Source organism: Zootoca vivipara, chromosome 4 (genome assembly GCF_963506605.1).
Source record: "Zootoca vivipara chromosome 4, rZooViv1.1, whole genome shotgun sequence".
Lineage (NCBI taxonomy): Eukaryota > Metazoa > Chordata > Lepidosauria > Squamata > Lacertidae > Zootoca > Zootoca vivipara.
The window spans coordinates 55,910,561-56,054,739 of record NC_083279.1 but is presented as its reverse complement, the minus strand read 5'-3'; the positions used below and the strand labels follow the sequence as shown (position 1 = coordinate 56,054,739).

The window sequence follows — 144,179 nt, the reverse complement described above, 5'->3', positions numbered from 1 at the left end:
TAGTTTAAAGTTGCTCTAAGATCCTGGCTTGTTCAGTATGGGATTCAGTTTGTGTTTCTAGATCATATTCATGAACGCAAACCTCCATTTACAAAAAATAATGTCACAATTCACTGTGATGATAGTAAAGCTGACTGATAATTCATAAGGGATATACTTTAGTGAGTTGGCGGTTAGGTTGGCCAAAGGAAGCAAACATTTAAAACATGTCCATTTTGTAAAGGTTAATCGATAAAATAAAACTTTTATTTAAGAAGTAGCCATGTTCACAAAAGTAATGCCAGAACAATCACACAGGCACCAATCAGGAAAACTCCAAGGGAATACTTGGGAAAACTAGACAACAAATAGTTTTAAGAAGGAAGTCTATAAAGATGCATTTATGATTGCATACTGCAAATACAAGGACACCAAGTGAACAGTGTCATAGTAGAAAGATTAGCAAAGCCCACTGGCAGAAGAAAATTCCATTCAAAAGATTTGGAGGTCTACTTGCATTTTCCTGAAACCAGCTTTAAAGTCTATTTTTGTAGCTGCTGGCTTTTAGCTACTTAGAACAGCTTTAGTTTCAGTCTCAGATATGAATACTTTACTTCAAACAGTCTTTGAAGTATACCTGGGTTCATCTTGAAGCTATTATGAGAACTCCTAGTTTCCCCCATGGTGGGCAAATCAGGTATCTTCCAGGTCCTAAAGCTGCTCGCTTTGTGACTGAAACACTTGTGTGAATGTAGGCTTCGAAGGAATTCCTAGAAAAGCATCATACAGCACACTTATTACTTATGGCCCACTGCCTTGTGTTTACAACACTTTCTGAAATTTGTCAGAACTTCTTGTTAATTTATTGGGAATTGCAGATTCTCGACTGGGCTTGCGCACAACAGGAAAGACGAGAAGAAAGGAAAACAAGCAATGTCTTCAGTATATTACCATATTGAGACCATAACTGTACTGCTCCTTTGGAATGAAAGAAAAACTGGGATGGATGGGAGTTGTAGTCTAGAAACATCTGGCGACTCACAAACCTGGACTGTAGCAGGGGTGGGGAAACTAGAACCCTTCAGAAGTTGAGAAGTTGCTGGACTCCAATTCCCATCGTCCCTATCCCCTATTATGGACAATAGTCAGAGATAATGACAGTTGCAGTCCAGCAACATTGGGAGAACCCCAGGCTCCCTGTCCGAGCACTAAATGTATGAGAATTGTTCTACTAAGATGCATGATACAGTTTGTAAACATTAGTCTTTATTTTGAGATGCCCCTGGTACGGCTATAGTCCCATTTGCAAAAAACATAAACAGAACATAAACAGATTAGTCCATAGTAGCTGTTTTTAAAGGCATTTTTTCATGTGCATAATAAACAATACGCAACACTAAAAGAAGAATATATGCTATTCAGTGCCTATATGATAAGGTCCAGGTGGGCATGAGAATCAAAACAATGCCAAAATGGGAGAGCACAAAGCTGGGTTAGAAATCATAGGATGCAAGCCCCTCGGTTCAATGTTTTTATGTTCATGTGTATTATCATATGTATTTCAAGTTTTTGTGCCTGGGGAATGTTAATGCTGATGGACCTCTGCTATACATAGTGAACTTCTGCAAAGAGAATTGAACCAGAGTTATATTTTAAGGAACACGTCTCCAGGATGGTTAAATGAAGTAATGGATTAGATGATAATGCACTGATTAAAGTTATGACTAAATTTGGTATTGGAACTAACTCTGATTTTCTATAGCTGTTTGGCTATTATATGCTATCTTTATTTGTTGCCTTCTCTTTGACATGTGGTTTTCCACACGCAGGGATGGTGTGTGTAGGAACATTTCATCATGCAAGTACTGTAGTTCAAACACAGGTTTACCACCTCACCTGCTAATATGAGAATTAGGCCTCAATGTCATTTAGTTGGCAGGTTTCATTAAAGTGAAAATGCAGATAGAATGAGGAAAGCACATAAGACAATCAATGTATGTTTCTGACTTTTGCAACCTCTCCATTATTATAAGCCTGTAGGAAATAATTGCCCATATGCAGACAGATATTTAAATAAAGAATTATTAGTTCAAATATGCCAGCTTTATAGCCAGATTGATATAGCTCCACTTTATTTACAGAATCTTATTGATTTTGCCAGTTCCTAAAAGGCCCTTGGAAGGCACAGTAATGGAAAGGATAGTTACTTTTTCTTGTAGATCAATCAGTGTGAATTTCATGGATGGTATAAAGTGGGTGAATTTACAGAGCTCAGCAGATTATTCTGGCTGCTTTCAGCAGCAGCCACTTAGTACTAGTTACCCACTTTCCGGAAAAGCTAGTCAGAAGAACTGAACAATCAAGCACAATTTTTGGCAGCAGATACACACGTTTCAGCTGCTTTAATTTCTGCTGATTATACAATATCATGCACATCTCCAATGAAATATTACAGTCCAGAACTGCACTGTAAAATGTTCCTTTCACTCTTAAATCAGATGCACAGCCATCCTGGTACCTAACACTCAAGACTTTGCTTGAATCCATTCATTTTCATATGGATTTTATGTATGCTATCCACCTCTGTTAGCATTTAGAGAAACAGCTGATTAATTTTTGTAAATTCATTGGTTTGGAGGCAAAGGTTCCTTCCATCCCACTGAAGGAATCGTCAGAGAAAAAGTCCGATTCTGCTCACAGAAAGGCTGCTTTCGTCAGAGGAAGTTCTTTCCCCTGGGCCTGGAGCAAGGGATTTTTTGGGATCCAACACATTACCTATTAGACTGAAATATTTTTATGTTGCCCGAGCGAAATAAAAGGCCCTCTTTTTCCAGTTAATGTTTCTAATGCAAGCAAAGTGTGTAAATACAGTCCAAACCTGGATCTAGGCATTCAGGAATTTTCCTTTTATGATAACATATATCCCCCCCCTTTAACCAAAATACAAACAACAATAGTAACAACTTTGCCACATGAGCACATTGGGAGAAGACAAGGATGCTTGGATGTAAAGCATTCCCCCCCGTAAGAAACTGACCTGCTTTAAGCATGCTAGGGCAGTTCTGTTTATGTATGTTAAACTTAGTATGCTATCAGAGTGGTTAACTTCATAATTCCCAGGCATGGATGAGCAGATGCCTTACCACCACCACCATTTCCAATTCTGTAATAAATAAAATTTTGTGACTTGGATTATTATTATTATTATTATTATTATTATTATTATTATTATTATTATTATTTTCCCATCTGTCCTCCTGTGGGAGCCCAGGTTGGCAAACATTCTAAATGCAATTTAAAACATTCTGAAAATAGTTCAAAACTGATTCCAGGATTGCCGGAAACAGTGTCGTTTAGCCACCAAATCCCTGGGGAATGTTTAGAAATCTCTCCTGAAAGTTAATAATGAGGAAGACAGATGCAGCTCACCAGACTCACTAGAGAGGGAATTCCACAAATGGAGAACCACCACTGAAAAGGCCCTATCATAGGTCAACGATAACTGGGCAGCCCCCAATGGTGGCATGTCCATGGTTCAGCAATCATTTACTTTACTATTTTGTCCCACTGACTTCAGAAGCGTCTAAGGTTGCACAATTTTGTCCCACATTAAGGATTTTATTTTTATTTTATGTATTTTTGTTGTTCATAGAATTGTCGAGTTGTATGGGGCCCAAGGGTCATCTAGTCCAACCCCCTGCAATGCATGAATCACAGCTAAAGAATCTCCGACAGACAGCTATCCAGCCTCTGCTTGAAAACTTCCAAGGAAGAAGAGTCCATTCCTATCAAGGTAGTACTGTCAAACAGCTCTTACTGTGAGAAAGTTGTTATTATTAATTTTATTTACTACCATTCCTCCTTAAGGAGCTTATGTATGTACAGTGAGGGGGGAAAGTATTGGATCCCCTGCTAAATTTTCCCGTTTGCCTTCTGATGAAGAAATGACCAGTGCATAATTTTAATGGTAGGTTTATTGTAGCTGTGAGAAACAGAGTAACAACAGGAAAACCCCCAGAAACCCAGAAGACAAAAGTCAGAGATTGAAGTGGATTATAATGAGTGAAATAAGTATTTGATTCCTTTGCAAAAGATGACTTAGTACTTCATGGCAAAATCCTTGTTGGCAATTACAGAGGTCAGACATTTCTTGTAGGTGGCCACCAGGTTTGCACACATCTCAGGAGGTATTTTGTCCCACTCCTCTTTGCAGATCCTCTCCAAGTCAGTAAGATTTCAAGGATGATGTGTAGCTACACGAACCTTCAGCTCCCTCCACAGATTTTCGATGGGATTAAGGTCTGGAGACTGGCTAGGCTACTCCAGGACCTTAATGTGCTTCTTCTTGAGCCACTCCTTTGTTGCCTTGGCCTGGAATACCCATCCTCGACCCATTTTCAATGCCCTGGCTGAGGGAAGGAGGTGCTCACCCAAGATTTGATGATACATGGTCCCGTCCATTGTCCCTTCGATGCAGTGAAAGTGTCCTGTCCCCTTAGCAGAAAAACACCCCCAAAGCATAGTATGTCCCCCTCCATGTTTGACTGTGGGGATGGTGTTCTTGGGGTTGTAGGCAGCATTCCTCCTCCTCCAAACACGATGTTTTGAGTTGATGCCAAAGAGCTCAATTTTGGTCTCATCTGACCACAACAATTTCACCCAGTTCTCCTCTGGGTCATTCAGATGTCCATTGGCAAACTGCAAACGGGCCTGTACATGTGCTGTCTTGAGCAAGGGGACCTTGTGGGCTCTGCAATATCTCTGTCCTTCACGGCGTAGTGTGTTACCAACTGTTTTCATGGTGACTATGGTCCCAGCTGCCCTGAGATCATTGACAAGTTCCCCCCCGTGTAGTTCTGGGCTGCTTCAACTCTGTTCTCATGATCATTGCAACTCCACGAGATGAGATCTTGCATGGAGCCGCAGACTGAGGGAGGTTGACAGTTTATTTTGTGTTTCTTCCATTTGTGAATTATTGCACCAACTGTTGTCACCTTCTCACCAAGCTCCTTGGCAATAGTCTTGTAGCCCAGTCCAGCCTTGTGCAAGTCTGCTATCTTGTCCCTGACATCCTTGGACACCTCTTTGGTCTTGGTCATGGTGGCTACTTTGGAATCTGCTGGATTGATTGCTTCTGTCGACAGGTGTTTTGTACAGGTACTGTAACAAGCTGGGACTACAGGTAAGACCTCTCCCTTACAGCAGGTGCTTCTAATCTCAGCTCATTACATGCAGTGAAGATACCAGGTAGCCTGACATCTGGCTGGTTGATAGGGGATCAAATACTTATTTCACTCTTTATAATGCACATCAATCTCTGACTTTTGTCTTCTGGGTTTCTGGGGGTTTTCCTGTTGTTATTCTGTCTCTCACAGCTACAATAAACCTACCATTAAAATTATGGACTAGTCATTTCTTCGCCAGAGGGCAAATGGGCAAATTTAGCAGGGGATCAAATACTCCCCCCCCTCACTGTATGTATGTATTTGCATGTATTTACATAACTTTATTTACGTATTTATTCATAGCGCTATCAATGTACATGGCCCTTTACAATGTACAGGAGAACAGATTCCTGCCGTGAGAAGCTTACAATATTAAATTTGATATGGCAGACACAGAGGAAAGGAAGAAAATGGAGCCAGGGCAGATAAGGAAGGGGGTATACATTGATTTCAAGGGAGCTATGCTCAATTGAATGAAATATTAATAGATTGTTTAAATTCTTTTTCACCTACTCACCAAACTCTCCCCCCCATCTTAAAACATGGAAATCTGCATTTCATAAATGTCTACCCTCATTGCAAAGCAATGATTTACTGAAATAGTCATGCAATTCAGATACAAGGCTCCCCACTCCTCTATCGACACATGCGAGAAAGAGTGAGAGTGCTGGATAAAAGAGTGAAAAAGCACATAAAAAAACTGAAAAATTAAAACATCATCTACTTCCATTAGGCTTGCAAGCATTTCTTCTGAAAAAGAATAAGCTTGTAAATTGTGGAATGACTAGCTGTGGCCAAGCCCAGGCTATTAGCATTACAAGAAGCAATTTGTGGGAAGACAACATCTTAAAGTTTATTGGAAGTGGAGACATCTCAAAGTATCTCAACGATAACAGAATTTAAGAATATGTTTATCTCCTTACACTCTGTCACAGGCCTCACACGTTCAAGAAATAGCAGAATGAATGCATAGCATTTATTCAAGGGTTGCAAGAGTGGCACTTCATGGAGTGAATTCTTAAATATGCGTGCATTTAAATAGGTTAATTAATATGCAAATTTTACTGTGCTTTTCTGCACCTGGGTTTTTAAATTTTATTTTCACTCATTTCATTTCTGAGGATGAAATGATTCCTTCTGCAAAGGTTTTTCAAGAAATGGAAAGCAGTAATTGTTTACTCAACAAAGGCATGCTATATAACCTATGGTAAACAGTATTCAATTACAATGGCAGCACCTGCTTCTCAAGAAGACCCTACTTTTCCTTAATTTTGTAGGTTATTAGTTTACGTAGTGCTGTAAACACCAATTGGCAAAGTCTAAGTTTTAAGGTCTTCCCTTTGCATGAGCTCTTGGGAACCACTGATCATGTAAACACATTTTCTAGTTGTTAACTAAACTATATTATGATTCTGCCCCTCTTTGGAGAGAAGTGGGAGTTAAGGGCTCATTTACACTCCAAGGCTGCCATACTTTTGAAGCACATTTCCACCCCAAAGAATCCTGGGAACTTTTAACTTCCCTGCCTTGCTTGGGAAGCCAGGCCACCTCTGTGTGGCTGGCTTTAGAAGCCCTAGGATATGGCTGCGAGATTTCATGGGAATGTAAAAAGCTCCACAAGATTTCATGAGGACCCAGACAGCAAGATCTCACATGAGGGCGGTTCCAAGGGTATGAGTAGAATGTGTTTTTGCAAATAGGCGGAACTCTTTCCACTGAACCCCCACATCAGATGTGGTATTCAGAGGCATCTTTCCTCTTGCAGTTGTGGGAGAACAGAGTCATTGTGGCTAGCAGCCATTGGTAAGCCTTATCCATGAATTTGTTCAACCCCCTTTTAAAGCATCCCAAGTCGGTAGCCATCACTACATCCTGTGGGAGCTAATTCCATAGTTTAACTAGCCACTGAATGAAGAAGTACTTTCTGTTCTGAATCTTCCAACATTCAGCTTATGAATTACATTGCTATTCATTATTTGGGGTTAAAGATGCTAACATATGTGGTGGCATTAAAACTATCCTTCAAGACGAGTTGCTTTATTCTGGTTTGTGGCTGGTTTGTGGCTGGTTTGTGGCTTTTTTTCTGGTTTGTGGCTTCCAGACAGCTGATTTTTGACTGTGATGATCAGGAGACATAGGCAAAGAACTGCAAAACTGGAACAGATTGCAAGACAATGATCTTTGTCTTTAGCATTGAACTTACCGTACTCTTGATCAAAAATATGTTGTAAACAGAAAAGGATAAAATAGATATGCCCTCCTACCATCTAAGCATTTCCAATGAATTATCTTTGTTTTAATTATCCATGACATGAGGGTAGGTGAGTGTATTAATGTTTTAGACTGCATAATTCTACCCACCCCCCTGGGTTTTGCATGGAAGAAAGCTAAAATGGTTGCCAAAGAAGTAGTTGTTTCAATATATACCTGTAAGAAAAGAAGAGGAATTAAAGTTTAATTACTAAATGCATTAAAACCTGGGTATTAATTAAGTGGTTGCTACTCATGGCAAATCAGGCATCAGCACTTTTCTCTGCTCTCACATTTTGCTGACTCCAGGCAGTAATATGCTTTCAAGCTCAGTACAGGCACAGCGAACACTCAAAGCAGCTAGCCAGGAAAAGCAGCCAACAAATTTTGTCGATGTTAAAGACTAGGGCTCTTTCCCAATTATGTTAAAAGTCAAGTCTGCAATTGCTTCTTGACTATCGAGAAAGCAAAGTAAAGTGGTTTCTGTGGTAGAGTTTTTAATTAAGGGTTTGGAACATCATACCTGAAGCCCCCAAAGGTCCACAATCAGCTAGATCTCTCTCTCTTTCTCTCTCTCTCCCAGAGATGGTAAACATGAACTACTGTAAGAGCCATGCAGGCAAGATGCCCAGTGCCCAATCAAAGATGGCATCTGGGCAAGAGCTTATTGGTTGATTGACTGGCTTTCCAAAATAGCTTTGAGATTAGGCTAGGAAGACTGGCAGAGATGAGTTTTTTTTAATCTGGCTGGTCCAGCTTTTGTTGTAGTTTTCCTAGGATGCTCCCTCTGTTTCAGTCTAGATTTGAGGGTCAAATTAAAATATGAAATCTTTGAATGACAAAATTAAAGAACAAATGTAAAAGAGCAGACTGTTTTAGAATCTCAAAGAAGCTCATGGATGTAAGATTGATGAGGAGCTTCCAGGATAAGCTTCTCTCTGGCTTTTCACTACATTCTCCAACATCCCTAGGCTTGTGCACTTCTATTTGGACTTTCACATATTCAGTGCAGAGGTATGAAGAGGAGCCCACAAATTTATGGACATTGAGACCCTACTCTTCATTCATTCATTTTATTTGTATGCCACTTTCCCACAAAAAATAATCACCACCATGCTCAGGGTGACTTACAAGAGAGATGCATTTCAAACAAACACTACGAAAATCTAAATAATAACATTGCAAAACAATAACATAGAAAGTAATATAAAAATGCATTTCAACACTATAAATATAACAAGATTACATAACACGCAGCATCCAATAGCAAAAATGACAAGGGTGCTTCACAATTTCACCTTAGTCCTAGAAACATCCCTCTCATGGTGTTGCTCACAGTCCCTCTTCTGCAGCAGCTTCTTATATGGCTTCCAAGAGCAAGGAGTGAAGTAACTGGAAACACCCCACCCATGATGTTGTTCCATGGAAAAATTTTTTTGGGGAATAGATACAGCCCTGAGTTTGTGAGTTCACTATTCCTGCACTATTTCTGCAAGTTGTCTGGCTACTATCTACAAAATCTGCCATCATTTAGCTCTAAAGTATGCTTCTTTTTCAATTTCCACTTTAACACCATTTACTGAATGTACTTCTTCCTTCTACCTGTATCCTCCTGAAAAGTACACTCTGTTGCTGTTGAGCTTTATTCTGAGACCAGAGATCTTTTTCAACAGCATTTTCACATACCCATCTGTCAAGACTTGCACATTCCGCTATAGTAGGTGGGATAGTGGTATATGTAAATATCTTCTTCCAGTTTAGTGGTTCTTTACATTCCCCCCCCCCTGGAATATATCCCCATATATTCCATGTTAGGGGAGGTAGAGTTCCTCTGGTGAGGGACATGTCATGCTCCTTCTGAGATTAGTTTGTCCACCTTTGGTCCCCACCCTGTGCTCAGATCTCACCTGTGGCTCCTAGAAGCAGACAGCATGCGACAGTGGCCACGCCCCAGGAAACTGCTACCAACTGGCTGTCTAAACCAGGTGAGAGGGGCAGGTGGGGCTTATCAACCTGGGAAAGTATTCCATCTAGGAGAAGGAAACTTCTGATTGTAAACCTCCTCTGCCTTGAAGCTATGCTCATTCAGGTTTCAGGAGTAAACCTCAAGGAAAAATACGTAATTGCTGCCTTGATAGAAAAGGCTGATGAATAACCCTACACAAATCTGGCATGCAGTCCCTAAGACAGTTGGATGGCACTTTGTACATGGCCTTCTGCCAACTCCCGCAACCCAGTTGGTTCCAAATATATTGTTCTGCTTTTCTTTGGACCACACCAGCAAGGCCGAGAGGGGAGTCTTGTCATCTGGGGACCTCCCTATACACTGCCCAGGCTTGCCTGCTAGAGTGGTCACAATGTGCTCCCTGGTGGTGCACTCCATTGTCTCTTGAGATAGATGGATGGCAACAACCAACTACAACAACATTTTTTCCAAGTCATGGACCCCTTTGAGAACCTGATGAAAGCTATGGACTGTCTCCCCAGAAAATATACACACAAAAGTTTGCATGAAATTTATTGGATTGCATTGGGGGGTGGGGCCTTTTTCCAGTTCACAGCCCCCCTGAAGCCCATTCATGTCCCACAAGCTAAGAACCCCTGTTAAAAGTAAAGAAACTCAATCATATAATGTGCAAATACAAAAGCTGACTTCCTTTTATTTTTTAAAAATGTTTTAGATCAGGAGTCTTGAAACAAAAGTGATAAAAGTGAGAACAGTCAAAAGGCGTTTGCTTACTCTTGAAATTTCTGCTGCTGGAGGCAGATAGCCAAAAGAGATGCTAAAAAAATTCTCCTCAGTTTCATCTAGCAAAGCCATTCTTTCTATCTCCTTTGACTTTTTCTGTAAGGCAATTAAATATAAGTGGTGACTGGCAGGTCAAACTGGCAGAAACAGATTGTTTGTTTTTGAAGATGCATTTGCAAAAATCAATATGAATCTATTCGAGAAAGGGGGGCAATTTTTTAGAAATATCCACTCTCCTCATTTTGGTTCTGTCTATTTACCAAGAATACCGTGTGAAACAATAATGAAAAATACCAGATACCACTAAACATCTGCAATGAATAGCTTGTCGGACAGAAACATGATTGTGCAGTTATTATCAAACCAACGTTTCTCTCAGGTTTGGTCATTTCCTCCCTTTATACAAAACTCATTTGAGGAAGCATTTAAACAAAACTGCCTTAAGTAAAATCCTGACATGATGTGGTGAAGTTGACTCTAACTTTGGCTAATTGCCTCCAACTTTAGTGTTCTGTTAGCAAGCGGCCTATTGGGACTTAACAGAAGAGCAGTTGAGATTGGTTGCAGCCTTTATGCACTGCAATAAAGTCTTTTAGATTCACACTTGAGACTCTTACAACTGCAAGATTAATACCAGCTCTTTATTAAAAAAAAAATCCTTTAGTAGAGATACATGTGGAGGCTGAGCCTTCCCCAAAGACCATGCAGAGTCTGGCTAACTCAACTCATTCCTGGGATCAGATTCATCAATGACTTAAAAGCAATAACAACAAAACTCCTGTGTGCATTTTCTCCCTGACCTTTCAGATCTTATGTTTCTTCACACTTTCCAAACCCTTCTATCCAAAAGAGATGCACTCCCTCCCACCCTCAATGAAATGAATTAGATATACGCCCACCAATATGACCCATCTGTAATTTCAAGGTTCATGGCTTTGCTGTTGTTGTTTAGTCATTTAGTCGTGTCTGATTCTTCGTGACCCCATGGACCATAGCACGCCAGGCACTCCTGTCTTCCACTGCCTCCCGCAGTTTGGTCAAACTCATGTTTGTAGCTTTGAGAACACTGTCCAACCATCTCATCCTCTGTCGTCCCCTTCTCCTAGTGCCCTCCATATTTCCCAACATCAGGGTCTTTTCCAGGGAGTCTTCTCTTCTCATGAGATGGCCAAAGTATTGGAGCCTCAGATTCACGATCTGTCCTTCCAGTGAGCACTCAGGGCTGATTTCCTTCAGAATGGATAGGTTTGATCTTCTTGCAGTCCATGGGACTCTCAAGAGTCTCCTCCAACACCATAATTCAAAAGCATCAATTCTTCGGCGAACAGCCTTCTTTATGGTCCAGCTCTCACTTCCATACATCACTACTGGGAAAACCATAGCTTTAACTATACAGACCTTTGTCGGCAAGGTGATGTCTCTGCTTTTTAAGATGCTGTCCAGGTTTGTCATTGCTTTTCTCCCAAGAAGCAGGCGTCTTTTAATTTCATGACTGCTGTCACCATCTGCAGTCATCAAGGAGCCCAAGAAAGTAAAATATCTCACTGCCTCCATTTCTTCCCCTTCTATTTGCCAGGAGGTGATGGGACAGTGGCCATGATCTTGGTTTTTTTGATGTTGAACTTCAGACCATACTTTGCGCTCTCCTCTTTCACCCTCATTAAAAGGTTCTTTAATTCCTCCTCACTTTCTGCCATCAAGTCTGTGTCATTTGCATATCTAAGGTTGTTGATATTTCTTCCGGCAATCTTAATTCTGGCTTGGGATTCATCTAGTCCAGCCTTTCGCATGATGAATTCTGCATATAAGTTAAATAAGCAGGGAGACAATATACAACCTTGTCGTACTCCTTTCCCAATTTTGAACCACTCAGTTGTTCCATATCCAGTTCTAACTGTAGCTTCTTGTCCCACATAGAGATTTCTCAGGAGACAGATGAGGTGATCAGGCACTCCCATTTCTTTAAGAACTTGCCATAGTTTGCTGTGGTCGACACAGTCAAAGGCTTTTGCATAGTCAATGAAGCAGAAGTAGACGTTTTTCTGGAACTCTCTAGTTTTCTCCGTAATCCAGCGCATGTTTGCTATTTGGTCTCTGGTTCCTCTGCCCCTTCAAAATCCAGCTTGCACTTCTGGGAGTTCTCGGTCCACATACTGTCTAAGCCTGCCTTGTAGAATTTTAAGCATAACCTTGAAATGAAGTGTGAAATGAGCGCAATTGTGCGGTAGTCGGAGCATTCTTTGGCACTGCCCTTCTTTGGAATTGGGATGTAGACTGATCTTCTCCAATCCTCTGGCCATTGCTGAGTTTTCCAAACTTGCTGGCATATTGGGTGTAGCACCTTAACAGCATCATCTTTTAAAATTTTAAATAGTTCAGCTGGAATATCATCACTTCCACTGGCCTTTCATAGCTTTATCCACAGTGTTACTGACCATGCAGTGTTTTCAGTCATGAATCCAGTCAATCATTTCACACCATTTGAGAAAGTGTCGTGTCAGGCCCAATTTGCATGTTTTAGGTACCATGTGGAGGCCACTTTAAAAGGTCAACATTTCCTGGAGTGTGCCAGTGGCACACAACACGCTGGCATTTTCATGGGGCAATAGCTTGTCTTAGGAAAAACTACCTAGCTAGCTGCTGTGCACAACCTGGTTATTACCACAAAAAGTCACCCACAATTTAAAGTGGCATGTCCACTTTCTTGGCATTTGGAATGTGGGAGAAACAGGCCTTGCTGCTTTGTTTTGTGCCATATTCTCTGAGAAAGACATCATTTAGAGAGTAATTTCATTTGTCCCCCCCCCCACTCATTGTTTTCAATATTACATTATAGTTTCAAAATAAATTGACAAATGGTCTCTACAAATAAATAGGTGAAACATTAGGTATAAAGTTACAGGAGCTGTAATTTTGTAGTTTCACTTCCAAAATTAAACTCATTTAAAACGTTTCAGAATAATTATGAATAACCGCAGTAAATCTCTTCCCTTCATTATTCAGGTTATACCCCACAGCAGTTCTTCTCTTATAGATGAATATTGATCTATATTTAAGGGGCTTATGGATCCTTCTCTAGGATCTGCATAACAAATAAATCAAGTCAAATTAAATTAAAAAACTGAAACATTTACCATGTCAATGTGAGGGAAATGGGACCATTTTCCTGTGACAAGAAAATACAACCATAAGTCTTGTAGTATCTGCAAAGTTCTATTTAGAAATATGGGTAGGGAAATTTTGTCCCCTTCCCCCTTTCACCGTGATACTGCTAATATTTGATGCCTAGTCCTTGGGTCAGTGATGTGCAATGTACTTCCTTAAGTTTCTTTGGTAAGACCAGTGTTCTTTCTCCCACCCCATGCACAATAGTTTGGTTAATGGGTGCTTTTCATGGGTGCTGAAAATGTTTCCAACAGATTGGCTACTTTTAACATGTGACTGATCATCTGTCTGGAGCATATGGAGAACTGGGTTTCCAACAGGATACAACCACAGTGTTTCAGGACTAGTCCTATCATATAACAAGCTGGGGGGCTGCTTCGGGTGGCAGAGTTTGGGGGCTCCTTTTTCAGGCCAGTGCTCTCACAGGACAGCAGCCGTTTTTAAAGTTCGGCTCCTTAAAAACCACTGTCCTCCAAATGTATAAAATATAGGAAAATGAGAACTGATGTCTGGCAAGTGTTAGCCCTTCCACGGTGGCTTCTGGCACTGACTATGTAGTACAGGTGTAGGCAACATCCACAGATGTTGTGGACCATGGATTCCAGCATCTCTGGGCATCATCTATCTTGGTTGGGGCTGTTGGGAGTTGTAGTCCACAACATCTGGAATGCATCATGTTGACTATTACTGATGCAGTCACAAGAAAACCAAAAGGAAACACACACACAACAACAACAACAACAACAACAACAACAACAACAACAACAACCATGAAGCATCCAGCGACGTAAACAAAAAAAATAAATGTATCTCAAAGATGCTGGAAAGGATGGATGTTTATTCTTATGAAGTTAGCCCATTTAGCTAATTTAATAACAGACACTAATTCTTTCCAGCAACATTTCTCTTTCTTTGTAGTGCAGAGTGTAGAGAAAAGATACATAGATAAACCCGAATTCCTCGATCAGCAGTAGGAAATGATCTTGGGTTATAGCTGCCATCAGCTATAGCCAATATGGCAACAGTCAGGGAAGATGGGAGCTGTGTACAAACATAATCTGGGGGGCACCACATTAGCTATCCCTGTAGATGGATGGGCTGTGGGGAGGTAGGCTGAAATATCAGCACATTTTAGGCACAATAGCCTGGATTTCTTGTGTTGCTAGTACTATCTATCTGGAGAAGCAAAAGCAGGGGAGGCAAGCATGGGGTGAGGTTGTCAATTGCAAGATGGTTCAGTTCCATCTGAATGCAGATGTCTGTCAGGGAAAAGGAGGAAGTTAAAATTATAGTATGCCTGGGCTCCAGTTACCCTCTCAGTGAACCTGTTCAAAGTAATTACTTATTTTAAAAATAGTCTGTTGGGATCTGCTTAGCAAACAGCGGCTGAAGCCTCTCCTCCCCTGATTGTAAAACTGTCTGTACAGAATGGTCTCTACTAATGAGGTGCTTATGTGAAAAAAGGTGAATGATGAGGTCTGTTCCCTTTGCTTGTTAAAAGAGATCCTTGGACATCAATCAACACTCCCATTGTTTGGCTTGTGGGCTATTTTTAGCTGTATCTCTGAAATGGTCAAGCATGATGTAAAACAGAAGGTGAATAAGTATGCAGAAGGATGCTACTTTTGATAGCAAGTTATAGCTATCAAATGGGACACGGGTGGTGCTGTGGTCTAAACCACAGAGCCTAGGGCTTGCCGATTAGAAGGTTGGCAGTTCGAATCCCCGCAACGGGGTGAGCTCCTGTTGCTTGGTCCCTGCTCCTGCCAACCTAGCAGTTTGAAAGCACATCAAAGTGCAAGTAGATAAATAGTTATTGCTCCGGCGGGAAGGTAAACAGTGTTTCAGTGTGCTGCTCTGGTTCGCCAGTAGTGGCTTTGTCATGATGGCCACATAACCCAGAAGCTGTCTGAGGACAAACGCCAGCTCCCTCAGCCAGTAAAGCGAGATGAGCACCGCAACCCCAGAGTCAACCGCGAGTGGCCCTAATGGCCAGGGGTCCCCTTTACCTTTACCTTATATCTTGATAGGGTATCCTATCCTATCATGAAGGAACTTTTATTTGCATGTAGGTGATTTGAATAGGAACATTAATATAATGCTTTTGAACAAAATTGCATAGTGAACTGTCCCAGGCTGGCTACCAAACACCCCTCTCTGTCCTCATCTAGTTCTCACCGTTTGTGAGAGGGTCCCTCTTTTATACAGACACAACTCTATCAAGTGTGCTCTAGCAGTCTGCTGCTGTAATGGAGGCTAACGTACCAGAGTTACATTGTATTATCAGGGTTCAAGGGCATGCTCCAGCCAGGCAAAAATATTTCCCACCAGTTTAATATTTATTCCATATCATGAAAGTGCACACATGGAAGGCATGGCTTCCAAGAGCTTGGGCCTAGAGTTATGATGGACCATGGAGTTATTGCCAGGTACACCAATACAGGGGGCGGACAGTGGAGAACAACAATAGGACAGAGACTCTAACTTGGATAAAAATGAATAAATAAAGCTTTGTATTTATTGAAAAACACAGAAGCAGTTAGTAGATAGTTACAGATATACATGCCAAGATTTCATCCTGATAACATTCTGCCGGGACAACCTGACTAGTTCTATGGAGAAGAGGAGAGAGAGAGAGAGAAGTGTGTGTGTGTGTGTGTGTGTGTGTGTGTGTGTGGGATTACTCTTGTCCTATAGGAAGAGGGGAGGGTGCTAGGAATCCAGCAGACTAATGAAGACTCAAAATGTAAATAACTTGGGTATAGGCCAAACAAGGTTTGAATGGTGAGATCAAGAAAATGAGAAAGAGAACTGGACAGACTGCAATGCCAATAAACTGGGCTTCAGGTTCCCTTTAGGTTCTTAGCTCAGACAGAAATGAAAAGAAAGAAAAGAAATGGAAAGCAGACAAGAGTACAGGGCCATGGGTTTGCCGAATGAAAAGGTAGAGGGGCATCATTCGTAGAACTGAGCACGGAGCCTAAATTCACATTGATCTTAACCATTAGCATCTGTCTAATGCAAAAGTACTTAGAGCAAAAGGGTTCTTAATTCATACCTGACAAGGAAAATCCTCAGGAAATGCAGATATGTTGACTGAATATAGTGGAGGTGGGGACAGTGCTTGTTGGAAGTGCTTTTGCTCTTTGGAGGGCTGATAAATGACCAACCAGGAGAAGATACTTGTGGTGGCTGTGTACAAAAGGAGTAGGGTGCAGAGTAAGTCACTCACATATCTCTGGATTTCTTGAACTTTGTAGAAAAGAAGGGTAGGTGTACTCCAGCCACCTTATCCAAGAGGAATAAACCATGTCATGTTGGGCTGTTATAATATGTAGAATGAAATGTCAGGAGACTATTTTAATTAGCAGATGATTATTATTAATGATTGTCTTTATATCCCACACATTTCCTCCAAGGAGCTCAAGGTAGCATCCATGGTCTTTCCCTGCCCCCCCCCCCCAATTTCATAGTCACAACAATCCCAAGAGGTATGTTATGTTGAGAGATAATGACTGACACAAGCTCACCTAATAAGCTTCATGGCTCAGTGCAGATTTGATATTGGGTCTCTTCAGTCCTGCCACTGTATCTCAGCTGTGATCCGGCTAGTAAGAAATGGCCTGGTCTTCTCCTTTTCCTTTAGATCAATTAGCAGCCGATTGATCTGTGGATATCAGCAGACAAAGCTTTTCATGGCACAAATAATACACATTATTACCACCTCCACACAATGCACACACGATGGAGGTCCACAAATAAGGCAGGGAACAAGGGAATGATGCTGGAAATCCTGCCTGAGATTTCATGCAGAATTCATACGCCTTTCCTTTTATTGTCAGGGAAAGATTTTTCTCTAATGCCGCATTGGAGCATAAATGAAAATGCATATGAAAAATTATAGCCTCCAGGTCCTTTATTAAGACCACCAATTTATTAGGTTCACCAATCACTATCCTGTATTGATTTTGGATGATCTTGCACCAGCGCAGTGCCTAGTGTACTCATAACTAAACATATTAAAAATAATTTATCAATTTTAAAAGAAATTTATATTGATTAATCTTCAATCGTGTCAGCAACTTTATTCATATTGGAGTCAGCCTTACACTTTGTTACTCCAAGCAAATCTTTGATGGGTCTAGGCCTCTCAAAACGCTGTCCCACAGTTTAGTAAGCCGCTTCCGCGCCTGCGACGGAAGCGGCGTTGTGGGCCGACCGACTGCACCACCGCGTAGGGGCTGCGAGTTCAGCCCCTACGCGATGGTGGCTTCCCGCCTGCGTCATCCCCGACCAGCCAATGAGAATGGTCGGGGCGGAGCCGGCAGTTTTAAAGCTCCCCGCAGGCGGGAAGCCGACCTCTTTTCTCCCTTGTTCGCCGGAGCGAACAGTTCAGCGTTGCGTTGTTGCGGCTTTGTTTTTCCCCTTTCGTTTTTCCTTTGTTTCAGCTAGCCTTGTTTTCGGCTAGCGTTGTGGAGGTTCGTGTTTTTGATCGCAGTTTTTGTTTTTCCTTGGTGCCTCGCTGTTTTTTCTTTCTTACTTAAGTACGAAGCCGCCCATCAGCTGTTCTCCGCTCTGCTCCACTTCCGGGTGCGGAGAAGCGGCCAGCGACCTAGCAGGCTCGGGAGCAGCGCAGGGGCATCGCGGAGCCGTGCCGAGGGCTCAAGCGTCTCTCCGCCGATCAGCGGATCGTGCTTTGTCCGCTCACCAGCTGTTGACGGAGGGCAGCGCCGGGGATACACGCCACGCAGCTGCAGCCTTTAAAAGCAGTTTGGAGCACCCCATTCACCTTACCGCCGCGGGAGCGCTGAGGCTACCGCCCATCCACCGCGGAGTCCTGCACACGGTCGCCTTTTTTGCCTGCTGGCAAGCTCGCCCTGTGGGTTTCGGCTGGGAGTGGAGGCGGCTGCCCCCCTCTCCCCGCCCTCGTGCTTGGGACCTATTTTCATCTCGGTGGAACTGGGTGAGTGAACTTGGCCCCCCCTTTTTTTGTGAAGCTTGGCGGTTCCTTGCCTCATCCCCTTTAAGTCGGGTGGAGGGTGTCTCAATCAGGGTTTGGTTATTTTGCTAAGGTTGTGGTTAGTTACCCTGTGCTTATTGTTGCGCTTGTTGTTTTGCCGGACACGTGTACCCTGTCCGGCAGCCATTTTGGGTGTGGGCTAGCACTGTCCCTCCTGCGGCAGCCATCTTGAGAGTGGCCGCGTGCGTACCCTGTCCGGCAGCCATTTTGGGTGTGGGCAAGCACTGTCCCTTCTGCGGCGGCCATCTTGAGTGTGGCCACGTGCGGTTCTCCTGCCGGCAGCCATTTTAGGTGTGGGTAATCCCTCTGTCCCTTCTGCGGCAGCCATCTTGAGAGTGGCCTTGTGCGGCCTGGCTGCATTTACTGCTATATAAGTTTTGTCCCTTCTGCGGCAGCCAGTTTGAGAGTGGCCACTTGTGCTGCCCGGCCACATTTACGGCTATATAATTCTGTGGCAATTGCTGAACTGGTGCATCCTATCGGCTGGCTGGGCTTTAGTGGTTAATACTCACTGTAAACAATTGAGTTACCATAGGAGAGTTAATCGCAAAGATAATAAGCCAGTTGATGATTTATAGGGAATAATTGAAGTTGATAGGTGATCGGTTGCATTTGGCGGCCAGCGCTGGTGGCCAGTGGTATATCCACAAACAACGATTAGAATCTTAGAATCATAGAATCATAGGGTTGGAGGAGACCACAGAGGCCATCCAGTCCAACCCCCCGCTAAGCATTAGCTGTGTGCGGGCCAGTGGCGTATCTAGGAGCAACTAATTAGGATCATAGAATCATAGAGTTGGAAGAGACCACAAGGGTCATCCGGTCCAACCCGCTGCCGTGGCATTATAGGTGATCTGTTCAGCGGGGGGCAAAAAGTTTTGCTGAGCTGAGTTACTTGGGACTTGTCTTTTGCTTATATAAATAGCTCATTCGTCCCCCTGTGGTGAGGCATAGCAATAATACATTATAATAGCAATAAATCGGTAACCTTACAATTATAAGCCCGTATATATATATATATCTAAAATAAACAAAGATATAAATAAAATAATTAAATAATTATAATTAATAATATATATAGATAAACAGGGTAATAATAATAAATAAATAAGCAAATTATAAATAATAATAATAATAATACTGAATAATTGAATAAATAACCAGGAGGACAGGTGATAAGCAAAATACATAACTCTGTTTAGCTGCAATCTGATAATGGCACCCAAGCGTGTGCGAGGTTCGGCCCCCTCCAAGAGTCCTGCAGCACAGGACAAGACTGAGGCCTTGGTACGTGTGGTCTCCACTCTTCAGAAGACCCAGCTTGATGTTTGCAAACAGCTGGCGGCCATTGCAAAATCTCTGGCCCCCGCGGCTGAGGCCGCACAGGATGATCCTCGTGAGTCGCAGGTCGAGCCTGCCGAGTCTCAGGATTGTATCCTAGATACTTATTTTTCAGAGGGCGGGTCGCCGGGCACCTCGGCTTCCTTATTTGCCAGCTCTAGCTCCGAGCCGGGAAGCTTTGCGAGCCAGGCCCCACGGACACGGGGGCAGAAGGCGCGATCTAATGCTCCCAACGCCCAAAGCCTGGGGGCCGGGGCTCAAGCAGCAGGCTCGCCCGGGCAGTCCTCACAGTCTATTGCAGGTCTCCAAGGGGCCCAGCCCGCGCAACCAGTGGTGCAAAGGGAAGCTGGGGGTTCCGATACATCAGGGGACGATGACAACTCCAGGCCGGCGAGAAGTGGCGAAGCGGCGTCGCGGGACGGAGAAGAGCGTCATCGGAGCGGAAAGGCGAAGAAGAAAACCGACAAGCGTAAGAGAGCTAGGGATGACGACTCCTATGACTCAGGTACGTCTGATTCAGATGGTGAGATCCCAATGGAGGATTATTGGGGGATTGCAGAGGATCAGATGGGTCTTCCTTTGTGGGTGCATAAGAGGAGAGCCAGCACCCACCGTAAGGGTTTCAAGGGGACGTTAGAATGGAGGGACGGTGCTTTGATACCGGACTCAAAGTATTCTACCAACTCAGACACGGATATCATTCTAGGATCCCATTTATCAAATAAAACAAGGGAAAAAATCTTGAATGGCGATTTTATAGACATTTTCACCCTCTTACCATTGTCCCATACGCTGGGAAAGGGCGAAAAGAGAAAGGAGTATGGCAGGCGCAGACATAGGACACCGCGGGCTGACCGCACATTCGAAAATTGGCTGGATGGAATGCATATTTGGATTGCAGTGATAACAGCTGCTTATCCAAAAAGGGCAATGCACCTTATGGCCTACATAGCTGATGTTAGGATGGCCTACAGGATGGCCGGGGAGGCGGCTGCACTGAATTACGATGAAGACTTCCGTAGGAATGCTTCGCAAAACCCAAAAACCAGGTGGGATCAGCGCCACCAGCATTTTTGGAGCAATCACGTAGTCCCATATGTAGAAAGGAAACATACGGATCCACCTAGGTCCACCAGGTTTGAACCCAAGAGGGACCCGCGACGCAGGGTTTGCTGGGAATATAACAAGGGCCTTTGTCAGCGACCCAACTGTAAGTACTCCCACGAATGCGAAAAGTGTTTGGGTCAGCACCCGGGAGTTTCGTGTTTTAAAGGGAGGCAGTCCTTTCGGGGCGCCAGGGGCAACTCGCACCAGGGCCCCAGAAATACCTCAGGTACCCCCCAGGGATCAATCTCGGGGACTAACAAATATTAATAGATCACTTGCTCTGGCCCACTCTCCTGTAAAGCTTCACCCTCTGAAAGTACTGCTTGACTGTTACCCCGATAGAGATGCAGCTAAATACCTTTGGGAAGGGTTTTCAACAGGTTTCCGAATTCCCGTGCGTACCCCACCTAGCACGGGTGAACCACCCAATCAAAAATCTATTAGGAAAAGACCAGACATAGCCATTAAGAAAATTAACAAGGAAATCTCGGCAGGACGCGTGGCTGGCCCGTTCGCGTCGCCACCAATACCTGATCTCCACATCTCCCCATTGGGAATAGTCCCTAAGAAGGCGCCCGGGGAATTCAGGCTCATACACAATCTCTCCCACCCGATAGGCAGGTCAGTCAATGATGGAATACCCCAGGAGCTATGCACGGTGAAATATGCCTCATTCGATCAGGCGGTGAAGTTGGTAAGGCAATTTGGCAAGGGGGCGTTAATGGCTAAATGTGACATTGAATCAGCATTTCGCCTACTCCCAGTTCACCCGCAGGACTATAAATGGTTGGGTTTCAGATTCAATGAGGCATATTTCATCGACAAGGCCATGCCGATGGGTTGCTCCGTGGCATGTGCCGCGTTTGAGACCTTTAGCACATTCCTGGACTGGGCCCTGCGCTTTAGGACAGGCCTTCCAGGGGTCTCGCATTATCTGGATGACTTTCTCTTCGTGGCTGGGGCTCGCAGTTCCTCTCGCAGAGGAGTTAGGGGTACCATTGGCTGCTGAGAAAACCGAAGGGCCCGTCTCACGCCTTACGTACTTAGGCATAGAACTGGACACGGTCGCACAAACCTCACGCCTGCCGTCTGAAAAACTACTTGCCCTCAAAGAGACCATTAGGCAACTCATTCCCCTTAAAAAACTTACCCTTAGACAAATGCAATCACTGCTAGGGCACCTCAACTTTGCCTGCAGGGTTATTTCACCTGGTCGCCCATTCTGCCGGCGCTTAGCTAGGCTCACGGTAGGCCTAACCAAACCTTTTCATAGGAAGCGTCTCCCCCGCGGGGTCAAGGCCGACCTTGAATCCTGGCTGGTGTTTCTGGAGAACTACAACGGGGTGTCATTATGGCAGGACACCATGTTGCTGCGGGCTGATTTCCAAGTGCAATCCGATGCGGCAGGTGCGTTAGGTTTCGGGGTCTACTTCAGAGGTAAATGGTGCTCGCAGCGTTGGCCGGCCAGGTGGCAGGGTACAGACATCACACGCGACTTAACATTCTTAGAATTTTTTCCTATAGTAGTAGCCGTACACCTATGGTCTGAAGATTTCAGGAACCGGCGGGTCTGCTTCAGAACCGACAACCAGGCGGTGGTCAGCGTCCTATCTCGGCAATCCACGCGGTCGATGAGGGTGTCCTCCCTCCTACGCCACTTCGTGTTACTCAGTTTGCAGTTGAATATGCATTTTTCTGCCAAATTTGTGCCAGGGGTCAATAATAATATCGCAGATGCTCTGTCTCGCTTCCAGATGGATCGCTTCCGATCGTTGGCAAGCCAGTCGCCGGAGCCGTTCCCGGAACATCTATGGAACCTTGGGAGCGAGAGATCCTAAAGGGAGTATTAGCTTCCGTTGCCCCGTCTACACTGAGCTCGTATAAACGGGCTTGGTCAGACTTCACTAAGTTCAGGCAGAGAGAGTCCTCTGCTTCCCTTCGGGCCCCACCTTCCCCGGAGGAGGTCATGCAGTATGTAGTGCACTTGAGGAACCTGGGGCGCGCACCAAAGACTCTTAACATTCACACAGCAGCCATCACATTCTTTTCAAAATCACTCTATTTTACAGACCCGTGTGACAATTTCCATTTGCGTAGAGCTATGGAGGGCTGGCGCAGGCTCCAGCCGCCTGCCAGCGACCCCAGGCGACCCATTACCTTTGACATGTGGGCTCAGGTACACAGGCAGTTGAGGTCCCTCTGTTGGTCCAAATTTGAGGCGCGCCTTTTCTCCGCAGCTTTTTCTATAGCGTACTTTGGAGCGCTAAGAGTGGGCGAGGTAGTATGCGAGGACTCCCCCCAGGGCATCACACGCGGCATTCTCATGCAGGACGTGTCACTGGTTGACTCCCAAATGCAGGTGCTCATACGGTGTTCCAAAACGGACCAGAGGGGAAGGGGCGCGACTATTAAGCTCCCCGCCACTGGTACCCCAGGTCCATGTCCGGTTAAAGATACCAGACGGTTTCTTTATCTCCGGCCCCCCGGCCCAGGCCCATTGCTGATCCACCAGGATGGCGCTAGGCTCACCCGCCACCAATTTACCAGGGTTCTGCGCAAGGCCATTGCCTCCTGCGGCCATAATCCCAATGAATTCTCTGCTCACTCTTTTAGGATTGGCGCGGCTACGTCAGCCATGCATTTGGGCCTTTCATCCGAAAGAATTCAGGACTTGGGGAGGTGGAAATCGAATGCGTACAAAAGGTATATTCGTACGTAGCGTCGACACGGTGGCCTGGCTGATCCCTGGTTGTCATTCTTGATTTTCAGGTTCTCGGATCGTGCGGGTCTGGATAGCCGGGCATAGCATAGTCCATTGGGCTCGTGAAAGGGCCATCGAGGTGGGTCTAGGGAACAGGCTGGGCCTTCCAGAATTCGTCCAGGTGTCTTGGATTGCGAGGAGAGGCATGCTGTGGGACGAGTTGCTGCCGGCAATACAAGATCGGGCTGCTTCACTCGGCTACCCTGACCTACTGGTGGTGTAGCTTGGAGAGAATGACCTTCCCTATCGCAATGCCGTGGACTTAAAATTACAAATATTCAGAGATTTTGATACCCTTTTGGACACCTGCCCGAGGATGACGCTGCTTTGGTCCTCCTTGCTTGAGAGACGCAGTTGGCGCGATGGACGTTGCCCTATCGCCCTGAACAGAGCCAGACGGCTCCTGAATTCCTTCGTGATCCGCAGAGTCCTGTCTTTGAATGGACGTGCCATTTCGCATCCAACTTTAAAACAGAGTGAAGCAGCCCTTTATCGTGATGATGGTGTTCATCTGTCGCCCAGAGGGAATGATGTCTGGCTTGAGGACGTAATAATGGGAATCAAAGATTGGTTACGTGTTAGAGAATTTAATTAGGTGAATAAGAGAGGAGGATCACGGCCCCTTAAACAGTATATGAAGTCCCTAAAATAATCCAATTAATCTCAAATTATTGGTTAAGGCATGAGAGCGGATTGGCGGCGAGCCCAGGGGGGGGCTCGAGTGGCGGTTAGGCGTTGGAAATTTGCATAACAATAGAAGGAGGAGGGGCAGATTACGTCAACGGCTGCCCAAATTGGGAGAAGTAATTCCGTTAAAGGATTCCGGGGGCGTCGCTTGGTCCTGAGCCTGGAGTTGCCTGGGCCGTAGGGCACGCCCCTTCGGTGGCCACAGGAGGAGCTCTAGTAGATCTACATCGCGGGGCTCCTTTCTGGTGGTTAACTTCTCAAGGACTCCAACACACGGGTTGGAGTCGGATATAGTCTGTTAGGTTCCAACGCCTAAGCCAATTCCGCTCAACATGCTTATCAATAAAGTTGTGGCCTTAACCACCCAATTAAATCTTAATCTCTGTGTCATGAGTCTTGATTATGTGGGAAGGAGGGACATTGCCACACAATGAAATATGCAAGTCAACACACAATGCTAATCAAGAATGTTGACACATATTTCTAAAACTGCTTCTTTCAACTCATGTTCAAATGAAACTAGCTTTAATTTCAATGGTGTATGGATAGCTGTTTTTATGCATGTTTCCAAGCTAAGCTCACAAATGGGAGAAATGAAAGATAAATCAATCAAGCAAAATTCAGTTGTGCACTGAAACACACACCCTGTGCACAATGACAATGTAAAATAGGATAGCACAGTGCAATTTTATTTCTCCACCCTTCTCTTCTGCCTCTTATTGATCTTCTAAACAGATCTGTGCAAATGCTGTTACACAAGATCAATAAGCCATGCTCAGAACAGGTCACAAAATATATTGACATTTTCATCTTGGCAATTATAAAGAAGCTGCTTAATAGCAATCAGGATGATTGACATTAAACAAAGAACTGGAAACACAATTGTGTGAGGTTTATCATCTGGTACGAGGCTTATTGATACATTCTTGGCTGTGCTTTGTTTGGTTAGGGATGTAATATTGGCTAATTGCTCATGATGCACAAAAGATACTATAAGAAGGTAGCACACCAGTCCCATTGCCCAGATAGGATAATGTAACTGTATGCTATAACTCTGTGTGGAAAGACCAATAGAAGTATATTTTTGGAGCAGAGACTGTGATATAGAGAGAGCTGAGATGGGAGCTGTAAGCTAAAACAATCTGGGGGTGCAAAAAGGAGTCATTTCCCAACCAACCAATTAAAGTCTGTTCTGTTAGCCACAGAACATTACAGTACATTCAATAGAACTAAATTCTCTTCTTTTAAATCAACATTGTACTCTTGATTCACTTCAATTTGTAAAGGAAAAGAAAAGAGAGATAGAAAGGAGCCATATTATTAATTGTGTAGATTATTACCACTTTTCTTAATACTTTTAGAATTTAAGCTGCTCTGACTGTGGAGTAAGTCTATTGTTTGAAATATATGTCACTGGGAATGAGAGGCTGTACATTTAATATGACCTTTGCAACTTTTGAATAGTTTCCAGCTGACTTCCAGTCTTCAGCAATTTCTCTGAGAAAATACCTCCTGCTTAATTAATTGAAGAAAGTGTTAAAAGAAGCCAGTTGCTTGACCCTCAGTTTTAGTAGGTTAATACACCTTCTGATAAGAACCACTATCTGCTTTTCTGGTATATCAATTTATGGTAATACCACATTATATTCAACAGTTTTCAAAATTAATCAGAAACATTTGGTCAACACACATATTTCAACAGATTTCATTATTTGATTGCTTTTCTAAGTCAAAGTTATTGTTGTACTTTTTTGTTGTAAAGATCCTCAGTCTGTGACTCTAGTTACTAAGTATGGTACTGAACACCATATTTTTTTGTCATTATACTGTCCTTGACAAAATTGGGTGCCTATTTGGGGTCATTAATGTACTCCATTTATGCGGGAAACCTTTTCTTCAGTTCATCCAGTGGTTATTTTCCACTACATGTGGAAATGGTGCAATGAACATAAAAGTATTCTAAAAATATGAATATTGGAACATTATGAGGATTGCCTTTGTGTCTTTCATTCAAGGAAAACATTGGAAAAGCTAGTTCATATTGCACTCTTCTTTGTCCTTTGAGACAAGATAGCACCATTGGTTAATACTTATTGTGGATGAAATTGATTTTATCTCTGTCATAAGCAAAACCTGCATTTTGGGTGTGAGTCCTGGAGGACTTGCTTCCTGCCCTGACTGACTGACTCCAGCTACAAAAGCTGAGGCTCCTGAACAGAATATTGGGCAGGGGTTTTGTTTGTGGGTTTTTGTTGCAGGGGCATTGTTGATGGTGTTATTTGTATCTTTATTTTGGATCTTATGATTTATGTGGACGCTGTTTAATTTGGTTGTGTACTTTTTCATGCTTAGTTTATCGTTTTGTTATATTTGTAGCTATGCATTTTTTAAAATATGTTGTCAACTGCCTTGAACATGGCTTCAACTTTGGAAAGATGGCATACAAATAAAATGATTGATTGATTGTTTGGTCTACCGAATGCACAAGATGCATGGCATCCTTTACCATGACAATGACTAGAATTAAAGCAAAGTGTAAAATATTTAGGCTATTATTTCCTAATTTATTGACATTGTGCCCTCCCATCAGAGGTCAAAGAGATTAAAAAAATTTGCCCGATATTTAGAAAACATCTGAAGGTATCCCTGTTTAGGGAAGTTTTTAATGTATGACATTTTAATGCATTTTAATCTTTGTTGGATTCCAACAAAGTGGCTAGGGAAACCCAGCCGGATGGGCGGGGTACAAATAATATATTAATAATATATTATTATTATTATTATTATTATTATTATTTATATCATTTTATTTTTTCAATTATATTATTGTATACATTGATCATAGTATATATGGAACAGATTTTTGAAAGCGCTGTGAAGTGAATTGTGGTCTGAAAACCCTGAATCATGAGTTGGAGGATAAGATTAGATTCAAAACTTACATTCCCCATTTGTATACACAGTCATACCTCGGTTTAAGTACGCCTCGGTTTGAGTACTTTCAGTTTAAGTACTCCGCGGACCCGTCTGGAACGGATTAATCCACTTTCCATGACTTTCAATGGGAAAGTTCGCTTCAGGTTTAGTACGCTTCAGGTTAAGTACAGACTTCCGGAACCAATTGTGTACTTAAACTGAGGTACCGTACCACTGTAGTCCTCACCTATGCAAGAGGTTAAAATTTAAAACTTTATTTTGGAACTTACAAGTTGAGAGCTCAAAATCCGGATCTGGATTTTGAAGCTGAGCCCCACTCAAACACTGTTAAATACACATCTTGGCATTGATTAAGAAGTCAAAGTTCATTCAAGTTATGTGTGCTGAAAATCGAAGGACTGGTGCATTTCCATTACGGCTCACATTTCTTCAAAAAACACTTGTCATATAATCTCACACAGTGATGTGAAGTGAGAAAACAACACTCAATTAGATATATTGTGTAAAGAAGTGGAACAATGTTTCATATAATGTTCTTCCCTTTAATTTTATGGAAGGAAGTTTATCAACCTCTGATGGGAAATCATTTTTAAGTCATATAAAATCTGTGCAAATAATTGACTCCCTTCAAATTCCTTTCTGGAGAAATCTTTGTGTCAAGCATTTTTTTCATAATATATTCCATAAATTAAAAGTTAAGTGAACTGTATTTGAAGAAGCACTGAAAACACGTGACCACCAGTGTCAAGTATTAATTGAATGGTTTCTGTTTCCTAGTAATTTGATAATAAATCTCCTGGCTTTTAAGTGGTACAAGCTAATATCAATGAAAAAAAATCATTTAGTTTTCAATAAGGAGAGGTTATTTCTTCTGCTCTAGGAGGTAATATCCTGACCAATACAAAGAAGGTAGTAAATATTCTTCTTTGTCTATAAAGCTTTAGCAGACCAATCACTCACTGTCAACATGCGGACTTTGAACACCAATCTTGAATGATACATTATTCAACTGTCAGGAAAGGAAGACTGTGCCCATCATGGGCTGAGTGATGTCCGTCTGCTCAGCCTTGCTCCCTTGCCTCAAAGAATTTTGGCGGAAGTTGCTGCCTTGTGTGACATTAGGGAACAGCAAGGATGAGGTCTGGAAATGCTGTGAGTTCCATATGGGCACCATGCAATTTTTGTTCCTGTACTAGATCTGAGTGTGATTTTATGCTAAGAATCTTCTGTAAGCTGTTTTGAAAGTCTCTAGCGGCTGTAAAACAGGCTATACGTACATATTTTAAATAAATGAATGAATAAATAAACATTTATTTATTTCCATCCAGCTTATTCAGAACCAAGAATTTTCTGAGTTAAACGATTAGTGAAAGGTTAAAATCTAGCTATTCATTTTTAGTATAGAATATATTGTACGGAAGACAGGAGTGCCTGGCGTGCTCTGGTCCATGGGATCACGAAGAGTTGGACACAACTAAACAACAACAACAACAACAACAACAACAACAACAACAACAACAACAACAACAACATCTTGTACTGTGGACACAGGCCCATGTTTAGAAAGCATGTAAGTTATATTTGGGCATGTCACTCATTTGTAAAGACTACAAATGAGTGGGGATGAATGTGCTAAGGTCCTGCATACTATGCCTGTTGCTCTCCATGACTTGAAGAGCCAAATCTGAAGTGGGGAGCTCAACCACTTGTGAAGGATCCCTATGTGATATAGAACCCCATTTTTTTCAGGCAGTTCCTCACTTCAGACTTCACTCAGCCACTTATGGAGAGCACCAAGTACAGCAACAAAGCAGGGTGCAGAGCTTAGAGCACTTGTCCCCACTTGGTCTGTTTCTGTGCAGACAGCCTTTACCCACAAGTAACATACCCAAATAGGACTATATCTGGGGCCTAATATGAGGCCTGCGTGCCCCATTCTATGCATGGACCTCCTTCACACAAATAATATGTGCTTTCGTCTCCTTCACTTTCATTGTGAACTGAGTTTTCCATTCTTGTAACTGCCACACCAACAAATAGTCTCAAAATCTTCTTGCTGACAATGAGTGATCACTAGAAATAGCCCCACACTTACAGTATTTGACACCCTGATTTGCCCAGTATATACTGGCATCCAGGGAACAAGAGCACATTGTAAGCAAACTGCAAACTCTTCTAGTTGCTTCCTATCAGTTAGGGTCCCAAATAGCTCAGTTGGTTAGATCATGGTGTTGATAATGCAAAGGTTGCAAGTTCGATCCCCCTAAGGAGCAGCTGCATATTCCTGCATTTCAGGGAACTAGATTAGGTGATCCTTTGGGTTCCCTCCAACTCTATGATTCTATGAAATGTCTGCTGACCAATTGAAGAGGTTAGATCCAAAAAATGCTTTTGCTGGAACAGGTAGAACACGGGGAGGTTCACCAGTTTAATGCAGGGCCTCTGGAATCCACTCTTTTCATATGGATCATATCTTAGCCGATAGACCTAGCCAACCGCTGCCTGACACTTCTAGCATCACTGTTAAATGAAGGGGTAGTGGAAGTTGTTCGGTAATTATAGTAATGCAAGAATGACCAAGTTGTGACTCATAAGAAGTGTTTCTCTCAAAATGGAATCAGCACTCTATTAATCAAGAATGCATTTGGGTGTATTTAAATGTTGCAAAATCCATTAATTAGAACATTACTGCAAATATGTAGAGGAATTAATTGGTCTTTTCTCCTCAAATATACGGACAATGTTTCTTGTTCGCATTTCAGGGAAATAAAATCATTAGTCTCCTATGCACAGAATTATATATGTGGTTTACTTATTACAATGATTCCCAAACATTTCCAGCCTGCAGCAGGCCTTGAAATATGGCATGGAAGATTCCTGAGCCACTTGGCTCCTAAGCAATTCGTCTCAATGTCTGCTCAGATCTCTGCAAATTCCAAGTGGGAGTTTATGGCTGAAGTAGGGGATACATATATAATACGTTTATAAGGCAAACTGTGAAGCTCTCTTTCTTCTCATCCCCCTTTGTGAAACCTCAGAGGCTACAACAAATTGCTGATTGATTATGGGAGAGGAAGGAAATATTTGTTTTGAGGGAAGAGAGCACGGCCTGTGGGGACATCTGTCTACCCTATTCTCATGTAAGTTTAACACACATTAGGGTTGTCTTTAAGGGACTTGTCATGACACAACAATATCTGAACTTCCTTTAGTCTCTTATCTGTCACATTTTCATCTTGCTCTTTCTCCATTTATCACATCTCACTGCAGCCTTTTGAGGTTGCTTAAGATACATTCCTTAAGCCATCAGGAAGATCTATATATGAATATGGAATTAAAGCCAGATTTCTCTAGTTGACAGTCCCCGCTACACCTTTTTGTGAGTGTATTCTGCACCATGTCATTGACACAAGAACGCTGCATGGATACTGGACTGTCAACACCCTATTCCACTTTAATATTTGTTATGTGATGTTTCTCCAGTGTTACTGCATTATTGCCATTTGGAGGGGCACTCCAGGAAAGATTCGAGATTTTAACAGGAAGCTACAGGACATGCACCAATTGGAAATGAAGCAGTATGACCACCCAACACTATTGCAGGTGCCAACATTATTTATAACCGGATTACATATAATTGCCCCAATATCATTGTGAGAACAAATCATTACGAATGCACAATAAAAAGGTTGTCTGGAGGCTACCCAAGCTCAGCTCTCCATCTTCTACACTGTTATCAAGTAATTTCATGAACTGACACAGAAAGAAATACTATTTTTAGGTCAAATATTTCTTTTCAAGCCGGCAGCGAGATTTAGCCAAAATGTAAATGCTTACTGGTCACACATTAAAGTGTGTTCAGAGGAATGGGCATTAACTCACTTTCATTTGAGCCACAGATATTAATTTGTTGGTAATATTTAGTTATTGAAAAACATGATTCAGTTTAATATCAGAAATCAGCTTCTCTCCTGCCTCTAATTATTTACATGAGACTGATATTTTGCTCCTCTAAACTGAAGTTATAAAAATGCAATCTCAATACAAGTTTGAGCTAGAGTTGGATTAAAGTCATGACTATAAATCCTAATACCTATGGTTAATCAGACAGGATGAACTCACGTCATGCAATTGTCAAAAGAAAATGCTGAACAAACACCTGTGTCTAACATTGTTATATTTATTGCCTGAAAACAGATGGTCGATATTAGCCTGCACATTAACTAATAGCACCAAAGATGCCCCTGCCCATACAATATCATAGTTAATAGCAATCATAATGTCTTGCTACCACAATAATTGGCTTCCTCAGAAATCGATGGACTCCATTTCTGACGCAGACAGAACAGTTGAAAAAAAACATTTTGCATTTAGAAAGGGTTGTTTATTCAGGTAACATGGAATTTAGAGAAAAAAATAAGATGGATTTATTGGGCTGTGTGTGTGTGTGTGTTTTTGTGTAAAATGCTACAATATTGATGAAGCCAGTGGCAGTGCAGTAGGGTCTGCTAGATTGGAAGTCCTGAAATACACTGAAATCCAGGCATACTGGATTGGTTGCCCCATCTATTTAAAAATCATTTTAGTTTTAATAATATACTGTTTGTTTTAGACTGTACAACCACTTAGAGATTCTTGAAATATTTTAATATTTTTGAAATATTAAGTGTTATATAAGTGCTGTACAACAAAAAATAAACTAAAATTGATATTTCTTGGGATCTAAGGTCTGAATTGACACAATTTGTTCTCATTCAGGTTTTGCCTACTTTCCCTCTTTCCTTTTGGACTCATGGCAGCTGAAGAAAACACAGAGACACAAGAAGAAGAAGAAGAAGAAGAAGAAGAAGAAGAAGAAGAAGAAGAAGAAGAAGAAGAAGAAGAGGAGGAGGAGTTTGGATTTGAAGAAAGGTCTTTCTGTCTGTCAACTCTGCATGTTCATCTAAACAAAAATTCCCAACTTCACATATACATTAAGAAGGTATGAAATGATGATAACTAACCAGGAATGAGATCTTGGGGTTGGGTCAATACCCCAATGAAAATGTTCACCTAGTGAGCGACAGCTGTGAAAATGGTGAATTATGTGTTCTATAAAACTATCAATATTGTAATTCCATTAAAGAAATCTATTGCGTGACCACACCTGGAAAATTGTGTACAGTTCTGGAAGAGCTGGAATGGTGCAGAAAAGGTACTGAAACAACTCCCTAGTGAGGATATACCTTACAACATTTTGGACTCCTTAGATTAGAAGAAGGCAACAGGGAACATGATGGAGGTGTGTATACATGACGTAGAGAAAACTGATAAGAGACATGCCCCCCCCACAACACTAGAAGCTGGTCCTGGGGTCATCCAGTGAAGCTGAATATTGGAAGATTTTGGATGAAAAAAGGAAGTACTTTTTCACACAGCACAAACTTGCTTCTTGACTTCTCTACCACAAGATTTAGTGATGGCTACCTACTTGAGCAGCTTAGAAGATTCATGGATTGTAAGCTACCCATGCCTAATAGCCATGAAAGCTGTGTACTGGAAGTGTGATGCCTATGAACACTAGCAGCTGGGGGACACAATCGAGAAGAGTGTTATTGCCCTCATTTCCTAGCTACTGGTGAACTTCTCCTTAGCATCTGGTTGGTCACTGTGAGAACAAGATGCTGGACCAAGTAGGTCTCTAGTCTGATCAAGCAGGGCTCTTTTTATGTCATAACGAAATCGATGCATCCATGCAAATTTAGAAAAAGTAATCATAATTTAAATGGAGAATGCTGAGTGATTGCTTGGTGTGTGTGTGTGTGTGTGTGTTTATTAGCTTTCTGTTATGTTACAATTCGTTGACATACATTGCATTAGAGAGCTGTTAATTCCACCACCCTTTCCCACCTCCCCTTCTCTTTCTGTATCGTCATTCATTCTTGCTTGATCTTTTCTTTCCCTTCCTACTCCCCCCACCCCTGCTCGATTTCCTTCTAATATCTATATTCACATTAATCTTTTCATTCTGTAATTTTCCCAATATTCTCTTTCTATTTTCTTTCTTTACTGACTTGTCTTCTGAGACAGAAGCATTTTAATCTAGGCATATTAGCATGTCTTTTTCTGAGCAGTGCTTTACCATATACCCCTCATAACATTCCCATTCTTTTTTTAATTTTTGATTTGACTGATTTCTTATTATCACAGTTAGCTTTGCCAAAATTAGATATTCATTTAACTTGCAAATCCATTCTTCCTTTGTAGGTATCTTTTGCGATTTCCATTTTGCGGCTATCACAACTCTCTCAGCTGTGCTTGCATAGATAATTTTTTTTTCTTCCCTTGCAGTATTTCCTCATCTAATAGTCCAAGAAGATATGCCTTTGGTTTCTTTGTTAAAGATATTTTCAACAGCTTCTTCATTTCTTCATGTACTATAGACCAAAAATTTCTTAATCTCCTCACATCTCCATGCTTGGTGTGTTGTTTGGGTGCTAACTGTTGATGGGCAATTTCCAGGCCTATGTTCTCCCTTCTTAAAGATCTTTATCTACAAACTGGGCTTGGACCGCACATCCCTTCAAACTGGGGACTATCCTTTACAGATGGCCATTCTCTAATCTTCTTGAAAAGGAAGTAGGACTCACAACATGATGTGGGGAGAACAGATTTAACATAAGTGAGTGGGCATCCTCACCAAGCTAAATGATTTTTTAAAAAAAATATTAGACCTTAAAATGTTTAACCTATCTGATATAGGAGCATGATTTGTAAAGGATGCTTGAAAAGATCATTACATTCAAATTAAACCATGCAGTCTTCTGCAAACCTTAATGGACAGGCTTCAAAACAGATGATGGATCTGAAAGACATGAAAGACTTCCATCACTGTCTCAGCAGCTCTTAGCAGATGATGACAATAATTTGCTAACTGACCATATTTTAAAGTTCCTATCATCTTCTCTTATCCATGTTTCCACACTATTTATTGAGATTTTAATTAATTAAATGCTTAAGTGCTGAAGTAAATCGACATTGATTTTTAAACTGGAATAGTAATTCCAAAAATAGGGGAAAGGGGATATTTATGAAAAGCCATAGCTTGATTCATTTATAGGTACTTTCTGGCACCAGCTCGTATGCAAGTTGTTAACCAGCAGTGCTTTGATTATTGATAGTATTGGAAAAAGAAAGCTTGCAGCTTTTTAAAGAACATGTAAATGAGGTTTCTCTGGCATAAACACTAGCAGATATTTTTTTTTTTTTACAGTCATAGGGCTTGTCTATATATACATTTTAGTCAAGATGATCACTCAGCATTTTCCCACCAGCTGGTAATCATCCAAATGCAGCAGTCCCCCTCCCCACTTACTTGTATTACTGAGGTCCTGGTGGAAAAATAGGTGCAGAAAAATATACATAGACAAAATATGTACACATTTTAAATGAAACATTTCTTCAACAGAGCTTCCATCCTGTCCTTAATACGCCCCTCCCCATATTCTCTGGCTTGGCCTCTGTTGCACAGTGGTGGGAGCTGCTTCTCTGTGGTGCAGATTTCAGCCAGACAACAGCAACAGGCCAGCCAGATGCCCGCCTGCCCCCTAGAAGTCATCTTAAAGTGAGAAGTTAATGTCAAATGGGGTGGCAGCTGTCTAGCTAGGAGCTATTCTTCCTATTGACCCAGTTTTCCACCTAACCCCGATATGGCAATAATGAGGAACAGCTTCCCCAAATAAGCACTCCTTCCCTGGTTCAGGTATTCAAAATCTGATGGGACAAACTGTCCTGTTGAGGTTAGCAATCCTTGGCCATGATGCCTCTCCATAATGAAATGTTCTGTGAACCGCCCTGAGACCTCTGGATATAGGGAGGTACAGGGCACCTCGGGTTAAGAACTTAATTCGTTCTGGAGGTCCATTCTTAACCTGAAACTGTTCTTAACTTGAGGTACCACTTTAGCCTCCTGCTGCCGCCACATCCTGAGGTAAAGTTATTAACCCGAGGTACTATTTCTGGGTTAGCGGAGTCTGTAACCTGAAGTGTCTGTAACCTGAAGTGTCTGTAACCCAAGGTGTCTGTAACCCAAGGTACCACTGTATATAAATTCAGTAAATAATAATAATGATAACTTACTACAGAAGATGCTAAGGGATGGTCGGGAAAAAACGAGGAATGCCTATTTAATTAATTAAATATTTTGATTGACTAAGACTGTATCTCAACTAATCAGGCAGTAGCTTCTTTTTTTAAATGAGAATAGACAAGTAGTTATAAAAACTGCAGGTAGCAAATACCATTTAAATCAATGCATTTCCACTTTTCTCTCACAATGGAAGAGATGCCTTTTCTAAAATGATGTCTGGTGTGACTCATATGTGTCTCACTTAAAAATAAATACGTATCCAGTATCAGAACTAATGTTTTTACACACATGATTGATAGATTAAACAGTTCCATTGCAATCCCATGCACATTAAGAAGTAAGCCCCACTGTTTTCAGGTTTACTCCTAGGTAAGTTTACTCCCAGGTGGCGCTGTGGGTTAAACCACAGAGTCTAGGGCTTGCTGATCAGAAGGTCGACGGTTCGAATCCCTGCAACGGGGTGAGCTCCCGTTGCTCGGTCCCAGCTCCTGCCCACCTAGCAGTTCGAAAGCACATCAAAGTGCAAATAGATAAATAGGGACCGCTCCGGCGGGAAGGTAAACAGCGTTTCCGTATGCTGCTCTGGTTCACCAGAAGCAGCTTTGTCATGCTGGCCACATGACCCAGAAGCTGTCTGCGGACAAACACCGGCTCCCTCAGCCTATAGAGCGAGATGAGCGCCGCAACCCCAGTCGGACATGACTGGACCTGATGGTCAGGGGCCCCTTTACCCAAGTTTGCATAGGATTGCAACTTTCATCAGATAAAACATATATGAATGATCAACTGATATGTCATTAATCGGGTGACAGCACTAGAATAAAGCTATTCACATGAGCAGTGGAAAAAGGCGACCATGAAAACATGTGAGATCATGCTCCCATTTTTTTTTGTAAACATAAAAAGCATAAATTGTCACCTTTCTTTTTGTGGCAGAGAAGGCGTGATTTTGCATTGAGTTTGTGCTTCACACATCACACTGTTTATATGAACAGACCTCCCTTGTGAACGCAGCCCCATCACCATCATCAGCCTTGGCATTTGAGCAAAACCAAACTCTCAGTCACCCTGTCTGGGTGGAAGGATGGAAAGAAATACTGACGTGTGCACTTTGTTTGTGCAATCAAGTATTGACCCTCATGGAGAACAAGCTTCTGGGAGGCCAGATAAATCTGAAAGCATCTGTATATAGTATTCATCCCATTTCCCCCAAGTATATCAAAAGGTCTCCCATGCTGTATGCAAACATCCCATGTGCTGAGAAACACTTTCCGATTCCACATGTCCCATTGCAAATCTTATGCACTGCAAGAGTATCATCCTCTTTGCTCCCATTTAGGCAACTGCAAATGGAATGTGCAATTTACTTTGCCAAAGCCTGGCATAAATCACCAAATGGAAAAGACAGAAATTTATATTTATTGAAATCAGGATTAAGCTGCACAAGTGCCAGATTTCTGGAAGCCTACAGAAACTGGCCGGCAGCCAAAGACGTTGAATTTCTGCTGAATACAGTTTTATGTGACTACTGTTGTAGAAGTAAGCTTGCCCACAGTTACTGTATATCACCCATAAGACTGTCAGATCTGTTTCTTTGCACACTCTTCACAAAAGCATCCATTTCTCCCATCTTATACTTCTTTCTTTTAAAATAGCTGATGTCAGGTTAAGCCATCAAATCTGGTTCATTTCCCCCCCCCCCCTAAGGGGGCAACAAAGATCACTTCTTTGCTTGTCAGCAACGAGACTCCTTGGCAAAGTTTGAGGCACCTGTAGATCAATGAATGTAGCACATCTAAATATGAATGACTTTTTATCATAGCAAGAGAAGTACATCTTTCCTTTCTTTTATTACATTTGTACACTTCATCCGTTTTTGGAGTAATCTGTTGAGAAAAAAATTTCCATAAAGAGAAGCAGTCTTGATAAGCATGTCTGATGCTCATAATTACAGTGATTTTTCAGGATCATTCATGTCTTCTCTCACTTGCACTCATGTTTATTTTGCCATATTCTCCTTCAGCTGTAACAGTAGATAGTAAAACTCCTTAGCTGAAGGTAATCTTATAATCAAAATATGTGTTGTATGACAGTAGAAATAATGCACAGTCGCTACTTGAATGTTCCCTTTCCTTCCACTAGAAGGAAAATTCAAAGCTGCAGACATAGGCCAGGGGTGGGGTGGGGGCACTGGGTGGGTGTGGATTGAAGATTAGGCTTTGTATCTTGCTGATACAGTCTCTGATATTCCTGCATCACAGGGGGTTGGACTAGATGACCCTTGGGGTACCTTCCAACACTACAACAGCTGCCCTAAAGAATTTACACCTAACATGTTTAGGCTCCAACAACTCATTCAAGAAACTTTTTTAAAAAGCACCTCTTATGGTCTTTTCCTTTCTAATTTTTTAAGCCATCAGTGCACATCAGGGAATGACTTGTACATCTGCTAAAATGTATAGGCTAGCCCTCAAATGTTTGTATAATAAAGCCCATGAGCAAACACATAAGGAAGGCAGAGTGATGCGTAAGAAGTGGATGAATGACTGAGAACAGCCCTCCCACCAGGCAATCCACAATGATTTGTCCTTGTTGTGTTTGGAGTCGGAACATCATGATGTGAGTATATTTGCTATTGCAGCAACATATGGAACCGCCCAATCAATACAATCGACTCTTCATAAGCTATTTGTTAGATTTAAAATTTCCTTTGGGGATTTGATTTCCCTTCACTACAAAATTTGGGGCTCCATGAATATGCTTCTGTCAGACAAAAGGTAAGCGATCTTGACATAAATTAACTACTGCCTGTCATTGCAATCCTATGGATCAGCTGAACCACAGTGCTACAAATAGTGAAATGTGAACCATTCCTATGCTTAGCCAGGCCAGCATCAGCATCAGCACCTGGTATCCTCAGGAAGAGGTTGAGGCTTCTGAACTCTGATGCCCCATCATTGATGGGTGCCCTGGGCTTTCCCTTAAACTCTGATGAGTGCTGGGATGTAAACATCCCACAATGCCCTGGAGTGCCCCCATTGCTCCACCCATTCCCAGGGAAACATGCCAAGGCTAATGGAGCGCACTGAAATAAAAGAGGCCTATCAGAGGACACAGCTCAGAGAGTCTTCTTCAAACTTCAGATCAACCTGCTGCCAAAGAATCAGGGTGGTGTTGACTGGCAAACAGGGATGGGTGAAGAATTCATGGGGTCTGAATTCACAGGGGAACTCTCCTTCCTTACTAGTGTGCTAATTTGGATGGAGTTCACCTGAGGAATCTGTACCACAACAAATAGTTTGAGGTGGTCTAAGGCTGCCTTTCAAACCTTTCCATTATTTTTTCCAACCGGGGATGCGGGTGGGGCTGTGGTGTAAACCACTGAGCCTTGCTTGCCGATCGGAAGGTTGGCGGTTCGAATCCCCACAATGGGGTGAGCTCCCATTGTTCAGTCTCAGCTCCTGCCAACCTAGCAGTTCAAAAGCACAGCAAAAGTGCATGTAGATAAATAGGTACCACTCGGGCGGGAAGGTAAACGACATTTCCATGCACTGCTTTGGTTTTGCCAGAAGCGGCTTAGTCATGCTGGCCACATGACCCAGAAAAACTGCCTGCGGACAAATGTCGGCTCCCTTGGCCAGAAAGCGAGATGAGCGCTGCAACCCCAGAGTCATTCGTGACTGGACTTAACTGTTAGGGGTCCTTTACCTTTACCTTAGTACCTGCATGGAGCAGTGAGCATGGGGATCTTGGGTGGCAGCTGCCTTTCCCTCTATACGATGCTACAGTTCATCATATCTTCCCATCCTGGACCAAGGACATGTTGAGCCCCCATTTTCAGGATATGACAAGAGCAGTGTTTGCTAGTTCCTCCAAGTAGCTGTTAACTGCTTTAAAAAAAGTAGGAAAGAAGATGCAGAAAATAGACCACTATGTAAATGTGAGTGATTGATTTTGTTTGGGGAGTGAGAGGGGCAGAATATAGTGGTGTCATTGTTTTTTTTAAAAAAATCCAACAACTATAGAAATACAGTACACCGCTTGATCGTAAAAAACCTCAAAGTGGTTTACAAAATCAAGAAAAACACAACCATACTTTAAAAGAAAATAAAACTTACCTCAACTTTCTAGGCATCTGGGTAGGCTTGTCTAAAGAAGAATGTTTTTAGCAGGCACTGAAAAGATTAGTGCAGTGGAACTTCTTTGTGAGTAGATACTACACCAAAGCCATGTTCAGGTCCAGACAGTGGTGTGCAGGGATGAGCTGTAATGGTCAAAGAGTCATGGTTCAGTCCTCAAATGATGAACTTCAGAACAGCCACACTCCAGCTAGAGTGTAGCAAAGCACTTTAGCTGCTATTGTTTCCCTACACCGCAGGGACTGAATTAAACATGCAGCTTGCCAAACAGCTCTGAACACATCTTGGCAATCTTCCTAAAAACGTCACTTGCACGTTTCTTCTTTTTATGCTCTGATTTATTTATTTATTTAAAATAAAATCTAGGAGTTAACTGCATAGCTGTTGTTGTTCTTTAGTCGTTTAGTCGTGTCTGACTCTTCGTGACCCCATGGACCAGAGCACGCCAGGCACCCCTGTCTTTCACTGCCTCCCGCAGTTTGGTCAGACTCATGTTGGTGGCTTTGAGAACACTGTAGAGACTGAAAATAGCATAACAGAAGGCAATGAATTGAAGCATTTTCCTCAAAGGGGATTTACCATAAAATGGAATTGATAATTTCCAAGGGATATATAAGGAATGGGGGAATCATATTAAGTAAGCAATAAGGGGGTCCCCATATGGTCTTAATCTCCTGTCCCAGTAACCTACTGCAGAACTGAGGTCTTGAAATTAACTTGGGAGGCTTATTCCAAACTCTTATTCCAGCTCTGATTAAAATTGCAGAAGCCCTGGGAATACTATATCATACACCATGATCTTAGCCAGTATGATAGGGTGATAGAAAGTAGAGGAGGGAAATGTTTATTTTCTATGTGTGCATTCACTGTTACACCTGCTACTATTGATTCAAGGTACGGAAATAAAGGTTTGGAGTGTTTTGGAGGAGTAAGGAATATTGAGGGTTGTGGAGAGAGAGGCAGAGTTTATCCAAGACCCTCAGACTGGAGTGGAAAAGTTCGCCAATAACTCCCCCCCCCCCGCCCCTCTCTCTAATCTTCAATAATTGCTGAGTTAACCTGAAGCAAGTTTGAACTGCTTGTCTGATTCCAGCAAAAAATCCTCTTGAGAAACCTATATTTATTTCAGTGGACCTTGTGTGGGAGATGGCCAAGTAGCCTGACCCTGAGTGAAACCCTTTGACAATCTGTCAGTTTGTTAAAATATTCCCAGACTATGAAAAATAGATTATAGTGATTTCACCACTACATACCAACTTTATTGCTCATAAGTGCTTGATACAATGTCAACTGCTTCTGACTTACTCTAGAGGCTTTCAGTTCCTTAGTGACACGGTAGGAACATATAATTGGTGGCTGCTTAAATGTTGAAGAATGTCAATGAAATGGAAACCGTTTTACCATATTGATTTGCTTAACAAGAGGGTGGCACAGCATTAATAGTACCCCATTACATGTGACAAGATGTTCAGAGACCAGATGTTATTGTAAGGCTCTGTCCCTTTGGCTGTAATAACTTTGGGGCTTTGAGCATTCTAGCTGTAGAAACTGACATGGTAACTATTACATTATCCTTCATGGAGAAAATCTTGTCACCATTTCCCTTCTTGAATGTGTCTGGCAGGGTAGATGGATTATAAAGTGGCTGGCTAGGAAGGAATAGGACTTTCAGACAATGAGTTTTCAATTGGACAAAGCCTGGACCAAGAGTGGGCAAAGCCTGCCAAATTACAGGCAGTTAGGCCCATGGGCTGCCATGCTACCGGTAGCTAGACATCTTGAAAAACTGTCTGGGTGGTGTTCAACTAAGTTTTACTCAGAGTAGGCTCATTGAAATTAATGGATATGATTAAGTCAGGTCCATTAATACCAATGTGTCTACTCTGAGTAAAACCTGAATTTGAACCATCCGTATTGTCAAATCCACAATATTTTACAGAGAGTGCATTTGTTTCAGAAAGCTTTTTTAATTCTAGTGGCTTGAAACTGAACAATTCTTCAGAGAAAATGTCAAGAAAATAAAGATTTTTTAAAAAGCCTATTACTTAAAGTCCATAAAAGCGTATTTAATAGAATGGAAGCTTTCAGAACCATTGAGAGTGGACAGCACATCTCATTACTTTGCTGATTTATAAAAAGTGCAAGAATTATTGGTATTTTACAATCCGTTAACCACTTTATTGTAGTAATAGCAGGGATTGTACAATCCTCTGTGTCTTATAGCAGTAATTAAATGAAGCCTGTTTTACAGCCCCTGTTACTAATGCTCGTACAGGCAGCTCTAAGTGTAATTTTCCATATGAATGCATGATTCCTTATATTTCACTGGAGCTATTAATAAAATTTGGACAATTGATACTCTAGAAAATGATGTGAGGCATGCATATTCAAACATTTTAACTCACAGTTAATGCCAACATGTGTGTAGCAAGCAGGGCCATGCTGAATGACTTTTCTTCAATGTTTAATACAAACATCTAAAAATGACTCTTGGTGTCTACGCCTCCTACTTGATCTGGAACCCTAATCAATTGCTCATGGTTCGAATACTTCCATGGAAGGGCCTGTTCAGTAAGTCTCCCCTTCCCATTCATATTGGTTTTAGCCATGTGTAGACCATGTGATCAGGGCTTCCACTTGAGGTATAACCCCCCCAGTCATGCAAACTGGGTGGAATAGCAAAAAGGGAACAGAAAAGATCAATGCAGACAAAGTACAAAGTAAATCATGCTAAGGGGAAACAAGCTAAAACCCTCAAGAGCTGATCAGATCTGAATTTGCTTTGACTGCTGAGGAAAGAGATATCTGAGTCATGATAGTTCACTGAAAGCATACAGTGTTCAGTGGTAGTGAAAAAATGTAAACGTGGAGCAAAACCTATGTGCACATGAAAGTAATTACAGCAACATTCAGTGGGACTTACACCCAATTAAGTGTAGACATGATCACCACCTTAATGGAATTATTAGAGAAAAGACTGAAATTAATACAAGGATTATTTAGATAAATTTAAAAATGTAGCCAAAAGTTGATGTACTTTGTGCAGTTCTAAGGGCCCCATTTAAAAAGGGACCTTATAAAGAATTTACATGATCAAGTAGTTCTTTCCTTTTGTAGATGCAAAGTATTTACTGCAGATGAGCAACCTGCAATGTTCTCTTCCGTTACAGAAAGAGTTTTGATGTAGACTAGTCAGTGTGCAAGACAATATGGGACTTGAGTATGTCAGATTTAGGAACAGCAAATACATGAGCTGTCACATCGGGAATCCAAGGAAATGCAGCAAGAAACAAATACAACCAAAGTTGGATTCAACATGTCCTTAAGATATTAAATATATCAAATTTTAGATGTCTGCTCATTAAAAAGATTTCATCAAAGAACTTCCAAATACAAATTTGTCTCGTCTCCCACGTTTCAGGGGATCTAGACGGATGCCTACAACTAACCTAAGTTGAATGCTAAGTTGAAGGCTAGGGGCATGAAAATAGACATTTTGTCAAGGCCACTGAACAATACTCCCATAGATCCTTCTTTAGTGTGTATGAAGGCAGTGCTGTAACATGCTCCTTAGTTCAGTAGCTTGAATCCTAAGATTCTTTTCCCTTCTCTGTCCCACAATGCTCAAGGTGTTCCCCTGACCCTGTGGACAGGTGGGTGGCACAGGTGCAGACTGAGGTTTGGGTGGCTTGAGCTTATAATAATAATTCCCCAGTTCAGGCCGATAGTGGCTTGAGCTGCCTCTTTTTTGCTCTTCAAGTTATGGCAACCCTAATATATGTAATATTTTCTGTTTTTTCCTCATAATTCACAGTTTTTAATAAAAACTTTTTAAAATGAACAACAATGAGTGGGAGCTATTATCATAATCTCTGCTCCTCACTCTGACTGTTGACTTCACACCAATAATGGCACAGGGAAATGATACCTGTTTGAACTAACATTTATTTGGGTTAGTTACAAATGTTAGTATCTGTTTCAACAGCCACAATATCTTACTGAAAAGAGCAAAGCAAAAATCACACATGTTCTAGGCTGTCTTAAGAGTCACTTAAGGCTGAGTGCTGCTTGAAGATTGAAGAATACTGAATTTCAAAGAGGGGAATGGATGAGTGCTTTATCTAAACACCCGAGGGGATAAAAAAATGGTGTGTGTACGCTACCTAAAATGCCCTTTCAGGTGCAGTGGATAGTTTCCTTCACTTCAACTTCTAATAGTCTCAGGTTCAGTGCAAGACTGCGTGTATTGTTAGAGTTAATAATTCATCTTCTAATATAAAACAACTTTCTAAAGAGAAAAGTGGAGATTAGGGAAGTTAATTCCATAGTTAATCTAGTATATTCCATGTAGTATCTATCCCTACTGGACAGATGTCCGCAACCCAATTGGAGAGTGGTCCATAAAGTAGGAATTGATCCTTTAGGGGTGTGGCACCTTCCCCACTGGAGTCCCTTCCCCTTGACTGTTAGACAGGCACCATCTCTGTTGTCTTTTCAGTACCTACTGAATATCTTCCTCCTCCAGAAAGCCTTTTGAGATCTTTCCCTCTCTGCAACTGTATTGGAATGGTTATGCATTAACAGCTGTGCCAACTCTAGGGAGCTGAGGCATCTTCAGCCCCTTCCATATTTGTTTTAAGGGGGCCTGGCCCCCTCAGTGTTGATGGGGCCCAGTGCGACATAACAGAAGGCTGCACCGGCCTGCTCAGCATTGGGAGAGGTGTGTGACTTCCCATGTGCAACACACACTGGGGGCCCCCAATCTTGGGGGCAACCTGGCGCCTCTGCCTGTTAAGGTGGCTGTATTGTTTTAGCACTTTTGCTGCTGCCCTGGGCTTCTTTGGGAAGAAGTGAGGGATATAAATGTAATAAATAATAAGAAAAGCAATAATTGCTGTCTTTGCTTTACTTAAGAGTATTCTTATAAGTTTCCATAAGCATGCTGTGATTCAATTCTCACATCCAGAAGGCTCCACAGAAGACTTTAATAGGTATAGTTGACTTGTACTTTCAAACAGTGTGTTTAAACCTCAATTCTGCAATTCCCTCAAAGGCAAGAGAAAAATAGGAAATGGGTGAACATAAACAGAGTTTTGTGAGAAAGAACAAACTTAGGATGTGTAGATAGATTTGCTGAATCCAAAAGCTCCCCCTCAAATAACATGGCTGTTATCTCTACAATTTATCCTCTGAACCTTCAATGCTGTTCTTCATTGTTGGAATCATGGGACTATTCAGCTTAATAATGGAGGGGCTAGGAGGGCTGCAATGTAGGACACACCCCTCAGTTACTGGGACAGGAGACAGAGGGACAGGCTGTGTAGTTAGCACTGAGTCCGGGGCCTCCACAGTTTTTGCTTCAACATCGTGGCCAGTATCCTCAATGGCCAGTGAACAGCTGTCCTTGGTTTGCAGTTGCTTAGACTTTTTGAATCTCAGGGCAGGGCCAGAATAATTGTATTCTATTGTATCATCCAGGTTATCCTCCCCAAGACGATAATGTCTCTCTTTCTTTGTAGAAATCTGAAAACAAATAAGAAGTTAGTTAAGTTCCATTTACCCCAGTTCCAAGAGCTACAGCATAGATACCAGCACACACTCCATGAGAAGTAGAGAGCAGCATAGTCATTCCTCTCCTCCCAAGCACCAGGGGAGACATTTTAGGACCCAAAATAAAAAGGAGCTGTTGCCCACCCCCTACACGTCAAAGTTCATAGTATCCAAAAGTGGGGAAGTTTGGCATCCAAAGTGGAAAATCCAGAAGAACACCTCCCTGGGAGTAAAAACACCACAATTAACTAAACAATTTGCTGTCATGGTGCCAAAAATCAGCTGCTCTTTCATGACACCCAATATCAGTTCTCAGAAGTGGTAAGGCCAGCCCTGCATGGCAGTAGATGGCATAACATGGGAATAGAATACTTCATAAGCTTTGATTACAAAGTGCTGCATTTGCACATTATCCTGGCTTTCTTTAAAGAAGTAGATTAATTTTAATAAATCTTAATTAAAATAGGATGGGAGTCCGGTTGATCTCCACAGGTAGAGCATTTAAGAGATTTGGTGCTACCACCGAGAAGTCTCTGTCTCTTGTACCTGCACATCTGATCTCATGTCAAGACAGCACAAAGAGCAGGGCATCACACACTGATCTCAATGTTTGGAAGGTGTGAATGGGAGAAGGTGGTCCTTGAGGTAACCTGCTGCATAAACACTCGTGGCTTTAAAGGAAAAGGATACTGCTTTAAACTGATTTGAGAAATTAGCCAGCAAAAGCAGAAGAAAGTGCTCCTGGTCACAGTTGCTACCAGGTTCAGGTGCCTCTTCAAAATGCATATCTGCTTCTTCAAGGGAACATAACTCTATCCCAAACATGTTGTAAGTCTTCTCCCACATCACAAGAACCCTGCAATGCCTCTAATTAACTTTTAACACCAACCATCAAAGTATCACTCTGCTTCAGTTCCATGGAATGGCTGCTACTGTGCAACAGATGAGGGAAAGAGGAGCTGGTATCATATTATACGTTTTCTGGAAAATGTGTGCCATTTTTGTCTTATCCTATGAATGGTAAAAAAAGAAGATGACCTAGAGCACAATTTTATCCCAAGTGAATGATTACACTTCCTTTTACAGCTGCTAATGTTGGATAATCCTTTTCCTGGATAGGATCCTGCATATGGCAGGCAGAAGTTAAAGCTTTTGCTACTGCTGCAAATTTTAATAGCTGAATGTCTGTTTTTGCCTTATTAGGATATACTAATAGCAGATCCTCTGTCCCAGTCCACTAGCCAGATACCCCTTCTATCCTAGTCCTTAGAGACCCTTTAATCCTTGGTTCAAGAGGGAGGGAGGGGAGAAAGGATTCTTACTTCTTCATCTGATGAAATATAGTCAGAATCCTCCATTTCCGTCCAAGTGGAAGCAAATTCTGAGAAAGAAGAATGAGGATAATTAGGAGAACTAGAACCAGGGCTTGGTTCCAGCTGGAACTCACCAGAACTCAGTTTCGGCACCTCTCAGGTGGGTACCATTGCCATTATAAGAGAACAAGGGAGGCGTTCATGGTGAGTTCCGGCACCTCTTTTTTTCTAGAAAAATACCACTGCCTAGAACAGAAACATTAAAACTCAAACTCTCAAAGCGTAACTTTCAAATTCAGTCCTCAACTATTTAATATAACAGTCCTAATAGGATCTAAGGCTCCATATTAAATATAACACAATGGAGAGTGGGGCAGGAAAGAAAAGCAGGACTGAAATAACAAGGATAACAGGTAGCATAAAAAGCCGTCACAGAAATGTGAGTAACAGTGCCTGCGGAACACCCCACTTTTAACCTGGGCCATTGCTTTTTAGTGGAAGTAGAATAATAATTTCACCCATACAAACAACTAGGTATAAATGCCACAGGGAGGCTAATACCTCTACTGAGAGTTGCTGTCCTTCCTATTGGCTTGTAGCTGTTCCACAAGGTTAATTATTTCAGTTGTGTGAAGTAATAACTGATAATTTCCTTTTGCAAGAGGAACCTACTGCCTACAGATCTTACAAATACTTATACACTGAAGTTAAATGCTTCCACCTGTTTTGTGCTCCCAGCTCTAATGACTTTCACATTCCAAACATCCCACAGAGTTCTCTGTACCAAGGAATCGGGCGTGTTCAAACTAGCACGTACACCTCAAGACATCAAGGCAGGAAGAGGTTGCAGCCACCAACCCTAGCCTACCAGACCCCCTATTCTACATGTTTGAAAGGCAATCATGTGTGGACTGATGGACATGGGTGAGAAGTGTTTCTCCATATTGGAGAGGATCCTGCAACTATTCAGATTTCCCCCCTCCCTTATGTAAAGGTAAACACGTAAGTCCCTGCTCATGTGTGCTGGCTATACAGCCAGAGTGTTTCACATTTGGTGGGCATGTCAGCAACAACAGGCAGGGCTCACATGATATTTTAATGCATTATGGGGTTCATCTTAATCCTCCTCCTCAATTAGCTTCCATGGAGAGACATTCACTGAATACATTTGAGCCACGTATAAGCAAAGGGATATGGTCATCAACTATAACACACCTGTGTGCTGTCAGGCTTGGAATCTTTTGAGTATTTAGCTCATCCCAAGTTTTCAGCCTTTTCTTTGCCTGCATAAAGTAAAATGGAATGCCACTGATTCCTTGTACCTCCATATTGACTGTAAGCCACATGATGTGCAATGAGAAGGAGATGTGAGGTTATAGAACTAGTTCCATTCTGTTCCAGAGACTCTCTTCCAGTCTTGACTTTCAATACTATTATAAGGAAACATAAGATAAGGTTAAGATTCACAGGATGCAAGCTAGAGCTGAAATTAAATACCCTTAAAATTTCCAGTTTGACAACTTTACCCAAATCAATTTTTTAATCTCAAAATATTACTATTTTTGATTGCAGTCCTGTAGACATAATTTACACTCAATGAGACTTATTTCTGATTTGACATGCATTCGATTGTTCTGTAAAGGAATGTTTCCTTTACAGAATGAATCGCTAAGGCTGCAATCACAACTCTAAATACTTGGAAGTAATCTCTATTGAATTCAATAAAATTTACATCTGAGTAGACAAGGCTAAGTTTGTGATGTAAGGCTGCAGTCATAACCCTGCTTGCCTGAGAGTAAGCCCACTGAATAGGGCTTACATCTGAGTAGACATGGTTAGGATTGTGTTGCAAAATTAGCACTAAAGACCACATTCACAAAAGGCTATTGCATGTCAGGTGTCAGATACTGAATAAACCTCAAGTGAGCTATTTTAAATGTATCAATGATTATCAGGTATAAAACATTGACATGAAATATAAAATATCCTTAGATTTTAAACTTAAAATCCATTGTTGTATATTGTTTTAAATGTTTGTTTTGCTTTTGGGATTGTAGTTCCATTTGTGTTTCACAAGCTGGTCTCTGACCGTAATAAATTTCATTCATATCCTTAGATGTCACAACAGCCAGAAATAGAATTTGAATGAACAGAACTTTGAGAATCCATCTGTTCATCTATTAAATATTAAACTATTAATGATTAAAATCTCTGTGCTGGATCTTGAAAACCACAATTTTCATTTGGTATTAAAGCTAGATCTAGACACAGATATAGATATGTTATTATATAGATTATATAAGAATCAAATTCCATAACTCATGAGATCTATTATAAATTTGAGTATTCCCAATAGAAGTGCAGTATTTTAAAGTATCAGCAAAGATGCCAGGCTTTCATGAGTACTGCTTTCATATATGGTGCATAACTTACTAATGCAGAAGAGAGGACAGCCATTTCAAGATTGAAAATGGACATTATGTTCAATGTGCCACTTCATTTAATTCACAAGCAAGGTGAATTGGGATACAGATTTTATTGTTGTGTGTCAAAAGACACTGGGATTGGCTTAGCCACATAATTTTCCCTGTGTGAATTTGTTTGAATAATGTTATAATGCTGAAACAGATTAAAATTACCTCAACATGCTAAGCCTCTGAGTAGGCTTGTCTAAACAGGAATGCTTTTAGCAGGTGCTGAAAAGACTAAATGGAAAGCACCTGCTTGCTGTCAAGAGGCAGGGAGTTCCAAAGTTTAGGCACTGCCACAATAAATGTGGAGCAGGTATTATGAGGCACCTGCAGTAGTGCCAGTTCCTTCATGGTAGAGAGCTGTTGCCTTTCTTTCCTGCTTGTGGGATTTTTTAGGGGATTTCGGACAAGAGATTGACAAGAAATGGTCTAATACAGCAGTTCTCTTACCTTCTGCAGGCGGCATAATGATGGTTTATGGTTACATTCCTAAGGAAGGTTCACTAGAGCGGGCATAGGCAAACCCAGCACCTCCAGGTGTTTTGGGACTGCAACTCCCACCACCCCTGACCACTGGTCCTCTTAGCTAGGGATGATGGGATTTGTAGTCCCAAAACATCTGGAGGGCTGAGTTTGCCTATGCCTGCACTAGAGAGTCAATAATGCCCACTGAACACAGTATGTAACAATTACGTGTAGGTAAGCAGGCATAAGATACAGTTGCCATCAGGAAAAGGTCTTTTCTGGGGCCTCCACTGGGGAAAATAAAGTCTAAACTAGTGCATTGTTTCTTGATTGTTAATCATGCAATGAGTGCCAGCAGCCAGGGACCATTAGTAGTTTCTTTTTAATTACTTGGTTGGCTTCTTGGTTTATCTTGAAAGCACCATCCTGTGCATCAGTGAGAACTTCAGATATGGCAATGAGCGTAATAAAGATTTTGGTCCCCAAACTATTAGATTAGTCCTGTTGGTTCTCTGTGGCTGTTCATAAAAAAGGCAGCTGTTTCATTATCTCAGTCTACCCATGGAACCATAAAGAGCAAGCTAGCATTTAATCCATTTTTTTTAAAGTCTTGTAGTAGGAGGATATGTTAATATGCATTTGAGATGGAATATGCACCTTAAGTTTAAATGAGTCAAAACTGCAGATTCTCATGATTGTGGGAAATCCCGGGGGGCGAGGGGATGATTACCCACAGTCCCATTAACAAATGAGGGGTTTTTCTATGTATTTCTTCTACAGATGAGGGAGCACCATGATAACACTGAGCTCCAGTTTTTCCTCTGGTTGGCAGTAGGTAAGTTCCATTTATCAATATCTGTCCACTATATGGGTCCAAACCCAGTGATCGCCCTCTGCCCACAAGTACAAAAGTGACTCTGCACACAAGTGACTTGATTCCATTTCCAAATTATTATAGCATTGCTTGGAAGTAAATCCCAGAAACAAGTACTTAGAACTGCATTACAGAGACACCTCTTGTGAGACATTTTGTGCTTTTGTGCAGAGATCCCTGAATACAAAAAGCTCCCAAATGCATTGCTTCAGGATGAAGGGCACACACCCAGATGCTCAGAAAGTGGATGTCAATCATAACCTGTTTTAGTATTTTAACTTTTTGTATGTTTAAAATCATTATTGTATCTCCCCCGCCCCCCGATTTTGTTTCATCTTTTTGTAAACTGCTTTGAGGGTTTTTTTAAAAAATAAAAAATGATCAAGCAGTGTATAAATTTTATGAAATGAAATAAATAAAATATTTAAACAAATGCATTTCCCCTTCAAATACACACAAGTGGTGACTAGGCAATAGTAGTTTGATAGGGAAAGCTTGGGTTTCTCCATGTGTGTTCTTTGCACAGGACTTAGGTCTACATATATTTTTGAAGTGTATTTGTGCCGGTCTCGGTGCAAAGCGCCACATGAGAAGTGGCCCTTAGCTTTGGCCCTTCCTTGCCCTACCATTAGGCTGACTGAGGAAGGTGCTTCAGGTGACAGGTGCTGGGAATGGGGAGTGGCACTGTGCTGTTGGAAAAAATCAGGGGTGAGGAACCTCCACCCTGTGGCTGTGGGCCAGACTTGGTCCACCAGTCCTCCCCATTTGGCAAAGCAAGCTGATGTCATCCATGATGCCAGGTGTGTGCGGTTAAGGGTGGGGCTTAAAAGGAACAATCCAGAGCTTGAAGTGGGATTCCAGTGGCTCATTTGCTAAAACTAGGTATGCTCCCAACTGCACATGCTAAAACGAGGTATGCTACCAACTCACGGATGGTAGGAGCATGTCTAGCTCGAGGTGTTTTTTTTGGGGAGGGGGGAGAGCTGCTCCATGCCAACCCTCCAATGACTCACTTTCTTGGGTTTCCCACAGCAGCAGTGGGTGCTTGAACTGTGCAATGGATTTTCACAGCTGGGTGCATGGGTGTAGCTAGGCTTTATGTTGGGGGAGGCAGAACTTCAGTTAGTTCTGTATTTCTATATAATGATTTAGGGGCAGCTTCCCTCCTACTGCCCCTTTGGGCTATGCTCATGGGTGGGTAGGCCAATACCTTTACTGAGAGTTGCTGTCCCTTCCTATTGGCATGCAGCTGTTCCACAGGGTTAATTATTTCAGGGTTCATTTATAGACGCCTTTCAGCTGGCCCAGGAAAGAGCCTTCTTGGATTCACGTAATGAACAAATGGCAAAAGCTCAGCCTAAAGGCAAGGCGATGCCAAAGCTCCGTCTCCCCTCTAATCTTATAGAGATGGGTGCTGCTACTTATGCCTACACCCCCAGTAATAAGGGGAAGGCGCTCTGTATATGCGCAGAAATAGTCTCCCTCATCACCACCACCCAATCTCGCCTGGCTGCAGCGGCGCTACAACCGTGTGCTAAAGCGACAAGGAAGCCCAAAGAGCCGGCAGACTAAAGCCAGAAATTCACGCTGCTTTCCCAGAGAGGGGTTGGTGGTGGGGACTCGGGAGGCACCCGCCCGTTACCATCTTCTGCGCGGTGGCAGAAAGACAGGGAGGCCAGTCCACCCGCTCCATTCGCCAGACGCGGTTTGGCACCGTCGCCCTCTTTTAATCGCCTCTGCGGCTCTGGAAAGCCCTCTGCCTTGAGGAGGGGGCTGCTGAATCCGCGGCTTTCAGGACCCCCGCCCTCCAGCCCGGCCCCCTGCCTCGCGCTCGGCCCCCTCCCAAGCTGCAGCTCTGCATTTCGCACCAGAAATCGATAGTCGCGGGGCTGGCCCTGCCCAACGCGGAGGCTCAGGGAGGCTGGCCGAAGCCCCTATATAACCAGGAGCCAGCAGCTTGCGCCTTCTTTTTCCCTGCGCGTCCAGCGTCGCCAGGCGCAGGCAGACCAAGGAGAGGAGAAGGAAGACCTTGCAGTGCCTCCTGCTCCTGCTGCTGCTCCTCCTCCTCCTCCCTTGGACAAGACGCTTCTCCTTCTCGCCCAAAGCGGTCCTGCAAAGACGCGCGCGCTTCCTTGGCGCACGGAGATGCGCGCAGCGGCAGCGGGCAGGGCAACAGCTGGCTCTCAGGGATCTCAGCGAGGCGGCTGCTGCTCCTGCCGCTGCTTGACGCTTTGAAGGGACCCGCTTTGGAGCATCTTCCCCGCGGAGGACCGGCCGTTGCGGAGGCGCTGAGGGTGCCTGCCTGCCTAACCTTCTGCTGCTGTCACTTCGGGGACTTTGTTCAGACGCCCCCCGCCCTATCCCTCGGCCGCTGCAATGCTCCCTTTTCCGTGCGGAAGGCGTCCCCAGCTGCTGCTGCTGGGCTGCTGCTGGCTGTGGGCTCAGAGTTGCCTCTCGCTGCGAGTCCTGAGTGGTGAGTTGAAGGGCGGGATGAGGAACCTGGTTTCGTATTTGGGGGAGAGGAGCGAGAGAGGTGGGATCCCCTCCAGATGTTTCTGGACTCCACACTCCCATCAGTCCTGACCATTGACCATGCTGCCTGGGACTCTTGGGAATTGGAGCGCAACAACCTCTGCAGGGCCCTTTCCAAGTGCTTCGGATTTTCGGGTGCAATCATTCCACCTCCCCCAGGCGTTCCTTCTTTCATTGCTTTTCAACTTCATCATTGAACAGTGGCTAGCGATTCCCAAATAGAAAGTTGGCTCTTTCTGGCGGGGATCCTCTTACTTTCAAGAGGGTGGCGCTCTATTGATTCAGTAAGGCAAAGGAAACTCAGGGAACGCAGCCTTGGCATTGTGTCACTGGCACTAGGGACGAGCTGTTTCCTAGCGAGTAAAAAAAAAAAAGGCTCGATTTTTGTCCCAAGTTGATGAATTGACTTTGCGGAAAGATCACAGCCTCTATCCTGGAAACTCCAAAGATGAGATCCACAATTCATACCTTTAAATATGGGAATGGAAAGTTTGATGTCCCTCGTATTGTGTTTCCTAGGTCAAAAAGGGTTTGCTCTGACTTGTCCTCCATCTACAGAGAGTCTTTTTGTCCCTTGTCCCTTCTTTTTTTAAAAGTTCAGAGACTGAGAAGTAGGATTGTTGTTGTTTAGTCGTTTAGTTGTGTCCCACTCTTCGTGACCCCATGGACCATAGCACGCCAGGCACTCCTGTCTTCCACTGCCTCCCACAGTTTGGTCAAACTCATGTTCGTAGCTTCGAGAACACTGTCCAACCATCTCGTCCTCTGTCGTCCCCTTCTCCTAGTGCCCTCAATCTTTCCCAACATCAGGGTCTTTTCCAAGGATTCTTCTCTTCTCATGAGGTGGCCAAAGTATTGGAGCCTCAGCTTCAAGAGAAGTAGGATAGGGGGCTCAAATAGAAGATACAGAGAGGGGTGATAGAGATGCTCACCACACATGACAACTTTCTCAGTTCCTGCTTGTCTGCAGTAACCACTGAAATCCACATTCATGTTTGTGGATAAGGATTTGTGTGGCGTGGTCTGTGGTGGGAACGATATCAGTGGAAGAATACCTCTGAAGAACCATGTGCTACCAGATGGAGACTTCCACCCTGAGTAGTGGGTGGTAGGGGTATATGGGTGGCGTCCTAAACTTCTGAGCTTGTACTTCTACTGAACTTTGACATGAATCAGCATTGGAAAATCCTACAGCTTCCTCAGATGATCCCAATCTGCAGAGGGTTGGACTAGATGACCATTGGGTTCACGTTCTATGATGTGATTGTCTTGCCTTGAATATTTCTTTCCAAGGAAAGAGCTTCTCAAGGAATGTGCTGAACTGCTTGATTCTTTATAATCAGGAAGCCCTCTTCATATATTGAAAAATTCCTTAAGGAAAAATATTTGAAAATATTGATTAACGTATGCATTATTTCAAATGTGGTGCCTTCCTTCCTTCCTTATATATTTGCCATAAATATGTGAAATATATATTAAATGTGTGAAATATACTGTGCCTATCCATTCACTGCATGCAAGTGGTGGAGGAGCTGGAACCTGCCCTGAATGTCCTGCACATAATGACACTGTGTCCATAAGCAATAAAAAATCCATTTGTATCTTTAAGGCTAACAAACTTACTATGCAATGAGCTTTGATAGGTTAGAGTTAACTTTCTCCAGTGCAGATTCAGTGTGTGCCTATTTTCCTCGATGGACCTGTACAAATTATTACCTGAGTGTGTTCTATAGGGTACATTTCAGTCCAATTCCAATGGTTTCCTGAAATGTCAGGTAGGAAGCAAGGGACTAGAAATTGGATAAGGTGATAGTTATTTTCTAGTTTTCCATAATTATAATAGAATCATGAAACGAGAACACAAGAAGCAGGAATCTTTAGACCCCTCGTCATTGGACACACCACTTTTAAAATGGAAAAAACATTCCAGGGACTCTCCTAGGAATTCACGTAACCTAGAACCAATTCTGATCCTTTTCAGCTACTGATCACATGCAGCACCAACCCTAAGGTGCCATGTGGGCACCAGGGGGTGTCAGTGTCAGGAACTTGCCAAGGCTGCCACCACAGTTATGGGGACCACTGCAGATCCCCCCCCACCCCCTGTCTCTTCTTATCTGGCTCTTGTTTCTTGTTCATTCGGTGGCAACAACAAGAAGGAACATTGCCCCTTTGGACAACGGTGTAGATGGTCTCAGGGAGAGGAAGAAAGTCTCAGCAGTCACAAAGAAGCAAGTCCATGCAGGAATGGGAAAGTGTTGAAGGCATTTTATCCAAGGGCTGCTCAAAATCTTGATTGTGATAACCAGCTGAGGGGAGGGAGTTGCAGGTAGCAAACAGGAGATTAATCCATGTCATCTCTTTTGAGCTTTGTGTCTGGAAACTGCTATATGAATAGAACATTAATCAAATCATAGGCAATAACACTATCCATTCAAATGCCAGGCAGAACTGCTAAAAGAGATCTGTACCATCTCCAGGTAAAGACTTGCAGATTGCAAAGTCTTTACCTGAAGACAGTGGCCATCCCTTTAAAAGTTCTATAGTATTAGGCAACTTCTTCAAAGTACTGGAATAGTCCCTTTGTCCACCCATCTCTTTCCTACACAAGGGGAAGAAAAGGGGAGTGGGCTTTAGTGAATTAATTGTACAGGAGGTGCAACAACTGTAGTCTTGGTGTAGAGCATTTCAGGAGTGAAGTGCAACCTATGGATGAAGACCTTGAGATACTTTTGGGGACTGAATCCTTTGGTGTCTTCAGATAAGCTGTTTATGACATATCCAACCTGATTTGTTTGCAGAAAGCTTGTGCTGCAGTAAGACTATGACTTGTCTTTGTTGAGCATTTGTTCAGATTTGTTTGTGGCGATGTTATATGACCACGAGCATTCTTCCAAAATTCATCCTGATTTGCTTGCATGATGTTTATACATCTTCCCATGAATTGTTCGTTCGTCCTACACTTTTCAGTGTAGATTTCTTGTGCCAGGGTAACAGAGTGCTTTGATCCACTTTAATTGCACAAACCTAAATTTCTGGTATGGTTTGACTCCATTCCACAAAATGCTGATACTCAGGAGGTGTCCATCGCCTGTAACAACCCAGGACAAATGTGAGAGTGAGAGTATCTGATGGAGAGAAATGATCAAGGGATTTGGCGAGAGGGGCATTCAATACATTGGTAACGTGGAGCTCTATTTCGTGTTCCTATATTATTCAAGTGAAGCTTTAGAAGTGCAAAATATTGATGTCTGGGATTTGGGATGGCATGGATGAGGGCGAGTGAATTGAAGCTCAATTGAGATATGATGGAGCTGGTGTTGCTGGTTAGTTTGTTTGGCTCGGGTTCAACTCATTCTGGGAGGATCACACCCGACAAGAGGATCACATTTGCAGTCTGGTGGGTGTTGATTGACCCAACTTTGTCACCAGAGGCCTACATGGCCTAAGCAGCACAAAACATTTCCCATTAGCTAAGGCTGGTATACCAGCTGTGGTGCCTTTTAAACAGTCATCCTTACTTTGGTGATTGCCTGAATAGATTATGGTAATATGTTGTATGCAGAGCCGCCTTTGAAACTTTCTGAAAATGTATGAATGCTGCTGTTAGACTAACTGAGATCAGCCATAGGTAACACATCTTGCTGGTTCTGAAACATCTTTGTTGTCTATCAGCCCCCAATTCTAAGAGCAATCTAAAGCCTGATAAGCAGTGTTTGAAATCCCCCAGGCGCCAGGCGCGTTTTGAGACTGGCATGGGTCCAGCTATGACTATGTGGATGCCAGGTTGGTGACTGACACCTCCATCTGGCTGGCCCCTCCAGCTCTCTTAAGCAGGTAAGCAGAAGAGCTTATTTACTGCATTTATATCCTACCTTTTTCTCCAAGGAGTACATGGTTCACCACCCTCCTCAGTTAATTCTGAGAATGACCCTGTGAGGCAGGTTAAGAGGCTGGGACTGGCCCAGGGTCAGCCAGTGAGCTTCATGACTGAGTGGAGATTTGAACCCTTATCTCCCAGGTGCTAGTCCGACACTCTAACCACTACACCACACTGGCTTCCTATAGTATTTCTGCTATGGGGTTGCAACCTAAATTAAGTAGGTAAATAAGTATGGGAAAAGCAAATATGTCACCCAGAGAAGGATCTGAAATGTTTTCCTTGAAGCTTGAATTTCTTTTATTCTTGATTGTTTCATTTGATGTTTTAAGGTGTTGTAAACCACTTCGAGCTTTTTTCTTTAAAATATGAAGTGCTATAGTAAGGAAATGAGTAGTAGTAATAACTTTCACTGCAAAAAAGAAAAGATGCCTAGATATGCCATTGTAGTGACCACGACCCAGGTTTAAGGTGAACATTTGGTGATATATTTGAGTTTCTAACACTGCTGATAAGCCTTGGGACCTCAGGGTCCTCTTCCTCTCACATTTCCTGTGTTAACATCAGAGTAAATGGACCTTTTTGGGATTCTGCTGCTATTAGAGGTTAGGTAGGTGGCTCTCAGGGGAAAAAACATTTTCACTTGTGATGCTTCACTTATGGAACACTCTCCTCTGCAAAGGTTACCTGGTGCCAATTCTTATGCCTTTTCTGCAGCAGACTCTCTCTCTCTCTCTCTCTCTCTCTCTCTCTCTCTCTCTCTCTCTATATATATATATATATATATAGTAACTTTCTCCAGCTCTTTTTAAACATTAAGATAAAATTGATTTCTGCTTCTGGGGACTCTCTCTGGGATAAATTTAACAGCAGCACAATGTACAAAATCATAGTCTATAACAAGAATGTACACAATAGAAAGAAGAAGTGTTCTCAAAACTACACCATACAACCAAATCCCTAACAAAGTTAAGCACCTAAAGCCTGTTAATTTTAATGGGATTAGACCTGCCTATTTAATAGACTTATTGCTGTATGTGTGCAGGAAGACCAAATGAGAAGGTGCCAATCACAGAAGGAGACTTCCAGGTGCACAGGAAAAGGTTGATTAGCCCAATTTGTTTTGGAATAAATCCTCCTTCAGAAGACTCTTGAATCATTGCTGTCAACCTGTCTATAAACCAGTGTTGTAGCTTGTTCCACATATATACCAGTATTCCTAATGGTGTAGTCTTAAGCCTGTTTACTCAGAAGTAAGCACCTCTATGTTGAATGAGATTTGCTCTTTGCTGTGGAGGACTGGGGATTTCCAAGCCCCATTGAAAACAGAGCTACTTGAGGTTTTGTCTGAAGGTTTATGTGCAAAGGATTTTTATTTTGAACAGTTGACTCCCTCCTCATTGTTGCATCACAGACTAATTTTGAGATGCCTCTAAAAAACAACAGTGTATTATGAAACATAATGGGGGAGGTGACAGCTGTTTGGGGGGGGGAGATGTGAACCTTTGGGTTCAGGGAATGAGTTCCATGGACTTATGAATACTAGTTAGGGTTGAACTGTAGGCCACAGTAGGGATGGGGGAGAATTTCAACTCAGTTGACATTTAAAGGCAAACCCACCTCTTCTGTATTTGCTGAAGAATTATGTGAACCAAAATACAGTAGAGACATCCTTCAGAATTTGCTGTTTCCCAAACTTTGGAGGGAAGTTCTTCAAACCAAGTAACATGTAAAGGTGAAGATAAAGGGACCCCTGACCGTTATGTTCAGTCGTGGACGACTCTGGGGTTGCAGCGCTCATCTCGCTTTACTGGCTGAGGGAGCTGGCGTTTGTCTGCAGACAGCTTCCGGGTCATGTGGCCAGCATGACTAAGCCACTTCTGGTGAACCAGAGCAGTGCATGGAAATGTTTATCTTTCCGCTGGAGCGGTACCTATTTATCTGCTTGCATTTGATGTGCTTTTGAACTGCGAGATTGGAGTAGGGACTGCGCAACGGGAACTCATCCCATCGTGGGGATTCGAACCACTGACAGATGCATATACTAGGGCGCATAAATTGCATGTATATATTTGTGAAAGCAACACAGAATAATACATTATATTAGGGGAAATTGCATTGCAAAAATGTTTATGGCAGGCAAAATAGCATATTAGGAGAAATTCACATTAAAACACTCAATAATTTCCAAGAGTACCTTTTTTTTGCTTTTTAAGGAAAAAGTTTAAAAATGAGAAACAGAGAGAAAATGTATTTGTAGTAACCCCTGATTCTAGTTTTCAGTGCACTTCTGATGTGTAGTAGTGCCATTATTTTCTCTTCTCACCATGAATTAGCTTCCCTAATTCACCTTTTGTCAATAGGATTGAAAAGAGACTGGTAACTTGGTTGTTATCAGCAAATATGATGGACATTTCTCCCACTATTTATTCAAATCTCTCTCTGCAACTGCAAGGGCTATAAGTATTTCTCCAAAAAAAAAAAGAAGAAAGAAGGAAAGAAAGAGAAAAGAAAAGAAAAAAAGAAAAGAAAAAGAAAGAACCTTGGTAATAATGTAAAAATGATAGAATGGTGGAGATGAAAAGGATCTGTGGGCCTCATAAATGAGCTCTTGAGAACTGCATTCTCCTTATCCCTCAGCAGAGCAAAATTATTCTATTCTGTTCTCTTATCTCTGCTAACTCATGATGCTTCAGGGTAGCTTGCAGCATTTTTACATTCTACCATGTCTTATCTCATATCCTCGTAATTGACCCTGTTACAATTTTTCTCATGGTGGTAATGCTATAAGAAGTGATAGGGAGACACATTATGCTTTTGCGTTCATATTGAATTGTCTACAATAGCTGTTTGCGATGCAGTAGTTCAGAATGTCTTGAGTTGGCTGAAGACCAGTCCTTAAAAATGGAAAGAAAAGTGAGAAGAGAGGGTTAGGAAAAACTGCTGAGTGTTACATAACCCGCATTGCTGTACCTATGACATCATAAAGCACATAAAGTGATGATAATGCAGTTTGCAAAAATGCAATTACTTTAAGTATCTGTTGGGCAGGAAACACGAGAGCTAATCTTTTTACTAGCCACTTAACAACCAATGTATTAATCAAAGCCATTATGCCTTAATGACTGCTGTTTGCTGTCAGTTTATTTTTGCCCTTTTATTTGTGATATTTTCTTGATTTTTGTCAAGTGCGCGTTCCAATATTTATGTGACAGTACTCAAAATAAGATCTCTGAAGATTGAAAATAATTCATAGGTGTGTGTGTGTGTGTGTGTGTGTGTGTGAAGTCGCCATTTACTAAAATGGAAATATCAGCAACAGAAGTGTGGCACAATTCCAGAGATGGTTGTTGTGTTAATAATGGGCAGGCAATAACTACAGTAGCCCAAAGAGTGGATGGAGATGCATATGTCATTTTGTTTCACAATGCGTATGGAATGGTAGATCTCTCTGTGTGGCATGAGCATCTGATCTGTGTGGACATTTTTCGCTTTTCTGTGAGCAGCTACTTTGTAGCTGATCACATGAGTTCTTGCCCAAGAAACAGGCACCTCATAGAATCATGGCTCTCAAACTACTGGGGTAATGTTCAAAAGTGCCTTTATGTCTGCACATGCTCAGGCGCACTCTTGCTTTTACTGTTACTTCACACATTCCAGAAGAGCGCTCTGGAAGTTACACAGCTTCTGGAGCCAGCCCCTGGCTCACATTAGAGCTAGTTAAAGGCTTTCCAATATTGATCCAAGACATTTGAATTCACATCACCACTTCACGCTGAATAGGAGGTTGTGACTTATGCTTCTCTAGGAAGAATTACAACTGGCTGAAGCATGAAAGCACTTACAACTTTGCAATAAGCAAATAGTTCAAGATGTTGGCAGCAAATTAGATGGGACTAAGGTAAAGGTAAAGGACCCCTGGAGGGTTAAATCCAGTCAAAGGCGACTATGGGGTTGCAGCACTCATCTCACTTTCAGGCCGAGGGAGCCAGCATTTGTCCACGGACAGCTTTCTGGGTCATGTGGCCAGCATGACTAAACCGCTTCTGGCGCAATGGAACACTGTGTCTGGAACCAGAGCGCATGGAAATGCTGTTTACCATCCCGCCATTTATCTATTTATCTACTTGCACTGGTGTGCTTCTGAACTGCTAGGTAGGCAGGAGCTGGGACAGAGCAACGGGAGCTCACTCCATTGTGCAGATTTGAACCATCAACCTTCTGATCGGCAAGCCCAAGAGGCTCAGTGGTTTAGACCACCGCGCCACTTCCATCCCAGGCTATCTCACAACATAGCTATGAGGAGCATTAGGCAGAAAGACAGGCATTTGCCCAAGGCCTTGAATCCAAGAGCATTTCCTCTTTTTTTAAAATTTTTTAAAAAGCTTTATTTTTATTCTTTTAAAAAAGTTACATACATACAAACTACAAGATCAACCAAATCAATACAAAGAAAACGAACACAAATATAGTTACAAATAATATGTACAAAATTGTACACCACCACCCTAAGATAAAGAAAAAGGACGGGAAGAGAAAAAAAAGAAGTGAAAAGAAGAAAAAGAAGAAGGGTGGGAGGAGGGGAAAAAAAAGGGTAAAAAGGAAATGCATACATGTATATATGCATCTACTCAAAAAATATAGAATAAAAGAATAAAAGAACTTCCGATTGTTAATATACTGTTCCAAGAGCATTTCCAGACTGCTACATCTGACTTCCCTACAAACAAATCAAAATGAGTGTTCAATAAATAGTAATGTTTAGTCACCCTGCAAACAAATTAGGATGAATGCTCAATGGGTGGCTTGGAAGTGACCCTCTGTCTCCCCAGTTCAATACTATAATCATGAGGCCACATTGACTCACTTGGGGTGTGATTGGCCATTTTCAAATATGCTTTTGATCTATTTACTTACTTCAGAAGATAGAGCAAACTAATGTTTGAATATGTTTTTAGATTTTTAATAACATTCTTGGAAGAAGCTTAGCATGATTTATCAAAACATAGTTTGCAAAACAAAACAAACCTTGTTTCAAGACTTCAGGTTTTTTGCAAGTTCATCAAGAGCTTTGAAAAACCAATGATCCTTGATGAAAGCAGTGGTCCTCCTAAGATGTTTTCTCCTCCGCAAGCAAGAAAAGCAACATGGAAATGTGATGCTTCACAATGTTTTCAGTTTAGAAAAATGACCCTTGATCACTGTGGCCACAGAAAATAAGTGCAGCTGCTGTAGAGGATCTGCTGCTTCTGTTACTTGAAGTGAAATGAGCACGTTCCACTAGGTAAATGTGGGTTGCACTTGTGGGATGTGATACATAAGTAGCAGGCAAGTACAACATTCCTTGTTTTCCTAGAGTGGACATGTGGGGGAATGTTTGGTCTAGTCAGTCAAAAACTTCCTGTTTCCTCCTGGCCGGGAAATACCTCCTTTGCATGTGACTAGAGGTGGGTGTGACCTTACCTGTCCAGGTAACAAAAGGACAAGGCATGCTGCCACTCTTTCTCTCTTTGACTTCTTCCGTCGTTGGAGCAGCTTTTTAGCAGAAATGCTCTGTTGGCTTTCAGCCAACAGAGGACACTGGGATTATCCCCATATGGGATAGATTCACATGCATATACTTTGTAACTAAGTCGGCCTTCAGGGATCCAACTGTGAACTGATGATGTGAGTGAACCTCTTTTATATACTTTAAAAAAGATTGTGGCGTGCTTATTCTTTTAAGAGGGATATAAGGGAACTCACCAGGAACCTCATATTGAGAGGCTTAAACAAGCCTGCAACCAGCTATCCGCTGTGCGTTTAAAAGGGGAATGTAAAACTCTGCTAAGTAAAGGAACTTGCTAGCGCAAGTTAGGGAGGATGTTAATAAACAATATAGCCTCTCCTGCCTCCTTGAACATTCCCACAGCACTTGCCAGGCATCTTTGGATTGCCCCTGGTATAAGCAGCAGGACGTTAAAGAGGAAAGAGGCAGGTTATCCTGAGAAAGGCAGGTGAGCTGAACAGGTGAATTGGGTCCAGAGCCAGCTTCAGAGTCCAGTTTCAAAAACCATTGAAAACAAGGTCTCCCACTGATCAGAACATCCTCTACTAAAAAAAAGTGTTAAAAACATCACAGCAGAAAGAGAAGCAATTTCATGTGGATTTAGTAATACCATACAAACACTTTAATTATTAGTACAATTATCATGAGTGTCATCTGAGTGGCTATACAGAATTTTTTTTAATGAGTGTACACATATGTCTTAAAGTGTACACAGCTAGGGTGTGTTAAGTAGAAAACCCCCAAGGCTGAGATTAGCTCGTGTGCCACTTTTGACTAGACCAACAGAAGCCTGCACAGGAAAGCCATTGGTTAACCTTTAGCTTCATGTTTAGAGAGAGAGTGTCCTATCCTAGGTTTCAAGTTATGCTTCAAGATCTCTATGAAGCCACAGATACCACCAGTTTGAGACTGCTGGAACATTCTGCTTAGACAGAACTCTGGCTGTCTGCCAATACTGATCCTATAATTTACAGCTGCAGGGTCCATGAGATCAAATGGGGGCGGGGGAAGCATCTATTACAGAAACAACTAAATGGGTCTCAGCCTTACATTTTATAGCATATTAAATATATGGAGTGGAACTAATGCCAAAAAATAGACATTTTCTACTTAGAACGGTAAAGCTGTCAGAATTTTAATAGTTTGGCGCACAATTGCCTTCAGGAAATACTGTAAAATGCAGGGCTTTTTCCTTGATAAAGGCATACCACTTAAACCAACAAGTAAAACAGTGTTTCATTTGCTCCTTCAGCATAATACCAATTTGCTGGTTGAAAAACCATTTATCGTCTATTGATCTAGGTAATTAGACTTCTGCGTTTCTTCTGGAAATCTGTGAAAACTTAAATGCTGAGTCTGTTTTAGTCAGATGTGCAAATAAACTTTGATACTAATGTATGCTCAGGTCTGAAGAGCTCTGTTCTTTACAGATTCTTTCAGAGCTCACTTTGTCTGTCATTGCATTAAATTGGAAGTGTGACACTTTAGGTTATGGGTGATAGATACATACCGCTCAGAACTGGTTTACACATCCATGTACATAATTTGATTTATCTGTATTTATATACCACCCGACTTTATCAACCCCTTACTAGGATGTGCGTCTTCTGGGACGTGCTCCTGGGCGAGTTACATGACTCACACCTCGCTTTTGCCCTGGGTTAATGTGAATTTTGCTGAGGAAAGGCACTGTGTGTATGAGACAATGGGACCTGGGCAATAACAAGGGAAGGGAAGGGATTGTTACAGTATTTGATAAGAGGCTGAGAAAGATGATCATGAGGTGAAGTCATAAGACGTTTGGTAGAGATAACTTTGAGAATATTCTGAGACAAAAATTGTTTACGAGATAGTGGGACAAATCAGAAGGACGGTGCTTAAACTTTCCCCCTGAATTTTTTCTTTTTCTTTTGCAAACCAGGAGAGTGGAATAGTTCCCACCTCTTAGCAACACAGAAAGAATTAATCAATATTGATTAATTATATACCACTTAATGCCAAGATAGGCTTCCAAGCCATTTACTAAAAACCATTCGTAAAATCCTTAAAACATTCAACTCTGAACATCCATAGCTTAAAACATGCAGCAAAACAATACTCTTGCAACAGAGTAACTAGAACAGGGTACTTGGATTGAGAGATCAAGGGAATTCAATATAAGAAGTTGAGGACTAGAGAGTTGGGGTGTGCACTCTCTGCCTCTCTTCACAGGGGAGTAATGGATTGAAAAAGTTCACCAGGCCCATTGTAGTGGTGGACATGAAACTCAGAATGGGCTAGACTGATTTAACTTTTAATTAGATGAACTAGAAGGGAGCTTTGGATAAGAGGAAAGCTTGGCTACATTTGTTTCTTATCTTTTTAATTCTACATGGCTGTAAGGTTAAGGTAAAGGGACCCCTGACCGTTAAGTTTAGTTGCGGATGACTCTGGGGTTGCAGTGCTCATCTCGCTTTACTGGCTGAGGGAGCTAGCGTCTGTGACCAGCTGGTCATGTGACCAGCATGACTAAGCCACTTCTGGCGAACCAGAGCAGTGCACGGAAAAGCCATTTACCTTCCCGCCGGTGCGGTACCTATTTATCTACCTGCACTTTGACGTGCTTTCGAACTGCTAGGTTGGCAGGAGCTGGGACCAAGCAACGGGAGCTCATCCCGTTGTGAGGATTTGAACCACCAACCTTCTGATCGGCAAGCCCTAGGTTCTGTGGTTTAGACCACAGTGCCACCCGCGTCCATGGCTGTACTGTTTCTTTATTTCTACAAAATTCTTTACTATCCTTATTGTTTTATCATTATCCCCCATTCTTTGCATTTATAGTATTTCTCTTATTTTATTAAGTAGATACATAATTATTTCTTTACTGCCCCCCGTGTTTTAAGTTTAGTTCACATGAGTTATCATTTTTAGTGTATGGTCCTTTATTACTGACTCAGCTGTACCCCTGGGGAATAGTTTGAACTCACATTTACTTGCTACATTTGCTGGAAAAGATGGCCAGTGGGAGATCTCCTGTCATAAGACTTGTGTCTTATGTGCTTAAGGGAATCTTAAATTCTGGATGCTCGGGCAAGATGTTCTTAAATTCCAATTTCTCTGGATGTAGTTGGGTAGGACATTTGTGTACTTAGAAAAAATATATTGGCAATATATCTCCCCAGGCGATCTTGCACTGATTTAAGTAGTCACTGCTAGTCATGTATGGTAGCTTACAAAGAATTTGATCAACCTCCTTGTTTCTCTTCCTACCTGAGACCACCAAAAGTGTGTGTTCTCAGGCACCAGGCAGGCTACTATACCTGGCTGGTCATCAAAATTCAGCTTTATGGGTCACTTCTTGTGCAGGCTTGGCAAAAGATAACCAACTAGAGCAGGCATCCCCAAACTTCGGCCTCCAGATGTTTTGGACTACAATTCCCATCATCCCTGACCACTGGTCCTCTTAGCTAGGGATCATGGGAGTTGTAGGCCAAAACCCTCAAATGCTACATAATAGGCAACGGATTGTCACAGCTGCTGAAAATGATGGTAACAACTTCATTGATATCTCTGTTGATGTACCAGATCAAGCAAGTTATTTTATTCTTCCTACAAGTGGTCCTGACTTCCTAAATGCCACACAATTTTAGCTTGAGAGCTAATGTGCCACAGAAAATGCAAGAGTGAGCTGATAAATAGAAAGAACAGATCTCTAGGGTCGCATTTTGACCCATCCATGATGTATCATATGATTAGCAATCATCCTTTCCTATTATGTTGTCAGAACTTTGATCCGATTCAGAAGACAATCTTGTGATGAATTGCATTAAGTACTATTGATATTTCACTGCACCATACTCTTTTTTTTTTGTTCCATCGATGGAATCTAATCTGCATTTTAGGATAAATCACATTACATTATGTCTCTTCAAAAACTACTGCCGCAGCATAATTTCATAATTGTACTCTGTATTCATTAGTAAGATAAATATATGGAAACTAACAGCTTCTACTTTGCTAAGAAACATCTTTCTGCTTCAATGTTTATGCTAATCTTTCATCCCTCTAGTTCAGGCATTCTGTCTTGGGCCCAATCTTATTCAACATCTTTATCAATGACTTGGATGATGGGCTTGAGGGCATCCTGAGCAAGTTTGCAGATGACACCAAATTGGGAGGGGTGGCTAATACCCCAGAGGACAGAATCACACTTCAAAACAACCTTAACAGATTAGACAACTGGGCCAAAGCAAACAAGATGAATTTTAACAAGGAGAAATGTAAAGTACTACACTGGGGCTAAAAAAAATATGAAAGGCACAAATACAGGATGGGTAACACCTGGTTTGAGAGCAGTACATGTGAAAAGGATCTAGGAGTCTTGGTAGACCACAAACTTGACATGAGTCAGCAGTGTGATGCAGCAGCTAAAAAAGCCAATGCAATTCTGGGCTGCATCAATAGGAGTATAGCATCTAGATCAGGCATGTCAAACCTGCGGCCCTCCAGATGTTTTGGCCTACAACTCCCATGATCCCTAGCTAGCAGGACCAGTGGTTGGGGAAGATGGGAATTGTAGTCCAAAACATCTGGAGGGCCGCAGGTTTGACATGCCTGATCTAGATCAAGGGAAGTAATAGTACCACTGTATTCCACTCTGGTTAGACCTCACCTGGAGTACTGTGTCCAGTTCTGGGTACCACAGTTCAGGAAGGATACTGACAAGCTGGAATGTGTCCAGAAGAGGGCAACCAAAATGGTCAAAGGCCTGGAAATGATGCCTTATCAGGAACGGCTTAGGGAGCTGGGTATGTTTAGCCTGAAGAAGAGAAGGTTAAGGGGTGATATGATAGCCATGTTCAAATATATAAAAGGATGTCATATAGAGGAGGGAGAAAGGTTGTTTTCTGCTGCTCCAGAGAAGCAGACACGGAGCAATGGATTCAAACTACAAGAAAGAAGATTCTACCTAAACATTAGGAAGAACTTCCTGACAGTAAGAGCTGTTTGACAGTGGAATTTGCTACCAAGGAGTGTGGTGGAGTTTCCTTCTTTGGAGGTCTTTAAGCAGAGGCTTGACAGGCATATGTCAAGAATGCTTTGATGGTGTTTCCTGCTTGGCAGGGGGTTGGACTGGATGGCCCTTGTGGTCTCTTCCAACTCTATGATTCTATGATTAATCCAATAAAGTCAGATTAAAATGATCCAACAATTTAGAACTATATGACATAATCAAAACCCAAACCTAGCAATTAAAAGGCCGCTAGAGGTGGCAGATAACTGACCCCAAAACGAAACAAAAAATAATGGTTAAGTGATCAAGTTATAGTGCAATTCTATGCATGTATTCTTGGAAGTAAACCCATTAAGTTCAGTGGGACCTGGGCTGCATTCAGGCAGCACTTTATTGTTTCCCTGGCATTTCCTTACCTGATAATTTCAATCTTTTATGTGATATTTTACATGACATAAAAGTCGCTTCTGGAAATCTGGTGGAGGTTTAGCACTAAATTCCATACTAATTGTTGTTTTTCAATCTGTTTGCAACCCCATTAACTCGCAAGCCTGTTAACTTGGAAAGCTGAGTTTTGTATTGTAGTTCCATGTGATGAAAACTGGAGCAATATCCCAGCAAGAGTTCTTCCCCACTGTTCAAAATTCAGCTTGACATGGCAGTATGTCAATCTAAAAGCCACAGTTCCATAATGCAACGGATACTGAAGTGTAAAAGGAACATTAGAAATCGGGATAGAAGCTCTAGCCTTATAATCAGTAAAACTAACACAGGAAACCTCACATTTGAATGCAGCCTTGCTTCCAGCCCATAACCATGTATATCAGCCTAGCAAAGAAGTTTTGAGAAAGGCACTGGGAATATTGTAAGGTGCGGTGTGTGCGACATATCTACCTAGGCAAGCAGTTATATAAGCTGGGAGCTATTACAGAGCTGGTCCCCTTCCACATTCTTACTGGTTGTACTGCAGACAAAGGGAATATATACAGCATATAACCTTATCAGATGTGCTCAGTGATAGAGCAGCCTAAAATGGGAGGAGGGGGAGCTGTAAGTATTCTGGCTTCAAGCCTGGTTGACTTCTGTAGTGCCAGCAAGCAGTTTGATTGGAGTCCAATAACTTATTGGTATCCAGTGCAGTTGGTATAACAAAGGTGTCACATGTCCCAAGGATCAGCCCACTTAGTGCTCTTGCTGCTGAAGTTTCTGAAAGTTTCTCTAAAGCAGCCTCACATAGAGCACATTGCAGTAGCAGTCCAATCTTGAAGTAACCATGGAGCAATGTAGTGTAGATAGATGTTCTTTTCAGAGTCCTTAGCAGGGCTTTTTCCCCCATCTGGAACTCGCCGGAGTTCAGTTCCAGCACCTCTCAGGTGGATGCCGTTGCCGTTATAAGAGATGTTCTGGCACTTCTTTTTCTAGAAAAATAGCACTGGTCATTCGGAAACCGTAGTTTCATACTATGTCTGCTATGAACCTGTGTGAGCATTGGGTTCATGCCCTTCATCCTCTCATAATTTTTCACAGGCACAAGGAGAGGATTAGAAACATTCATTTCTGTGTTTGAATAAATCACAGTTTCTGGTTACTGGTGTTGGTTTTAGCCTTTAAAGCCCAAAGCAGTTTGGTCCAAGGATACCTGAAAGACAACCTTCATCCATATGAGCCTCACCAGATGCTCAATTCAGCATCTGATGTCCTGCTGTCTGTCCAATCAATAAACCAAATACTTATATGTTTATAATCTTACATTTGTAGCCTACTTTCCTTCTGTTATGGAATCCAAGACAGCATTCATGTGCTTCCCAAAGACAGTATTTCATCTATTCACTGACCAGAGCCAGAACTGCTTAACTTAAGCAATGTGGTAGCCTCATGATTCTTCAGATCAGACCTTGGGCAGGCACCTTACGCAGGGCATTCTCAATGGTGTCCCCATACCCATGAACTCTCTCCCCATTTCTGTTTTTGGTAACTTAGTAAAAGGTTTTGCAAGAACAAACCATGCTTTAGATCCTGAAGGCTGTATTAGAAAAGTATTTAAAACATGAATACTGGGGAAACTGGTTTGTTCTAATTAAACCATAGTTTGAGCAAATCACAACTCTCTGGATTCATAATGGAGGACTGTAGTTTGTTTAAAAGCTGAAAGGATGCTTCCATTGAAACTCACTCCATTTAACCTTTTAATGAGGTCCTTTCCAGTTCCATTTTAACAGGACCAGTATCAGCATTTTGATGAGTGTTCAAGTTACCCTTGTCTCAGGACTTATCATGTGACATTTGCTCAGGAGGCAGCTTTTGCTCATTAATCTCTGTAGTTGGATAAGAGCAGAGCAGTTGGCATAGAGAGGATCAATGGAGGAAATATGTCATTTTCACGTCATTCCATTTCTTCCATTTTCAACAAAAAAAGTTCATGACTCCCACAAAAAAACCAAAATGTAATGAAAATGTATACATGATTCATTGATTTCCCCTCCTTTAGTCCGCTCTTGTGGGTTGTAACCTTCACTGATATTGTACCCATTGCGTCTCAAAAGTTATCCTATCAGATTCTTACATGTTTAAGGCACATAACATTTTTTGAGTTGTTTATTAATTTTTCAATCATTAGCATGGAATTCTGGGAAAAGTTAAATAAAAGATGGCGTGAGAGTAGGGGAATGTAACCCTGATGTCATTCATATGCTGTTTTGTTATGAAATAAGTCTCCATTAACCTATAACTGCATGTCTATATATTGGTGTGTGGTTGTTGTTTTTAGGACAAAAGATATGTTATGGTGATTCAACACACCCCTGCTACAAGATAGCCTATTTCCAAGACTTGTCCAGACGTCTGGGATTCCAGGAGGCTCGCCTGGCCTGTGAAATAGATGGTGGAGTTCTCCTCAGCCTTGAAAGTGAAACAGAACAAAAGTTAATAGAAAACATGCTGCAGAACCTCACAAAATCAGGCCTCGGCATTTCTGACGGGGACTTTTGGATTGGGCTATGGAGAAGTGGTGAGGGACAAACCACATCAAGTGCCTGCCCTGATCTTTACAAGTGGACAGATGGAAGCAATTCACTCTTCAGGTAACTATTTTGTGTCATTTGCTGCTGTTGTTGCTGCTGCAAACAGAGACCAAAGATTTGGGGCTGCTAGGCAGACTCGATATTGGCCTAGGGTCCCATAATCCCCAAAGAGAAAATGGAGCTTGTGAAATAAGAATAATGAATTATGTATTGGCAATTTATAAAGAAAGAAAGAAATGCTTGCTAGTGAGATACCCACCAAATGTTGGCAGCATGTATGGAAATGTGACTAAGTAGGTAGATAAACGCTAATCTCAATTTTCTCTGGTTTTCAGGGCTGGCTCTTGGTATAGTCCCGGCGGTGCGGGGCGCCGGGGCGGCTCGTGGGGCGCTGCGCGGCAAAGCCGCGCGGAATCCATAATGCACACTGCGAGGGCAGGGGCGCCGGAGCGATCTTCGCGCCTCAGCGCCAGGGCGCCCGACCTGCTCGAGACTGCCCTGCTGTTTTTGTCTCACTTCTCACATTCCTCTGCTCCATCACTCAATCTAGCATAGTATTATCTATATCCAGGGTAGTCAACATGCTGTCCTTCAGATGATGTTGAACTGCAGCTCCCAGCTTCCTTAGCCATTGGCTATGTAGGCTGAAGATGATGGGAATTGTAGTCCGACAACTTTTGAAGGCACCATGTTGGCTACCTCTGGTCTTCACAGACAGTCAGTGGTTTCCCAGAGCTTCAGAATGAAGTATTTCTCAGTCCTTGCTGGGAATTGAACCTTGAATGTTTTGCATGCAGAGAATGTGTTTTATCACTGAGCTACTCCTGCTCTGCTTTTTAGATCCAGCAAAGCAAAAATGGACTCACAAGCAATAATATAGTTTTCAAACTAAATTTTGCTGTATTTGTGTATTGTTATAGAAATTGGTATACAGATGAGCCTTCCTGTGGGAGCGAAGCTTGTGTTGTGATGTATCATCAACCAACTGCAAATCCTGGCTTGGGGGGGCCTTACCTTTATCAATGGAATGATGACAGATGCAACATGAAGCACAATTTTATCTGCAAATATAGTCCAGGTAAGAAATGCTGAAGATGAGTGTCAGATGTTATGTGTGATTTCTGGTTGACTTTTCAAACCCTTGAAGTCCTGGTGACTTTACCCTAGTGCCATGCATGTCATTAAGACAGGTGAAATTCACAGTTTAGTTGTATTAGTGTATAGAAGCGAGATAAATTGTAAACAAGGGGGTACTATGTTATTCTGTTACTAAGAGGCAACACCACCCCACTTCAAATTTTAACAGAGGGCCTAGATTTTAGCAGAAGTTCAACTAATCATTACACACTATGTTATTTTCTGCCTCAAGCATGGGATCTTGCATTAACTATCCGTACAGTAGTAAACATATCTCATTATAAATAAATTCCATTGAGTTCAATGGGACTTATTCCAAGGGAAGTAGGTATAGAATTGCAAATCTAATTAAGTACTTCTTAAGATGCTACAGGATGTATTGTGTCCTTAAGTACAAAAATCTATCCCACTGAACACAATTGTCAACATATGGTTTAAAGTATCTGAAAAGCTGCTTATTTAAATTTAGGATTGCCTGAAAAATGTAAACAACCTATTCCTCCCTGCCTTGTTTATATATTATTTTAACAGATGACATCCTAGAAAAAGAATTAGGAGACAGAGCAGATCCAGATTATGGTAAGAAACGTTTGGATTGAGTTGCAATGGTAAAGCAATAGAATCTCATCCATCTTTTCCAAAAGCAAAACAATCCATAGATTGGAAAAGCAGAGTAGCTGTGGAACAGCTTGAACAATGAATCCTGTAGAGAATAATAGTTACCATCTATGTTTTAAAAGTGTATGGATACATTTTGGAATATTTCAGTTTGTAACTCTTATTCCAGATGTTATCCCTATGTTACAGTAAAGTCCTTAGACGAGTTTATCACCTACACGTATTCACGTTCAAAACTGATTACTCCTGTTGTCCTTGGAGCTTTTGCAAAGTGCAGGAATATGTGCAGATGTCCCAAAACGGGGATTTGATTTTGTTTTGTTAAAATATGTAATTACTTTCACAGAAGCCCAGCCAACGGTGCCAGCAGGGAAGCCACATGATTCAAGCAAGCCAGAAGATCATTTTCCGGTGGTTGTTACTGAAACTGGTAAGTGATGCATATGATTCTGATATCTGAGTAATATTTAAATATAAAACATAGACTGTAGACATGCAAACCCCACTTATTCATCATATGAATAAACTGGCTGAACTCCCAGAAACTAAAATGAACCTGAGCTCTGGGATTTTAAAAGGAAGAAAAATTCAAGATGTCATTGCTGCAGGGCAAATAGCTCTACTTGGGTTTTTAAGAGGAAATGCTTTTTGTCAAGGATAGACATCACATTGCAAACAGCCAGAGTCAATATGCCAAGTATTTTCTCCCACAGTTTCCTCTCATTCTTACTCCAGAGCCACACACAGTGAATGAATTGCAGGGGGTTCTGCATGTTCAAGTCTTAATCTAGTCCATTAAGCTTAATGGACCGCAAAATAACTAATTAAAAAAAATGATCTAACATTTGGTTAATGAACAAGTTTTTGGAAAGCCAGCTTTTTGCTAAAGTTCTGCACCTTTCCATTCAGGTTCTTGTTTTGTTTGTTTGGCTTTTATAAATGGTGGCTGGTGAGGTTGTTTGCTGAGTACAGCTGCCTGAAGCTATGATGCTGAAGTAGGGGGCAGTTGTGCTTTATGTGGAAAGGTCTTTAGAGGTGGGCAAGTTGTCTTTCATGTCTTTGCTATGACCAGTTTTTTCACTGAGGCCTTGAAAGAGCCTCAGGGTGGTGTTCTGCAGTCTACAGTTTGAAAATTGGAACAGTAGAGTCCTTAAGGTTGGACACCTCTTGGGTTGTAAGATTTCATGGACTAGATCACACTAGTTCATATGTGTGAGCCATTGGCTTAAGAGATCTCTGATTGTTGTCATTAACTGGTGCGGTACAAGAGAATCTGTGCAAGCAGAGCCTATGATTTCAAGCAAAATACAATAATGAAACCCTTTTTTCTTATAGGTTTAATTCCCAATTTAATTTATGTTGTTATACCTACTATACCACTGCTGTTGTTGATATTAGTGGCTTTCGGGACTTGCTGTTTCCAGATGCTGCATAAAAGGTAACTATTACGACTGGACAGAAAGAGAGTCTTGGAACTTAAGCTCATGTATTATAAAATTAATCCTTCCAACTGACTCATATTCAAGGCCATTCCACACACAAAGCAAGGCCATTCCCATTCCCATTTGAAAATGAATATTATTCCAGTGTTATGCCTTGACTAAAATGGCAGGAAGTCCACATTTAATAATGTAGCCACATCATCAAATATAGAATGTGTCCAACATTAATAGTAGGTATATTGAGTTTGCAAAACCTTTTGTTCTAAGTAAGTTAATGCTGCTCTCATGCTAGTGTAAAGAGCTCGTTGCTTTTGTAGATTAGTCATGGAGAACCTTGGCCTTCCTAATGTGATTGGACTACATCTTGCATTTTTGTTGCTCTTTGGCCATGCTGCCTGGGGCTGATAAGTCTAACAACATCTGGATGGCTGCTGCTTCCACACACCTGTTGTATAGTAAAGCAACTAGAAAACTAACATTTAAACCCAATGCCTAAGCAAACAGCCCTTAGAAAGAAGAAAAAGGCCCTTGTTGTGTGCTTGACTACAATGCAAAACTGAACTTTTTCTACCCTGCTCTGACACCTGCCTAGCTTTTCCTTTCAAAAGTCTGTTTAAGAAGAAATCAAGGTCAATCATACTCAGTGAGTTTCCCAGCTCTGAATATTTGGTTAGTTTCTATTATCAAAAGGAGCACAGGAACAGCTGAAACACCTACTCTGACACAGGCTGTGTACCTACCAAATATTTCAAGTACATGACATCACCTGAAGAATTCTGGGAACTGTAGTTTAACACATCACAGAGCTACAATTCCAGTACCCTCAGCAAACTAAAGTCCCCAGGGTTCCATGGGGGAAGTAATGTGCTTTAAATGTATGATGTGCACACAACCACAATATGTAGTCTTGGAATATTGTGGGCACTGTTCTCCCTGCACTGCAAGCGAGGGCGTAGCCACTGCTGCTACTGCTACCTATGCAGAAGAAAGAGCAATGGCAGGAAGAGAAGGATTTGATCCCATGCTGAGCTTTGTCCTCATCCCCATAAAGTTTAGTCAGACTTACATCATCCACATTTCCTTAACCAATCGGCTGCAGTCAATGATATGGAGCTGGAGTGGGTTGGGAAAACAACACAGGCATATCTGACTGAAAGTTGCAAGGAGAGGTAGGAGTTGACGCACAAATGCCATTTCAGCAGCAAACTTATGTCAACAACACACCAAGTTCTGCTCCGACAGGATGCTATATTGCTCTTGCTCTCATAGGAAGAAAAAATTATGATGGTCCCACTGGTAGTGCTAAAACCAAAGTAAGGCACGAGAAGCATCCATGTTGACCCACCATAACTGTAGCCACAACACCGAGCATTTCTCCTGTGCTTTACGGCAAACCAGCAACTCATTCATGCTTAGTGGCTTTCCCTTTCCTTTCTTCTAGGGAAGCAAGGAGAAACTGCTTCAATGACTCATCTCCATTATCATCTGAATGCCTTGCAGAAAGTTTAGATTCTAACTTGGTATATTTCTCAGTTTCTATGATTGTATTTTTAAGGTAGAGCTAGGAACCCTGGCAACTCCTGTGATCTACAGAACGCTCTCCCAAGAAACTTTGCACAGGGACAGAACCTCCTCACCAGGGCTCAGTTGGCACCATTTAGTTGGGTGGCCTTGAAATTATATTGATCTATATCTATGGATTTAGTTCAATCTATGCACTTGGTTCAGAACATATTCTTGCTACCTTTGTTCAGATGACATCCCACTCAAATTGTCCTTTAACAGCAGCAGTACTGGAGTGGGAGTAACTTTTCCTTGCTTCATTCCATGGCACTGTGGCAAATTCAAAAGGTTTGGCACAATGTGGTTGGGATCAATTGTGCTTTTATTATCAGATTACTAGCCCAACCCATGCATCTCAAGACAACTAACAGTTGTATGGGAAGGACTCAAATGTATTGCCACGTATTGCTAGGCTTTTAGCCACAGTGCATTTGAATGAAGCCATAGAAAAGAAGCTTCCACATTATGGATGTAGTGCCCTTAGGTTAGCTGAGAAATAAATACATACCGCAAAACTGGCTTCCAAGCATAACACCGCTAATGGTGGATTGAAGGAGGACAAGCCACTTTTTCTTTATGATTGTGGGCTGATTCAACAGCTATGGCTATTAACTATCATTAGGAATTTTTGACTCAATACAAAAAAGCTACAGATCAGTAATGAATAAATGTAAAAGGTAAAGGGACCCCTGACCATTAGGTCCAGTCGTGACCGACTCTGGGGTTGCGCGCTCATCTCGCATTATTGGCCGAGGGAGCCGGCGTATAGCTTCCAGGTCATGTGGCCAGCATGACAAAGCCGCGTCTGGCAAACCAGAGCAGCACATGGAAACACCGTTTACCTTCCCGCTGTAGCGGTTCCTATTTATCTACTTGCATTTTGACGTGCTTTCGAACTGCTAGGTTGGCAGGAGCTGGGACCAAGCAACGGGAGCTCACCCCGTCACAGGGATTTGAACCACCGACCTTCTGATCAGCAAGCCCTAGGCTCAGTGGTTTAACCACAGCGCCACCTGGGTCCCTAATGAATAAATGTACTGTAAGATAAATATGTAAAAAGTGCACCTCCGTACCATATGAAGCTTACTGGATCTAAGCTTTAGACTTTAAAGCTTTGCCTGAGGGTGGGTATAGATTTTGAGGATCATATAGATGATAGATCACAAGGGTCTGTGAGAAAGCACAATATTGATGGACTCATCTTGTATACTTATCAAGAAAAACATCCTTCAAGTGTGAGGTCACTTTCCAGCTGCTAAGTGCATAATCTTTTTACAGGAGGCCAACCAAGCAACATTAGTAACAAAGACCATTTGGAAAGCCTTTACAATTGTTTATTGTGCGCCATCACCCATCTTTCATTGCATACTTACATAAACATATGAAAGGAATAGATGCATCATAAATGCATGTATATACAATTGTGTTTCTAATTTTCCAGTAAAGGAAGAACAAAAACCAGTCCGGACCAGTCTACGCTATGGATTTCTAAGAATGCACGGAAAGACAGCAGCATGGAGGTATAGAGATATGACTGAAAAGAAAGCAGGAATAACACTTTTCCATTCAGGATCTATTATAATGTCATGTCAGATATTAGCTTGGAATGGCTTGGAATTGCAATGGATCAGCAAAATGGACTGGAAGCTCCCCCTTGAGGCAATTGTTCAGATCATTTTTATATGCAATGTTTGATTTTGAATTCAATAGCAAAACATGGCACTCCAAAAGAAAAAAAGAATGCATTTATTTTGCTAAGGAAAATGACTCTGCTACAGATAGTAATGAGATGGAAAGAGCATTTGGAATATATATGGAAAAATGTCTACTGTATATGTCACTTCTAAACAGTCATTTCTAGTTTAAATTTTAACTCCCTCCTTGTTACTTTCTCATACATTGTATTGTCTCTTATTAATGGGTGTACTGTAAATTCAGCTAATATAAATTTACAGTGTAACAAAATAATTTATCTTTGCATAAAAATTTGATAAAAATATTGACTGTAGGATTATTTATTTGAAATAGGAGGTGATTTTACTGTGGTTCTTTGACTTACATTACTAAAGACAATGGGCAACACTGTGCTATTCTGCAAGGATAAACTTCAAAACCACGGAGAAACAAACTGATGAAGTGTAATGAGTATACTTTGGTAGCAAAAAGGGTACAGTATTTTGATGTTATGCTTGGCCAGAGGCAACTTGAGTCATTCTGCCCATGGCAAGTTATTCATTCAATCCTTGGAAACAAAAACAAAAAACCGGGGTGGGGAGGCAAAGAACGCTAGTTATTGCTGTGCCAAGTAACTAGATTTTAAGAACAATTGCTGGCACTCTAATAGAAATAAACTGTCCCCACCTGTGTTCTGCTATGTCAGGGAAGGCAGAAATGTCCAGGGTCTAGTATAAAGAAGCTAGCTACTGGCACAGGGGGGACATTTTGTCTCCTTTTTTGGTGTTTTTCTCTTTTCTGCACTGGGAGAGAGAAGTTACAGGTAGGTAGCCGTGTTGGTCTGCTGTAGTCAAAACAACATAAAAAAAATTCCTTCCAGTAGCACCTTAGAGACCAACTAAGTTTGTCATTGGTATGAGCTTTCATGTGCATGCACACTTCTTCAGATCAGGAGAGAGAAGACACTGATCCAAGTACAGCACAGTTTCTATGTTACTGATCCTTTCAAGACTCTGGGAAGCACAATGGCTATTCAAAGACAGTGGCAGTTTAGGGAGACATGTATGTGGCAATTGAGAAAAAGATTATAAGAATAGCTTCTTACAGTGCAGTATCAAAAAAGCACAACCACAGTCATTCTAATGATCAAACACCAATGGAGGTTGTGTGTAGATATATACTTGCAGTAAGGAAGTGAAGGTGTGTTGCGTTTTGACCTTCAGACATGGATGGCTCTGCCAAAGATGCCTGTTCCAGGGACATTTTCTGACAGCAGAAATCTCTGCTTCTACCTCAGCATCTTAAATAATACTTCAGGATTGAGATTTCCAGTAACCAAAATCAACAGAATGAAGGCTTACTTGCAGCGTCTTCAGGACTTTATTTATGATGAGAAAGGCACAACGAAAGTTAAGCAGAGAGAGCAGGCATGCACAATATTCAGTATTACAAAAATACATTTTAAAGATTATGATTCCTTCATTGCAGGGGGTTAGATTAGATGTCCCTTGGGGTACCTTCCAACTCTACAATTCTATGATGCTACGGTATACATGCCACAGTTGATGTTCCAGGGTAAAGAGGTGCATTTATAGCATACAGTGATCGATGAAGATGCAAGACACTTCTCTCTTGGGAGAGAGTTCTACCATTTAGGGGCTGCCATGGAGAACACTATCTGAATGTACTTCTGAATGTGGAGCCCTTCTCTGCTGATCTTGTAGCCCTAACAGGACACTGTTGTCCTGTTAAGTTTTCCCAGAACATACTTATTGTGGTGGGTGGAAACACAGGGGGAGAAGAGTCAGTGGAAGTTCTTCTGAACAAATGGAAATCCTTGTATTAATGGAGTGGCTTTGTTGAACAAAACCCTCTAGTTTTCCATATATATATATATATTTAAAATGGTGCTAATGGATAGTCTTTTTTATCCAGTCGACAAATTTTGAAACTTTCACATAAACGCCAGGACGATTTGGCAGCGCACACTGACGTCCAAAGGATATCACACCAGCCAGTAACCACCTTTCATTCTCCTGACACATCAGTGGCCCACCAGAATCTCCCTGGAATGACAAATATTGTTACATACATTTGTTTTTAATTGGAGACAAAATGCTATGTAAAGCTAGAATGGGATTTGCTATGGCCTTCAGCATTCACTGAGATGCCTGTCAGTTATACGCAGTATTAGCAGAACCCTGTGCATGAGCTTCTACTTTAAGCTAAATTCTTTGAGCCAGCATGAAAGTTGTGTCAGAAGGGTTTTTGTAAGCATTGGAGAAATAGACATTGCCTTTCTTAGACGGCAGGATATCTTTAGAAACAATCTGAGGATTACAGTAGCCCATGGCCTGCAATGATATCAGTAGTTGCTTTGTATTCCCTTGGAGGTGGCAGGGCCTAGAGGTTGCTGTTTCTCTAAATAAAATCAAGTATGCTAAGGTCATAAATGAGAAAAACTGAAAGCAATAAGATAATGGTGCTGCTGATAATGATGCTGTCCTTAAAGAAAGCTCCCAAGTTAAGTAATGATTTCCCACATATTGGTTATCAAATTACTATATAGAACATTTAGCACCATAAGTAATGATCAGAGAATAAAAAATGTGCCTAATAATAATAATAATTTATTTATACCCCACCCGTCTGGCTGGGTTTTCCCAGCTGTATTGTAGCAGAGAAGACATATGTTATCAATTTTACCTGACAGGAATCAGTTCCTCCTTCATCATATCCTGCACATATCATATTTTCAGTAATATTGTACTCAGGCATCAATTGCTGGCATTTCTCATGTGTTATAAGAGGGACTTCTGCTTCCTGCAATATGCTTGCCACAGAACCTGTTTAAACATATGCATTGAATGAGCCTGATGCATAATGTAAAACAAGTTCTTCAAGCAATATTTTCATTCATTCTAACATTGCCCGTTTCCAACAGATAGTTTATAGGTGCCTTATACCGCCTGTGTTACCATGTTAATAAATCCAGTGAAGTCTATGAGCAGCTAGCAGTTATTCATATATTCTGCCTGCAGAAAATTAGAATACTCGCTTTCCATAATGAGTAGAGAGTTTCATAATTGCTGCAAGAAACAATGTATATCAGGCATTTTCTGCTGAAATGAAAATATGTATGCACACACACACACACACTTTAAATATCCACATTTGGGAAACCTGAATAATTCTTTTAGAATTACTTATGTCTGTACATTTGGGGTTGCAGCAAGACTCTTAGAATGTCAACAAGATGAGCTTGTAGCAGATGTGTACATGAGCATAGCCGTGATAATGCACAGACTGGCTTAAAGTTTGGACTAACATAGTCAGGTGGTATTCTTCAGTCATCTCCTTTTAGTTGTTAAAAACAAACATTGTCACAACTATTAACATTCACACAGCTTGGGTGGTGTTCAGCTATGCCAGGCTTCCCCAAACTGCGGCCCTACAGATGTTTTGGCCTACAACTCCCATGATCCCTAGCTAAGAGGACCAGTGGTCAGGGATGATGGGAATTGTAGTCCAAAACATCTGGAGGGCCGAAGTTTGGGGGTGCCTGAGCTATGCTGTGATTCCTGCGTTGCAGGGGATTGTACTAGATCAGTGTTTTTCAACCAGTGTGCCTCCAGATGTTTTGGGACTACAACTCCCATCATTCCTGACCACTGGTCTTGCTAGCTAGGGATGATGGGAGTTGTGGTCCCAAAACATCTGGAGGCACACTGGTTGAGAAATACTGTACTAGATGACTCTTGAGTTCCATCCCAACTCTTCAATTCTCTGATTCACATAGAGTCTTAGACCCATTGAAATTAACATGTTAGGACTGAGTGGGGTGTCAAAAGAAATGCTTTCATTGTTGGTTTGCATTTTAGCTCCATTTGACCTTCCATTGAAATGAGGTTGCTGGCTGGTCCCAACTGCATCTCTGAGCCTTGGTAAAGGGTACTCTCCCCCAAATGTTTGGGTCCTAACATGCAGCCACTTGCTCAACCTAAGCAGGTTTTGGTGCAGTCAGTACATAGATGGTACTGCATAAAAATTTAGCCAATATATTTCTCAATGAAAATTATCTTTAACTTCTTGCAAATCACAAATAATTCCTAAAGGATAACTGAATATCCGTTTGAAAACGTGTGACACATTCAAAACAGATTTATTGTGGCACGAGCTTTTGTAGACTAGAATTGCCCTCGATTTACAGTTTTTATTGTTTGTAAACATTTATGTGTTTGCCAAATGAGGAGAATACTTGATGCATCGAGTGAAATAGGCTCAGGTCCATAAAAGCTAATGCGACAACAACTCAGCTAGTATTTTTAAAGTGCCAGAAAACTCTTTGCTGTTTCTGATTTATTGGTATCTTTAAATACTGTATAGCCCCTTGTTTATACATATATGTAATTGAAAGCATAGTCTAGAACAGAGGGCCTGTGGGCACATTTGCAAACCAGAGAAACTGTTGTGGGCACCCCTCCTCCTGCAACCAAGCACAGCACAACCTCTTCCATTGTCTACAATAAAATGCTTCTTTCAAGATGAACCTCAGTGGGGAGAGATGCCTTGCGAATGACAGAGAAGGTCTTTGTAGGCGCATGTGCATCTGCTGGTGGTGAACCATGGTCTAGAAGCAGAGGCCAACATGCAAACTAACATATCAGAATGGAAAAACAACTTTCTTCTCCATGGAGCAACTTGTTGGGATTGGTGGGCATTCGTGAGAAATGAGGCATTATGTGTTTGCACCATGTATTGATGTTTCCTGATTTCCTTAACCCTGGCCTTGACTGCATTCTGTCCTTTTTAACTGGTGCAGATCTATGCATATTGCTTGCAATGTGCATTACTTATTCAGGGCTAAACTACCGGTACATGCCATGTATTATTGAAAAGCAGTCACCTTGATCTGCTAATTTGGTGGCTAAATTACTAATTCATTGTACAACATTTTCCAGATAAAAATCTCCACACCCAATCTGCTGTTTGCCCCACACAGGAAAAAAAGGGCTTATCTTTTCTTCTTATGGCCCACGCTTTGGTCCAACAGCTCTCCTGGGTGGGAGGTATAATCTGTTCCATTGAATCCAGTGCTGTGACAGTTATAAGAAAAATATTTTTCTGCATAGAAACATATATTTACTCCAAGTATCTTGTATTGATTGCATCATGAAAATACCAAAACACAGAGACAGAAAAAGTTCTGCTCTGGATTTTAATGGGGCCTTTTAACAGTGTGATGACGTACCTTGATTTGTAGTTCTCCCCCAGCCAGCAATGGAGCAATTAGTTCCTGGCAAAAATTGTTGGTTTTTTTCTGGGAAGCAAATGGGCTGAATGTAATCTGTGAAAAATAAATGATCAATCAGTTTCAATTCCAGTGTCCAGTCTTTTATGATGTCATTACAAAAGCAGCTCCTCCATAGCAGTGAGTCCAGAATGCATCAAGTACTCAGGTCTATTTTATTGGAAACATGTAGTATCTTAACTTTCCAAAGTTCTTCCAGATTTGACTCTAAATCACTTCACCATTTGAAAGAAACCAGGAAAAGAAAATGATCCCACCTGTGTAATTCACTCGGATTTGAAGATGCATTAAAGCAATGTCACTATCTTTCGTTCGCTTATTGTAATGGGGATTTATGATGATTTGATCAATCTCTTGAATGACTATTTGAGGATATGACAAATTCAGGTTGTTATGCGAACCAAGAACGGCTTTCCACTGAGATGGTTTTAAATTCCTCCTGAGGAATTACAAAGAATATTCTGAGTCAGAACCAACTGTGATCAAATAACAGATCTGAGCAATTTGTGATACGTAATTTCTGTTACTTTCTACTATTACACCACTTTGCACAATGTACTAATGCACAAGTCTCAGTCATTTGAATGCAGCTGGACCATGTAATGTGCTCTTATTATATCATTTGAAAGTGGTATGGAGGTCTGACAGTATTGTTGATATAAACCAGTGTATGCCAATTTTTTACAAGATTCCCACATATTAAAATTGGAGTGACATTTTATTTTAACACAAAAATTACACACAGCCTGAAAACTGAATAGGGAATCTGTTTGCTACTGTGAGAAAGGTAATCTAATATTGTGTCCTGCATACCACCCAAAACTTTGTGGGATGCAACATAAGTAGCCAAATACAACACTTCCTGCTTGCCCAGAGTGGACACACAGGGATGTTACTCCAGCCAGGAGGACTTCCTGTCACACCTGGTGTGGAGCATCCCCCCCCACCTGTGACCAGATAGATGGGCATGAGTCCCTGTGAGACCCTGTAAAAGGGCCAGTCATGCAGCCACCTTCCTCTTTGACTCTTTTACTGCTCTCTTCTGATACTGGTGCTTTTGCTGTCTGATGGCTCTCAACCAGCAGCACATGAGCTCAATCCCCATATGGGATGAACTCAAACTCTATTCTGTAACTACAAGCCAAAGCCTGCCTTCAGGGAACCAACTGTGAACTGAATGTGAGTAAACTTCTTATTACTTTTAAAATAAGACTGTTGTGCCTTTATTCTTTTTAAGAGGGATAAAAGGGGAAATTACCAGGAATAACCCAATCTGGGCAAAGCCAGAATGAATTGCTTAAGTAAAGAGTTTCAAACAAATATACCAACTTGCTTCTTGCAATATACTGGGGAATGTACTCCACTACTGATTCACTAGCATGAGTGAGGAAGGATAATATTTAATCAATATATCCTCTCCTACTATGCACGACATTCCCACAAACCTTTCCTCGCTCAGTTAATATTGGGACTATATTTTCCTTAATTGTCCAATAACTACAGTACGAACTGGACCAGTATATGGCAGTGTAGTTGTACAACTTCCTGGGGATACCTCTGCCCATATTTGGCACCCGTATCTCTACCAGATGTCAGGGACTGGCAGGGTCCTGCTGAGTGTGTGATGGAGGAAGGGGGCATAGAGGCTGACCCAGGAAAGAGGGCAGTGATTTATGCATTTTGGTGCCACCCGCGAGGTAGGAGCCAGGGTGGACACAGCCAAAATTGGAGGAGGGGAACAGGGCATGTCAGAAATGGAGGTAGAGGCAGTTTGGGTGAGGGACCTGCTCTCTCTTACCCCCACTGCCCCCAATGGGAGCTTGTATATAAAAAAAACACAGTGACAACTTTCATGTCTCAGGTTAGGCTACACAAACTGGGGGGACGGGGACGGGGGATAAAGTGGCTTGGTCCCACAGTTGCTTCAACTGCTTCACCCAGCACAAACCTGGGAAAGTTTATGTTAGCTACGTAGACACTAGAAGCATGCGTGCGTTTCTATCTGGTGCACTGTAATTGTGTGCTTTTGAAAGTCTTTACTATCGGCTGCTTGTCTTCCTTGGCTGGGTGTGCACAGGACACCATAGTGAGGGATGATCCAACATGGTGGCTTAATTTTTCAAGTCACACTTCAGCTTCCGCCAAGGAACTATGGTGCCTGGGGACACCATTATGGAATACTACTAAATGTTTGTACATTGCTTTCATATTTAAACAGCTTTTCAGATGAATTTAGATTATTTGTGAATAAAGAAAAGTATGTTTGATGGTTACAGACTTAAATTTAACCTGACTTACCACTGCCTGTATTTTGTGTCTCAAACCACTAGGAAGTGCTCCTACCTTGCGGGTTAGGGTGGGTCCTCCCTTGATCTTATATCAGGCGTATGGTATAAACATAGTCAAATTTCAAATTTGGGACAAATCGGTTAATATTTAGACCCTGCTCCTACAGACTGAAATTTTGCCTCACTACGAGTGATGAAAACATAGGAATTTGACTCATTTATTCTCAGTATGTTAAATTGTGAACTAATAAACATAAATTTTAGATTTTATGTAGAGCAATAATAGTTGCATACTATTATTTTCTGCAATATTTATTTATTTAAGATAAAACATTTTGATAATTTCCATGAAAAACCAATGGTTTTGAACAAATTATATGGAACAATTAAGCAAACGGTGTACTAAACAAGTAAACATAAACAATAAACAATAAAACAACACTCATATTATGTGTTGCATCAAAACATCACATTATACTTAATTACTTAGGTATAAATTGTACTAAATGCTTACATTTTGTGTAATTAATAAAATTTAACAGAGGAGCATATTTCAATTGTTTCATTGCCTGATGGAAATTACATTGGTGGTCATGTTACACCGGTTGATAGCAAGGTGAAATCTATTGCAAATTCTCTTATCTCATTTCTCAGAGAAAAAGACCTAGTATGAGTCAACTTGCAGCAGTTGCTTGTGATGGGACAAACACAAACATAGGTGCCCCAGGAGGAATTAACCATCTTATTGAAATAGACATTGGTTGGCCATTGCAATTGAATATTTGCCTCCTTGCTGCCAATGAACTGCCTCTACAACATCTCATCATTTAGCTAGATGGACCCACATCTGGGGCTAACACCTTTTCAGGGCATATTGGGAAATTACTGCCCAGTGTCACTGATTTTTGAATATAAATGCTTTGCACGAACAGATTCAATCCCAGAAAAGCCATAAGTAGTTTGGAAAAATCTATCTACTGACAAAAAGTATTATTTGTGGCAAGTTACATCTGCACTCATCTCTGGAGAATTCAGCAGTGACTTACAGCTGCTCAGAATTGGCCCATGCAGCCATAGCAGGTGGCTCACTACCGTAGTGCCTGTTGTATCTGCCGGCTGTATGGAACAAATGATAAAATGGTCAGAAACTGACACATATGAGCCACCAATAATCAGGAAAATGCCAAACAATGAACTGTTAAATATTGTTACCACTCCATTAACAATTTCAAAATTCAAGTGCAATTCGCAAATGGTTGAACGTGCAGTGAAAGGGGTTGCTAGAGCATCTAGGATAGTTATTGGAGAGAAAAGACGTGATGCTACCATCAAAACAACAATGAACAATCGCTCTAAATTCCCAAAACAAAGACAAATAAGGACTTTGCACCAAAATAGACGTTTAGTATGAGGCATAAAAGCATATTTTTAGCATGATATGGTGTACATGCACAATGTATAATATTGCATAAGGCATAATTATATTAATTACACAAAATGTAAGCATTTAGTACAATTTATACCTAAGTAATTAAGTATAATGTGATGTTTTGATGCAACACATAATATGAGTGGTGTCTTATTGTTTAATGTTTATGTTTACTTGTTTAGTACACCGTTTGCTTAATTGTTCCATATAATTTGTTCAAAACCATTGGTTTTTCATGTAAATTATCAACATGTTTTATCTTAATTAAATAAATATTGCAGAAAATAATAGTATAATATAAGATCAAGGGAGGAAACATTTTCCAAAAAAAAGTTTTTTATGACCCACCCTATTGCGGGTGGCACCAAAATGCATAAATCGCTGCCCTCTTTCCTGGGTCAGCCTCTATGCCCCCTTCCTGCCTCTATCAAAGTTTCTGTTGCTTTTTATTTTCTTTAACAAAATGCTGCCTTCAATAGAGCCGACACAAAGCAATAGCTTTATTTTACTGACAGTTACACTCTGGGGCTGAAATCACTATGAGCTGATGTGTTAATGAGGTGTTAATGGTTTTGGGGGAGATCTAAAAGATTGCTAAGGTAGTACGGGTATTAGAAGCAACTGCATTGTTATCTTGTTGTAAAGGGAAACTGTGTGTGGAGTCAAAATTACCCTTAGGTTCTTTGGAGACAATCAGTGGATCGACTTCACCCAATTTTGGGCATGACAAGCAGAAACTCAACACTATTCATTTAAAAATCACAATATTTCTTGGTTTTCAAAAATACTTGGGCAGTGGCAGGCATTTCCTTCTAGTATTTATATATTTGTGTGTGTGCATATGTATGTGTATGTATGTATATATATATTATTAATATATATTTAACATTTTGCTGATAAACTGTTGATTATTTTTCATTTCAGTTCAGTTTTTTTAATCAGTGTTGATCAGATTACATGTTACTGAAACCTTCAACAGTCTATCAGAATGTGAACATATTTATTGTAATGTATCTAATACAGTCAAAGCTCTTCACTTCTAAAAATGGAATCCAGTTTAATGATTCTTCAATTTACTTGCAACCTTATATCTCATCAGTTAGAATAGGGGATATAAGCAAGTAACAAGTGATTAATGTAAAGTTATCTACATGAAATATGCTACACCAGGCTAAGTGTATCTGCATTACTCATCCAACATGCTGCCAGTGGTATCATTAAGAAATGACCTCATATGTTATAAAGGTAGATTCAGCTTCACAGCCCAGTATACAACCCATCCATGTAAGGCAAAATAAGCCCAGGTATTCGTGTTTGACCACTAGAGCAATGAATTGCACTCTGCAGTGTAAGTGGTATTAGCAAGCACCCCATTTGTCACTGACCAAGCTGTCATTTAGCCTTTGTCATAAAAGCACAATAATATACTCCTGAGCCCTCTTCCTTTGACTGCTATAAAAAAGACCCCTCTTTTCTCAAAGCTGCATAATCACAACAGGTGGGTGAAGATTCCAGGAGACCCCAGAGGGACATCACCATTTGTTCTCTAGGGAAGGGAGGGAATCAGTAGTGTCTCCTATACTCCAAGAGGCCGCTGGTAGCAAAGGGCTACAAGGGAGGTGGAGGATCCAGCCTCCAAGGAGTGTGCCGTAGCTATTGTTGCTGGAGCAGCATGGGTGGGCCAGCCCTGACTAGAGCTAAGCTTCATCACAAGAAACACAGCATGCAACAAGGATAATGAGCCCTTTGCAGTGCCAGGATTAAATGTTGATATCATGAAATGATATAACATGAAATTTCACATGATCCCTAACCCTGATCATTCATGTTGCTGAGTTTGAAGATTTTTCAGCTTCAAGCTGTAGGGCACCCCACCCCCAATGATTCAAGATCAGAGTGACATGGACTAAAACAGGTAATGGGGTCCTACACTGCGTCATGGCCATTTCCCCCAAGCCACATCTACCTGCTCCATACCTGATGCCATATGACATCAAGTGTGGGGCAAGTAAAGCAAAGGCTGCAAAGAAATCTTTGGGAGCCTTAAAGTTTATTCTTGATATTACCCAGCAAGAAGAGCTGTTTTTGGTGTCAAAAACCTAGCCCTGCTGGATTTATGCAGGAGCTCCCAATCTGAGCTTCTGCAGTTGATTTCTGCAGAAAGTGGTGCTGAGTTTTGACAGGAATCTTTGCAGCCCCAGCTTGAATTCAAGCCATGGCTGCAAAGATCCATCCTTTGCAAGCCCAGTTTAGCTCAGCTGGTAGAGCATGAGACTCTTAATCTCAGGGTCATGGGTTTGAGCCCCACGTTGGGAAAAAGATTCATGCATTGCAGGGGGTTGGACTAGTTGTCCTTTGTGGCCCCTTTCAGCTCTATAATTCTATGTTTCTATGAAATTAAAGCTGGGGTTGCAAAGGAAAGAATGAAGAACCAGGCGTGTACCTGACAAAAGTGGCCTCTGAAAGATGGGCCAGATTGATTTATCCACTCAACCCTGATTTTATGTTAGCTTATGGCTCTCCCCAAAATGGCAAATTAAGCGCCATAGTTCAGTTGTAGAGCACTGACCTCTATGTGCAAAAGGTCCCAGGCTCACGCCCTGCTATGTCCCCATAGGGTTGGGAAAGACCCCTGTTTGAAACCTAGAGAACCAAAGCCAGTCAGCATTGACAAATTGTTTATCTATTTAAAGTATTTTAATACCACCTTTTATTTGAAATCACAAAGCAACATGCTAAAATTGCAATAAAACAACAACATAAACAGAATCTAAATTAATAAACAGCGTCATACAGAAGCCAAGGAATACTAAGCAAGATGCACTAATGGTCTGACTTGGTATAAAACAGCTTCCTAAATTCCTAATTCCTGCTAAGCTATCAGAAGTAAAAGAACCAGGTACATATTACAAATTAAGGATAGAATTAAGCTTACCCATATACACAATGTGCAGCAGAGACCAGCCATTCATTGCTGACAAGAGATGCTCCACAAACTGGCCTGGAATTGAAACGTAATGAGACCATCCAAGGCCAAGCACCTTCTGGAGCATCAGAACCACCTATAATTTTCATTCCATGTTCCTGAGTAATCAGCCTTTCCCCACATGCTACCATTAAAAGAAAAAGTTAAAGTTAAATCCAGGTCATTTGTGGGGCTCAAAATCAAGAAGGAAGTATAATGACTTTCCAAAGTGTTGGAATTTCATTTGAGAGTGCCTTCTTTATGATCAGTTTATGATCTCTAGGACTACCCAGAGCTACATTATTTGAGTCTACTATACCTACAGATATCTGAGGCAGATATTTGGGGCAACTGCCCATAGTGGAGATCCTTTCTCTTAGAGCCTTCACGTAGCACGAAGATGGTTTTTTTCTGGAAGCCCTTAAATATTATTTTATTTGCACTGCCTTTTGGTGCCCTAACTTACGCAAAGATTGACAATACATTTTGCTCCTGTGAAATCTATTTTATACATGTTAACTATAAAAAACCTTATTGTTACATATAATATGGTAAGAGAAAATGTACGTGGTGCAGAAATTATGTGCTAAACTTTTGAATGTTCATACACTCACGTTTATTGTTGCATTGCAGGTGAATCACTGAATTATTGAGACAATTTGCCCTAGAATGAGAACACAGTAATTGTATTTAAGGTGTTTAGTGAAAACAGATTTTCATTACCTGTTGGAACACCATAAGGTTAGTGACATGGTGCTTCTCACCAGATACATTTAAATTTTTTTTGTTAAAAATATGCAAGTATCTTTAAGGATTATGTAAAGTCTACACTGCTGGATAATCTACAAAAAAGTCACCTCAATCCCTGTACTTCCTTAATCATTAATATTAGGGAGTATGCACATTTTACAATAGTTTATAGACTTTCACTACTCTAGTAAGAAAACAGTATTGCTTTCTTATATGTTTACACAGTCATTTGCCACTAGAGATCAGTGTGACCAAAGATTTTAAAATGTTAGCTTGCTAGGAAGCAATACTTACATAGATATAACTCTGCTCTGTCAGGACTATCTTAGCTTTGCTCAGAAGATTGAGAAATATTTGGTCAAGAAAAAAAGAAGATAGATTCCACAACAGTAAAAGACCACAGTTCAAAATGACTGTAGTATTTCTGTGATCCAGGGGCTTGAAGAATATTTCATTAGCCTGCAATTCATCTGAGCCCCAGAGGCTGTGACTGTGCCTTTAGTTAACATATCACAAATCAGTAAATATCAACAAGCATCATGCATAAAAATTTGCAGATAAATAGAAGACAACTGCACAAATGGAAAAAAAGAATACACACAGTGAGAGACTAGGGGCTTCTGCCCCTGCTTGCATTGCTTGCCAAGGCTGCCTCCTCCAACCAACCCCTCACTCTATTGCCAACCCCCTACTCACCTATGCCAATCCCCTAGAACTTCCCACCTGATGCAACTGGTACTATTGGCCCTGGAAGCTCCCCTCCCACCCTATCCCCAACCACAGGGCCGTCTCAAGCAGGTCGGGCGCCCTGGCACGCAGATCGCTCCGGCACCCCCACCCTGCGCGGCTCTGCTGTGCAGCGCCCCCCTGCCGGCCCCGCGCCACCAGGACTAGCCCTAGAGCCAGGCCTGCCCAACCGTATGCCCTCAACCCAGGCCATACCCCTCACTGGCCTTGCTTCACACACTGCTTGTGAGGAGAGTGCTATAAAAGGAAGATGAAAGGCAAAGTCAACGGGGTCAAATCTCCAGAGGACTTGGAGGTTGTTCAAAATCACAATAAGCTCAGGTAGACTGCATACCACAATTCAAGAGGTACTACTAGGGCCAAGAAGATACCAGCATAGTTAACACGCAGAGAAAAGGTAGCTGTTAGAGGCAAGAAGGCTTCCTTCAGGAAATGGAAGTCTTGGCCACATGAGAAGAAAAAGGAAGACTAACTTTGGCAGAAGAGATGCAAGCAAAAAATAATGGATGTAAATTATCCACTATACCATTGGGACTGACCTGCAGATTCTGCATAGCCCTCTCCTAATGCCACTAGCATGATCCCTTTTTATAAAAGATGAAGGAATAATATGACAAGCTGAATTTAAAGAAATAATAATAATGTGCCCTAAGCACAGCTTAAATTGTTCATTATCATAAGTTTAGAATACTTACTTGGGTGTTAGTATTAAATTGTTGTTGGCTGCTTTTGTAACTTCCACATAAAGTCCTGCCTGATCAAATAAGACAGGATACGATCTATTCACACTTCTACAAAGGAAAACAATGCTTGGAATATATTCTTAATAATAATAATAATAATAATAATAATAATAATAATAATAATAAACCTTCTAGAAACAATTATGTCAAATGCCTTAGTAATAATATAGCAGTGGCTTTAAGAAATGGTCTGATGGATTTCTTCCTTCCTCTTCCTCAATGAATCTTCCCATTATAGATACATGTCACTCAACATCTGTGATGTATGGAGAAATATGGCCAGTAAATTGAGCAGTCAGAATACGACAGCCAACAATTCCTGTGATCACAATGGTACTTTGCCCAGCCATCACTGTGTTGTACTGTTTCTGGAATGGGACTACACATGAACTTGCCAGGCACAATCCATTTGAGAGAAGGGAATCAATCCACTTACCTTCTTCCTTCAACCAGTGATGATAGTAAAATTTATTACATATTCTTAAAATGTTCAGTTAGGAAGGATGCTCTACATGGACCAATGCACTCCCTGGTTTCAGTCCAACCATATCAAATGAAGTATTATTATTATTTTACTGTACTTGACTGTAGTAAACAGCTACAGTCACATGATCTTCTGTGGATGTAAGCATTACACATGAAATCATGAGCTTCTATACCTAAAGCAGGCTTTGGGGACCAGAGCAAGAAAGTACCGTGCATATTTTCTCCATGAAAGCTAGAATATTATTCCTGAACTCCATTCCATTTTATAAATCCTAGCATGTTTTAATTTAGGTGAGCAGGAGAGAAAGTTAATGTCTAACCCTTAGGACTTTCATTTTACTTACTCATTAGGTCCAGTCGCGGACGACTCTGGGGTTGCGGCGCTCATCTCGCTTTATTGGCCGAAGGAGCCAGCGTACAGCTTCCGGGTCATGTGGCCATCATGACTAAGCCGCTTTTGGCGAACCAGAGCAGCGCATGGAAACACGGTTTACCTTCCCGCCGGAGCGGTATCTATTTGCACTCTGACGTGCTTTCGAACTGCTAGGTTGGCAGGAGCTGGGACCGAGCAACGGGAGCTCACCCCGTTGCGGGGATTCAAACCGCTGACTTTGTGATCAGCAAGCCCTAGGCATTTTACTTACCATTGACTTAAATAACATTTAATTGACTTAAATAACATTGACTTAAATAACATTTAATTTTAGAATGACGGTTCTGTATGACATGATTTGCTCTTGTGCATTGTGGTGGCAATACCCAGTAGGACTCTTCATGCCCATTGTGATAAAATATTGAGGAAATGAAAATATAGGCCAAATATCAGCAGAGCTCTAGAATGCAAGGCTAAACATGCAGAAGTCATTGGGCGATTGGCAAAATATCCTGGAAGCTAAAAACTAGGCTAGCTAACGCTAGTGTGGAAATACAGCTGGAGAACAATCCCACACTTGGCAGGAAGATGGACTAAGTGACCTAGCAGGTCTTTTCTATCTGCAGTTTCTTTGATTTTATGATTGACTTTGCTCTTGCCACTTTACCAAAGTGCTTGGAAGCAGCAGGATATGCGCAGAGGTTTGAGGGTCTGGCAGAATACAATACATTCATTATAAAAAGAATACAGTACAACATAGTCATCTTCCCCCAAAATTTCAAGCAACGGGGATGCTGTTGTAGTTAGCTGAAGCACACACACTGTGAGCTAAAGACGGCCCTAAACCACTCTTTCTGTTAAGCTGGTCAGTTTTACACACTGTTCCTCAAGTCATTATCAAGAAGAATGATGCTGAGCACATGCACAGCCCCTCTGATTTACTTCTCCTTGTCACCATGGGAAGACCAGACATTTCCAATTTGATCAGCGGTTAGTCTTTTTCCTCAGGAAAAGGCTAAGTAAAAAGTGAATTTCCTCATAAATCTCAACTGAAAAGAATGAACTCCTTTAAAAGATCTGCCTGCTCCACAAGCTGTTTTAGCTGCTCAATTCAGTGCTATTTCCAGTTCAGTGCAAGAGAGAATAAAGCTACAGTGCATTGCTTGCAAGTCTCATTAGGTACTGGACAATGCTCAGAAGGACATCACTAGCATCAAATGACAACTCCCTTTGCTCATGCCCATGCAGTTTTTCAACTATTAGGGTGGTATTCAGCTATATTTTATTCAGAGTAGAACCATTGAAATGAATGAGCATGGTTTAGGGAGTAAACCAGATCCAAGATCTGCCAGGGTGTGACTTAGGATCCATCATACCATGCAGCTGGGGACCTAGGCTGAATCTTAACTCTACTCAATCACATTGCCTGATACCCTGGCAGAAGTGAGGCCAGCAAAAAGGATGGAGTAGTTCAAACCACACAATGGAAGTCAATAGAGAGGGCCCAGTCCTCAGAAATCTGGTCCTAGCTCACCCTAATGCCCCACACCACTCTGAAAGAGCACTTGGGTAGAGGTGTGAACACTCCAGGGAACATACTTCACAAATAGTGGGCACTCTGAACACTTTCCCTACAAAGTGCAAATAGGGAAGAAACAATATTGTCATGCTCATGCTAACATCACTTTCCCAAGCGTTTTCTCCCCACAGCAATGCACCAGCAGTAGCAGCTGCAATTAGGAGATCCAGTAACAGCAGCAACTGCCCACAAGGAGCAGCAGCCACAGAAAGCAAGGTCAGTTCAGGTAGGGGGATCTTCAACAGAAGACCAGGCAACACCCCCATTCCCAGTGAGGAGGGTTGCCTGCTAGTGTATCTCACCAAACACCTCATGGTTGCCATTGCTGATCTTAGGGAAAGCCTCTCTGGCCACAGCAGCCCCACTGGTATCCTAGAAGAGGTCCCTCCTCTCCCAGCTGGTCACAGCTGATGCCAAGATAATGCTGAGTGCCTGACAGGTGCTCCTGCCAAGCAGTGGTGTTGCAAGTGTCTTGCTGCTACTGCTGCTGTGAAAACCACTGTCCTTGGCAGGCTACCCTACTTGGCTTAATGGCAAGGACTGAAATGATACCTACAAGAACATTTAAGGCTGCCCACCCAGGTGGCCATCGTGCAAAGCCTGTCTCAGGATGAGGTGATCATCGGTCCAATCCTGTCAATGGAAACCATCTGTGGGGTGGATTTCCTAACAGGTGCATGTCCCTGTAGAGGAGATGGTGTATAGAGGGGGAGCTGGGCCTCTGAGTGCCTGGAAGCTACAGGATGGAAGGGCAGCCACCTTCATGCTGATAGCATCCTTAAGGTTAAGATGATGATGGTGATGATGATATCATCAATTGTATGTTATAGCATTCTATACTTTTCTTTAAAATAGTGCTACTAATAGATGCTGGTAATACTCCATTTAAGAAGATGTCTTCTAAAACTAAAGAAAGAAGGCAGAGTGCATTGGCCAATGCAGGTTTTCTGAACAATTCAGCATTTGTTATGAAAGTTTCATTTATTTATAAAAGACGTTGCGGAACTAAATCAGCTATACTCCACAACACATTCAAGAGCGTGCCTGTCTTAGGGCCCTTCCTGCATTCCTGCTCTTTCTCAAAGCAGTGTCATAAGCTGTAGTAGAAGAACAAAAATATAAAAATATAACCTCATAGTATTGATCCACTAAAAATGATGCTCTATATTAGGGAGGGGAACCTGTGGCCCTCCAGATAAAACTGGACTTCAGCTATTGTCATCCATGATGATTCAGCTAGGGCTGATGGGAACTGAACAATAACTGGAGAGCCATAGGTTCCCCATTCTTCATCTACATTTTCATTGGATAATCACACATGTATGTATACTGTCCTTTGCAAAGTTGGCCACTCTTCTACCAGATATAGCTATTATGAAGCATATACAGTAGGGTGATGACTTTTTCATTTTTTCCCCTCAAAAAATATTTCCTGTAGCCCAAGTGGATGAACTTTTGCCTATTAATGACTAAAATGAGGTATATTCCATTGAAATATTTAAAAAGGTTACGCACAAACCATTTTTAATTTTTTTGTTTGCCATTTTACCATTTCATAAAATTGTATTAACAATTCTATATATATTTCGTATCAAATTTCGACACAACACACATTCCACAATCCTATATAATGTTGTATATATGTGACTCTAAAGCTTGGGTTCAATTTTATATCTGCTTACAGTGACTTCAAAAATGGTCAAAAAACTGATAAATAAAATTTTTAAAATCATTTTGTGCGTGAGGTTTTTTTAATCAAATCTCTTTATCAAATCTCTTTGAAAGTAAGATTTTATCTAATCTTTAATGAAAGCTCATCAAATTATGATACAGGGAAATGAGGTTGTAAAAAAGTCATCACCCTAATATACAGTCTGAAACATAATGAATTAAACAGCCTTACTTACCCAAGTCCCAACCAGTGACAGACACTGCTTGACAATGGTTCATCCCATGCATCTGCACAAGCTGTGTACCATTCATTCTCAACCTTGAACTGGACCAATCCATTGAAGCTGAGAGAACCATTGACCAAGCACACTGTTGACAAAGTAAATAGACTCAGAAGTAAACTTCTAACAGTGCACTATAGATTGTAGAATATTTCAACTCATGAAGAGGAGGCATGGGCTCAACTTAAGGAATCCTAGCCAAGAATGGGAAAAGGGAACTAAGACTTGTGCTCCTTCTCCCTAATTTAGGTGTTTAGAAAGCTACTCTGAAGCCAGCCATAGTGTGTGTGTGTGTGTGTGTGTGTGTGTGTGTGTGTGTGTAAGGTTGGGTCCTGAAGCAAACACCATTGCCATCATGAACCCATTACCTGTAACCCAAACAGGATGGCTAACACTGTACCATGGTTACTCCTGAATGGCCAGTAAAAAGCTTCCATCTATGAGCTTATTGCAACTGTATGTTGCTTAGCATCCCTTAGGTGCATCTGTGGATGGTATGATAAGTACACTGCTAGAGAAAACATATGGACAGAAGATTTTACAGATGCCTTAACCAATAAAAGAGGAACAAGAAAGGTCACTCCAGTGGCAAAGTACATGCAAATAAAGTATTTCATATTGCGCTTTAGGGATTGGTGTTCAATTAACTATAACCACAGCCACAATTTTATGGGAGTAACATTGAGCAAATAAATACTTGTATTATTCAGATTTTAAACCTTCTATAGAAATTACGGCCAACATTTGCAGGTTCCTATTTGTTTAAAAAATAATAAAGTATAGGTGTTGTTGTTGTTTTTTTAAAAAAGCTTCTGCTACAAAAAGTAGACTATAGATAAAAAATTCCTCTTTAAATATAGCAAGATAGGATGTATTGGGAGCATTATTTTGCCTTTGGACACATATACCACTAATGATATAGCCCAAGATACCTGCCAACAGATGTCTAAGAGTTTTACTACTACATAACAGTTATGATTTATCTAACATAAGCCAAGGAAATACGTGTCTCCAAGTCTAAACATCCACCCACAGAAACGATTGTGTCAGACAGCTCTTTGTCTGTGAGAGCAATTTCGTTTTTTAATTAAAAAAACAGACCCTAGCATCATTTTAACATCAGTTCTGCATATAAATTGGTGCACAGAGACCATTATTTCTGTTTTATGAGAAACAGAGCTATGTATGGAACATTTAATTTTGGAAATAACTACCTCCACAGATGGTACTGTGACAACAGCTGTCATAGTTGTCAAAGTAACCCACATATGTGTTGCAAAAGAGTTGAAATGGTGCTCCCCTGCAGCTGTTTTATGCTCCTTTCAAACACTTTTATCAGGCTTACACTTGATCCTAAACTCGTTTGCTTGAAAGTGAGCTTGAGAATTTAGTCCTAAGCATGCTTTTTAAATAAACATTGAAGTGAATAAATAGGATGTTGCAGAGACAGTAAGTCCACAGCTCCTACGTGTATAGGGAGGCCCTGTATCAGAATGAATACATTCTGGTTGAAGATACTAGGCTGCAAGTCTCAGTCCTCAATAGTTGCTTCTTTCAGTACAGTGGAAACAGACCTGCACAAGGAGTCTAAGGTTCTAGTTCTAAGTCTAAGGGATATCATGTACAGATCTCCCTTTGCCACTAAAATGAACAGAGCTCACAAAATATCATGTGTATTCTCTGGCCCAGGGCATACTAATTCAGAGAGGGTATGTGCATAGATACTGAGTACAGAGCTCATTTGGATCTTCACTCTGGGCATCAGTCTGCTTTAAATATTGTATATGTATAGAGGAGGAGAAAGCGCTGCGTTCTCCTCCTCCGTTCTTCTCCCGCAGCCGCCGACAGGAAGAAGACATCCCAGGGTTCGGAGAAGCACTTGCGCAGCGCTTCTCCGAACCCTGGGACCTGTCCTTGCTGTCGGCGGCAGGGGGCAGGAACGGAGGAGGAGAAAGTGCTGCTTTCTCCTCCTTCCTTCCTCTCCCCCAGCTGCCGACAGGAAGGACGCGCGCACTCCCCCCCGCCTCCTCCAACCGCCGCTCCTCACAGCCAGGGAGGGTTGTGAGGAGGCCTTTGCCGGCCTCCACCCTCGCTTCCCTGACGTGCCCTGCAGTGAGGCGGTGTCCGGCGGGAGCGGCGGTTGGAGGAGGCAGAGGGGGGGGGAGAGTGCGCGCATGCAGTCTCTGCTGTCCAATCCCTGTATCCCTGGGGCACATGCGCAGTACCCCAGGGACACACGGGACAGCTTGGACGCAGGGACAACTTGGACTTTATTATATAGGATACAGCAGTTTGTAACATGGTTTACTTTTTGGTTGAGAATCTTGGCCTGTGTGAAAGTTTCAGTAGGGTCAATGGAATGAAGCCTATTACAGTAAATATAAATCAATGGGTAGATTGTTCCCATTGAGATAAAGCAGCTTGTACTGCTTCACATACAAAAAAAAGGCCTTCACCTACCAGAAAAGTAGATGTGCAAGCAGGGCACATCTACCGGTACTATGAAACAGTACATCTTTCCAAATGTACCCTTGCCTACTTATGCCATCCAGTTGGGTTGTTGTTATAATTCCTTTGCTTGATCCTATAACCCACTCTACAGGTATCAGAGCTCAGGAGTTATAGCACTTGTCCAGTGAAAACAAAAATTCCATAAAGAAGTGTTAGGTTGACTTAGTTTTCTAATTAGTGATCTCTGTAAACAGAGTTCTTAGTTCTTCATATTTTCTTGAGAGAGATTAGCACAGGCAAGGCTTGGTGATGTCACCATCAAACAAGATAAAGTAACTGCTATAGAAGATCAAGGATTGTTCATTGCACTTAGGTAAGAAAGGTTTGTGAACTAGCTGAGATAGTAAAGCAAAGTTGCTAAAATCTACTTTCCTCCCAGAAGATATTCTATATATCACAATTTCTTATTGAGTTTTTTTTTTTACTTATTCAATTAGAAGTGGGTAGCTTGTTTTAGTTTTTGAAATAAATACTTACCACAGTCTGATTCATCAGAATTATCTTTACAGTGCTGTGATTGATCACAAAGGTAAACCAGCGGGATGCATTCTCCACTTCCACACTGATAATAATTGGGACCACAGGGATCTGTAAAATAAAAATATGTATCATTGGCCATAAAAATGTAGCATTTTAATTATTGTACTGAACTCAAATTCTACATAATGTTAATGAACACAATCTGAATCCATTTTATCTTTAGAAACTTGAGGCAATTTTCTGGTCTCTCATGAGTAAGGGCATTCTTGCAACTCCTGTGATAAGGGCTTACAATTCGAAATGGGGTTTAGCTAACCTCTTTTTGTGAAGAGCTACTAGATTACCCTGATAACCAACATTAGCTCAACAGCCACCTCTTCGTTCCTCCATCTGTCATCAGAAGAAGGTGATTTGCAGTGGGGAAAGAGCAGGGGGGACACTTAACCCTTTTCTTCATACTATTTCCTCTCTGAAAGCCCATGCTTTCTTAAACCCATGTTTCTAAGGGAAACACAGCCTGGCATCCCACAGGAAACAGAAGTGTATGGGTTGACAAGGAATCTCAGGGGAAAGTAAGAAGAGGGCAATTCCCCCCCCCACTGGTTCTTTGCAGCAAATCATCCCTGCTGAGCTTCTTTGGAGTACAGAATTAGCCATTTGGCTAATGCTAGGCAGAATAACTGAAAGTTAGTGTGTAAGATGTAGATTAGCCCAATAGAGGTCCTGATAAATGTGAATTACAATTGAAGGCTTTAGCCTTGTACACTGTAATAGAGGAAGCTCCATTAAACCCAATGAAACTAACTTCTGAGTAGACATGCATAGGATTGCACTGAAACAAATCTTTGTGCACAGTTTCATGTGCCCTTTTTAAATGTTTGATTAAAAATGTGTAAGTGTGAATCTCACCTGGCATGCCTAAATGGTATCCTGTAGTGAAATTGGCTGCAAATCCTTTCTTAGTTACAGAATCATCAGTAATGAAGAATACAGTCATCTGATGAGTCGTAGAGAATATATCTGGCACTGGGGACTTTCCTGTATATACAGCTACCCATAGAGAAAACAGAAAGATGTATATTTTAGATATAGGTCAAATGCTTTCTGCTTAGAAATTGTGTGAAGTGTTGTTACACATAAAAATAAGACAAAAAAAACCCCAACCCCATAATTTTATGTGTGAAAAGAATGCCATTGTCCTTCATCTATATCTAGGGGACACAGTTTTTCAAGACCAGTCTAGAAAAATTATCCTGAATTCTTTCAAGATGTTTCATCCACATATATTGGTGAATTCTGCCCAAACTGGAATTTGTGGGGAAATGGGCCTGAAATGGAACAAATCATCTGTAATCTATTAGCAGTTCTGGTTCAAGCAAGTTGTGGGTTCACTACTAGAATCTGCCACATATGCAGGGAAGCCTATCTACCACATTGTGGTAAAACATGGTACAATGGTGCTACAACAATGCCTGACACCCTGAAGGCCTTAGTACACAGAAACCTATGGAGCATCATGGGATAAACGACATTTCAGAGTCTGTAATTCTTTTAAACCATACCAGCCAATTTGGAAGTTTCAGTGAAATCTGTGTGAAAAGCCCACCAAATTGTTTCCATGGTGGAACCTGCCCACTTCTAATTTCACCTGCATTGTTGAAGCTAGTGTTATTGATGCTATACTTTTAAGTCTAGCAAGGATAAACCATCAAAATATTATCTCATGCTCAGCTCAGTGAAATTGTCACAAATGTACTACAAGCAACTTTCATTGTGTATTTTTTTTGTAAAAAACTAACCAACTAAGGTCACCTGTGTTTTCCAGAAAACATGAAATACTGCTCAACCACACACAATATTCTGCATAAATCTGTGGGTTATACTTGCCTAAAAATAAAGAACCAGTTCCTGTGCCATCTCTGATTTCTACAACGTCATTAATATTTTCCAGATCAAGGTACTGGAAATGAAGTTGGATATTTTTTCCTTTCTCTGCATTTAAATACCATACACCTAGGAAATAAAAGACAAAGAAAAACAGTCCCCTTGTTTTATAGATATACTAGAGCTTCAATTTATCAACATCTTCAACATCTTCACATACAGAGATAGGAGTAGCAGCTTACGCAAAGAGGCAGACATAACAACATTCTCTTCTAGTCTGAGGATGAATATAAACCCAATTCCTGCCTCATGTGAAGTCACTCCGGCAAGTCACTTCTTCCATTTTTGCTCTACCTTTCAGTATGAATATCTTTGAACATCAATACATTTACTTGGAATTATCTGACTGTGTTCTATGCATAGCTGCCAAGTTATCCCTTTTTTTAAGGGAAATTCCCTTATGCTGAATTGGCTTCCTTGTGAGAAAAGGGAAAACTTGGCAGCTATGGTTCTATGTAATAGTGTGCTATTTTACACTAGGGATACTGAAGAAAATTGATTCAATTTGCATTTAGAGGCAATCATGCCTAATTCATCCTTTCTGAAACAATGAGAACCAAAACACAGGAATCCTTGAAATCCATACTTTTCTTAATTGTGCGATGCAGTTCTCCAGTCAAGCAGTGTCTACAAAAATGCATATATTCTGTGTAAGTATACATAAAAATGCATATATTGGTGAAAATAACAAACAAAGTGCATTTTATTAGGGGAACTGCTTGCAAAAATATGTACATTAGTCAAAACTGCATACAAAATGTGTTTATTAGAAAAATAAATGCTCATAATTATTATTAGTTTTAAAACAGCAAATTACTGCAGAAATGTGGGGAGGAGTTTAAGATTGGAAGAATGAGAAACTGAGAGAACTGAAATTAACAGTCCAGTCCACCCCTATTCCACATCAAATAAAAGAGGGAATGCAACCATTTTTGTGCAGTGTTTAAGCACTGTGTACCTTTCTAGGCTCCTAGTAGGTTCACAAGATTTTCATCATGTATAAGCACTGTTCATGACCACATACGGTATTCCATCCAGTCTAATAACAGCTTATGATGTAAATGGCTTAACAGAATTTTGCTAAGTGGTATATAAATCTTGTCAAACAAACAAACAAACAAACAAACATTAAGTTCTGAAGTCACAGTACTTACAAGAGGCTAGGTTGGGGTAATTATTAGGATAATTCATGGAACTAAATGTAGTGTTTGGTTCCCACAGATCAAATGGCCCACCGCAGTCAGCTGAAAGGGGGGAAATCATAAAGAAATGACAATTCATTCATTTATTGACTAGTGTGTATCAATACAGTTGCTTACTTTGGTGAAAATTTAGAAGCTGTGCTCCAACCTTGCTCCCTCTTCCATGTAATGCCATTTGAACATATCCTTATCCTTAGAAAGAGTATATGAACCATACATTGCTGTGCACTTCCTCAAAATGTGTGCATTCACATAGGCACAGGATACATGCTTGCATTCATTCATTCGAATGACAAAAGCCCCATGCTTTCGCGAGCCTTTGGTTTCTAAAACTATAACTGGATTAAGATATTCCAAAGAGGTGGAATTTCAAGAGCAGTGTTGCTAACAGAGACACAGCCTCATGGACTTTTGGAACTCTTGGCTTGGTGTCCATTCTTGCACTTCTTAAACACTGAACAGAAAGAGATTTTTGGAGAGTGGCGTTGCTGACCTGGCTGTTTTCTGAATTCCAGGACATATCTTGCTGGGGTAAGCTTAGCCTTATGACTTGTAAACTCTCACTTTGGTTTTCTGTGCTCCTCCTCATCTACTGATCCTTGACTGGCAAAGTCTTGACTGAGGAGAACTGCCTCCCTTTCGAACTTTTCCTGATGCAGAGGAACCTTGCCATTGTTAGCTTCCCACTGCACCACTTCAATGCCCCTCCTTTCCCTTGCACTCACAGCCTTCTGGACATTACAGTCATCTCAATTCTTATCCTCCCTCTACCTTTCTCTTCTCTGAGAAAGCCTTCAATTTATAAGGGTATCCCAGTATCTAGACTAATTCCTTAATTGACACACACTGACCTATGCATTTTTTAAAATGTCTCCAAACCCAGCTCTACCAAATGGATAGTGACCTCTGTTCCAGCTGAATGATGCCAGGCATGCAGTAGAAAAAGGACTGCACTAGACCTAACCCCCCTCTTGTGTTTGATAAGGGCTTATTCCTGACCACAGGAAAGCATTTTTGGATTTGCGTACAGTTATGTATCCCAAGAAGAGTCAGACATGACTAAACGACTAAACAACAACAACAACAACATGTACCCCCAAGTAAACAGGGCAAAATATTATTTTGGGCTCAATAAGTCCTTTTGCCTAAGACATTCTAATAAAAAAATAAACATTTCTCAAGGGGCTAAGAAACACAACATTGTGTTTATAATAAAATCAGCAATGTCACGATCCTGCCTACTGATTTAAAATCAAAATTGGGGATTGCTAACCCCTCCCCTGGAAAATGGATTAGGTCTCCACACTAATTCTTCTGTCCTTGCTAGACACCACAGAATTTGGTGGCAACAGCAGCAAAAGGGAAATTAAAACAGACACAGAGCTGGTTGAGCAGAGAAGTTTAAATCTCTGCACTCAGCCGAGGGCCCTAGAGATGTTTAATTACATAGAAAGTACTTGGGAAGTTCAAAAAGTAGTCTGTTTATCTTATGATGGTTTTTATGGTCCTACAGAAAAAATATGGAGAAGGAAAGAAATGTCATGGGCATTAATGAGCCTGGCAAAATTACTAAGCCTCTCCAATATCTATAATATATACTTAAGTAGAAGATGTATTCTTAAATAATGAAGACCCAAGTTTTAGAATAAAGTATAATTTTACGCTGAATGCCTCACCAGGCAATGTATCTTTTATTCTTTTTCTAACAAGATATATTAACAACTGTCTAGGTACAGATGGCTTGAAAGAAGCACTTACAGGATCAGCTATTATAATTATACCATTAAATCTAATGATAATTTGACAACTCTGTGTGGAACAGATCTTCGTCTATAATATTGCTTCATGCATCCTCTTATACTATGCTATTAGATATACTAATCATACAGGGGCAGAATAAGCATTCAATGGAGAAAGGTTGAGAGCTACATATTTTAAGAAAGAAGCCTCACTCTGGACTTTCTGCCCTAATAACCTTCAAATGTCAAGTCACAAGGTGATGGGGCAAAGATCAGTTTTTAGTACTTCAGGGGTTGGTGCTGAAGACCAGCATGCTTAGCTCTAAAACAGGCAGCTTGTGTATCTGTTTCAAAATAATTTGTTTTCTTTAAGAGAAGTTGATAAGTGAATTAATAAGTTTAAGTATTTCACAATTGCAAGGGGTCCAAATAAGAAAACTTTTTGGAGGATGCGCAGGACGCATGCGTTGTGCACGGCAGAGCCACCGCCGGACCTTAGTGCCATGCGGGGATGCTGCCACGGGATCCTCCACTCGCAGCTGCAGTGGCTTCATCCCTGCGCAGCGCTGGGGATGTTTGCCAGCGGTTCCGCTGCGTAGCGGGGCGTCAGTGAAGGTGGGGAGAAGGCGCTGCCCCCCGGAGAGGAGCCTGGGGCAGAGCGCCCCTATCACCCCTCCCTTCCTACGCCCCTGTCCCCACCCAGAGCACCCTGTTTTCACCCTCCACCCACCTATGGAACATGACCACCAGGTGGAGTTTTCTACTGCTGGACCAAGGGACCTCTGGTGATGGATTCCCTTTCCTTGACATTGGAGAGATAGGATCAGTAGCATCTTTCTGTGCCTCAGTCACCTTCCCTGGGGCACAGGATTGTTCTCACAGTCTATTAACCAAATTACTCCCCCCCCCCCCATTTTCTGGGACAGAGTAAGATTTGTGTAAGATACATTCTTTTTGTTCTCTTATGCCAAATGCAGAAGATCACACCCTTGTATGTGGCACTAAACAGAAAAGCTACAAAGCCCTAGTGACACATTAATAACCATTTACACAGCACTCATCATTCACCTACCTGTATCATACGCTTGACATGCAGTAGATCTATCTATGGCTGCCAAATGTTTGTGAAGGGCAGTAAGCTACAGTTCTAAAGATATTGTAGTTATCATTGTTATCAGCTACTGTATCACTGCTGAGGATAAAACAATAATAAGGGATATTCTAGGTATGTGCATTTGATTCTAATATATGGCTAAAGTTACTGCTATCTTCCATCCCAAAGAAAATATACCCTTATTTTAAAAAAATAAATAAATAAATATATGTATATGTACAAATCCCACCATTTTTTCTATGCATTTGTGGCACATTGAGGCTGAAAGATGGCAGCACTATGGAATCAATCTATGTTTTACATTGAGTGTTAGCACTATTTGCATGTATCACATATTTCAATTTGGCGAAACAATTGGATATACAAGCCACAGAGGAAACCCTCAAGAAACCTGACATCAAGCATAATTTAAGCAGCTCTTGGTTAATGTCATCCATGGTTAGGGCTATAGAGACCAAGGTTATCTGAACTGTTTTCACTCTCCCCATATTGGGACATATGGTGTTAAGTGAAGTGTACTCATACAAACAGCCACAAACTTGTCTCAACAGAATGCTCTCTTACATCTACTGAAAGTTTAAAGAAATTTGGAGTGTGGTCCTGTGAAGACTGTGCCTTGATTGCCTGTCAGTTTTTTTGTTCTATGGACTGTTGGGTGCTACAGTAAAGAATAGACTTGTTTTCATTTTTCAATGTTGGCCAATCTATATGGTTTTCTAGTTGACTGAATTGCTACGTCCAGAGATAGCAAAAAGATGTGCAATAGAAAGAAGCTACACATCAAGTGACATAAATTTAATGAAGATATTGATAGAACTAGAGTCAAGGGAAAACCTCAAGTGAAGTCTATTCTCAACGGATATAAATCACTGGCATTTTGTTTTGGAGCAGGTTTTTAAGGCTGGATAACAAGATGAGGAAAATAGTGCCTCTCTGTGTGTGATCTGATGATTTAAACAGAATCATAGAAGAAAAGTCAAAACCTGAGCTTGGCCAAGATTTGATTGTGTATGATTCCTGTACACTAGATTTCCTATTCATTAATAGGAAACATAGCTCTATTGGCAAAAATAATGTAGAAAAATACTTCTGCTTTTATCTTGAAATGTACTTTCAAGATTGTTCATGGGACCTTCCAAGCCATCAGACTGGAAGATACATCACTTTTCTATGTTTATTTTGAAATTGCGAGGCAATCCAAAACTAAATAAAGGAGTAAGAAAATGTCAGGTACGTGCATAGTAAATTACTTAGGGACAAAAATAAATTCCCAACCAGATGCATGCTGAATGGATCTTCAGTGTCTGTGGCCACCCAGAAAAGCCATATTGGATCTATAGATGGAAGCTCACTGAAAATGTCATCTGACTTCAGTGTTAAAAATTATTACAAAAACAGAATCTCAAGAATGACAAGGCCACATAGTCAGATTTGGAACACTGTGTAAATGGAGCAGCTTCCTTTCGAGGAAAAGGCTAAGGCACTTAAGCATTTAGTCTGGGAAAAAGGCTGAAGATGGAACATGTTAGAAGTTTATAGAACTACGTAAAATGAAAATGAATAAGAGAAAGATAACAGATGCTGCCTAGTGGGGCTGGTTGGGGCATTTAAGAGCAGGGGTAGGAAGAGCCAGAGATCACAGTAGGTAGAGCAACCCCACCTTCTCTCTCTCACACACACAAATTTACACAGAGTTTAAGCAATGGGAAGAGAAGAAAGAGCAAAGCGAATGGCTGGGAAGAGTGTGGTGAAGAGTGCAAGCATGACCTGCCTTTATGTTCAGTAGGCGGACCAGAGTGAAGACCAGCACATGAAGTCTTCCTTCTGGTCTGCCCAGTAGACCATACCCGTCTTTCTTAGAAAGGAACTGCAGCAGCAGCAATGCAAATGGTTGAAAGCATTTTGAATGAATTCTGATTGGTTCAGCGACGCACTCAAGAGTAACATTGTGAGAAACATTGTGAAGCAGACTAGCTGTGGAAATTAGTTTGCAATGGACTATTTTCTGCAAATAGCAGCAAATAACTATGGGTGGTGTCCAACTACAGTGGTACCTTCAACGTACAAACGACTTGACAACCAAATTTTTCGACTTACGAATGGGGCAAATGGCCGCACGTTTACGAATTTATCGACATCTGAACGGAAACCGCGGCAGTTTGATAGGATTTTTTCGACTTACAAATTTTTAGATGGGGTTGCTTCGACTTACGAATTTTTCCGTTTCCAATGCATTCCTATGGGAAATCGCGTTTCCAATGGCGCTTTTCGACTTACAAATTTTTCGACCTACGAATGTGCCTTCGGAACGGATTAAATTCATAAGTCAAGGCACCACTGTATATAGTTTTGTTACTGCAAGGACATTTTGTGTGCAATGGAACTTCCATCCCCTATCATGTCCCCATGTAGAGCAGAATCTGAAAAAAGAGCGATAGATATTAGTGATATACTAAAAGAAGGCAAGGGTGTCCCCCTCCAATGATTTTAAATACCTTGCTATGTTTTAGAATTTCACTAATATCCATCTTTTTAAAAAACATATACAGTGGTACCTCGGTTTACAAAAACAATTGGTTCCGGAAGTCTGTACTTAACCTGAAGTGTACTTAACCTGAAGCGAACTTTCCCATTGAAAGTAATGGAAAGTGGATTAATCTGTTTCAGATGGGTCCGCAGAGTACTCAACCTGAAGCGTACTTAACCCAAGGTATGAGTGTAATTGGTTCCGGAAGTCCGTACTTAACCTGAAGCGTACTTAACCTGAAGCGAACTTTCCTATTGAAAGTAATGGAAAGTGGATTAATCCATTCCAGACAGGTCCGCGGAGTACTTAAACTGAAAATACTCAAACCGAGGTGTACTTAAACCGAGGTATGACTGTATTTCACATCTGGAAATGGGAATATTACAGCAACGTGTAAAGGACGGCCGATCCAATTCCTTTAAAATCACTGATGCTTTGCTGTTGTCTCCAGTGAGTGCTGCATTACAGCTAATGTCTATTGGAGTAGGCTGAGGTAGGCTCAGGTCCTTTTGGTCTGTTGTTTTTGGCAGAACAGATTTAATAATATCAGTAGCATTATAAAAATGTGACAAGTTGAAAGATTGGATTTGATGGTATTCAAGATTTCTGATAGCTCTCCAGGGAAAACAATTTCTAGCATCCTTTAGCAGAAGAAGGAATATAATAAAACTAGACATATCAGCCATCTTTCCCTGGCCGGAGTTAGTATAGAATATACTATTATTTCATTATGTGAAGCAATCTGATCCTGCATCAGAAACTCATTAACAGTTTCATAAGTATGTATGGCTGACCCTTTATCCTTTCCACCCTTGTTATTATTTGTCAGTTCACTGAATGTTCATGAGATATAGGTTAGTGTTTCTTTCTGAAATGGATAGAAATTACTCATGTGCATCATCAGCTCCTTGTCTTTCAGCATCTAACACAACAACAGCAGCAAAATTGGAAAATATATGAATTTAATTAAGACATCCTTCTCCCCCCCCCGCCACAAAAGTCATATCCTATCAATGCTTTCGCTCAGATATCCAGTGAACATCATGTTGTAACATAATGCAATTAATGAGATTTTACATTAGATGACCTGCAAAGTGATGCCATGGATGAATTTGCATCAGTGTGTGACGTTAGTAGGAAGTCTGGATTTTAATAGGCTACAGTTAATTTGGGGGGTGCATTAGAAATATTACACTTTCATCTTAAGGCCAGCAGATAACTTCCAGTTCAGTACATTGGCACCACATAGTGAAATATCCCTCCTTTCTCAAAAACTGGCTTCTGTGTGGCATAAATCAAATACAGTAGCCCTGCTATTTCCCCCATCATCTGCCATGCCAGAAGGTTGAGGGCTAGCATGGGACTAGCTAGTTGTTTGGAGTCAGGGGCTCAAATGTGCTAAATTAGCACAGCCAGTCCCCAAAGAAAGTCCTGGGCAGACATGCCATTCAAAATTTAAAATAGTGGAACAGCAGAGCATTATAACCCCTTGCACCACATAATTGTACAGTGCAGATGAGAGCTATAGTGCAGCAATGCTGATAAGAGTCCAGCCCTGGCAGTGCCAAATCCTTAATCCTCACCTTGACTGGCTGCAGCAAGCAGAACAGCCAGTAGGAAAGAAAGAGATAACATAGGAATGGCTGGTGAAGGGATGTTATTCCTTCTTCAGATATTATGCCTCTAGGTTTGCTTTGTTTTTCTGCCATCAGCTGTTCTACTTGCTACTGATAGCCCCCTCTAAGAAGTAAACCAACCTATAATGAAATGCTTCTGTGATCACAGGAAACAATAATACTTACTGGGCAGCTGAGGGGTCGTAGGGATTGTGGGGACCAAAGTAGGCTCTGGATAAACAGTTTCATTGCAGCCTCCATTTGTCAGGCCAATATCATCAAGGGCAATGCCATCCCATCCCGGTCTTTTAAAGGCATCAAAAGCAACCTTTTAAAAAAAAATTGCACAAAATGTTACACATGCCGTTTCATTTTAGATTTTACTTATTTATTTTACTTATTCTACTTATTTATATATAAATTATATATCACTATTCATAAAAAGATATAAGAGCTATCATATATAAAACTATACAACACAGACACATTTTTAAAATCAGACACACGTGGGAGTAAGACCCCTGGGATTCAGTGATAGGGCTTGCTTCCTAGACATGTATGGGATTCCACTGTTATAGAAGGAATCTTTCTACATTTCTACTTTTAATAAGTAGAAATGTGAGCAGTCATCTTTGTGAACCTTTTAATGGCTTTACAAGGAATTCTACCTCCCCTAAAAGGAATTACTACACATTCAGATTCTCAATACATCTTTAGTCATTTTTGCTAGCGACATTGTTAGTGAATGGAAAGATGACATATGAGTACCTACAGTAGAACTTATGGACCGAATCCATTTTTCAGTACAGGAAAGCTGAAGGAACAATTCTTCAATAGAAAGGTTCTGTTGATTTATTGGACATGTTCGGCCAATAATTTATAAACTAGATCTAAGCACGTTCTCTTTGGAAGCCAAATTTGACAATGTAAGCATAACCAAGTCCTAGAATTGTTGTTTTGGAATTGAAAGGTCCCTGGTGTGAGTCCCAAAAGAAATGGGAAAGTGGGGGGAAGAGACAGAGACTTCATATTGCATTCCTATATGAAGTACTTCCAGTAAATCAAGTAAATTTCAGTTGTAGATATATTTCATCACTCTAGCCAAGGGTTCTTAACTGTTGACAAAGCTGGCTACCCAAGACAGAGAGAAGTTTCAGTGTTCCAACATAATCATAATAATTTCTTCAGTCTGCTCATACTACCCAGTCTTGTGTGCTCTAACCATTTTTCTGCCAGACTGTAATGATAAAAGTATTCTTTTTGCAGATATGAATATTGGGATAGAAGATTGGAAATGGCCATAAAGGCCCACTGAACTCAGTGACTTGACTACATTCTTTACTAATGATAGATAGCTTGACATACTTTAAAATTAGATGTTTCATTTAGTGTTATTTGTCCATAGTTCCAGTTATTTCCATAATTTCCTTCTTTCTGGAAAACTGTCCTTTCAGTGTTCCGATCGTATGTGATGGTAATGCTCAAACGATACACATTAATACCATACATGTGATACCTGAATTGGAAAATGAGAGGTAATTATTTATTCTACCATAGTAAATTGAAATCCACCTGATATCCACCAGCACAGCAGACTTCTGCTTGTGCAGTGAGTTTTTCCTCTCCTTTGCAGCCTCTCGTGTACCCTCAAAATCTGTTCCAGAGTTTGAATTTGATATCCTGCTTTGTCTCAAAGTGGCTAACATTCTCCTTTCCCTTCCTCCCCCACAACAGACACCCTGTGAGGTGGGTGGGGCAGAGAAGTGTGACTAGCCCAAGGTCACCCAGCAGCTGCATGTGGAGGAGCTGAGACGCGAACCCGGTTCCCCAGATTAGGAGTGTACCACTCTTAACCACTACACCACACTGGTGTGGTGGGTTGGGGGATTCTCTGGAACAGATTTTGAGGATGTGTGGAGGGAAGAGAGAAGGTATGTTAGAGAACTGACTTTGCTATTAGTACATATGGTATGTTCACAATACCAGAAACTTAGGCAGAAGACTTCTGAAGAGGGGACTAAGGATAAGCTTAAAAGTCGAACTCTCACAGGTCCGCCTCCAGACATCATTGGTGTTGAAATGTAATAGCCTGCAAGAAAGATAATAATATATAATAGTTAATTATTAACTCCTTGTTCCACCAACTACTTAAGGAAGTACACTTGCTAATTTGCTACCCTGAACAATGGAATATACATTGAATAAATAATAATAAAATAATTTATACCATTGGCTTCAATGGAACACTTAGTTGTTGTAGTCCACTGGCTCTAATACAGATGACTAAGCATGATGGATCACTGGGCTCAGGGGAAAGATCCAAGGAGCCCATGTTTTGTAGCCCCAGGCCCGACAAGCTAAAACTCTCAGTTTTTAGGGTAGACATAGTTTCCTTTGCTAAATACAGTACAAACAAACATTATTTATTTTGCAGATATAGCAAAAGGGGGGGGGGTCACAAATCATTGCTAACTCACATGAACAATAAATATAATCCATCAGTCCTGACCTAAACATTAATATTAATATATGTATTCCATAGGTCCAAATAGGTTTCCAAATGAGAATGATGATTATAAGATATATTGTCAAGTGTACAAAGAGTAATGAGATCTTCAAGAGGGGAAATTATCCCTCCTGCCTTGCAAGACATTTCTATTTTATTTTGCAAAAATACATTGGTTAAAAAAAGAAAATTCAAATCAACGGAGCACATTCATGCTTTGCTCATATCTTAATTATTACCTGATAAATTGCCAAATGTATGATCAAAGTTCGGGCCAGATGTAATAGGGAATGTGGGACCACTAATTCTTGCCCATTCATCATCGTCATCTAAATCTTGAATCCAGTAACAAAAGCCATCTTCAAAAGTGCAGCTAAGTTTCTGACTGTCTTGAAGTGAAATGTGAATAAATAAATGAAACGAAATTTAATAAATTAACGCAATGGACTATGAACAATGACATTCCACCATGTACTGATTTATTATAATCCTTTTCATATCACAAGCAAAGTGACTGTGTTGAAATTGCTTCCCATCCAACCTGGAAATACATCACCCATGAGCCTTGGCATGGTTTTCTGTAGATAATCCACACACACTTAGGTATTTTCTGTACTAGTTTCATGGTAGGTTTAATGGCCTTTCCCCATTCTCAAAGCACTAAACATGAGTACTATTTCCTTCAACCAGTATTAGGGGGATTGGGGTTCGACTGGATGACCCATGGAGTCCATTCCCACTCTGCAATTCTGGGATTCTCGATATACAGTAAGCCTGTAATGAAGACGCAAATCTTCCTCCCATCGCCACTGTAATATTCAACCATGGACTTAGCCACACTTACATTTCTTCTGCTCGTTCCAGGGATGGTCCACACTTTAAAGCTCCATGTCTGAGCACCCCACCCTTTTTTGCTCCGGAGCCTTTTCCCACAAAACCCCACTCTTTAAATCTCAGTTGGAACAAATGGCAATCTGTGGAAAAGCCAAATTGATATTTGCTCTGATGGAGCGCTCAAAAAGTAGGTTTTTGGTGGGGAAAGCTCGAGGGCAAAAATACCCTCATGCTCAGACACAGAGCTGGGTCGGAAAAGTGTGGGGGGAAAGGTGTCTGGCTAAGCCCTAGGCCCCACTGCAAAAGAAGACGGAGATGCCTAGGCAACTGGACAACTCTCCCTTTCTTCAAGATCAGTGCAGCAACTTGTATCTTCTATGACTGCAAGGTTTGTTAACATCCACAGAAGAAATGAACATAAAAGATACAGGTCTATGTTTTCAGGGCCAGAGGATATTTGCTTCAAAACAACACTTACATGATATTGCAACTTGGCAGTGGTTCTTATGCATGAATGCCTATATTTAGTTTGAACCATGTGTGTTCCAACAGGGTATCTACTGTATTTATATGAAGAAAGAAGACTCAACTGAAAACAGTTAATGTCTTCTTAATGAATATAGAAGTTATGTTTTTGTTTTTGTTTTGTACTACATGCCAGGCAGAGTTTTTTCCAGCTCTGACTTTTAAAGCCACTTAGGGACCACTTGCAACCATACCAGACTACCCATTTCATGAAAGCTATGCCAGATGCAGCCAAGCACAAGAATCAGGGCCTCCTGTGCCATGCTTCTTCTCATGGTTTTCAATTTTGGAGGAATTAAAATTTAAAAGAATTTAAAAGAATTTAAAAGAGCTGTCAATGCACATTTTTAAAAAATGTCATTTGGAGAGAATAGTGTGATGCTGGATTGAGGTAACTAGATATTGCCCTAAAATGTGCTACAGAAATTTTGTAAACAAGGAAACATATTCTTGCATGCCACTTGTCAGACATTTCAATCAATTTAATTTATTTTTTTCCAAACGAGGGGGTACTAACATCTAGGGAAAAAAGTAACATAATGTAGTAATTATCAAGGTGAAATGGGAATTAGATGGTAGTAATGAAGAAGGAAATCATCTTTATTAATCTGTAAATCCTGTTACCTAATTATGTATGTTCATGGGTAACATCTCTAAGTATGGATACATTTTTCCAATTTTTTTTTTAAGTCTAAAGAGTTCAAAGCTGAAATACAAGCAAGTAGCCTTGATGACACACCACCTCTGGTATCTATAAGCAGCAAAAGGGGTAAGGATATCAGGCCTGACCAATATAGAAAGGGATAATGGGATGTTTGGACGAGTTAAGTGGCTAACAACACATTGCTACATTAGCACTTCAAAATGGATTTGATGAAAAAATACAGTGTCTGTACATAAGGCTACAGACACAATGTAAGATTAACATTTATGGGAGCTGATATAATACATCCACTGCAAGTCACATGTGAAATCAGGTGCATTTGTCTCCATATCAGAGCAATGTCATGGTTTTGCTAGCTGTGGCTAGATCTCCTCCCACCATGTGTATACTAACGATGTGATAGTTAAACAGAAGTTAGAAAGAATACTTACTTGTCAGTTCACTTGTGTTAAATGCAGTGTAGGTTGCATTAAAGCCATTATTATTTTCAACGTAGTCTGTAACAAATTCTACAGTGGCTTTATTAGAAAATATGTAAATTGTACCAGGATTGGAACCTGAGAGGAAACCTAGAAAGAAGGAGATGGCAAAGGTATCTAAAGGGTATAATGCCACATACATGCAAATAAACCAGCTCAATAGTCTTCAGTTTGCAGAAAAGTGAGCCCAAACACTTATGCTTTTTCTACTATTATCCATTTGTATACCTAAAAATGAATGGAGTTACTCATATTTACACATCAAGCTGTGAGCAAGATTACAACAATAGCAATTTGCCATTGAAATTGTTTCTGCCCATAGAAGAGTTTCAAGTGTTATCCTAGAATAAATCGGATTATCCTTTAGAATCTCATGATGAAAATAGACAGCAATTTATAATTAGAAATAGAAACACCATTGACTGTAACTTCATGGAAAACAAACAAATCATTTATATATTGACACATGAAGAGTTCAGCTTTATTGTGGCCACTGGTTCCCCATGGCTTTGGGCATATAGTAGTGGTTGACTTCTGCATAATCAGAACCTCAACTGACAGAGGCTTTGCATTTGGTTAAAAGTGCAATCTGGAATGCTTTTAAGCAGAGATCCTGCAACAAGTGTTGCACTTTCGTCCACAGGGAAAGCATAAGCTGGACATTGCATTTATTATAAAAGTAATTCTTACTTCTCTTAGAACTTTTGGGAAATGCAAATAGGACACATAACAAAGGTGTGATCAACTAAAAGTCTATTGAACTCACTAGCACATTTGCAATTGTCACATGGTAGAATAAAACAATGAAATTGTTGAAGGGAATGTACACAAGGTGCTATCTCCTTCATTCAGCTGAATGGGGAAGCCTGCTCACAAAAAATAAATCCCTGCGTATCTTGAAATACAAAGCTCTGGATGAAGAGCATCATTCTCACCATATGGGATTATAAAACATTGCATTGTAAAAAGAACAGGCTGCCTGGCTGCTGTAAGTATCACAGATTTAAAACAGTATTAAAAAGGTGTCTTACCTCTTAAAATCTTCTCTGGGCCTACACCTTCATAAATACTTAGAGTGTCGGCATACTGTTGTGTATCAAAAGCACTGAAATTCAGCTTAATAGACAGTTCCTGATTTACACTAAAAGGGGCAAAATATTCTGTTAATAGCTGCGCAATTGCTGAATGCAGTAGACATAATACACAGAAATGTGAGGACATATCTTGAAACAAATCCCCTCCACCCAGCCAGCAGCAATTTGGCTTTCCATTGCAAGCTAAGTGCTGGAAGAATGCGGCTCATGTAAAGGGTATTGGAGCTCTGTCCAGATGTTCAAATAGTTGCTTGCACATTTTATTTACTTACTTTATTGCTTCCCACGCCACCTTTCCTCCCAAAGGAGCCTATAAAGGTGCTCCTTGAATTGTATCCAAGAGAAGCAATTCAGGGATAGTTATATTTTGAAAATTACACACTTCATTTATTTATATTTAGGAAAGTATTTATATACTGCCCTATCATAAAATATCAGAGTGTTGTACAGCAATATGAGCACATTTTAAAAACATTTAAAACAGTGCAAAATGAAATGACTGGCTAGTGGCTACTCAAGAAAATGTTAAACAACCACATAGGCCTGGTGGGATAAAGCAGTTTTCAACTTGTCTGAAAGTCAGTGTCTGCGGAATCTCTGTTGGAAGAGTGTTTCAAAACATGGGGCTGTAGACACCAATGCTCAACTTCTGATTGAGGCCAGTTGGGCCTCTGGTTGACATCCCATTCTAAACATGCTCATTTTGAAGCAAGTCCTAACGAATTCTACGAGTCACCTAGTTTAGGATTGCAGCCTGAATCTGAATCCCATTTAACTAAGCTCTCTCTGGTTTTTTTCAAGTTTGTGTAAAATTAAGTATAACTCGCTCATTTGTATAACAAATAAATATAAGCATTAATTGTGCACTCTCTGCTCTGAAAGTTCATGACAATTTTTTAATTATTTGTTGGAGAGTATTGTTTAGATTATATTTTGTCAACTTGGAACTTAAGGCAATGAATTTAAGATATCTGGTAATACCATGGCCACTTCACACATTACCACGTTAGAAAGTGTGCTCATATGATGACAATGTATCCTGTAGAATGGGAGAAGATTGCAAATTTATTTGAGCAGTGCATGCATACTGGGTGGTGCTGATATACAAAATACAAATGCAATGTATGCAGAGTTTTTAAAATAGGATGCATTGTATCATTACATCTAGGAACTTGCACTATATTCATTAATTATGTAACATGAAATGGAACTATACACACACCCCTTTATTTTAGAGACATGCACATTCAGAAAATGATATAAATCTGCTCCAGGGTGTCATGTCCCCCAGTCTTCTAGAGCAGATTTGGGAGGTGGGGTATGAGGGCTGTAGGGGGAAATTCAGTTATGCAAGTGGAACTCTGTAGCATGAACAGAACAGCAGTGCTGGAAACAATGAATAGTAACTTTTTAAATAAACAGTAGCATCATCCCAGAAACAGTCCTTATTTCCATTGTCATGTCTTCCTCATTTTAGAAACTAGAAAATCTGGAATACTCAGGATGTGAATATGTACTTAAAACTGGCAAACTGTTTTGAATTTACTAAATTACAGTACCTTTTTTTCCCTGGTTGCAGTTCCCAAAATGAATTGAAGTATTTGACCACAACCATTTCAACATGCTTGTCAGAATCAATTTGTAAAGTGCAGTAGAGCACATTTTTAATGCAATCTGTAATCCTTTCTATTTATTCTTTTGTTAGCACTTGCGTAGATAGAAGAAGCATAGAAAATTATATCTGACAATAAAAAAGCTCAAGGAAAATGCAGGGAAAAGTAACTCAGTAAGGCGTATTTGGCTAATTTAATATGATAGGGTAATTTTGACAACAATCAAGTTATTTTTCTACATTTATTAAAAAGAATAACAATATTATATATTTCTGTTCAGGAAAGAAGCACAAAATTGGATGAGGAAATGGAAAATCTTCATAAAAGCTTAAGTCAGAAGAAAGCAAAAAAGAAAACAAAAAAACCTAACAGATTGTCTTTGTCCTGCTTCTGATTTACTTTTGAATCACTGACAACAGCACGTGCAGGAGTTCAACATGTTTATATCATCATTCAAGGACAGGAAGTGCCTGAGTAATTTGTTGAATCCTTCCACAAATATCCCACATGCCACTCAGCTCCTTCAAAATATACCCCTCCAGTTTTGCTGGAGGAGAGAACTGGGGTGGAAGGGGAAGAAAACATCTAGGATATTTCATCCTATATCCTGAGCTTGTGCTTGTTTTTCCCACTACTCAGGTATTTAGCTGGGAGATTGAGAACTAAAGGGCTCTTAGCCAGTGGATCATCCATTAGCCAATATTGGCCCTATACTGGAAAAAGCATAGTCCTCCTCTGCAAACAAGACAAGCAACAGCTGTATTTTGGAGATCTATTTTCATCAGTAAGCCTCCCCACACCCTGACCCATGAGGTGCTCCTAGAGATGTGTCAGTAGTCTCTGATGGCGACAACAGTTGACAGCTAGGTTATTAAGGAAAGAAAAGGAAGTCATTCGTTGCATGAGACAATGTTAATTGACTGATGCATAGAAGCAGGTAAACTGGATGCAACCCACCCTGAGGTTATGTATCAAGACCAGGGTCAGCCCAAGACATTTTGACACCTGAGGTGAACCACAAGATGCTTTCCTGCCAGAGAAGAAGGCGTGAGTAAAGATCTACATCAGGAACCAGAGAGAGAGAGAGAGGTGATCTACATTGGGAACAAGGTTGGGAGGAGACCAGCAACGCCTCCTATTCACAAAGAGGCTACTGCAGAGGTGAAAGGCTGCTGTAAAGGTAAAGGTAAAGGGACCCCTGGCCATTAGGTCCAGTCGTGACTGACTCTGGGGTTGCGCGCTCATCTCGCATTATTGGCCGAGGGAGCCGGCGTATAGCTTCCAGGTCATGTGGCCAGCATGACAAAGCCACTTCTGGCAAACCAGAGCAGCACATGGAAACGCCGTTTACCTTCCCGCTGTAGCGGTTCCTATTTATCTACTTGCATTTTGACGTGCTTTCGAACTGCTAGGTTGGCAGGAGCTGGGACCAAGCAACGGGAGCTCACCCCGTCACAGGGATTCGAACCGCCGACCTTCTGATCAGCAAGCCCTAGCCTCAGTGGTTTAACCACAGCGCCACCTGGGTCCCTTGAAAGGCTGCTGAGGAAGCAGCAAATCTGGCCTCCAAGGAGTGCACTGCAGCTGCTGCTTGGAGGCCAGATATGTTGCCACTGTAGATTCTGCCGCACAAGGCAGTTGCCTCACCTTGTGTTAGAAATGGGCTGTCCCTGATCAAAACAAGGAGAGAAGCTGGGCATGTTGCAGACAGTGGGCTGCTCAGTGATGGCTCAGTGCCTGTGGGAATCACCTTGAGGAGGAGACAACACAGAAAATGGCCCTTCTGGGGTTTCCCCTTCTGTGGTGCCTTTGGGGACCAAGAATTGCACCCCCATGGAGTTTGCAGATAGGTGGTGGAAGGATCCTGAATGAAAGAGACCTCCGGGTATAGGGTGGTATATAAATTCAATAAATAATAATAAATAATAAAAGACAGGAAAGTGAAGATATTCCAGGGTGAGAGATGCAGAGGAAAGAAAGGCTACCAGGTGAGAGCAGAGAGGGCATATTTCTTAATGTTTTATTTATTGTTTATGACTACTTTTATGCTGTAGTTTTTTTTATGTTGTAAGTTGCTTGAGCATTGGTTTGTACTATGGAAAGGTGGCATCCAAATAAAATTATATTGGTGCATATTATGCCCTGCATTAACTGGAGTGTACAAAAAAAAACATTGTTGAGAAAAAAGTGTTTGTATTTTATCTGCAAATACAGTCTAGTTGATAGAATGTTGTCAGGTGACTTACTGTATAATCCATCGGCAAGCAAGGTTTGAAATATAAGGCTCTGGATAATGAATAGAGTGGAAAGATCCAGAGGAGCCAGTCAAAATAAATTTTCCATCACAGGATGTAGCTGTAAATAAATAATAATATCTTTTCAAGAAATTCAGTCTCAGAAAGATATTGCTCCAGTCCTTGATTATAATGAACAATTGTACTTTGTTTTCCAGCTATGTTGTCTCAGTAACACATTATGGGAAGAGGAAAAGCTTTACAGTTTGAGATAAATTTGGTTATATTAGCAGACAGAATATAGATTTGGTATTCCTCATTTTATTTTTACTGTCTTGAAGGGGCTAGGTTTCTTATTTCCACGGCTCCCCCTTATACATTAAATTGATTTCTGGAGCATGAAAAATTACCTCACACGTCCACTGCTGCAGTTAGAGCCTCCTTTCTGGATATGCCTTAACTATCACTGGCACCATTACAAGGTATAGTTAGATAGAACTCAGGATACTAGAGAAATGGAGCTCATTCTTATGAAGGGCCAGCTATACAATTAGCCACAGTCACAGAGTCATGTCAGGCAGCAGATGGTGGGAAGTGGTGTGGTATTCGAGAGAACTGCTTTTGTGCCACTTGCTCTACTCTAGCTTTCTATCCTCAAATTCAGTAGGAGATGCTATTCCATCACTACTGTTGATGACCCCATCTGCACTATACATTTAAAGTCATATCATACCACTTTACACAGTCATGGCTTTCCTCAAAGAACCCTGGAAACTGTACATTTTTCAAGGTGCCACAATTCCCTGGGAAGTTCCCTGGGACCCTCACTGAACTACAGAGCTCAGAGTGCTTTGCCAGTCAGTTACTCTTCCCAGGGAACTTCCCAGGGAATTGTGGCACCTTGAAAAATGTACAGTTTCCAGGGTTCTTTGAGGAAAGCCATGACTGTGTCCATGGGGTCTCCTAAATCAGTGTTTCCCAACCTTGTGCCTCCAGCTGTTTTGGGACTACAACTCCCATCATCCCTAGCTAGCAAGACCAGTGGTCAGGAATGATGGGAATTGTAGTCTGAAAACAGCTGGAGGCACAAGGTTGGGAAACACTGTCCTAAATAACAGCTCTCAGTACCCTTAACAAACTACACTTCCCAGGCTTCCTTGGGGAAAGCCATGACTGTATAAAGGCTTATGATAATGCTTTGAATGGCGCCTAAGATTCAACTCCCAATCTGGTTGGCTTTTGTACATGGAATGGGGGAGTGCCATCTTGTCTTTTGCCTCAGGCAGCAAAAATCATTGTGCTAGCCTTGTGCCCATGAGGTAAATCCTTGTGTTGTGGATGTGAAGAAATACAAATCTGGTCACTTTTTATTCCAAGGGAGATCAATCTCTGGCCAAATGAGTTCAAATGCTCAGAGCATATTTTGTTTTCACTTCTTTGCTGACTCATTACAGCAATCCAAGCACATTTTCTAGAATTTGTCCTTAGGATAATGAGGAAGGGTGTACATGTCTTCACAGCCAATCCATGCTAACCAATATATTTTGTTGACAGGTAGTTTCAGTTACAATATTAGTCCTCTTCAGGCATTAGTAAATGGTGACAGTAAACATGCAAGGGAAGGCATTGGGGATGAGTGTGCTAGCATTACTCACCGCCCATCACTGTTTTCTTAGTCTTCATGGAAGATGACAATTTGAAGCTGACACTCTTTGGTATCGATGGGGGCTACCCCCACATTTTACAACCCTGATTTTGTGTCTACATTCACTGTTTAATAATGCCTGCAGAGGGCATATTCCTGCAGAGGGCATATATATAAACAGTATATAGCTGTTCAAATTTGTTGTGTTTAGACTCAGCCGACATCTCTGTCTTGTTATTGCTGTTGTTTAGTCATGTCCGACTCTTCGTGACCCCATGGATCATAGCACACGAGACACTCCTGTCTTCCACTGCCTCCCGCAGTTTGGTCAAACTCATGTTCATAGCTTTGAGAACACTGTCCAAAGATCTAGTCCTCTGACGTCCCCTTCTCCTTGTGCCCTCCATCTTTCCCAACATCAGGGTCCTTTCCAGGGAGTCTTCTCTTCTCATGAGGTGGCCAAAGTATTGGAGCCTCAGCTTCACGATCTGTCCTTCCAGGGAGCACTCAGGGCTGATTTCCTTCAGAATGGATAGGTTGGATCTTCTAGCAGTCCATGGGACTCTCAAGAGTCTCCTCCAGCACCATAATTCAAAAGCATCAATTCTTCGGCGATCAGCCTTCTTTATGGTCCAACTCTCACTTCCATACATCACTACTGGGAAAACCATAGCTTTAACTATACGGACCTTTGTTGGCAAGGTGATGTCTCTGCTTTTTAAGATGCTATCTAGGTTTGTCATGGCTTTTCTCCCAAGAATCAGACGTCTTTTAATTTCGTGACTGCTGTCACCATCTGCAGTGATCATGGAACCCAAGAAAGTAAAATCTCTCACTGCCTCCATTACTTCCCCTTCTATTTGCCAGGAGGTGATGGGACCAGTGGCCATGATCTTGTCCCACATAGAGATTTCTAAGGAGACAGATGAGATGATCAGGCACTCCCATTTCTTTAAGAACTTGCCATAGTTTGCTGTGGTTGACACTGTCAAATCATTTTGCATAGTCAATGAATCAGAAGTAGATGTTTTTCTGGAACCCTCTAGCTTTCTCCATAATGCAGTGCATGTTTGCAATTTGGTCTCTGGTTCCTCTGCCCCTTCGAAATCCAGCTTGCACTTCTGGGAGTTTTCAGTCCACATACTGCTTAAACCTGCCTTATAGAATTTTAAGCATAACCTTGCTATCGTGTGAAATGAGCGCAATTGTGCAGTAGTTGGAGCATTCTTTGGCACTGCTTTGGGATTGGGATGTAGACTGATCTTCTTGCTGGCATATTGAGTGTCACACCTTAACAGCATCATCTTTTATAATTTTAAATAGTTCAGCTGGAATATCATCACTTCCACTGGCCTTGTTATTTGCAGTGCTTTCTAAGGCCCATTTGACTTCACTCTCCAGGATGTCTGGCTCAAGGTCAGCAACCACACTACCTGGGGTGTACATAGACATCCATATCTTTATGGTATAATTCCTCTGTGTATTCTTGCCACCTCTTCTTGATGTCTTCTGCTTCTGTTAGGTCCTTACCACTTTTGCCCTTTATTACGGTAATCATTGTAATATTCCTTTCATATCTCCAATTTTCTTGAATAGGTCTCTGGTTTTTCCCATTCTATTGTTTTCCTCTATTTATTTGCATTGCTCGTTTAAGGAGACCCTCTTGTCTCTCCTTGCTATTTTTTGGAAATCTGCATTCAATTTCCTGTATTTTTCACTATCTCCCTCGCATTTTGCTTGCCTTCTCCCCCCCCCCCCGCTATTTGTATGTCTTACAGTCATACAATCCACCACTTCTTTTAAATAAAGTAGCAACTTAATAATAATAATAACAACAAGAAAACAACACTTTTGATTTCCCATATACCTCTGTCCTCTTTTAGTACCATGACTACTTCTACTATGAGTACTACCTGAATTTCAGTATAGGACATGGTTCTCACTTTCTAAGCTGAATTAAGGAATGGGGACAATGGTGGAGTCACTTCATTTCATGGTGATTTTATCATTAAAACTAGGGGGCGGAGGGTTGCAATGTCACCTGTTGTCTGCATTTCAGCTGAGAAGCTAATTGATTTCACTGAACTCTGACAGCATCAGGAAGAAACTGTCAGAATTACACCCTTCCTGTGCTGCGGCTTTAAACCTCTAGCATATGCTGAACTCAGTAACACTAAAGGGAATTTTAATGGGGACCGGATGGTGTTGGACATAGTTCTTTAAAAGGAAATCGGTTCTTTTGTGGACAAGAGTAGTTATAAAATGACTATAAATCCTGTTGTAAAATTTTCCAAACTTCAGAGGCACCTATTATGGAAGAGGTATTGTCCCTTTGGTAATGGGAACCAAGTGAAAAATCACAGACCTGGAAAACTTGGCCTGCATTCTAACAGTGTAAGTGGCTTGGTTCACCTCTTGATGGTCTTTCTGCTAATTCTGCTAGAAGAATTAAAGCCTGGCAGAACTCTTCCTCACTTTAACACCGTAGAAATAATGGTCAACATGTCACACTGTTATCCCAACAGAACCCCATTCTCCTAAATTTTGTGGAGGGCAGGTTTTATCTACTTTTATTATTATCATCACCACATTTATATACCACCTTAGCTCCATGTAGCCAAAGGTAATATACCCACTTTTCTCTCTATTCATTTTATCATCACAACAATCCTGCAAAGTAGTTTAGGTTGAGAGATAGTGCGTGGCACAAGGTCACCCACTGGACTTCATAGGTGAGTGTGACTTTTAATCCTGCTCTCCCAGGTCCTAATTGAATACTCTAACCGCTGCACCATGCCGGTTCCTTTAGGGAAACAATGAGCTGAAACTTAAACACTTTGGCCATGCAGTATGTTAGCATCTTATGCACATTTAACATGTGTCATTTCAACCATCTGTGGCTGAAGGCAGGCTGGTTGAAATTCTCTTGGGGTTACCTGCTGCAGAATGACCTTAAAAGCTCTTTTCACATTGGGTAACCCAGCTTAAAGGGAAAGGCCCGCTCTGATTGCCAGTTCTAGGATGCTCTCGTGGGATCTTGAGAGGCAATCTAAGTTCCAGAATATGAAGATTCTTAGGCTTCCAGAGCCAGTGTGCTGAGATGGCCTTTCCTGGCAAACAAGGCAGTGAGCTTTAAAAGCTCTTTTCATGCCAGTTGAACCAAGCAGACCAGGCACAAAAATAGCTTTTAAGCTATTTGCCTGGTTTGCAGGGCACCCAAGCCCATTCAGCTTGAAAGATCTCGCTGGGTCATTTGAGCTCCCAGGAGATCTTCTGAATACATCTTTAGCCTTCCAGATCCAGTATGCTGAATGGGCCTTGTCCCTCACATAAGGCAGAAAGCTTAAATGCACCAGGTATCCCCAAGTGGACCAAATGCCAAAAAAGCAAAAAAAAAAAAAAAGCGCTTTTAAACTTTCCGTCTTGCTTGCAGGGCAGGGCCCACTCAGCACACAGGACCTGGCAGTACTGAGGATTCTCTCTCTCTCCCTGCCCCCCTCATCCTCTAGCTGCAGGGTGGCTCCAAGTGTTTGATTATAGGTAATTTTCATGTATAAGCAGAACCCTTGGAACCAAATCCCCACATAAGATGGGACCGTACTGTATATGTATTGTGATGCGTCATTTCAAAAAGCTTTTGTACACTGAGTAATAGCAATAGTCCAATAACATCTCTGACTGGCAGTAGCTCACTCTGGCTCAGAGCTATTGGGTTTATTTAACTACCTAGAAAGCTCAGAGGTTTATCACTGAACTGAATACATGTTAAGCATACCATGGGGATATAGAGCTAAGCTTAATTTTTCAATTCTATGCATATGGATTTTTCACATAGTCCCACTAAGCTGAAAGCTGAATTCTATAGGTAGGAAACTGGGGGGGGGGAATCCTTTCAATGTTCCTACACTTGAGGCTGTGATATATTAATCTTGTATCTACATTGTTGACATACTAGGAAAGAGACTGTATTCATAGTTGCTCCCTTGATGGTTTTTGAAGTTTTGTTTTAATTGTCAGGAAAAGAAATGGGTTAAATGAGCAACTTGTGTACAGTACGGTACATGCTAGCTTCTTAACATCTTATTATTAACACCAATGCTCTTGCTATATTGTCAACAGCAGAAACCTGAAATTTGAAAGAACAAAACAAATATAAATATTGAACATAACCAGCCACAGAGAAACATGACATTGGAGCTGGGGAATAATATTTAATCACATGTAACTAGAAAACTTCCTGAAGGCACTTGCTGTAAAGTTTCCCCCTCAGGGACATCAACATGAGTTGTGGACATAAGTGAACAATCTCATAACCTTTGATTGTGTAAGCAAAATACAGCTCTGGGGTATGTGAATATGCTCAGAGTAGTTGTAGTGGCAGAAGGTGAGGGTGTGCTTAACCAGCTGCGTTAGGTGCAAACACTGAAGAATCAGATAGAAATACTACTACAAATACAGTAGTAGTGGGTGTCAGGGGGACTCCCTACAGGGAGCCTCCCCCCCATCATCCTGACCAGTACTTTGCCCAGTGACAGCACTAGCAGCGGGTCAGGGGGAAAGCGGAATGGAGGAGGGAAGGCTCAGCGAGGCATCAGAGCCCTGGCAACGCTCTGGGGAACAGACGGTGGAGGAAGGGCTCAGCGAGGCATCAGAGCCCCTGCATCACTCTGACCAACAAGTGGAGGAGGGACGGCTCAGGGAGGCATCTGAGCTCAGGCACCGCCCCAGCCGGCCAGGGGAAGAAGGGGCACCGCTCCTTCCGGCGCCCAAATTGAGGCACGCGCCCAAACGCAGGGCAAAGGGGCGGGTTTCGGGGTGCCCAGGTTAGTATGCTGGCCCCAAAGCCGATGGGCGCCATTGCTGGGTTCTGAGAGTGACTATCTCTGCACTGCAGATAGTATGCACAATAAAACCTTTAAAGACACAACGAACTGGAGCGTCTTTACTCGGGAGTAGCCGCAACAACTCCCTGACAGTAATAGTAGTAATTCCCTGTCCAATTGGACTACTCTTGTTGGTTTATTTGTTTAAAAAATCTTGATCTCCACTGCTTTTTCTTTTCAGAAGGGGAAAAGAGACCTCTATCATTTTCTTTACAACAGAAAAGAGGTTGTGGGAGGAGGGATTTTGACTGAGAAAATCATCTGCAGTGAAACAGTTAAGCATCTTTCTACCACTCTCCCATTCAAATTTCTAGCCCTTCCCTGGTTGTATTCCAATAACTACTAATAACAACCACTGCTAGACTGTTCCTGTTGTCTCCCATGTCTTAACTAATTTGGTGCATAAATCCCAACTGTTGGAATGTGATTTATTTCCCCACCTTATCTGAATGCTCTGTTGTTGGCCTCCTGATATTGGAATCTCAACACAAACAGCCATCATACAGTTTCAAGAGAACAACCCAGCTATGCACCATAGACTGGCCTGCACATGAAGGTAGGAGCATAGGAAGCTGGCTAATACTGAGTAGGACCTTCTAGTTCAGAACTGTCTACACTGACTTGACAGTGGCTCTCCAGGATTTCAGGCAAAATGTTTTCCCAGCCTTCCCTGGAGATGCCAGGGATTGAATTTGAGACCTTTTATCCTGCCCACCTAGCAGTTCGAAAGCACATCGAAGTGCAAGTAGATAAATAGGGACCGCTCCAGCGGGAAGGTAAACGGCGTTTCCGTGTGCTGCTCTGGTTCGCCAGAAGCAGCTTTGTCATGCTGGCCACATGACCCGGAAGCTGTCTGCGGACAAACGCCGGCTCCCTCGGCCTATAGAGCGAGATGAGCGCCACAACCCCAGAGTCGGACACGACTGGACCTGATGGTCAGGGGCCCCTTTACCTTTACCTTTATATGCAAGGCAGATGCTCTACCATTGATCTATGAGCCTTTCCCTTAAGAATGGGCTTGGAAAGAGGTGGTAGACTTATAAGGTAGAACAGACTACACAAAAGGAATTACAGTGGTACCTCTGGTAGCGAACAGGATCCGTTCTGGAGGCCCATTCGCTTCTATGCATGTGCAAAGCGCAATTTAGCGTTTCTGTGCATGCCCAAGCACCGAACCCGGAAGTAACCCATTCCGGGACATCCAGGTTTGGCGCATCCGTAACCTGAAAAGACTTAACCCGCAGCGGACGTAACATGAGGCATGACTATATTTCTTAATGTTTCCCTGAAAATCAACACAAAAGCAGAAAAACACACACAGCAGTGACTGAATTGGGCTACACCTTTCAATTTGGTGTGTTAGGGTTTTGAGACAAGAAGTATGCCAGATCCAAACTTCCCTTTCATTCTGGAGAGGCCATCAAGGGAACAGGAAGGGTTGGGAGCTGCCAGATTCAAAACCATCCCCAATCTGCCACCCAAAACACCTCATCTGTGCCAATATTACAACTAGAATACCAATGGTGGGGTGGCAAGCGCAGCAGAGGCCTCCATGCTTGTAAAATGGAGGCATCAACTGGAGACCTCCTTCTCCTCTTGTGGATCCACACACTATCATATAGTCTCCAGGATGCCTTTCATGGGAGACCATCTCATCTTACATACACAGCTTGGCTTTTCACTTCTATTTCTTTCTATTGTTGCCTCTGTCTGATAGGAAGCAGACCAGACTGAGAATATGAATACAATATGAATTTAGGGCAGTGAAAGCTGGATCTTTGTTTCAAAGCAACACCGCATCTGAGCCTTTTAGATAGCATAAAACAGCTATTCATGGTTAATTGCATAAAAAATTTTGTAGTCGGAATATTGCTTTTCTGTAGTATTTTACCTATAATTTCTTTATCATTATTCTTTTATTTTTTAAAAAAACTGGTAACTCAAGTTGCAAGAATTTCTTTCCCCTGATGGGTTAAAGAACTAATATGGTATGACCTTCCACATATTGTATTACCTTCCACATAACACTGCATGATGTTGAGAGATTCTGGAAAGGGTCAGAGGTTAATTGAAGGAACTCAAATTCTTACCACATGTTTTTTCATTTTCATCAGAACCATCTGGGCAGTTTGGTATTCCATCACAAAATGATTCTCTTCTTATGCAGCTTACACCATCAGCACAAAGCTCATCAAGAGGTAAGCATTTCACTAAAATAAGTTTTTTTAAAAGGAAGATGGCATTATTCAGAAAGTTTCTTTAATCATATACAGTTTGTTGTTTAGATTGTGCACCATTTAGAGATTTTTGAAATATTAAGTTACACATCAAGCTTTAAAAATAAGTAACTAAATATAGCAAGGGTGGTCTGGGATGCCCAACCCAAAATACAGTATTGACACAGTGTTCTCTATACTTTCAGTGCAAACTCTTCAGTGTACAAACCTGGAGCAAAAGGCAGTCATGCATTCTTCTCCCAGATGTGCTACTCTAGTCTTTCCAATAAGATTGCTAACTGGCCCTTTAACAGCAGTTTGGTTCTGCAGCAATCAGGAGGTTAAAATGTTTAGCTGTGAAGGATTGAACCTAGGACTGCATCAGTTTTACCCCTGAGTTACAAGCCCTCCATCCTCTTAAGGGAACTTTGTGCCTTCATACTATTCTGTGAGCCCAATATTACCAGTGACAGAGACTGATTATAAGTTCTGAGATACTTCAAGTAAAGGCATAATAAATCCTGTGAAAAAAATCAGTAGTTGCAAAAACTCAAAGAGCTTGATTTTTTATTGACGTTAGAAACTGTGCTTATAAAGGACAAGTTTAAGTCCTTTTTGAATGAAACTTCAGAAAACTAAACCACATTGCCACCTACTGGAGAAAGAAAATGTGCTTTCTTCCATTACGGATTCTCTTTCCAAGACAGAATACTGTAACAAAAGTATATCCAATCATCAACCTTTTTAAGCACAAATGTTCCTTACTTGTTCCTAATATCCACTAATTAGTACAGACACAGGTTACTGAAATAGATGTATATTAGCGTAATGTAGCAGAAAGTGCTGCTCATAATTTGAACACAACCTTTTAAAGCCGTATCTGCACAGGCTCAGTGTGGATCTTGTGGGTAGAAAAGCATATGATTTACTTGATTACAAAAAATACCTGGAATCTTTGATACAAAAAAACACTATATCTTGCCATTTTTTAACTACTAACCTGATGTTGTCAAAGGACTCGTACCAAATGTTCTGAAGTCTTCAAAGCAAAAAACAAAGACAATTGGGAGGGGGAACAGAAAATTATTTATAAAGCAAATGTTCCTTCCATTCCTATTAGAAGCTTGATAGTGCAATCCTATGCATGTCTACTCAGCAGTAACCCCAGGGCCGTCTCGAGCAGGTCGGGCGCCCTTGCGCTGAGGCGCGGAGATCGCTCTGGTGCCCCCGCCCTCGCAGCGTGCAGCACGGCTTCCGCGTGGCTTCGTTGCGCAGCACCCCCCCTGCCCACCTTGCACCACCGGGAGTGCACCTAGAGCCGGGCCTGAGTAACCCCCCCTGAGTTCAATGAGACTTACTCCCAAGTAAATGAGCATAGTATTGTAGCCTTATGCAAAAATGTAGATAATGATGTGAGCAGTATATTACTTTGGTTGTTCCACTTCATCAATGACTTTGTCTAGATTTCTTTCAATATTAGATTATATGCTTTGTATTTACCAACCTGATGTCGAACCAGGCAGAGGGCCTTCTCAGTAGTGGAATTCACCCTGTGGAATGCCCTCCCATCAGATGTCAAGGATATAAACAACTATTTAACTTTTAGAAGGCATCTGAATGCAGTCCTGTATAGGGAAGTTTTTAATGTTTTATACTTCGTTATGTATTTAAGAATTTGTTGGGAGTTGCCCAGATTGGCTGGAGAATAATAATAATAATAATAATAATAATAATAATAATAATAATACATATCAGAATGATATTGAAAGTGTGGGAGTATATTGTTTAGCCATTGGAGATCATCAATTATTTTCCACAGATTTTCCTTTTAATTAGGCTGATATAACCTTTATACCATATTAACTAAATTAATTGAAATTATGTTTATGTTTTCATTGGCTTGCTTTTTGGTGTTAGCTTCTGTGTTGTACCCATCTCTGCTATTTATTATTGTTAAAACGGGATGTTGTTGTTTTATAAACTAACTCCTCAGTGTCTCTCTATCCCTGCTTTATTCAAACCTCAGTCATTGTTTAAAATCTCCATTTCCCTCAGTGTCTCTTCACCTTTGCTTTACTTCTTTCATTGTTTAAAACTACTATTCCCCCCCCCCCCACAGTGGAGAAACTTTCACACAGAAATAAACTCTTCTCTCCTCTCTCCTGCCTTGCCTCCACAATACCTTCCCATAACCACCCAAAGTCATTTATTACAGACATGATTGTGCCTTTTCCTTCCTGCCTCTTCCTCCTTTCTATGTCCCTCCTTTAGATCAGGCATCCCCAAACTGCGGCCCTCCAGATGTTTTGGCCTACAACTCCCATGATCCCTAGCTAACAGGACCAGTGGTCGGGGAAGATGGGAATTGTAGTCCAAAACATCTGGAGGGATGAAGTTTGGGGATGCCTGCTTTAGATCCCTAGGAAACAGCCAATGAAAAGAGAGTGATGATGGACTAATGCAAATATAGTATATGAGAGAGAGAGAGCATGCAAATTTCAAACCATCCATTAGGAAAAAATAACAAGTAGGAAATAAGAAAATCACTCCAATAGTCTAATTCAGCCACTTACACAGTGGTCTCTCAGCTAAGACTGGAAGAGAATGACCACTCTCATGAAGGACTTTGTTTCTTTATTTCAACACCCCAACCCTAAAGTACTGTTACTAGAGGTGTCTTGAAAAACAATTCGCTATGATTTCAAAATGAGAGATCCACCACCTCTCTACCCAATTCCCTTTTTTTTTTTTACATCTTATCCCCTCTCAAGCTCTGGTTGTTTGTCCAATCAGCTTGGTTTCATTTCTGAGAAAATGCTATATGATTTGTATTTACTAACCTGATGTTGTCAATGGACTGTTTGTGCTAAACATTCCTGAATCTGCAAAGCCAAAACAAAACTGAATATTATTTCAGAACACAAAAGGAAAAGGAAAAGAATAAGCTGTGCCATTTTTTAAAAAATTTTTTTTGGAAAAGAACAAGGAGAAAGACTTGGGTTGGAGACTCCCTGCTCCAATTTAACATGCCTTGTTAAATTGCACGGTCCAACTTGGGAATGTGAGAATTTGCCCTGATTTTACCCCGATTCACCACTACCAATTAAACACAAGTTCTAGCCAGTAAGGCTGATGCTAATTAGATGACTGTGCAATGAACAGCTGCATTTTCAATTAGTGGTTTCCATAACAATGAATTCCAGTTTGGACTTCAATTTCTGAATCTAAAACACATGAGGTATGAAATATTTACACAGAAAATAACCTCTCAAGTGCAAGCTATTTTCAAACTCTAGTTTTACTAAGTGAGAAACTTAGAAGGAATGGCTGCTGAGGGGTGGGCAGCACTTGTGGCCTGTCATAGACTCCCCATGCCTGGGATGCGAAATCCCTTTTGGTGTGACTAGCCGTTGGGTCCTCCCCTGGCCAACTGTTTTGGGTGGTGGGATAGCCTGCCAAGACTTAAAGACCTGCTGCACGCATTTCACTCAGCACAGTCACCCCAACCCAAAGAAGGTGTAATTTTAGGGTACCCCATTAGAGGGGGCTAAGTGCAAGTCTCTGCCCAGAAGCCAAGTATGGGGCAAGGGCCATAGAACTTCCAGCGGTGGCCAAGGATGGGCCCCATCAGTGGACCTGCATCTTGTCATGGTCCAAATCCCAGGCACAACTGTGCTTAAGCTTCATCCCTCCCATCAGGTGGCTGATAATAGATATACCCCCAATGCCCGAGTCAAAACCTAACCTACACCTGTAATCAATAAAGTTGTGGCCAATTTTTAATCCCAGACTGTTGTCTTGTCAAGTTTGTTCCATCACACCATTGCTATTCGCTTCACCCTTCGAAGTTGGGGGCTCTATAAGTGGCGTCCACAATTGATATTGTATATGTAATATCCTGTACTTTTTTTTTTACATTATTTGATGCAAGCTATTAAATATTGAACAGTTTTCTAGTCCTGTCACTATGGGGATGGATTTGGGGGTTACTTTGGGGTGGGAAAGCAAATGAATTGGGACACCAAATTTCCCTATTATATTATACTGTAGATATTCACCCCCTTTTGGAAACTTTCCCATCCTCTCTCACATCTTCAATGTACACAGTGCCTGAATTTCACTTCTGACTCATCTTACTGCATCTCACAAATTCAGTCATTGCTTTGTTTTAAGTCAGCCTTGTTGTGGCTGTTGTAGGTAAATACCTTAGGATGAGGAGTGTTGCTGACTCTGATCGACACAGAAAGACTGGTTGGCAGGAGCAGGGGTACTTTGGAGAAGATGCCATTGTTGAATGGATAGGAGTTAAAAGAATAGCACAAGGCAATGTTTCAAAAGGAAATACAGTAATGATTACCTGTTATTTCTATGCTGTTCACATCAATGTTGAGAGTCTGCAGAAGATCACTTTTATTTCTTTCAATGCCCAATGCAAGTTCATTCTTTATTGTTACACCAGGCACCCATTGTACAAAGAAAAGGTTGAATAGTACAATAATGCTGCCATTTCTGCCAAAGAACAACAAAAATTAACAAAATTAAAGTCTGCTAAAAACCTTTTTGTTTAGGTAAATTAATTGTAATACAAACATTTGTTTTTTAATATATTAAAATTGTTTATTTCATTGATAATTTTATTGTCTATCTACTGTTCTTCTCACTGCTTTGATGATCAGTGGGATCATGGAAGTTTAGGCACTGGGCCAGAAGTGGTGCAAATTTCAAACTCCAGATCAGGAGATAGTAAAAAAAAAGTCGTCGTCCCCCCCATAAAATGTCACCACACCAAAACTACATATAATCCTTGCTTATATAGTGCTATAATGAAAACTCAAGATCTGAAATAAGGGAGAGGATATCTTGAAAAATATAGTTTTGTAAGTGACTGCAAAATACACGAGTGTTGACTCTGATAGCAAAAGGGGGGAAAGGATGAAAAGAGGCCTGTAAATGAATGTGGTGAATAAGTAGGTGTGCATTCAATCAGGCTAAACAAATTAAAAAGAAACTAGTGGCATATTTTAGAATATACCCTTTATAAGCGGAGAGAGTGAACATGACCTAAAATGCTCCATCCTTTGCCGTTTAATCTGAGTATTGGGATTTTTGACAACATTAGTTTACCCAGTGGAAGTTTCTGCTTGGTTTCCTTCATTTTCTTTACTCTCAATATAGATGTCTCTACTTGTAGCAATATCTGGACTGGCGATGATGTGTGACTCTATAATAATGCTTACTGAAGTGAAGAAAGTTTTCTCGTGGTTAAAAATCAGCAGTGACCTTTCTTATTTCAAAGAATTCCTGCCAGCAGATTGTCACTGATACAGCTGTGCTTTGGGGTAAGAGGTGATTAATCCTATCATGGAGCAAAGCAGAGGCTGCGGCAATGTAGTGAAAGATTCTTCCCTTTAATTTCTTAAATGATTCTAATAACCTCTAGGCCACGCTGAGTAAACAAAAGCTTTTGATGCTATCTTTGTGACTCATCTGAGTTCCAGGGATGAAATGAGAAATTGGATTGTCCTGAAGGATAGGGAAAACACTTTTCTTAGGAAAGCTGCACAAGGATACACTCTTTGAATCAAAGTAACAATTGAAATTGGTCGGCATGCAAACAATGCATGCTCTTGTTGTCTAAGAAAAGATAGGGCTATGCTGGTAAGTTTAAGCGCTGGATTTCTGAAGTTGTGCCTCCTCCTATATTCCCCTGCCCTGTTGTAAGGTTGTGGGGTTGTGGAGGACCTCTTCACAGAACCATCACCAAATGAAGCACATAGGTGGGGCTTCTTGGTAGTAGCCTCTAAGTTGTGAAATGGATTTCTCCAGTTGCATCTTGTACTTGCTTTCATAAGCAGGTGAAGATACACTGTTTTTGCTCAGGCTTTTGGAGCAGTGGGGTGAAGTGATGGTTCTCTTACTTTTTTCTCTGGGCCACACTTTCAGAATAATTTTTTTTCTCGTGCCACATGACATTTTTTATTGATAAGAAACAACTCCCAACGGTGCTTGATTTATAACATAGAACACAGATGCTTTGTAATATGATCGTGGCACATCTAGAGAGTGTAAAACAATACAGCTAGGTAAGAACATGAATCATTCTCAAAGTATAATACTGACTCTTCATGAATCTTCCCACCACACTTGCCATCCTCTCCGCCACACACTTTGAGAACCACTGTTTTAACTGATTCCACCTTCTCTGTGGTATTGATGTGCTTGCTGCTTGTACCGTATATTTACTGCAGGCATCCCCAAACTTCAGCCCTCCAGATGTTTTGGACTACAATTACCATCATCCCTTACCACTGGTCCTGTTAGCTAGGGATCAAGGGAGTTGTGGGCCAAAACATCTGGAGGGCCGCAGTTTGGGAATGCCTGATTTACTGTGATTCTAAGGCACAATATTTTATGGCTTGTATCCAATGCATAGTAGCTTTCTTGTGAGTGCAAGGATTTTTGCCTGCACAACAGGACTCTCCCTGCTCTCCTCCTCCATCCTGTACCCTGCACCTTCTCCAAAGCTACTCTAGAGGGTTGGAGGAAATCCCAGAACAGATTTAGAGATGTGTGGACAGGAGGAAGGGTTGCACCCTTATGCTATTGGGAAGGCTACTTGGTGCTTCATAGGATTCAAGCTAATGTTTTTGCATTTCATCCAGCATGTCCTGGTAACCTTGGTAGAGGGGCAGAAAAAAAGAAAACGGGTGGGTAAAGTGAACCCTACACCTCAGAGAAAGCCAAGGCTTATAGGTCAAGTGGAGAGTGATTCATCAGCATTCAGGAAGTGCTGATTAGGGATCATTTTTCAGTGTTGAGTTGAGCAACCATTGCCTGTGTATGGGAGGTGCTTGAGTATACAAGTTGGCACTTTATCAAATGTAATCGATAAGCTGAATTACGGTGGGGGTAGATGTTCAAAAGATCTTAATTGATACTGCTTTGGTTACTAAAAACATTTATGTTGTATTCGGTTTCATTTCATTTCTCAGATTGCAAGCCAAAAGGTTCTGGTTTTACTTAATTTGAATATAACTTGACAGCAAATGTTATTAAACTTGGGAATGGTGATTCTGTGCTTCATTAACATTGTCAAAGGCATCAGACAGCTGCTGTATTTAGCAAAGGGAAAATGTGTCTCATTTCTTGACAGATCTGCTGGAGAACTGATTAGAATGGCAGTCAGATATGCTATGAGGAAACACGGAGTAACAAAAATCTCGGAAAAATCAAAGAAACTCTCAGAAAAAATAAGCAACAGACGTTCTATGGCAGCACAGTTCCCTAGGCCTTCCTGGAAGTGTTATTCCGCAGCTTATTATACAGGTCGTGAATGAAACTAAATAAACAAATTCAGGTGTTAGGATCCATTGCTAAATTTGGAAGGTGTTGGTAGAGGTAGCATGCTCCTCCCCACATCATCATTCCTGTTACCCTCACCTTGTGGAAGGTATTTGTATGATATGGGCAGCATCCTGTATCTGTGAGGTTCCATGTGCCTTATGGAATCATGTGAAAACTCAGGATTGTAAACCACATTGGGGTGTGTGGGTAGGGCTCCATGGATACAGGATACTGCTTGCTTCACACAAGAACTCCCACAAGTTGAATGTTACAAACATGAGGCAGGGTGAAGCTAGGATGCTACCCCATCTCAAATGTTTAATACTACATCGTCTTTAGTGGGCTAAAGAGAAGCATGAAGAGGAATATAATATGCTGTATTATCATCAAAATAATTTACCTCCTTTACTGCACACATTTGCATATATTTCAATCTGTATGATTTTAGCATTATTTAATGTACATAAAACTTGTAATCCCCCCTTTTCTCTATTTTTTTTTTGGGGGGGAATACACCTTACCTGAATTGCAGTATTTTACAGTCCTTGTAGTCATTTTGAAGTTCACTTGACTGAAATATATCATCCACCTAGATAGAAAAGGATGACATAAAATGTTTCAGCTATCTAGAGGGGGACAGATGACAGGCAATTATGACAAAATATTTCATTCGGTGCCTACATGCAAATTTATGAACTTTCAAGTGAGGTAAAGGTAAAGGGACCCCTGACCATTAGGTCCAGTCGAGGACGACTCTGGGGTTGCGCACTCATCTCGCTTTACTGGCTGAGGGAGCCAGCGTACAGCTTCCAGGTCATGTGGCCAGCATGACAAAGCCACTTCTGGCGAACCAGAGCAGTGCACAGAAATGCCATTTACCTTCCCACTGGAGTGGTACCTGTTTATCTACTTGCACTTTGACATACTTTCGAACTGCTAGGTTGGCAGGAGCTGGGACCAAGCAACAGGAGCTCACCCCGTCGCAGGGATTCAAACCGCCAGCCTTCTGATTGGCAAGCCCTTGGCTCTGTGGTTTAACTCACAGTGCCACCCACGTCCTTTTTAAGCGAGGTATTCACCTAAAATAGCTCTGTTATTTTTTAAAAAAAGCTCTGGAAGGTTCTGTGGGTGGAGAGAGAGGGAGAGAAATATTGAGAATAGGATCCACAAGTACAACAAGGCTATATAGGACCAGGTAAGAGTATTGTTCTTGACTAGGCATCAAGCTTCAATTTTTTCCGAGCTCCTGGTGGTCAACAATTGCACATGTGTAAGCATGGAGGCTTCTAGACACCGACTTAATACTGTAAGTGGATCTATCAGTTACCATAAATGGGTTTTTATTTAAATCAAATTTTCCACAGAAATGTTAAATCTGGATTAAATGAAGAAAAAGTGTAAAAACACTCAAGGAAGATGCAGCGCCAGGGAGAATCCTGTGGGATAGATAGGGAGACCCAGAGGGCTGCATTTGGCCCCTGGGCATGAGATTTCCTATCCCTGCTTTAAACTAGGACACACTGCTAAACATCACCACTATTTGGCATTGGAAGGCATTCAGATATTAGTCCCAATGGTAGTTTTCCTTCTGTGCTAAATAGCATCTTTCAGGGTATAGGAGTGCTTTTGTCCAGACCATAGCATCAGCTCCCTCCCTACAAGCCCATGGTGGCTACTTTAATGATAGAAAACAGCCACCTAATACCATGTTCATGTACATCATTAGATAATATACATCACAATCAGTCGATTCCAATTAAGTTCTTTTTCTCCCCTTCCTGCAAGGCTCAACCATGAATCTACTCTGGAGGGTCCCAAACCCTCTGAAGCAGATTAGAGGTGGGCTGCACGGGGGAGAGGGTGAAGGGTAAATTTCATTTCCACAAATGGCTGCCACAACTGGACATCTCGCACTATTGATATCTGCGTGTAAATGACAAAGAACTTGGATAGATTTAATACTGAAAGAAAATATAGAGCAGGGGTTCCCAAACTACGGCCCGGGGGCTAGATGCAGCCCAATCACCTTCTAAATCCGGCCCGTGGATGGTCCGGGAATCAGCATGTTTTTACATGAGTAGAATGTGTCCTTTTATTTAAAATGCATCTCTTGGTTATTTGTGGGGCATAGGAATTTGTTCATATTTTCCCCCCAAAATATAGTCTGGCCCCCCACAAGGTCTGAGGGACAGTTGACCGGCCCCCTGCTGAAAAAGTTTGCTGACCCCTGATATTGAGGAACCTGTGAAAGCTATTAGCTTGTAATTTGGTAAAGAATGTATTGGCTGATACTTACCATTTGCTGAACATCAAAGGCAAGAGCTTTAAAGGCTGTTGATGATTTATCTTGCAAAGCCGGACTGAAAGACGCTCCTGACAGTATGGTGAATTTGCCCTGGGCTGTAGTTCTGCTCGCATCTGATATAATTAAAGGAGAGATATGCCAGCAAGTTTACATTTCTCTCATTTTATTTAGAGCTGTCCTTTGCACTTTCTGTGGATTCCAAAATGGAACCACAACATCAAGGAGGAATGAGTGACAATCCTTATGTTATGCTTATAAGTCTCCTCACAATTTTGAAGTATATCTCTGACAATGGGTTTGGTGTAAATACCCAACCTTGCAGTGGCAGACCTTGGGATCTCAAATTTCAGCAGCATTTTGTGCAATGCCAAAATTCTGCACCCTTCACCTCTCACATTCTGTTCGAAATAATAGTTGCAGTGTCCCCTGTGGCGCCGCTGAGGTTCAGCTACCAGTGCAGTCAAACTCCCTTAAATACATCTCTGCAACTGCAGCCTGGACATAATGCTCTCTTTGATATAGTTACACTTCTACTGCATAGGAATGATGGAAATTTCCTGTAGCAAAACACCCCCCCCCCACACACACACCACACACCCCCACACACGATAGTTGGCATCAGCTATGGAAGTTGTGTCACTTCTGTCTAAGGAAGGCACAATGGCTAGGCAGCCAATTTCATCCCATATAGGAAATCATGCTGAGGAAATTGAATACTTTCAGGGTATTATAAGAACTAAGGATTAATGCTATTTCCTCTGGGCATGAAATAGATACAATTCTCTGATGTACCACTTTGAAAGAGGCTGCTTTGATTTGACACAGATATGTCTGACCTTTTCTGTCAGAACTCATGTATAGCTTTGGTGAATGTAGAGAATACCTTCCTACAGTCATTTTGATCTTTCAGTTTGGTAATCTTATAAAATAAAGTTCATTTCAGTCATTTGAGATCTAAAAATAGCACCTTAAATATTTAAATTATCTAATCCAGCCTAAGAATTTTATTTTTTTCCAGTTCTGAAAAACAGCAAGGATTGAAAAGCAATCTCTTAAATAAATCCAATGTTCCTCGTGTTGTCCCTTTAAATCTTTTCATGGAGCAATGCCTCTGCTTCATGTTCCTGGTTGTCACTAGCAGATGCAAAGAGACTGACACCATGAGGTTGGGCACGACACCATTAGTGAACTATGCTATCTTTTTGATGTTGTGAGTTGCCCTAAGCATGGGTTTATTATGGAAAGGTGGCATACAAGTAAATGATGGTGATGATGATGACACAGATCAATCACCCATGAAAATATAATATAATTTCTGGTGAAATTTTTGGTGTGGCAAATTTAACATGTTCTCCAAACGTAACATGGGACTGGGACTCAAAGTGTTTAATTAAAAGGTAAAGGACCCCTGACAGTTAAGTCCAGTCGCAGATGACTCTGGGGTTGCGGCAATCATCTCACTTTACAGGCCAAGGGAGCCGACGTTTGTCCACAGACAGCTTCCGGGTCATGTGGCCAGAATGACTAGACTGCTTTTGGTGCAACGAAACACTGACACCAGAGCAGCACACGCAAATGCCGTTTACCTTCCCTACCTATTTATCTACTTGCACTTTGACGTGCTTTCAAACTGCTAGGTTGGCAGGAGCTGGGACAGAGCAACAGGAGCTCATCCCTTCACAGGGATTCAAAACAATGTGTCCCAACCAAGAGTTGAATTACTTATTAGTAAACTGTACCACAGGGGCACTGCCTAATAATAATAATAATAATAATAATAATAATAATAATAATTTATTATTTATACCCCAGCCACTCTGGGCGGCTTTCAACAGAAATATTAGAATACACTAATTTCTTAAAGATTAAAAGCTTCCCTAAACAGGGCTGCCTTCAGAAACACTTAGCACTTTGCAGAATGTGGTGTTAAATATGCTTCAACAAAAGAACTTATTTTTCCTTCATCTGTCTTTTCGTTCAATGCACTGTAACATTCCATTGATTTAAGCAAGTGCCCTATAGCTCATACAATCAATTCTCAAACTTGTAAATTAAAGGAATTCACACAAAAGGGTAAGTACAAAAGCAACTTTCATATCAACTTTAAAGTCACCCTGTTCTATTCTGTCATTAACTCAGTGAACATATGCTTTAGTATTTAAATTATGGTCTAAGGGTTCACTACTTTTTCTGTATAATGATTCTTTTTCAAAGCAGCAGTACATCTGCCTAGCATCAAACATGACAAATAATTAAAGTAACATGAGCAGTTGACTTCAGATATTTACTTAAGAGCTCAAGGTTGAATCCTACCTCCTTACCTTGTTCGGCTGGTTTACTTTCGAACCACAAAAGTGTTAATAATCCAACGCAAATGCATAATGATACTGTAAACAGAGTAGCAAACAAAATTTCATAGCTGGTAAGAGGAATGCAGTTTTTCTTTGATCTTTTTATCAGGTTCATTTCAGGATGGAAAATGGTGACGAATTAAGGATTGCCACCCAATGCATGTAAGAATAACAAGAACAATGACCTGCTTGAGCAGATATTTATATACCGATGGTGATTAGGAACTAATTGCAACTTTAATCTTCATTTACACTCAGTCATTTCAGCTCAGGTTTCTCTGTCATGCAGTGTAATGATATGTCCTCAAGAACATATACATAGTATGGAAATGTAACTCCTGTTTAGAAAGATAATATTTTTCAACATAACATATGAAAACAAAACATCCAAGGTTATAAATGTTAATTGTCAACTTTAAATTATTATCATTCTACCATTTATCTGTCACCAGTGAAATTAATGTGACATTCGATATTGCTACTAGGCTAGAGGTATTGGAAGCCTTGTGTCAACTTACCTTTGCACCAAGAAGATATGAAATCAAAGTTATAAACTGCTGGAAACAGTGGCAGTCAGTTTGGAAAGGTTCATTCACATTCAAACCACTTATCTTCAAACCACACACCCAGTTGCCCAGGGTTTGCTGAAGAGATACTGTCACCTAATGCGAGGTTTTTTAAATGATCCTCCATTCCTGGATAAAGGTAGGGATAAGTGAAACCATCAATATTTTTTTCTGGTTATGCTGTTTTTGTATGAGTTCACCCATTAGTCTATCCCATCACATTTCTACATGTGAAGTTCACATGGGCAGATAAATCTTTTTTCCTTCTTCTTCATTCCGGGAGCTTTACAACAATTTCCTTTCCATTTAGTTCAATCAGAGTGAGCTTGAGGCCACTGGGGCTGGGGTGTGGGAAGCATAAAAAACGACAACATATTGGGATTGAAATGGCCACACCTTTATTGATTACAGAGGTAAGTAGGCTTGGGCAGAGGTGTTGGGCATGCTTCCTTTCAAGATGGCGACGGAGACAGCAGCCTGGTCAGACTCTCCTGCTTTCAATTAAGCTTTTAAGTAGTTTTTAGCCACTTCGTTATTTTAAACTCACAGTTTTAACGTTTTACTGGCTGTTTTACTACCTCATCGCTTCTCCTTGGTTTTAGTTTATTGTTTTAGTTTATTGTTTTATTGTTTTACTGCTCAATCTGTCCTACTGCAACAACGGATGCCTGATGAAGCCTGTTGCTGTGAATGACTTGCTGTTTTCTCTACTGGCTAAAAACTTGGATTAATACATTGCTGTGGAGACTTGGTTCTGGCTTGGATAAGGTACGCTTAGTCCCCCCAAAGAACTAAATTGCCGGGCTGTGGGGGTGAAGGTGAAGACGCCGACTTTCATACGAACAGGCAGTGAAACATATCCTCAATGCAAGTGCTGGTAGCCTCGAAGGAAATATTTATTACCTGAGTTTATCCCCCCTCTTCTTGATAATCTGAATTATGGGATATGGGAAACGTCTTAGAGATTCCGAGGAGACAGTTCCCTCTTCCTTTCCAAGATCAAAGCAAACAAGGGTTGAATCATGTCACTTTAAAGAAGGGAGTAATCTACTGGAATGTTCCTACACGGTAGAAACTCAGAACCGCTTCAACCCCCTGATTGATCACACGCCAGTACTTAAAGACGAAGAGCAATTTATGCCACAAATAACAAGCGATGTGGCCAACAGCAAAAGTGTAGTCTCTCTTCAGAAGGAGGAATTGGTCGTTGACGCAGCCAATCATATGACATTTGAACAGTTACATTTAATAATTAAAACCTTGCACTGTATATTCAAAAGAATAGATGATCTTTCCTCCCAGCTGCACAGTCTTCAACAAAAGCTAGTTACTACTACACTATCGTCAGCCGGCGTTAAGTCCCTTGAAGAGAGAAAGGCGACGAGGAGTTTGTCCTTAAATAACAAATGTACTGACAAATCTAAATACAACCTTAACCTTCAATTAGGTCATCAATCCTTGATTCTAAAACCAAGGCAAGTGAGCCTAACTATACAAAATGGGGACCCAAGATGGAGAACTCTGGGCGGTGCTAAGGAACTCCTGAAGGTGCTTTTAAATATTGAGGCAGCACAAATTGACCTTTGTGCAGTCCTCCCCCTTGCCCATCACCACAAATCCCAGAGAGTCCTGCTTGCGTTTCAATCTACAAGAATTCCCTCTATCATATTACGAAGGAAAGCATTTTTGTCTCGCTGTGGGATAACACCAACGAGAGCCTTCATAGACCCTACGCCTAAACCCCTATTGTTGGAGGCAATAACCAAAGAGGTCTCAAAATCTGCTAATCCTGATCCACTAGTGGATGACAGAGTAGGTGTTCTACCTCAGGAGAAGAGTTATGTGGCCTCCACTCCTCTGAAAAAGAACAATGACCATCTGGTAAGTGGCCTGACACCTCCAGAAGAGATCGAACTCATTGCCTCCTTTGCAGATTTACCAGCGGTGGAACAAAAAGAAATTATTAATAGGCTGGAATCGCTTAAACTCCAACTTATTAGGAAGCTCAGCACAAGAACACCCACATATAGCGAACATGACATCCTAGAAGAATCAGATCATATGGAACTCGAAATATCAAATGCTAAATGTATGTCGGTAATGGAGGATAAGATACAACCCCAAGTAGTAACTACTGGCCCTTCCGTCCAAGCAGAACAACCCGCCGTGCTCTTAATAGATTTACAAGACTCACCCTCGAAAAATATTCCTGAAGAAAGCACTCATGACATATCACAACAGGTAAAATCCCCTTCTACACATTCATCGATGCCCGACCTGGAACCTTCTTATAGCACTGACCAAACAAGAGAAGAGGTGCCTTTGCTAACTTTCCCAAACAGCTCACTCTCCCAGCCTCATCCCTCATTGCGGAGTATTATGGATTCAACAGCAAGACCAGAGACGGAACTGATCGAAGACCCAACAGGCCACATAAATCAAGTAGTCCAAAAGACCAGTAGCAGGCCACAGAGAGACCAAACGTCTGACGAGATAGCTGGATCGCATTTGGTGGCCCACCAAACCTCTCTGGAAAAGGGGACCTCCCCTGCCCAAGGTCCTACTCCTAGAGGTATGAGTGGCCAAGTTCAACAGTCAGATAACTTTGCAAATCCTCCCATTCAGCTTTTGCGAGGGATTTTTCATCAGAGGAAAATAACTGATTTTTTTAGTGGCTCCCCTCTTCCAGTATTAAAGTTGAACCAACCTTCTGAATGACAGTTACTCAGAAGAGAGAGGAATCCCCAGCCTACAATATTAAGTTGGAACATTGCTGGATGGAAAAGTAAAATATTAGATCCAGAATTCCAAAAATATATTAATTCCTTTCTTATCATATTATTACAAGAAACCTGGGTGGAGGAGGAAATTGAGATAAATGGCTTTGAGTCTATATGTCTGCCTGCTAGCCCGTCAGTGAGTGGTGGCCGCCCTAAAGGTGGCCTTACAATTGGTATCTCTCTTAAACTTCGGGCTAAACTTTCACTAGTGCATGCATTACCGCCTTATGCTATTACTGGACTGATCTCTGGTGAAAACTTCTCCTTATTGGTTACAAATGTATATTTCCCCCCGGGAGGGTTAGCAGCTGATCTGACTTCTAGATGGGAATCCCTAGAGGATTTTTTACTTTCCTGCTATCTTAAGTTTCCAAATGTCCCTTCCCTTATTGGAGGCGATTTTAACGCTCGGATAGCTTCAAATCGGGAGGCTCTTATAAAGTCTAAATGGTGGGTCGACCCCGGCACTCAAACATACGATCCAGTATATATCCCCACTAGAATATCAAAGGATGTAAAAGTCAATAAGGCTGGAGTGATGCTTTATCAGATGACTTTACGCCTAAATTTAATTATATTAAATGGTAGATGTCCTCCAGATATTCCAGGAGAATTTACCCATCTAGGGTTAAAATCAAACAGTGTCCTTGACTATGTATTGGTCTCCCAGGATCTATTTTTGAATGTCACCTCTTTTAAAATTGACAATGCTCAATTTAGTGACCATCTTCCCCTGTCAACCAAGTTATGTGTTGACTGGCAGTTGCTCGACCGTTCCCACCCAATCCCGGTGATTGAGGAGTCGACTACTAAAATAAAGGGGATTAAATGGTCCCCTGCCCTTGCCCATAGATATAGGGATTTTATCCGAGAAAAGTTTCCTGGCGACCAGCCAGACGTAGGAATAGCCCCGCATGATCCAATTAAGTGTATGAGGTTTTTTTCTTGCCTGATAGTAGTTTTAACTCGCTTTTTTACTTCTCCAGCCTATGGAGTTAAAAACCATTATTTTAAATTTGGCGCCCCTTGGTTCAACTCCTCTTGCAAACAAGCCAGACTCCATCTACACACAATATATAATGACTATAAACTCTCCGGTGCTCCTGCCTTACCTCCATCTTATCCCCTGGCTAAAAAAGCATACAAACAGGCCCAGAAATCGGCCAAAAGGGAATGGCAACTAAATCGTTGGCAGACTATAATTACTGCCTCAAAATCTCATAACTCCCGGAAATTTTGGTCTTTAATAAAGGGAAGAACGAGGAATTATCCCCTAACGGTGATCCCGGCCCCTACGTGGGAGCAGTTCCTGAGAAAATATTTCTCAGTGGCAGAAGCTCCGACCACTCACTGGAGACCTTCCTCTAATCCCCTTCCTGTCTGGCCCAACACCGACCCTGCTGAAATCTTAGAATTGATAGCTGAGCTGAAAACTGGTAAGGCTCCCGGGTCGGATTTGGTCCCTGTTGAGGCTATAAAGCTACACTCTGCATGGTGGGCAGGGATTTTAGCTAAAACCTTCGACGCCATAAATGCCACGGGCTCAATACCAGAAACATGGAAGGAGGCCATTATAATTCCTATCTATAAAAAAGGCCCCCCCGGTGACCCAGGGAACTACCGGAATATTAGTCTGCTATCATCCATTGGGAAAATATATGCCCGTTTTTTGCTCGCAAGGTTGATGAAGTGGTCAGTTGAGGCTGACCTGATTAAGCACGAGCAAGCTGGATTTAGATTAAACCGTTCCACAACAGATCAGGCAATTATTCTTCATCACTTAGCCCGGAAATACTCGTCACCTCGACGGGGCCAA

General features: G+C 41.3%; 2 protein-coding genes across 8 annotated transcripts; one reads left to right on the top strand and one right to left on the bottom strand.

Annotated features, from left to right (window-relative positions):
* Positions 1–52,147: 52,147 nt before the first annotated feature.
* CHODL (chondrolectin) lies at positions 52,148–76,471 on the top strand. 3 transcript variants are annotated; one of them, XM_035114996.2, is made up of 8 exons: positions 52,148–52,634; positions 69,882–70,194; positions 71,055–71,212; positions 71,803–71,850; positions 72,236–72,319; positions 73,225–73,327; positions 74,773–74,851; positions 76,336–76,471. In XM_035114996.2, exons 1-8 carry the CDS (start codon positions 52,538–52,540, stop codon positions 76,336–76,338), a joined length of 885 nt encoding a protein of 294 aa, XP_034970887.1. In that variant the 5' UTR covers positions 52,148–52,537; the 3' UTR covers positions 76,339–76,471. The 3 variants fall into 3 exon arrangements, with proteins under 3 accessions (XP_034970887.1, XP_034970888.1, XP_034970886.1); XM_035114997.2 differs by lacking the exon at positions 73,225–73,327; XM_035114995.2 differs by lacking the exon at positions 74,773–74,851 and having other exon boundaries at positions 76,336–76,463.
* Positions 76,472–76,541: 70 nt separating this feature from the next.
* TMPRSS15 (transmembrane serine protease 15) lies at positions 76,542–139,525 on the bottom strand. 5 transcript variants are annotated; one of them, XR_009557481.1, is made up of 27 exons: positions 138,988–139,525; positions 136,658–136,779; positions 134,883–134,950; positions 131,375–131,526; positions 129,858–129,899; positions 128,018–128,056; positions 126,892–127,011; positions 118,286–118,394; positions 114,364–114,473; positions 113,285–113,422; positions 111,070–111,219; positions 110,308–110,413; positions 109,690–109,840; positions 108,511–108,652; positions 101,281–101,370; positions 100,070–100,195; positions 99,092–99,232; positions 98,180–98,290; positions 95,147–95,279; positions 90,754–90,849; positions 89,176–89,225; positions 88,532–88,706; positions 82,137–82,318; positions 81,820–81,915; positions 81,546–81,664; positions 79,275–79,414; positions 78,498–78,634 (listed from the first exon to the last, which is right to left on the bottom strand). XR_009557481.1 is itself a non-coding variant. In XM_035114992.2 (26 exons), exons 1-26 carry the CDS (start codon positions 139,130–139,132, stop codon positions 78,479–78,481), a joined length of 3,090 nt encoding a protein of 1,029 aa, XP_034970883.2. In that variant the 5' UTR covers positions 139,133–139,525; the 3' UTR covers positions 76,542–78,478. The 5 variants fall into 5 exon arrangements, 4 of the variants coding, with proteins under 4 accessions (XP_034970883.2, XP_034970885.2, XP_034970884.2 ...); XM_035114992.2 differs by lacking the exon at positions 81,546–81,664 and having other exon boundaries at positions 76,542–78,634; XM_035114994.2 differs by lacking the exon at positions 78,498–78,634 and having other exon boundaries at positions 79,292–79,414; positions 81,546–81,692.
* Between the last annotated feature and the right edge of the window lie 4,654 nt (positions 139,526–144,179).

Excerpts from the sequence above, each read along its gene's own strand:
- TMPRSS15 (XM_035114992.2), bottom strand. The coding sequence starts at position 139,132 with ATGAACCTGATAAAAAGATCAAAGAAAAACTGCATTCCTCTTACCAGC. Across the intron at positions 89,226-90,753 it reads AATTTAATACTAACACCCAA|GGCAAATTGTCTCAATAATT; the intron begins GTAAGTATTCTA and ends TTCTCATTCTAG. Across the intron at positions 81,916-82,136 it reads AATCCGAGTGAATTACACAG|ATTACATTCAGCCCATTTGC; the intron begins GTGGGATCATTT and ends TATTTTTCACAG.
- CHODL (XM_035114995.2), top strand. The coding sequence starts at position 52,538 with ATGCTCCCTTTTCCGTGCGGAAGGCGTCCCCAGCTGCTGCTGCTGGGC. Across the intron at positions 71,851-72,235 it reads CAGAGCAGATCCAGATTATG|AAGCCCAGCCAACGGTGCCA; the intron begins GTAAGAAACGTT and ends TTACTTTCACAG. Across the intron at positions 73,328-76,335 it reads TTCCAGATGCTGCATAAAAG|TAAAGGAAGAACAAAAACCA; the intron begins GTAACTATTACG and ends CTAATTTTCCAG.